The 143,208-nt window shown below is 51.2% G+C and overlaps 1 protein-coding gene across 3 annotated transcripts; it reads left to right on the top strand.

Annotated features, from left to right (window-relative positions):
• Positions 1-36,920: 36,920 nt before the first annotated feature.
• On the top strand, positions 36,921-118,816 carry Syndig1 (synapse differentiation inducing 1). Of its 3 annotated transcripts, none has more exons than XM_063248605.1 (4): positions 36,921-37,088; positions 75,225-75,755; positions 91,802-91,939; positions 117,781-118,816. In XM_063248605.1, the coding sequence occupies exons 2-4, from the start codon at positions 75,300-75,302 to the stop codon at positions 117,937-117,939; spliced, it is 753 nt and encodes a 250-aa protein (XP_063104675.1). In that variant the 5' UTR covers positions 36,921-37,088; positions 75,225-75,299; the 3' UTR covers positions 117,940-118,816. The 3 variants fall into 3 exon arrangements, with proteins under 3 accessions (XP_063104675.1, XP_003476412.2, XP_063104676.1); XM_003476364.5 differs by lacking the exon at positions 36,921-37,088 and adding an exon at positions 37,515-37,653; XM_063248606.1 differs by lacking the exon at positions 36,921-37,088 and adding an exon at positions 37,728-37,811.
• Positions 118,817-143,208: the final 24,392 nt, after the last annotated feature.

Here is a 143,208-nt window from a genome sequence, read left to right as displayed (position 1 = left end):
TGACAACTTGGCAACTCTGCCCAGGAATGGGCTCAAGGACTCTGAGTCCCGTTGGTCCAATTCAAAAAGGAAGTCAGTCCCAGAAGCATTAATTTTCCAGTTGTAAGTTGGTTTGTAGAAGATTAAACTTTGAGGGGCAGCATGAGATTAGTAAGTCATAATTCATGACTGATAATTTTAAAAACTTTTAAAATCAGACCAAGCTTTCCTTGCTGGAGCTGAGGGCAGCAAGGGGAGCCAGCAAATGCACCCCCAACATCTCCTGTCCTGGGCCCGCCCTGATTCCCGCTCTTTCCACTGCTCCTACCTGCGGAAGTTGGTGTCTGTCTCCTCTGCAGCCCACGCCCACTGACCCATGGAAAGATATCACCCATATGATTCAAGAACCAGTCTTCTGTGGAAAAACCATTCATTCATTTTATGGGGTGTTTGAAATTTCACAGAGAGGAAGCAGGAGGGTTATTAAGCACATCAATTATTAATGCATCACACTTAGGAGCCTGGTTTTATTTTCCATATTCTCTCCATCTAGTAGTTGAGTTGAGTTGCTTTTATTGCATGGATTTACATTGTGATCATAAAATATAGTCACATCACAAGCTCTCATACCCCCCACCCTGCTCCAGCCAGATAGGCTCAGTACTAGAGTTTGGGGTGGACTGGCATAGAATCAGAGGGAAAAGCAAGACAGAAGAGAAAGGGGGCTGGGGCTGAGACTTCATTCTCCACCAAGGTGAGTCTGGTGTCTGAACAGGGCCTGAACCTGCTCACCAGCGCTAGACGGCACTGCAGCCCATCCCAGAACCAGCGACCCTGGACAGAGCCTCTGTCCCACCCCTACCTCCACAGCAATGGACCACCCTGCCACAGCCTCTCCCCAATCTCCTGCTTTTGTGTCCCTCAGGATCTCTATCCATGTGGATATGACGCTCTTTGAAGTCACTTGAGTCCCCCTGACTGGGAAGTCTTTCCCGGAGCTTAGCTCTCTGACATTACTTTTACCCACACTTGCGTTACAGGATGTAAATGTTTTCTAACGGGTTTCATGATACAGTCATTCCTCTTGCTCACAGCTGTACAACAGAGCCCCACAGAGAGGCAGGGATCCACAGCGGGTCCTCAGGGGACCCATGACATCTTCCTGGTCTCCTAAACCTCCAGGATCAGTGCCTCACTCTAGTAATGGGGGCAGAGTCCCCAGCACCTGCCCCTGCACCAGCCAGGTCTCCACACTGAGACTACAGAACACAACACCTGTGGGCGGGCATGATGAGCCACCTGCAGCCTGCACATGGCTGGCACTGACTCTTGAAATCTCCCCACAGGGCACAGCTGGGGTCCTGGAACACTGCTCCTGTCTGCTCTCAGTGAGTGGGCTATGTGTGCAGGGCTCTATGGGGTAGAGGATAGGGGTGAGGGGCTGGGAAGAGCTGCCCCATTGCCCCCTCTATCCTCAGGGTAGGGTCAGATCCAACAGATGAGCATACTGAATTGGCCACTTCCTGCCATGTGATTGCCACAATTTTGACCTAAAATGTCCCCTACAGGCGCCTGCATTGAAGGCCTGATGGGTGCCCAGGGCAGCAAGGCTAGACTCAGGGCTTTGGGGACCAGATAGTGTTCTGAGGGCTCTATCTGCATGGGTGAATTAATCAATCCAAGGAGGGGCTAATCCCAGGAAGATTCCTAGGCAGTATAATGGAGAGGCAGGTTCTGGATGAAGGGCATGGGACCCTAGGGACCACGTTTTTACCTTATTTCCTCCTGGCTCTTCTCTGCTCCTGGATCCCTGACCTGAGAGCTACTTTCTCTGCCATATGCACCCACCTGATGAATTTGACCAGCCACCTGGGACTTAGCCCTGTGCCCACTGGCCTTGTCCTGGAATCTCCAAGCCAAAGGACCTTCCCTCCTCAAAGTGACTCCCCAAGGAACATGTGGTTGCAGTGATGGAAGCTGGCTGACATGGGCCCTGCACAGCCCATCTGACCTTCCATCATCGGGTTATTCATGCACACAATGAATAGTGCGGAGACAGAGCAGCCCTTTACCCTTCAGGCTCATGGTGGAGCTGTTTCCTAGCCTTTCCTGCAGCTATATAGACACTGTAGGATGGGGAGCATCTGGGTAGCTGCAGAGGTCACCTCCATCCCTGGCATCAACTCCCCTTCAAGCTGTTACATGCCATCTCTGCCCACAGCAGCTCAGCCACCAGGTAGCATTCTGATGTGGGCCGGCAGCTCAGGTGTCATTGAGGCTCAAAATCCATCACTCTCTTCCACACCATCCTGGCCAGTGAGTCACACAAGCCTAGACCCCAAGTAGGGAGTTCCCAGCTGCCCACGGGATGAGCTGCCAAGAACCATACAGTTCCCACTGTCATGGCTAGGACCCCACATGGAGGGGCAGTGCCTCAGGCCTTAGGTGGATGATGCTGAAGGCGACATTTACACAGGAGTGGCACCTCCTGCTGGCTCTGAAAGCCCAGGGTGCCGTAGTCAGGATATGGAAGGCAGGTGAGGCACAGCAGAAGTTGCAAAGACAGTGGCGCTATGCACAATGCTGAGTGCCACCTTGATGACCTGTTGGTGTCATTCAGGGTACTGTGACAAACTAAGGCAGCCCAGTCCCTGGCACACCTCAGTCCCACACCCAGTGGGACACTTGGGATGGCCTGACAAAAGCTCTCTGACAGGCTCAGCTGACTCAGGGCAACACACAGAGGCTATAGCCTGACGCCCCCACACCCAGGGCATCTCACCGGCCAGTTCAATTCACCTCATAAGCCTGGGGTTGTGGGGCATAGCAGGAAACTTCTCAGCACTGGGCAAAAATCAGAAGGATCCAGGCTTAGTGAATGCTTTTCTAAGTCAAGAAACACTGAGCACTGAGCAACGGAAGATAAATGAACATGCACATACCCATCACTCAGCGCTGCTGTGCAGTCAAGGGGGCCAATCTCCCGAGGCCAGGCAGCCGAGGAGGGGACAGTCTTCTCCAGCCCAGGACCACAGCTGTGGTGACTTGTGCAGAGTCACCAGTGACATATTGATGGCCAGCACACTTTCTGTTTATATATATTAGTGTCATAGGGTTGGGAAAGAACACGCTTGCAGAATTTTCATTGTTAGTAAACAGATGTGTGTGTTCACAATGGCAATGTGATACATATGTCTCACGGCTGTGGAATTAAATCATATTTAGCAATGAATTTAATTATCAATCGTTAAAATGAAGATAAGAGACTTGCTCTGGGATGTTGTTGTACCCAGGGCGGCTGCCGTAAGTCCCTGGCCCTCACCCCCAGCTGGACCACACCACACCACACCAAGCCATCCTTCTGCACCTGGGAAACCTGTGTCCTCACTCCACACAGCCAGTCACTCCGGACTTCACCAATTGCATGATTTAAAGCTGAGATGTTCTCCAAGAGTCCAACTTCTGCTCTTGCTCTTTGCCTGAATCTGATCGTCTTTTGTCACTTTGCAGGTGATGTTGTCCTCTCTTTGCTTGGTCCATTTCAGTCTGTGGGAAAAACCACCACAAGACCATGCCAAGGCGGATTCCGAGCCCCATCAATACCAGAAGTAACAATGTGGGGTGTCAGAGGGACCAAACTCCCAGGAGGCAGAATCTTGAAGAATTAAACCCAAACACATTGACACAGAGCAGCACACCAGCAGATCTCAGAGTAAACCACCAGTGACCTTGGTGTTGGAATCTGCCACAGCTTCTTGGCAGCTCAGAGGACTCCAGCACCTTTCCTAGCACCCCTGTGGACCAGCACAGGGACTGGGCAAAGGTGACTGCAGCACTGGCCCTCCCTGGACCTGGAATTCCTCACCTCTTCCAGTATAGTGCAGCCTGAATGAGTCATTCCCCAGACCCAAGACTCCCCTGCCTGTCCTCCAACCCCAGAGAGGGTGGCTCTGCCTGCTCCCTCCACCTTCCTGTTAGCATTTCCTCCTGGTCACTCAGCAAACCAGCTGGTTAGAAACGTGCTCTGGATGTTCGTCCTGAAATGCCAAGCTCCTGTCTGATCCTGACACAGCTGGTGACAGCCATCTTTCCTCCACTACTACAGATCCAGCCTTATCTTGGTCTCAGGTACCTTCAAAAGCAGACCTGGGGATAGAGCTCCAGGGATGCAGTTTACTCGGGAAGACCCCCGGGAAGTCCGAGGAGACAGGCACAGGTAAGGGAGAATTTGTTGGGAAACCAGCAGGTAGGGTCAACTTGAGTGGCCCCGTGGGCTCCGCTGGGCTGCAGGAGGACACTGTGCCAGCATCCACCAAGGATGCAACCCCTCACTGATGATGAATGCTCTGGGGGCTGAGCCCTTGGCATTTCAGGCAGCTGTGGGCTGGGGAACCACTGGAAAGACATACAGACCCAGCTGTGCGAGGACAGGTGCCACCAGCTCACCTGGAAGGCAGGTGACAAGTACACTTGGGGATGAGTAATGGGGCCCGAGTCAGGCAGGATCTGTCTGCCAGGCCTTGCACCTGAGCACTGCCAGTGCCATCCAGACCTCACACGCATGTGTAGCCTGCAGCACAGTGCCTGCTGTCACTGCCAGCCTCCATTGAGCAGATAGCATGCAGCACCCACTCCACTGGAAGAGCAGTGACTCTAGGCAGGGACCATAGGTGGCTTAGCCTCACCCTGTGTGCTGCGCAAGAGGCACCGGTGCCTCATGTCAGCCACCAGTGGGAAGATCACAGCAGGACAGGAGCTCCAATCTGTGCAACAGCAGCAGCAGCAGCAGCCTGCACATGACAGTGACAGAGAAGAATCCCCCAGTGGGTGCGCTCTCCTGGGCTGGTGCCAGGGAACAATCACCCGGATGCATGTTCTGTGTGTGCAGTGTAGGATTCTCTTCCCAGTCTCAACGTCGGCGTAGTCATGATTTTTGGCAGCTCCAGTTGGCTATTCTCTAATTTTTAAAAATTGAAACATTAACTACCTATTTTGGAGAATAAACTCATGCACAAGGACTCCCAGCTCCATCTGTTGAAACCTGGGTTGGATGGGAGAGAGTGGGTTGACAGGAAGGGCTGACTACATGAAGGGTCCCACAGGTCCCTGGGGTGCTGGCCTGGTCACTGCAGCAGTGCCCTAAGTGTAGAGGGAACTCAAGATGAGTCAGGTGCAGGCTCAGCTCCTGCCACAGGCATCCAGGGACCCTAGCCAGACGCAGGGTCACTGCTGACAGCCTCACCAGTTGCTGCTGTCCACAGCAAGGAGCTTCCCTGATGCATCCAGTCTTTAAGCTCCAGCCCTGGATGGCCATATCAGGCAGTCTTAACTGAGACCTTGCCTAGCCATGCCTCTGGTCATCCTCCTGGACCTACCTGCCAGTGTAATCACACCCTGTGTCTTAGTTACTTTTTACTCATTGCTGAAACAAAATACCTGATGCCCAAAGTTGGGAAAGGAAAGGTTTATTTCTTACAGTTTTTGGAAATTTCAGTCCATTTCACTCAGTTGGCTCCAAGGCAGGATGGCATGGCGGGACCGCAGTTCATGGCAGCTGCAAACAGCAAGGCAGAAACCCCACAAGAGAGAGACACACATTCTTCCTGCCATTACATTACTCCTGGCTCCCTGCCTAGGCCAGTATAGCACTCACACCCCCAATCCAAGTGCTAGACAATGAACCAATCACAAATGCACAATGCAAATGCATGAGGAGGGGGAGACTGACATAAACCATGACATCCTGCCACTGACAGCTCAAAGATAAGACAAAGGCCATTAAGAAGCCACCAGGAGCCCACCTTCCAGTCCCCACATGGCATCTACCAAGCAGGGACCAAGGAGCCCAGATTCATAGAACCCATTTCTTCAGGGGAGGCAGCTTCTTCAGGTGAATTAATTCTCCTGTCATTTTTGGTGAGCACATCCACCAGCACCACAGTGAGGAGGAGTGATTGGTCTGCAGGAGAGAAAGTCACACCCACTCCAGTGACTTTGAGAGCACCCACCACATGGTTAATGACAGCTACCTAGGGCCATGGGGGAGGCTGCATGGCTAGTGATGGCCCTGGCTTGGCCTGGTCTTCCCAGTGCTGGTCTTGGGCCAGAATCTGACAGGAATGGGCACCCAGCTGCTCCCCACAGGGCCGGGCCAGACACAATCTCAGGAGTGATGGGGAGGCCACGGCCCAACTCTCAGCCCTGTCGGCCACTCCTCATTGTACTTCAGCGTGTGTGGAGTCCCCGCACTGGGTCCTTGTACAGTCCCCACTGAGTCCCACAGGCACAGCTGGTGTGTATGGCACTGGATCGGATGCCCTCTGTGGAACAAGCATCATTTAAACACGTTACTTTATCTCTCCTTTCTCACTGCGCCAGACAGCTTCCAATAGCTCCAAATGCAGTCTCCTCTGTACTAGGCAGGGCTCAGGAGACAGTTCTGGGGGGCAGCTGCACCTGAATGTGCTGTGGTGACCACCTCCTGGGTCACTGGGTTACCAGTGTCCTTGCTGGACACAGGGTGAACACTCAAGTCCAGCTGTAGCTACATAGTCTAGAGCACATGGTCCCAGGACAGGCCAGAAGAAAGGGCTGAGACACAGGCTGCTGCTCATAGCCCATCAGCCAGGGACCAGGAGCCAGGCAAGGATGGGACCTCAGCTTGGGTCCAAACGTGAGGCCCTCTCTGCACCCTGAGAGATAGTGTGCGGCCACAAAATAGCACAGAGCCTTGGTTAGGGTCTGCTTCTATCGAGCCTGCTGTGTACCCACCAATATGTGAGCTCCAAATAGCTACCAGGTCATTTCCCTCACTGTCTCAACATAGGTAAAGGTAATTCCTTAAAAGTTACCCTGATCCAAGAGTTTCAGCTTCTGTGATGAAAAATGCCCATGAGAAGCTGCTGTCCTTACTTTCCTGCCACCTTCTAGTGGCTGATGCAAAAACCGGTGGATGGGGGTGTCCACTCACCCATCAAACGCAGGCATGACACTGAGTGAGAGGCCCATGTGGCTAACAGCCACGTCCTGTGTAATTCTGTCCTGCACAAGGTTCATCTGAGGCCACCACCCCCAAAGTCGGGGCCCCTCAGCCTGAGCTCACAGCTACTGTGTAACACTCAGGGCTGGGGTGAAGCTTTTGGTCACTCCAACTGCCACTGCTGTCCCCATTTGTAGTCTAAGGGGTGAACTAGGGGTTACTATTTGCCTTGCTGATTTCTCCGTCATGGGTCTCTCTGTGTCTTACAAAGCAATCTCCAAATTATCCCCCTCCTCACTTCTTAATTGGGCAACATTCCACTGTCTTTCTCTACAAAAGATAATAGTTTAATAGACTTCAAAAGACAGACAATGAAAAAATGTCTTTGAAAGGAGTCTCTTTAATTTTTAAGGTGATTATTTCCTCTTGTATGCTGAGTAGGATCTTTCTGATGTTACTTTCTGAGCTGTTTTTTCTTTTATGCCTTGGAGTTCAATTAATAAACTTGCAAAATAACCAGTTCTTTTGAGTTTACCAGTAAGTTGTGCTTAAAGAAAAGCAAAATGTGAATTTTCATTTCAGAAAGTTAGCGAAGAAATTTTACACTGTCAAACTCAAAACTCAAGCTTTTACAGGAGCCTGTCACCGTGGGGTAAGGATGCTTGGTGAGAGATAAGAGGCCATGTGTTAGCCCTGCCTGGCCAGCACTGTAAAGTGGGTGCCTTTGGTAATTATACCAGCCGCACATATGTTGAGCTAGCATCTTCCAAAACAAGAATAAAAATCCAGATTCTCATTATACATACTCCACAATAGCTAGCATACAAATAATGATTACTAGACATACAAAGAACTGAAAGTTATCTATAATTTAGGAGAAAAGGAGAGGAATTTAAAAAAAACACTAAGAAACAACTGTGAAGCTCAGAGCACAGAGCTACAGGTCCACTCAAGGGACAATGCCTTGATACAGACTTGGGAGTCCTTCTCGACCCCACAGTGTTCCCTGCAGGACAGAAGGTCTGTACCAGCAATTCCTATTGCCCAGTATCCATCCCTGCCTGCCAACAAGACAGCCTGAAGGGACAGACATCAGAATAGACAAGGTAGGAGTGTTGGTGATATTAGACAGCAAATTTAAAACAACTGCTGGTATTACACTGAGTGGAAGGCAGGAACCCTGAGGAAGAGCAAAAAGCAATGCAAAACACTGTCCTGAAAGGAGCCCACCTGCCATGGCTCAGAAGTGAGCTGGGGGAAGCTGAGGGAGAATCTTAAACCCCAGGTTGTCTCTATGGAAACCTTCAAAACTGAAACCAGAGACAAGACTGGAAAAAGCAGAACAGAATACTCAAGAATCCAAGGATGATTACTGTCTTAGTTACTTCTCTCATTGCTGGAACAAAATATCTGACACCCAAGGTTAAAGAAAAGTTTTATTTGGCTCAATTTGTAGAGATTTCAGTCTTTAGTCAGCTGGCTCTTAGGCAGAGTGGCACAGCAGAGAAGCCTCACAGAGGAGAAACAGTTCATGTTGGGAAAAAGGCATTAAAATAGCAAAGTAGCAAACAGTGAGTGACCAGAAATGACAACAGCCCTCTTTCCATCCCTTATATCCTAACCAGACTCCCATCCTTAGGATGGCAGCACCCACATCCAGGAAGAGGCAGCCTTAATCCTAGCATTGCAACATGGCTCAATCCCAGGATCACATCCTTGGTCCCAGCATCACACACCCTAGATCCAACACCTCTGAAGTGACCATATGAGGCTTTGGGGGCACCTCTAGACACCAGCCATAACAACTACTAAAGGGTTAACATAAGCATAATGAGATTGTATAAGGGAGAAAAGGAAAAACACAGACCTACATACCTGCTGTCAGCTGATTTTGAACAATGAAACAAAGACAATACAAGGGCAAAAAGGTCGTCATTTCAGCAAGTGATGCTAGGTAGCACATGAAAGAAGAAAAAGCATGTGTACCTAACTTTCACACCTTTCATAAAAGTTAATTCAATGTAAGTCACAATCCTGCAAGTACAATGAAAACTTAAAAGCCAAATTGAAAATATTGAGAACATAGGAGAAAACCTAGATCACTTTGGCCTTTTACATATGATATCAGAAGCATGATCCACGAAAAACTGATGAAAAGGTTAAATTTGATCAAAGTTATTTTTATCTTTTCTATGGGAGACAATACAAAGAAAATCAAAAGATAAGCTATAGACTAGGAGGAAATATTTATAGACATTTCTGATAAGGGACCATTATCTAATATGTACAAAGAAATCCTGAAACCCAACAACACAAAACAACCCAATTAAAAAATCTCAAAGACCTTAATGTACATACAATTTGCCAAAGGAGGGAGGTAGATAGCAAGTAAGCAGATGAAAATACTCCTGCCACAGGCGTCAGAGAAGTGCAAATCAAAGGACAAGATGCCATTGCACACCTACGGGAGAGGCCTGGACCCAGGGCACTGGGAGCAGAGACGACATCGGAGGAGCGGGAGCTCAGCCTGCTGCAGGAGGAGTGCAAGTTAGTGAAGCTACTTTGGAAACAGTTTGGAGGTTTGTTTGTTTTGTTTTATAAAACAAATATACTCTTACATTATGATTCAGCAATCACACTCTTTGGTATTTAAACAAAGGAGTTGAAAGCTTATGCGTACAGAAATCTCCACACGGTCATTACAGCAGCTTTCACCACAGCTGGCAAAGCGTGATGCAGAAGAAGTCTTTCAGGAGGTAAAAAACAAACAGGCTGTGCTGCACCAGGCTGTGGGACCCAAAGCCACGGAGGAGCTGGGGCTCTGAGATCGTGCGACCCTCGGCCTTTCTTCTGCCCTTCCACAGAGTAATGGTTGGCACATCCAGCTCACAGTCTGGGCAGCTCTTGCTCATGGCAAGAGGGGCTGGGTCCCACTGTCCTGTCAAGCACTCATCTCTGGGGAATAAAACCCTAACCCTCTCTTACCTCCTGTTTTTGGGAGCTGGCCAGGCTCCAGACCCTAGAGATGGACATATGGAAAAAGACTGAACAAAGACAGTGTAAATACAGTGTGTGGGAGTCCAGGAGGTCAGAACTCACTTAGTGTTGGGCTGAAGATTTAGCTCGGTGGCATAAGCACCTGCCTTGCCGGCATGCAGTTCTGAGTTTTATCCCCATATCAAAAAAAAAAAAAAAAAAGAACTCACTTGGTGCTAAGATGAAATCTTCTATGCATTGCCCATTTTTACTGGGTCCTTAACGCTTCAGGGAGACGCAGGAAGTGGAGGGCACATTTGAACAAAAGCCCATGAAAGTAAGTAGGCCTTGAGAAGTTAGAACAAAGGCATTCAAAGTAGTAAATCTTGCTCATTAAGAGAGCTGTCTCATCCCCAAGGTTGGCAGTTACTGCTCCTGACCTGGAGTGACAGCCAAATGTCCTCAGCTGCAGCCTCATCTTGCTTCAGAGACTGTGAATCTGAGCTTTTCCAGCACAACCAGAGAGCATTGTCAACATCTTAACCCTGACACAGCCCACGCCCCAACAGGCCACCACCTCCAGGCTCTTTGGGGAGAGATCAGGTCCCCTCTACATTCTGAAAGGCCAGGTTCTGGGCAATTCCAAATGTGCAGCATCCGGAAGAGGCAGAACCACTGGACAGTGTGTAGGGGCAGGACAGGAGGGATGGAACGGGTCAGCAGGGGCGCTAAGGTAGTGATGATGCCACACATGACAACACCACAGTGGATGCGGGGCATTGCCCATCTGTCCCACAGAGCACACAGCAACAGATGAACTTAAAGTGAATGGTGGATTTGGAGTCCCCTAAAGTCACACATGCACCTCTCAAGTGGGGCTATCAATGGGGAAAAGCTCTGCACATGTGTGTTCTAGTTATACAGTATCCTCTGGGTCATCCCCTCAATTTTACTATGAAGGTAAAACTACTCTAAAATAATATCCTTGGAGAAATAATACAAACACACCCAAAGCCATCCCCAGTGTGGGAACAGTGATAAAAGGATTTAAACAGTTAGATATAAATGTGATGAAATCTTAAAGTGAAATCTGGGCAGCAAAGACTGAATGAGTCTCAGCAGAAAATTACAGAAGAGACAGACGGGTGCTCTCAAGCAGGAAGGCACAGAACAGAGCTTGGATGTTCCCTGGGGTTTCTACACAGTTCAGAGCTGGCAGAAGAGCAGAACAAGCTCAACCCAGATCAGCATCAAGAATGCGATCTACGATCAGTGAGGAAAAAGAGTGCAGGGCACAGGAAATCACTTATGCACGTTGTCACCAAAGAAAAGGACCATGAGAATAGAGACATTTGAAGAAATAATGACAGAAATTTTCTTTAAAATGGGGGAAAATACCAACTTGAAGATAAAGGACTATTTGCAAGCCCCAATCAGAAAAAGTATAGTGAAAACACCAGATGTAGGTGCATCTTACAAGTATCCTGAGAGGTAAGATTTAGTTTTGAATAGTACAGCCACCATGCAGAAGGGGGTGTTTGCCATCAGAAACCAAGGGACAGTGGTGGGATGGCTTGCAGGAGCTAAAACAGAACTGGACATACGTCTGCACCCCACAAACACCCTCCAATCGGGAAGAGCAAAGACACATACACAGGAGCAAAAGCTGGGAAGCCCATTGTACATCCATGATGGTGAATAATAGGGTTTCTTTAGAGGCAGGACATGAGCCAGGAAGGACTCCAGTCCACAGCAGAAAGGCAAACAGCGGAAACATTCACTCGAAGGTAAATATGAGCGATTACATCTCTTCTTCTCATGGTTCTGTGATAAGTACTTGAATGTTGACTGAAAACACAATAGCATCCTGCTGGGAAGTTATAGTATATCACAAAAATATATATGGTTTAAAAAGTGAGTTACGTAAGGTAAAAGAAGTTATTCTCTTTTGATGTTTGTATATTTTCTATGAAGTGACATTGCTAGTTATATATAGAATTACCACTAAAAATCAGGTTACAAAATTGAATGCTAATGATTTGATTGCCTAAGAAAGGGAAAAAAAGAAATGTAAAACATATGGCCTAATAATAAAATGAACTGATTAATAAAAATCATTATGACAGATATGCAAAATATAGAATACTTCCTTATATACATAGTTATAAAAGATTTGTATTTATATAAATGAATGTGTCATTCTATGTATACTTACACACAAATATAACCTGTATTACACATATGAGAACCTAAGAAACAAAAGATACCCCTCCTGGGATGGCACCTGTGGCTGGTCACTCTTGGGTCGCCTGAGCTCACTGCTGAGCCCAGGTACCCCAAGCTGTGGGGACACCCCAGTCTCCTACCAAGTCCCCCTTTCCTACCTCTTTCCATTCTCAAATTTTTCCTGAACAAATTAAGTAGTGGTGGACACGTGTTCTTTGAAAGCAATTATTTATTTCTGTCTTTTCTCCTGGCTGCAAAAGTGCCTGAAGCAAAACTATTTAATGGAAGGGAAATGATTAACAACCCTAATTTGTGTTTCTGAAATACCAACTCCAAATATTTGTCTACTTAAAAGCTCCAATAGAGTCAACTAACCAAGTGCTGGAACTAAAAAGAGCACTACACTAGGAGGCATGTTCACCACCTGTCCTCACTGGCAGCTACCGGAGAAAGAGAGATCGTCATCAAAACAGAAGCCATGGGACCAGAGGTCAGGGACCCAGAGGCCGCAGCCCAGCACCACATACACTGAGCCCCGCCTGCCACACATCGAGGAAGCCAGACAATGCCAGAAGGGCAACGCAGTGTTGCGTCCCACACTCCTGCTCTGAGCACTTGGCAGGAGTCTCCACTCCCCTGGACAGGAAACATAAAGACAAGGTCCTAATGAGATGCTGTCCCACCAAATGTGGACACCAACCACAAGTGCAAGAACTGGATCTGTGTGGTGTCTGAGCAGGGGTAAAGGGACAGCCGGGAGAACACACAGCCTTGGACAGATGCGGTGTGATGTTCATAGGATAGCCAGAAACAGTGTGGAAGGAGGGACCCATGGGAAAATCCCACTCTGCCAAGCAATAGGCAGGGTCACAGCCTCACAGTCCACCCCAGCTGCTGAATTACACTGTAGAAGGGACTTGGCAGGTGTGGGTGAGGCTCCAGATCCTGGGCAAGAGGTGACCTGGACAGCAAGCCCAAACGTGAGAGCCCAGGAGATCCTGGCTGTGCTCACTGACCTGATGCAGCATTTGCAGAAGGGTCAGGAGTGAGAGGAGAGGGAATGGGGCAGCCTGTAGCTAGAGAAGAACACAGGTCCAGTCCTGTCCCTGGGCCTGGGCTCGGGAGAGAGCTCACAGCCAGCCAGCACCAGACTGCAGCCAAGGGTTCTGCAGGCCAGATCCCTTCTCTTCTAGCCCGTCCTTTCCTCCCCTTCACTCTCCTACCCTTCCCTTCTCTTCCTTGCCTTTCCCTCCCACTCCCCTCCCTTCCCTTCCCTACCCTCACTTCCCTCCCTTCCCCTATTCTCTTTCCTTCCCTGATTTTTCCTTCTGACCTAAGAACTACCCCTTGGTCTTTGTACATTGTTCTAAGCTACGGAGCTTTGGGTCATTCGTTACTGCAGCAAGAAAAATCTAACACAAGTTTGAGGAAGAGAAGCAGGACTCCTATTTCATTTACTTACAGGTATATTCCAGAATAACTAATGAACAAACACCAGCAAGCATGCAGACAGTTCACATGGCGTTGTCAGAATCTAGAGGGAAGCACCTCTGTCAAGCCTGACAAAGCAAACAAAGAGGAAGGGTTCCTGAGTAGGACCACCTGACTGTAAGCTGCACAGGGCAGCTGCAAGCCTGCCCAGGCCACTGACAGCTCACGCCTGAGCACCTCTACTCGGGCATCCACAGCCTCCAAGGCGTAGGGGATGCTGCCACTGTCACTGCTCACTGTGACACAGATTAGAGCTTGAGAACATCAGACAGATGCTCTCCTCCATCCTCCTAGCTTTGCCTTCATACTTCCCTGCTGTCTTGGAACAGTCACCTGGGGCTGTGTCCCAGCACCAGGCTACTCTAGTAAAATCTGATCATTCCTCTCAGTCAATCACACACACACACACACACACACACACACACACACACACACACACGTACAAATGTAATAGTGGTAGGGACACAGCAAGCTCCAGGTAAATGTATGCATACACAAAACATATGTTATACACAATGCATATGCTTGAAGCAAGAGAAGTCCTTTAAATAACACATAAAATCAAGAAACAGTAAGTTTGACTTCAAAAAAAATAAGAATTTATTGAAGGACAAAAAGGATCAGCCACAAAAACAGACAGAGAAAAACTATTTCTGTATATGTGGTTGGCAAAGCAAAGGCAGCTTTCACACACAAACCAGGTGCCACACAAACAAGCACAGTACAACCCAGCGAGGCTCACAGTCAGCGGATGGATGTGGCACCGCTTGCGTGCTCAGACCCTTCTGTTCCTAGTAGTCACTGCTGAGCTCAGTGAAGAGATTTGCATTTTTCCCATGATGCATGAAACACAAAGGAAATAAAATGAAGCAAAACCTTTTTGTACATAGCTTACACCACGATTAAGTCAGTCCTGTACTTTTTTCTTTTCCTTTGAGAGACATGGTAGATGTTGTTATGGTTTGCATCTAGATGACCCTCAAACCTCATGTGCTTTTAGATGGGGCTTTTCTGGAAGTAGCTGAATCCAGAATGTGTGACTGATCTGTGGTGCAATTCTGGGATCAAGGGTGCTAGGATTAAGGGTGGATGATTGCTGGATCAGTCCACTGATGGGCAGTTAGCACTGCCCTAACTCCAGCAGTCTGGATAAGATAAAAGGGGCAGAAAGACGCTTGCTCTTCCCTTTTGGCTTTTCCTTGTTGCTTTTGCTGTCTATTGCTGCCTTGAGCTGTTGCCCTGTGCCATGTGTCACTCTGCCTTGGAACTAGCTGATTACAGACTAAAACCTCTACAAACTGTGAGCTAAATAAACCTTTCCTCCTGTTATGATTTATGTCTAGGTACCACCCCCACCACCCCCCCCCCCCGCCACGCCTCATGCAGTCATGGAAGTAGCTGAAACTAGCATTTGTGATTGGTTTGTTGTCTGGCACTAGGTCTGGTGGTGTGAGGGGCTGCACCTGTCCAGGGCTGGAGCTGGCATACAGTGTAAGGATGAGAAGGAGAAATACTTAGCTCTCCCTTTTGCCCTGTTTGCTCTTGCTATTTGTGGCCACCATGAGCCACTGTCCCTCAGCCATGCTACCCTGCCTTAGAGCCAGCTGAATATGGACTGAAACCTCCAAAAAATTGTCAGAAATAAACCTTTTCTTCCATAATTTTGTGCATCAGGTATTTTATCTCAATAACAAGAGAAAACTAACCAAGACACCTCCTTTAACCTTGAGTGTTGGGTATTTTGTCTCAACAATGAAAGAAAAATAACTAAGACAAATATGAAAACACACACTTGCACATGTGCACACACATGCATATGAATGCACAAGCCCCAGGATGAGAAACTGGTGTCCCTGGCATGATTCTGCATCTGAAAAGCTGCACCAAAGCCTGTTTCCCAGCAAGGAGGACATCCTGGGGCAGGATCTTCCCTCCCCCTCTTCCAAGGCTTCCTGCCTGGTGCCCCAGTCACCCCCTGCTATGTGGCCCTTAGCTTTTGCCATTTTGCTTCCCTAAGGAGGCTGCAGAGGACTTCTTGGTGGCAGGAAATAATATTACAGTTAATCAACCTGAGAACCAGCCTAGAAGATGCTCCATGCATGAGCACAGAGTTCAAGGCTGATATTTAAAAAAAGCCTGGGACACACTGGAGCAAAGGTCCATCCTCCATATCCATGGTGGAGAAGGTCAGGAGCTCTGAGACAGGAAAGAAAGATCTACACCCAGGGTGTGTGCATGTGTGTGCATTTACATGCACACCTGCCTGCCTCCAGCACCACATTGGAGCTGATGGAAGCAAATTTCACTGCATGTTAAGCTGCTCTCAAGACCAAAGCCACAATGCCTGAGCTGATGTCAGGTCTCTGATGACTGCGCCTGCTGGCCTATGAGAAGCCCCACTCCGGGCACACAGCTCCTGCCACAAAACCCTCTCATGGCAGGCTGTGGCAGAAGGGCCAGTGCCAAAGTCTACCTTGAAATACATCAGGAGTGCAGCAGTGCTTAGGTGTCTGCTCTAACACTGTACCGGTCACATCATTCTACTTCAGGGAGCAGGAAACATAAATTCTCCAAAATGAGCAGAAAGTACCTGCTCCTTGGAGCTACAGGCTTGAACTGCTGCTCTGCAGCTGGCTCCACAGGTGATGTTGGCTGATTTATTTCTCTGAGCCTTGCCCATCTATTTTGTGAGCACTGTGAACACTAAGGATACCCAACACTTGGAAGATGGCTGCTGTGTTTCTTTTTCTAGACTCTCTGGAGTCAGCAGCCTGCAGCCTGCAGTTCCAGCCCAGCCTCCCACCGTATCCAGGCACCAAGCATCCAGGACACAGCCAGGCCTTCACTGACACACTTTTACCTGCAGCCGCCCAGCAGTGGTGGACATGGACCCTGGGGACAGCACCCCAACAGTGGCACTCTGGCCTCAGGGGAGGTTGCTGGCCTGGTTATAGATGCCTCCCCTTTTGCTACTCTCGTGTGAGGGTCACTAGATTATTAGACCCAGACAGAAGGAAATGTTAGTGCCATCACACACTTGCACACACTCATACACACACACACACACACACTTGTAAGTAGAGCCTGCTAAAGGATTCTATTGCTAATTATACTTCCAACTTCTATGCCTTCTTCTATAGAAAAAGAACTTAGCATATATGATAACAAGCTGGATTTCCATACATCTTGTATTTCTTGCATCTTTTCTTAGAAGAAAGACCCAGTTCTTCCCTATATCCCTAGCAGGGCAGCCTGACAGAGGACCCTAGAGGACCTGATGGAGTCAAGTCTCACCCCTGCATCAGGATGGGCTTGGGTGCGACACACACAATCCCTAGGAGGCCACCTGATTACTCCAGGCAGCAAGAGAAGCCCCACACATCCCACTTTCTCTGGAGTTTCTTTCTCAATTGCACAGCAGACTTGGGTTCACTCTAATTGCACCAGATCACAGGACTCTCCTACTTCCCAGGTGGTAGGAAGTGCCCTCGGGTCATTGTCTTTTTTTTTTTTTTTTTTTTTTGGTGGTACTGGGGATTGAATTCATGACCTCGCACTTGCCAGGCAGGCGCTTATGCCACTGAGCTAAATCCCTGGCCCGGGTCACTGTCATTTCTGCCTCTCCAGAGCAGACTGGAAAGGCCTTGGCAGTCTACAGAAGATCACCGGGCCTTGGTGACTGGCCACACCCCAATTTCAGGCACTCCTTCAGGCTGCCTTCATTGTCTGCCTCTGCTGGATTCATCTAAAGTAAGGCAACCAACTCACAGCTGCCTTAGCAGGGCAGTCCACCGCGTGGACACAGGGCACCTGTCCCAAGTATTTCCATAGTCCCAGACAGGCCGCAAAAGGTGCCCTCTTCAAAGGATGACTGCCGGCCAAAGGGCAGGCAGTGGTCGTAGGAGGTGGACAGTTCAAGTCCTTGTGCACAGAGCTTAGGCAGCCTCTTTGTGCTGTGGGGTCACCCTGTCCACTACTCTGGAATGAGAGGGGTCCTCACCAGAGGACCAGACCTCAGCTCTCCCTTCCCAGGTGGAAATAGCGCCCCCAGTTCATCTTCTGCCTGACCAACTTGCTTGCCTCAGCCCAGCCTCTCCTGCTGACAGAGGAAGCACACATGGATTTCCTTCCCTTTGAACCAGCGTCCTTCTGCAAAGAGATTTCATTGCTTCTGGATGTGAGACTTATAAACAAGCACTATCATCCCCAGCATCTTGGGAGTCAGGCCCAAGAGTCAGTGTGCAAGGAGGTCTCTTACACAGACGAGTTCGCAGGGCACAGGACTCAGGAGCAGCCTCTGCAGACTGAACCACTGTATTGCTTCACAGATGATGCTGTGGAAGAAGTCTGCACGTGTTCAGTAAAGAATTTTTTCCAGAATATTTTCAAGCTTCAGTCTTTTCAAACTTGAATCTGTGGAAGATGCAGAAACCTTAGCCACAGCAGCCATTTCCGCGTGTGCTGTATGATCTTCAGAGGCAGGAGGACTTCAGAGAAGCCCTTCCCACAGAGGTGAGCTCATTTCATAAGAAGCTGGTGCTGTGACCACAAGGGCCGGTTCCAGTCTGCTCTACTTGGAATTGAGGCCATTGATTCCTGAGATCCCAGAAGGCAGCTGCTGAGCACAGGCTGCTCAAAGCACCCCTGAAAATGCTGCCCAAGAGATCTAGTGAGCCATGTTCCCGTTTGCTTTTCATCTTTGAAACTGTATGTTGCATAATTAACATATAAGAGCATCTTGATCAAGTGATGCAGCAGAATAAAGTAGCAAGATGCTCTTTAGCAAACTGGGCTAGGAGGGGTAGCCAGCAAGATGAGGCAAACATTGCCCAGGCCAAGAGCAGATGGGGCTGGAAGCTCAGGGTAGGTTTGCAGCATACCACATGCAAGCCCCATCTTACCTAGCCCCAAAGAAACTCCTTCCACCAACTTGCAGAAGGTCTGCTTTTGCCCAATGACCATATGTCAGCAGCAAAAATGCCACTTCTGCTCTGGTGCCATTGAGCCACAATTTTAATAGAAACCACACACGGTTCAAAAGTAACAGCTCCTGGGGCTGGGGATTTAGTTCAGGGGCATAAGCACCTGCCTTGCAAGCACACAGTCGTGAGTTTGATTCCCAGTACTATAAATAAATAAACAAGAGCTCCCATTTGCTGAGAACTTGCTCCAAGCCAGGGCTATGCTCAACCCTCACCCCACACCCAGTGTCTGGTGGAGACAGGGTCAATGGGCACAAAATTCCTTACCAGCGGTCACCCTTCAGCTCCGATTTCTCTAATGACTTCCAACCCCACATTCTTCCCCTGCCCTGCAAGATGGAGCTTCACACATCAGCCCCATAGTGGCCTCTAGGACTCCAGCCTCTCTGGCAGGGACAGAATCAGTCCCTTCTGTCCCTGTGACACAAGCCTGAGGTCATCAACTCCAGGAGGTGCTGGACAGCCAGAGAGAAGGGAGCATCAGGAGCGACACAGTGCAACCTTGAATGGCCTAACCTCTGCAGGCCTGGCTGAAACAGTTGTTACCATGCAAACTGAGTCTGTTGCCTTGCAAAATCAAAGAAGAAAACTGTACACAAAAGGAGGAAGGTAAGCAAGGGTATATTAGAACAGAGGAGGAGAGAGAGCTCCTGGGTGGGAGGGCTCCGCAGCAGGGCACTAAGAGCTTTCTTTGTCTTGGTCTTTATAGATAAGAAGAAGAGTTTAAAAATCAGTCACTCAGCTGGCAGAGTTTAAGAGCAATAAAATTGAAGGAAATTGTTATCTTTCATTTCTAAGTCAAGCTGGGAGGTAGGGAGGGCTAGGGTCAATTAATTTAGCATATTCTGCCTAAGAAGTTGCTTTCCTGGGAGTTATGGTTCTTATCTGCCCACTCTTAACACTTTATCCTTTTCTAGGCTTAACTGGCTGTTTGGTGTGAGTTAGCTCTTAACTGGGTACATTGCTGCTGTCTCTATAACCAGCTGACTGTCTCACAGGCCCTGCCCTTTATTGACTGACTACTTACAAGCTAACTAACTAAACTGCCTTTTACAACATAAGTATGGGCCAGACCCAACAGGTAGCCTCCCCTCCACAGGCCAGGTCTGTCTTGAAGCTTGGACAGAGCCCCCTCTACCAGCTCCGGCCACTCTGAACTCAAGTCTGATGTGTTGTTAACTCAATAGCAGCCACAGTCCTCAAGTCCCTAAGAAGAGTGAGCCCCAGACCCCAACCCCACACACACGAGGAGGAGAGGGAGTGGGCAACCCATCTCAGCCCAGTCTCCACTGTCCAGTTCTCTCCTGGGGCCCCATAAAGCAGCTCCAGGACTGAGAGAGTCTCATTAATGGGTCAACTCTGCAGCATGCTCAGCAAGTGGACAAGGCAGGAGGACCCATACAAACTGCTCTCAGAGCCGCAATAGAGTGTTGAGCATGTGTTCTCAAATGCAATGAGAAAGAAAGAAATTGATGCTGAGAATTCCATGAAGTTGTTTTCACATAACAAACCCTGGAGATGACAATTGCTGTTTAAGGGTGCATTTTCCATACAGATTCTCACATACTGCAGCTCTCAAAAGTAAACTTCTGCTATGTGTTTTGACTTTTCACTTTTGATTTTACTCAGCAGGAGGGTTTTCAAGAATATATATTCTCACCTGCAATGAATGTCCCTTTCTCTGTAGCTGCAAGACCCCTAAACTTTGCTCTTCACGTGTAAGGGAGTTGGCTTTAGGCAAATCCAGTGTGATGGCTAAGCCAGGAAACAGGGCATAGGAAAAGGCCAGCAAGACACACCCACCCTCCAAGGGCAGCCTCTAGAGACCTTCTCTTCCACCTGGCCCCAGCCTCACAGTACACTCTACTCTACCAATACATGCAGTGTCCTCACGATCCAATAACTTCTGCAGATATTTCTAAGGCAGACAAGTTGATGATCAAATTGAACCAACCCATTCAACCCCTTGTCAACTTAACTCCAAACGTATCTCCTTCAACAATGCTTAGTCTTCAAACAAACAATAGCTAGGCCATAATCCCAACTAGTATAATGCAGCTGTCCCATGTATAAACAACATATACTAGCTCCTTCCTCAAAATTTTAATAGTTCTAGCATTGCTCAAGTCCAAGCCAAAGTCTCCTCTAAGACTCAAGGCAAACTCTTATCTGTGAACCTCTGTAATATTCAGAGAATAAGTTATTAACCCCAAAATAGAATGGCACACAATAAATATTCCTGATGCAAAAGGGAGGAAGAGAGAGATTAGCAAAGCATAAAACCAAAGCAAAACTAAAACCTAGTAGAAAAAGCATTAAATCTTGTAGCTCCACATACAGCAGCCTGGTAAGTCATGGTGAGACATGAGCTCCAAAGACTTGAGTGGCCCTACCCCCACAGCCCCAGTTGCAGGCTACACAGCCTCTTCTTGTGCTAGCTCTGTTCACGGTAAGTAGTTTTCCTCAGCAGACATTCCACATGCCTGGCATCTCCAAATTTCTAGGGTCCACTGTATTCTTGGCTTCCCTTTTACAGCATCAGGCACTCCTCTTCCAGGGACAGACTGCCTCACCCATCAGGCCTTCCTTTAGAATCTGTGTGGAAACCTCTCAGACCCCACAACTCTAGCATTTTGTATGCCCCAAAACTCAGCATCATATTGAAGATGCCGAGGTCTGCCAGCAGTACAGGATGTAGCTGTGACCCTTTAGGTCATGGTTGTAGCCATCTCTGAGTGCCTGGGTGGTGAGCACAACAAAATAAGCCTCAAAGAAGCAGTTCCCCAGATGGCTTCAAGCAGAGGGCCCAGGGACTCTCTTCCCCAATGAAAGGTTTAGATTTAGCTCTTCTTTGGAAGATCTGGAAGATCTGGCTTGGGGGACAACCTGCCCGCTCTATTAGCACACCTTCTCCCTGGTGTCAGCATGCCTCGCTCTGACACAACACGGGTCCCACTGTGGACCCCCTAGGGCTCCTGTCTCTTCTGTATGGGAACTAGACTGAGTTTGGAGCTGGAAGCTGCTCCCTGAGAACTGGTCCACTTGCCCTGCAGTGTGGCAGAAGCCCTTAGGCAGGGATTGGGCTCTGAGGTTCTTTGTGGGAGCCTAGAGGCTTCACATACCCCAAGGCAGAGCCCACACCACACAGACACAGCACACCATCCTCAAGTCAGCTTCTGAGAGCCTTGCCCCAGCAGGAAGGCCAGGCGTTTTCTGCAGGATGGATCTGAAGAGGGAAAACAGTAATCTTCTCCCATACCTGCTCATACCCTGCTGCTCCTGCACTGTCAGGCTCCTGTTATGGAGCTGTAGACAGCAAGGGACCAAGGATGGAGGCTATTGGCTACAGCTTCATGGGGGGCCTTGGGCTTTAGAAAAAGTGAGGGCAGGAAGAGTGGAAAATATTCTGGCTGCAAAGACAGGATTCCTGAGATTGTGGGTTCTGAAGATGGGTGGGTAGAGGAGTGTTGGATGAAGACCTAGCCATGGTTCACTGAGAGAGGTAGGGCCCTAACTCAAAGGCAGGAGCAGGAAGGTCTTGGAGAGAGGCTCTGAGGGTCCCAGAATAAGTCTTCTGCAGGGTGGTCATATGGCATCAGGGGACCCTCCTCCTCTTCCCAGATGAGGTCTTCAGAGAACCTCCTGGATTGGCCATTTCCACTTTTCCAGGCCCTAATTTAAAACAGTTTCCCCAAGGGGCTACAGAGTAAGCCACTCACAGTTCAGGGGACCTGGCCTCTAAGACCAAAAGAGCCAAGACCCAGAGCACCCAAGGAAGTGGGATAGGAACGATAATTTCAAAAGGAAAAAAAATCAAATCCAAGAATAAAGACAAATATAGACACTGGTGTTTTATTTTAGCACATGTTGAATTTCTGAAGCTCCTATGCTATTTTTATTGTGCTAAAACCTACATAAAATTTACCATTTTAATCACTTCGAAGTGCACAATTCTAAGACATCCAGCACTGTCACAAGTTGTGGCCATCACTGTGTCTGTCTAAGGATGGTGTTCACCCCTCAGGTGGAAACCCTGTCCCTACTGCACCCCGACTTCCGCTCCATCCTGTCCAGACCCTGGCTGCACCACGCTACCCCATCTTGGAATCTGGCTGCCCATGTCCTTGCATGCACTTCCCCCATGGCTGGCCTGTTTCCTTGGCACAATGTCTGGTAGTTGTGCCTGAAATTTCTTCCTCCGCTGTGGCTATGTGTATTCTGCTCTGTGTCCAAACTGGTTTGTTTACCCACTGGCCTGCTGGTGGACATGTGGGTTGCTCCCACCTTTTGCCCACTAAGAGTAATTTTGCTACAAACAAATAATTCTGTTCAAAGCTCTGTTTGAGTCCCAGATATCTGTGATTGCTAGGTCTCTACCCATAAGTAGGACTTCTGGATCCTATTGCGATGCTATTTTAGTCTCCTGAGGACTCCGAATACTGTTTTCCACAGTGGCTGCAACACTTTGCTTTCTCACCAGCAAGACACAAGGGTTCCAGCTTCGCGTTGTTCCCCACAGCATGCCCACGCTCGTCGTTTGTTCGTCGCAGCCTCCTAATCTGCAGAGTGTTGGTCTGCAGCTACCCAATGATGAGTGACATCCAACATGTAGGTTTATTCTTCCTCGAGCAGCCTCTCTGCAGAAATGTTCCCTTTGTTGGTTTGTACCCAGGCTGTGAGTTCTTGGACGTGGGACAGCGGGCGCACCCCCGTGCTCTGCTTAGCAGCTGTCACCAGACATGATCTGCAGCAGTCACCTCCCATTCCACAAGCCGGTAGCCCTCTCACGGGATGGAGCCTTTCAGTGTACAGCAGGGTTAGGTTCTGGTGGGTCCAATTGGTCTGGCTGTTCTGTTGCTGCTCCTGTTTGTTGTGTGACATCTGCCAGGCTTGAGGTCCAGTGCATCCCTCCGCACCCCACTCAGCGTTTCTTAGCATCTCTTGCCTCCCTCTCACCCATTGCAGGGTGTCTGGTAGGAAGCAGCACATTTTCACATTTCCCTATAGTGTTTCCTGGGAGACATCCCAGACCTCAGTGTGCTTTTAAGTTAATTAGAAATTCAGCCCTGTCCTGACGTCTGTGTCCCCACAAAGTTCTCACATCGGAACCTCAGTCCCCACGGCCCTTTTCCATGAAGTTGCAGGTGGGGGCTCTCAGAGGTGATTGGGATTAGATGAGTTGTGACAAGGACCAGAAATGCATCGGTGACTTCCTAGGAGGATGGCATACTGAGCCATGGGCTTGGTGGTCCCACCCTGTGACACCCTTACCATATCCTAGTACCCCAGGCAGCCCAGGCAAGCATGAGGTTGAGCCAACACCCTACTCTTGGACTTTCCAGCCTCCAGAACTGAGATCCAAACAAACTACTTTTATTTATAGGTTCCTTGATCTTGGTATTTTATTGTAGCAGCAGAAAATGGACAAAGGTTTTTGTCTGTTTTTATGTGATACTTTTAACAACTTGAGTAGACAGCCATGTCCTGTCCCATCCATGGAAGTGTTAGGAGCTCAGATTCCTCAGGACAAGGAGCAGGCTCAGCCCCAAGTGACTGAGAAAGCCTCACTCTGGGCTCCCAGCCACCGAGCTCCCACTCAGCATTTGACGGTGGGTGTTCAAGGCCCTCTCAGCTCTGCAGGAAGGACTCCTACGTGCCATGCCTACAGCTTCCACTGTCCTGTGGTCTCTGGGACTGGGACTCTGCCTGGCCATCCTGCTGCCGAGCACTGTCTCAGTTCTGCCTGACCCACCAAGTGCCCCTAGCACTTCTGTGTTCCTTCTCAGAGAGCCCCTCCACACCATCTCCTGTGCAGCAGGTCCCTTGCACACCAGCAGCCAGGCAACTCTTGTTGAGTCTGTCTTCCTGTGAGTTCTCCCTGTCGAGTTTGAGGCCAATTCCACATTCTTAAAGTGATTTTAATCCCACAAGTTTGTGAGAAAATCAGCAATGCATCCCTCAGCCTCTGAGTCCAACCTCTGAGGTGTGGAACTGGACATTGTGCCAGGTGCTGGTGACTACAGTGTCCCAGAAGGGAAGCACTAGCCTGTGCTTGGCACCAGACAACCCTCCTGTCCTGGGCCCTCTGCCTCCACTCACACACACACACACCAGACTGGCATCCAGATCTATAGACACACATGCACACACAGAGATACACACCTTCACCCCAGGTACATACACTCTGTCTTACACACAGGAGCACATGTGCTAACACAGGAAGACACTTCTGCCCTTTTCATTCTCTTGTACACATTGTCTTACACACCCCTGTACACTCCGTCCTGCTTCTCCTCAGTGCTAACTCCTGGGTTTTCCTTGATGCTTCTGCTCTGTCTGTGGACACCTCTGAGCCCCATGTGGGACCTTTCCTGAGCAGACCACAGCCCCTGACCCACTCCAACAGCAGTGCCAGACTGTGATGTGCCCAGAGATGCCATGGTTTCCTGCAGTGCAACTGCCCTGCCTGGCTCCCTCCCCCTCCACCCTACCTGGCCAGGTCTCCAGCCCCTCCTGTCCTCCTGCCCAGCCCTTCAAAGCCCCCTAGCTCCTCAGTCCCATGACTGCGACAGCCACTATGATGGTCCCTTGCAGAGCAAGGTCTCCTTTGCTGGGGGTCACACTCGCTAGAGCATGGCCTACCCTCCATGGCCACTGGCCTTTACATCCTGTGTCCCATGTGAATCTTTGTCCTATGGTGCCTGGCCCAGCCCTCCACAGCTACTGGCTGTCATGCTTCTCAGTGCTGTGGCTCACATGAGCCCACAACGGGTCTGTTCTCAGCACCACTGAGTCCCTGAAAGTCTTCATCTCCCTGACATCACTTGGAGGAGGAGTCATCACCTGGAACCTATGGCTTAGCCCCAGCTCCGATCCTCCTGTGTCCCCATCCGTGATATGGTTGATTGAGGCCACGGGCAGGCGGGGCAGCTTTAGTACACAGCAGAGGCATTGAGGGCTCTTCCTTCCTTCCATCCTGTGGGGATGTCCCCTCCCTAGCTCTTCATATTGTCCTCTCACCTGGCCTGGGGCCTTGCAGGTGCACCCTTCCATGTGGTGGTCATCATCCTCCCTTCTAGCTCCTTGCCCAACTTCCTCCCTGCCCCACGGTTCCAATAACCCGTGGACAACCAGAACCATCTTAAGCCACCCCCACAGAGGCCTCTGAACCCCGGGTTCCCACACTTAACACCGCCCTCCCTGGCCAGGTGGCTCTGCACGTCTGTTGGTGCTGTCTGCTATGCTCCTGCTGCTTCCTGCTTCTTGTCCAACTCAGGGTCCATGCCAACCCCCATCCCTCTACCTGGAGCATCACCTCCCAGACACCCAGGGGACTGAGCCTCCTTATAACTCAACCTAACCCCTGGTCACCTTCTCCCAGGTCTTCCTAACCATTCAGTGGTAGAGAACTCAGTCCCCGGTCATTTTCCGAATGTCACTCAGTTTCTCCCCTGTCAACTCCTCAAACTCAGGCTCCCCTGGGATGCCCTGCAGCACAGGAACTGAGCCAGTCTTGCTGGTTTCCTGTTTCTGGCCTCCGAGGGCCTGGCATGCACAAGGCTGTCCATAAACAGTGCTAAATGTGAATGGTGAGTGATCAAGGGGCAACTACTGGCCTTCACTGCCTGTGGTTCTCAACCCTGAAGGCTCAAGAGCAGGTGTCCCACCCAGAGTACTCAGACTCTGATTTAATTGTTCTGGGATGACCCACATCCTAGAGTTAAGACTGCTACTGTGAATCAAATGCACGGCCAGGGCCCAAGGTCACCCAAGGACAGCTATAGTCAGATGCTGAGCAAACTGAGTCCTCAAAAGCATCATACAAGGACTCCCAGGCAGGCTGTACCCTGTTGGGACTGTTCTCAACCAGTATGAGGCTTGGGCTCAGCAGCTGCTGGGGGTCCTGGAAGCCCGTCTTGGGTTTGCAGGGCAGAGGCTGGGATGGTGCATAGAGCAGGGGCAGGGCTGGGCGGATCTACAGCAGGCTCTGCTTCCAGGAGCACCTGCCACCCCTCTGCCCTGTCAGCTTCGCCTCTGAGTTGGCTTCATGTGGTCCCAGGACTCTGGGACACAGGAACAGGAAGGACACTGGTTTCATCTCTGGATCAATCAAAGGCAGGCTGAGATGTAAGTGTGAGTTCACACAAAAAAGAGATCCAGAAAGGGCAAACAGAAAGCCCCAGAGGGAAGAGGGCACAGCTTGGATTTGGGCTTAGAGCACCTCGGTCCTCTCAAATTAACTACGATTTTTTAAATATGATACCACTCCATGATTAATAATATAACTCATCCGCCAAGCACAGTTCAATGCATCAACCTAGTCTTTTTTTGCAAAAAGGGAGACATACGAAGAATGTGAATTAGTGGCTCGAGTGATTTATTCTGAATAAAGCAACAATTAGAAATTAAAATCAGGAAACATTACAGACAATCATGAAAACTACCGATTTTGTTGGCTGTGTAGCAGATGGGGTTTGGGGAGAATGCAAGACCTCACTTAAAGTGGTCCCTGACAGGAAGCCACAGGTCCAGGCAAGTCCAATGGTGTCCAGGGCAAGGCTGAGATGCCACAAGGTCGGCCTCTGGATGGATCCAGCCACAGGATGGCAAAGAAGGAGCCTCCCGTGCCAGTGTGGACACCACAGTGAGCCTCTGGATTCAGCCTCATCTCTTCATGAAGTTACAGACAGAAGAGGTTTTAAACAAGACACAAAGTAAAATGAAAACATGATAAAACCCATGGTCTCTGGGGGCACAGTCCTTGCTTTAGTGGCTCTGGGCTCTGGGTCTTGTGGGCCCTGGGCTCCAGAGCCTCAGCCACATTCACCCCAGGATGCAGCTTTAAAGTTTTTAAATCAAATACTTGAGGACAAAGTTCTCAGGGAGATAAGGGATCTCCTCCAGGGGCTACTTCAGTTTCTTGGCAGCAGCTGGCTGCAGAGAGACCACAGTGACTTCCAGGGGAGTTGGAGAGCTATGCATGTCCCCTGTCCTGAGTCAGGAATAGCTCTCTGCAGTTCCACCAGCACTTCTGGGCTTTGAAAGTGCCTCTCCTGATCTCCCCCTGCAGGGTCCTATGCCTGTGTCAGGTAGACACTGCGCAGTGACCATCTTTTTATCCTTCATAGTGGTTAAAGTGGCATCGCGTACTTGCCAAATGCACATGGAGGGCACAGAGCCTCTTGCTGCCCACGGATCTGCAGGTGGGTGTTTTCTGTGGAGTCCAAATCCACCTCTACGAGGCATGTATTGTGACCACCAGAGCCAGGACTGAACACCCTGGAGAAATGGACCTGGCTGGTGGCCACAGGGACAGCAGTAAAGTGTAGCAGAGACAGAGCTGTCCTTCTCACAGATTGATATTCAGAACAGCCCCTGGGGATTTATTTTCTAAATGGCTTCTAATTTCCCTAAGTGTTTTGTCCTTTTTTCTCTGGTACAGGCATCCAAGGAGCAGCTCCCTGCAGTAAATTTCTGACATTCCCTCCTTCCCTGGAAAAATTCTCTTGCTGTAAAGATGATTGTGGCACAGCCAGAGTAAGTAATTGCTTCACTGTTGCTATCACCACAAGATTCAGGGCAAAGCCACCCCTTGCTGTCCCTGAGCAAAGGCCTGGCAGGCACCCTGTGCTCTATCCTTTCTGCCCCTCTTGGGAATGCTCAGTGGCTATGGTCTCCCTTGGCCACTACAGGGGCTGAGAACCATACCCCACACCGGGAGCCTCCTGGAAGGTCCCCAGCCTCTGGCAACAGTAGAAAAGTTCCTTATGTCCCCACCAGGGTAAATTCGCAGAGGAGTACCCTCCATGTTGGACAGATGATGAATGCCAGCAGGTGTTTGATGAGTGATAAGGGCTAGTGTGTTTGGAAAGCTAACACTGGGCTCCTCACCAAGCAGCTTACACAGGGGCCATGTAACCTTCAGTGGACCCCCCACGAGGCAGCCATGATCATCCCAGTTATGCAGGTTTATCTAAGTAACTTGCCAGACTGAGTCTTTCTTTCTCACACGTCAGTATGCACACACATGTGCCCTCTCCCACCTGCATGTGCACACAAAGTTGGTAAGCACCCAGGTCACCTTCTGACCCCAGGTGCTTTCACCCTGAGCAGCTGCTCACATCCATGGCATGTTCTTTTATGGGTTCTGCTGTAGTCTTGGGAAGTCAGAACTTGAGCAACTAACAGATCCAGGCACAGGAGATGGTTAGTGATGAGCTCGGCTAGAGTCACAGGGAAAAAGTTAGCCTTCCAGGGGAGTTGGGGAGCTATGCGTGTCCCCTGTCCTAAGTCAAGAATAACTCTCTGCAGCTCTGCCAGCACTTCTGGGCTTTGAAAGTGCCTTTCCTGATCTCCCCCTGCAAGGTCCTGTGCCTGTGCCAGGTAGACACTGCAGTGACCATCTTTTTATCCTCGGTAGTGGTTAAAGTGGCATCGCACATATCCCTGTCCTGCCCTAGGGACCCTGTGCACACTTACCCACGGGCTCCCGGGACATGGGGAAGTTCCTTCCAAATCTGACCCTGGGATGGACCTCAGGGCATGCAATGGACAGTGGTAGAGGTCCTGGGTAGATGGGAGGAGAGATAGCAAGCAGGGGACAGCTCAGAAGGGGTCAGCATGCCCTGATCTGCAGACACAAAGGAGATGCAGCCCCAGGTGGTTCATTGCTGGTCAGTGCCCACCAGTGGACAGAAGCTGTGAGCTCGGGTAGGAAGCCAAGCAGTTCCAGTGTGACTCTGTTTCAAAATTTAAAAATAAAACTTTTAATGGGCTGAGAATGTAGCTTAGCATTCCCTTGGCTCAATCCCTAGTCTTGCAAAAAAAGAAAATGTGTGTGTGTGTGTGTGTGTGTGTGTGTGTGTGTATATATATATATAGTATATATGTATACTATATATACATAGTACGGGGGCCTGGCCTGGCAGGCAGTACTCATGTATGCTGTGAAGCCACAAAGGCTGGAATATGGATTTTGAATTTTGAAAAGAAACTTGACAGAATTAGCCTACTTGGTCTGAGGGGAGCCTCATGGGCCAGCAGAGGAGCAGATTTGTAAGTTACCAAGAGCCTGGAGCTGCTCAGAGCCAGTATGTAGAATGACCGACAGCAGCAGAAGGGCTTCACGGTGGGCACCAAGCAGAGCAGCCTGTATCCTCCAGAGACAGGTTTCTCTTTGGCAGCTTCAAGAGCTGACAAATGAGCATCACTGCCTCCCGGCCCATGGCAAAGGCAAACAGCACTGCCCGATCCGCCCCAGGGCCTTGGGTTCCTGGGTTCCTGCTGCAACAGCCTAGCCTTCAGCTGAGCCCTCTGCACTGAGTGCCCACTCTGCTACTCGCCCCCTTCCCTCTCCCCCACTGTGCACCTGCTGCAGAGGTAAGCCTCCTTCCCAGCCCCTTGAGAAGGAGCAATGGAGAAGCACTCAAAGGAGGTATCGGGACCTCAGAGTGGTCTACCCTGATCTAGCACCCTGGCTCACAGCCTCAGTGCTGTCCTCACAAAAATGGGCACCCACCCAATGGCTCCTGGTACCAGAGTGGCACCAGCTACTGGACTCATCACCTGCCCTCACTGATGAACAGCCCACTGTCTCAAGTCTCACTGCCACAAACCCAATTTTCATGTTTTCTGGTCACGGGTACATCAGGTGGAGACCTAACTCCTTCAGACAACACTCGTGACACACAGACGTGCACTCTGTGCTCCCTGCTTCCTCTGAGCTCAGCACCCATGGCAGCCCGAGAGCACCACCTCACAGCCCCCATGGGCATGGGCACCACACCCAAATGGAACCCTGCTCCTCTCCCAGCTTGAGTTGTCCTGGACACTCCTTCCCTCTGTTCCTCTGTAGGTTCCGCTTCTCCCTCCTCTAATCTACCCAGGCCACATCTGTGGCTGCACCTGCCCCACCACTTGCCCAGAGCAGACACTAAAAAACTGCCACAGTAAGGGCATGGGCAAGGGCAGAGGGCTGAGTGTCGGCCCAGAGCACACCCAGCAAGAGGGTCCCACACGGGACCTGGTCGCCCTTTTGTGGCTGTGGGTTGGGCAGCACTTGGTGCATCTCATGCCTGGACCTCGACTAGTAAAAGTCCCTCTGATCGACCCAGCCGTCCTTGAACCAAGGGACACTGCTGCTGCTTTTGCCCAAACCATACCTGTCCTGCACCTCCAGAGTGCACAGGTTCCTCTGGCCAAGCTTGCCACCTGTGGAGGAAGTTGACCTTCAGAAGCCTGAGTGCCAACATCAGCCAGCCACACCCCAGAGACCTTGGAGGACAGCTGTGTCCTCTCCTTACGACACAAGGGTTGAGCCAGAGTCACTGACACAGAACTGCTCACCTTCATGCTTTTCTCCTCCAGTTACACATCCTGTGCAATGATAGAAAAGGTTATTTTTGCAACAGATTAAAGCAAATGCAGCAAGAAACATTTTCTTGAGCCTTCTGGAAAGTGCCAGAGGCCATGCTAACCACTTGGGGCATGCCGAGTGGCCATGGGTACACAGCCCTTTCGAGGACCCAGCCTCTCCGTGTTCACCAGGTTAGTCAAGCACGGCTCTGTACAACTGGGGAATCAGGGTCACAGAGTGATAAGGCTAGTGCCTGTCCCCCAAGATGGGGTGGGAGTGGACATCTGTACCTGCTTTCAATGCTGGCATTTTAGAGCACAAGCTACAAATTCCTGCCTCACGGCCCATCCAGATAGCAAGGTTTTGTGACGCTCAGTTCTCTCCCTCTCCCTCTCTCTCTCTCTCTCTCTCTCTCTCTCTCTCTCTCTCTCTCTCTCTCTCCAAAAGTTCTAGGAATCCTACATTTTCCAGCTCTTAGTTGAAGTAAGATTTTCTTGATGATTACTGGTGGCTATGGAAGTTCATCTTATAATAACTAGTGTACATTGTGGATAATTAACTGGGTCGCAGAATCACTAACTAGACAGAATTCAGCGGGGAAGCATGCCTTTGGGGGAGACAGCATGCACAAGTAGGTGTTGGGCAGTTATGAGGGTCAGTGAGCTGGTAAGCCAGGGCTGTCAGTGGAGAACACCAGGCCAAATCTGATTCAGATTCAATGAGGAATCAGGAAGAAATGGGTCACTGGGTCAGGAGGCCACCACAGAAGGGGGCCCCAGTGTTTGTGCACAGCTGGCACATGGGAATGTGGCTCTTTCCTAACTGACTGCTACTGCCATGTCATGGGGCTGTGGCCCCGGTGTACAACTCTTTCCACACATTGGCTCCTCCTGCCCTGCTGCAAACCACATTCCCCGCCCTGTGCCTCCAGCTCTGCTCTTGGACACGAAGCACCAGTCAGGTGCCACCTGTAACCTGTACTCTGGGTATTTCAGTGCCTCTGCTTCCCAAGAGTTAACAATGCTTACAATTAAGGCTGGAGAAATTTGAGCTCAGGGTGAAGAACGCTCCCCAAGGGGGCACAGACACTGAGAGGGAGCAGACTGTTGTCAGTTTCAATCAGGTCTGCAAGGGTCCCAGACATTGGCTGTGTCCAGGCCAGGACAACAGACCCTGTGCCCTGACAGCACAGTCCTGCTGCTTGTGTAGCCCCTAGCTTGGATGCACCCTTCATCCTCAAGTCCTTGCTGGAGATGGAGAAATCATACCTCCAGGACACCTAGGAGTTGGCTGAATGCCTGCCAGATGAAGGATGGGCAAGCTGGAGTGTAGCAGGGGTAGGGTCCTTCCCAAAGGATCCTGCTCTGACTCACTGTCCCAGCCATGGCCTGGTGTCTCTCCAGCTCCAGGCTCCGAAGGCAGACACCCTATACCTCAGAAGATATCGAAGCCTCCTGGGAGCAGGAGCAGGAGCAGCACCTGCAGGGCTAGCCCTTGGAGGTGCAGAGCAGCCAGGTAGCAGCTCAGGGAACCAGTCAAGGGAGCAGGGTATCTGTGCTGACAATACCTATCCCATGCACCTCTGCCCACTGTAGCAGGAAGAGCCTGGATAGAAGAGAAGACCTCAAGGTCTGCTGTCCAAGCTTCTTCCCATAAGCACTCTTAGCATCACAGCCGCCCATAGGTAGGGTTCAGTGTGGCCACTAGCTTTCTTCCTGGGAAGATCGCCAGCAGCCCCGGCTGGCCGACTGTCTTCAAAACAATACCCGCTGACTCTGACCAGAAAAACACATCCCTGCCTCTGCCGCACACAACATCAAGCAGCTGATGAAATTACACTCAATCAGCTTTGCAGAGTCGGCAGAGTGATGAGAAGTGGCAGGTGCCTGCTGCTAGCCCAGTCTGCCTGGCCCCAAGGCCAGAGCTTCCAACCCCTCTGCTGAGGTGTGGCCAGCCCAACAGGACCCAGCTGTTCATGCTGGCCCCCAGGGAGCCAGACAGGCCTGGACGGAGCCTTCAGTATGCCTGGCTAGGCGGGGAAGGGGCACACACGGGCCCCATGCTCAGCTCAATGTCTTCATTCCTGGGCTTAATGTATAAAGAACTGAAGCAGACAAGCTGCGGTATGTGCTGTCCCCTCCTCACCACCTTGGTGTCAGGACCCCTTCTCACAGGCTTCAAGGCCTTCGTTTCAGGCCCATAGAACTCAGACAAGAACCTGCCAGGACATTGACGAGATATTTACCTCACTGCCACACAGAAGCCTTGGATACAAACTCCTACCTCCCCTCCCAGCCTACTCCACAGGTAATGCATCAGCAGAGAACACCCCTCCCCTGGCTTCCCTAGAGCTGTGCCTTCAGCTCAAGGAAGCCTGAGACTCTGCAGGAGAAGACACAGCTGGCCAGTAGCCTTGAGCATGAGGCAGACTGGGCAGCCAGGGGTGGCACAGGAGCAGGCACAGCCCGCCCTCCTCAAGCCACTGGGCATTAGTGGGGCATCTGCAGTGACCACTGATGGAGAAGACACATTTTCCTTCTCTCTCCCTCCATGTTTTATGTTGTAGTCAGGGTTTACAAGGAGAACAAGACAATACAGGACACTTAATTTACAGTATTATATTAGTCACCCAAAGAGTTAAATACAAGAAGTGCAGGAAATCTGTCTACATGCAAAGACCTGAGGTATCCAGCTGAGGGCCTGGATCCCATGGCAATGTCCTGCATGAGTTTAGCTAAAGACCTAGAGCCCACGACAATGCCTCTCACGAGTCCAGCTGGAGGCCTAGAGCCCACGACAATGACTCATGCAAGTCTGTTTCACAGATCTGCACCGGGAAGGCCCAAAGGTGAGTGGTGAAAGCTAGAAAGTCTGTTCCAGTGGGATGAAGTCTGTGTCAGCAGACTGAGGGTTCTGCACTGGAACCTGGAAGCAATACTCAAAGGACCAGGGCTCCCCCAAAAGTACCACTGTCATCCTCAGTGACACTGAGGTCCTGAGCTCCTCTAACAATGAGAACAGCAGAGTTCACAATAGGAAGCCAGCATGACAAGTTTCTCCTGGAGATTAAGCAGGAAGTGAGGCTCAGTGCAAGGACAGAGCTCCCTCAAAGTGAACCACAGCCACTCTCAGTGACAGCAAGGACCCGAGCTCTTCTGCTGACAACAGCCAAGTTCATATCAGGAAAGAAGCTCAGCAAGCTCCTCCAGGAGAACCAACAGCACTGCAGAGAGCTAACCATGCCATGGAGAGACAATAACACTACCGCTTCCTCTCCAGTTCTGCTTTTTGTCTTGGCAAAAATCCTCAGACAGGCCATCCACCCTCAGCAGCACTACACAGATCCAGTCAAGCTGATGTGACAAGCTGACCCCAGTAATCAGCCCATCACATTTTCCAAGTAGACGTCCTGGATGCAGAGGCAAGACAGTGGGTGTGGGGGCAGCAGGTTGGATCTGCATCCCAGGGCCCTTGGATCCCAGAGCCTGCAAACCGTACCCTCTGCGCTCCTGGGTGGACATGGAGTCTCCAACGTGCTGTGCAATACGAACATTCAATTTCCCCCTGTTTCCCGTTCCAACATTTTACTGCACTTCTTAATATTTTGAATCTTTCCTTTCTTTCTGATCGAAATTCATGCTTTTGTCAGCACTTCCTCCATCAAGTCTGCACCAAACAACAGCATCTTCCTACCCTACATCAGCAAGCAGTGACTTCTGCAAGGAAACTTCTGTTGATTCTTAGATGTCATCAAAAAGCTGACTAACGATTTGTGGGAGAAAGGGAAAAATCAAGGCTAACTGTGTAGTTTTAGAACTACACCCTGGTATTCTTTATCTTTGTTATTACAACCAATATGGGAAGCTGACCTTCTGAGCCCTGAGATCTACACCTGGTATCTGAATGATCGCCAACCCTAACACCAGGCACAGCAACCTGAGGGGTGCCCAAACCCTTACTCTGGAGGATTTCAGTTCAGGCTACTGAAGACAAGCTCCTATTTGGAAATCTGTGAATCTGCATTTTGTCACATCACCATCTCTGTCATGTATCGGCTTCTCCTGAAAGTTGGCTGAAGGCCTGACAGCTCTCTGGGCACCTGAGTGACAGTTCCTCAAAGCTCAGGAATCAGCCCCATGACCTCTCCTTGCTGAGAGTGCTGTAATCTCTTTTAAGAGATAAGTGTTGTTGAGAAGGTTACCAATTTCCAGGGGCTTTGGCAGTTTCTGCTGTGTCTTGTCGCTGCCTCTTACATGACAGCTCTTCACTGACTTTCTTGAAGGTCTTTATTTACAGGTTTCATACAGCAAAACAATGGTGATCACATGCCAGGTGACAACTGGGCTTCTGTGTGTAACCAAGGCAGAGACCCTGGCCACATATGCCGGCACCCTCCATATCACCTGAGCACCAGGAGGCCTTCCAAGAGCTGCCATCTGTCAGGAGCAGGTGGCTCACCCTTGATGCCTGCACCCCAGGGAAGGAGGTTCTCTATGATGCTGTGTGGCCTGTGTGGATCACAGAAATCCTTACCTTGCAGGGGGTGAAGGGGTCCTGTCAGGCAGACAGACATGTGGCAGCTGGGAATCTGGAGGTCACACCAAGTGCAGGAGAGAAATAATAACTTCCCATTTAAGCCCCCCACACTGCACAGTGTTTTAGTTTTTCTTTCAGACCACCTTCTTTCTTTGGTGGACACCCTCTAATGTCCACGACTCCCTGGATTCACTCATCTTCTCCAAGGGCAAGTGCTCCCTCCCTCGGGAGATGCCAAGGCAAAGTGGTGCAGGGCCACCCGCAGCTAGGAGATAGAAGCAGGACCTTGAGCACCACCGAAAATAAAATTCGAGGGCTCAAGTATTAAATCAAGCACAGCAGACTCAGAGAACCAAACCTACTTAAATCTCTCTGTCTCTGACTCTCTGTCTCTGTCTCTGTCTCTCTCGCTCTCTCTCTCTCTCTCTCTCTCTCTCTCTCTCTCTCTCTCTCCCCAGCTCCACACAGGTCCCAGAACCCCTGGGGGAGAGACTCAAAGTCCCCACCAGAGGACATCCCAGGCACTTGGCACAGGGAACATTCACAAGAGCTGACATTGGAGCTGTTACCCTGGCTTCCAGGGGCCCCTGTGGACCTGTGCTGGGCTCCACAGGTGCCTGCCTGCTAGATCAAGAGAAGCCCAATTTTAGTCAGTCACAAAACACCCTAGAGGTAAAGGTGTTAACATCCCAGATACTGCCAGCAAACAGTCTGCCCCAAGAGGGAACAGAGAGCAGAGGGGGCCCGACAAGAGAAGGGAAGTCGACTGCTGACCGGCTGCAGTGGGACCCCCAGAAGCCTCCTCAAGCCTCGGTTTTTCACCATGGATGCAGTCTCCTGCTGACTTCTTCCTGGGTGTGTCTTCAGAGTCTGCTTCTCTGCTGTTCACACCACAGACTGGTCTGCCCCTGGAAGGTGAGCCACCCGCTGAGGTAATGGGTAATACGGTGGCTTCCTCCCGTTTGAAACTTTCTGCTAGCAGAGAGACAGCGCAGGGCCTCCCCAGAGTCCCAGGCCAGGACCCTGAAGCGGGTTCCGGTGCCGAGAGGACCAGGTTGCTGCCTGCAGAGGTGAAAATGGGCATCCCGCAGGTGGAAAAGAGGACTTCACAGTCATCTAGAGAGCAGCTGAGCACCTCAGGCTGCACTGACCTGCTCCCCGGTGCCCCCTCCTGGCCGCAGTGCTCTCAGGGCTGCTAAAGGTCCCCAAAAGGAAGGACCAGACGCACCCCCCCCACACACACACACACACACTGGCCCTGAACCACCAAAGGAGACCTAGAAGAGCGCCCCTAGACTTTAAAGTGGGATTCAAATATGTGTAACTTTGACCTTTTTTCTGGTTCCCTAAGAAACCACAAAAGCGAACACCCCTCCCATAATGTCAGAAGTGCCATTGTCCTGGTCATGGCCCTTGGCTCACCACCCACTTTGCCTGCTTCCTTCTACCGCCCGGTTCCTCCCGCGCCAACTACAGGCGACCCGGGCCAGGGTCTTGGGCTGTACCTGCAGTTGCCTGGCTCCGGGCACGGCGGCAGGAACGTGGACATTCGCCAGACCTACGGGTAGGTGCCTCAGCGCCCCAGCCGGACCGAGCCTGGAGAGAGGCCTTTAGGACCGAGGGGAACCCTTGCTTCCCGAGTCGCTAAGAATTCCTCTCTGCTCAGTCTAGTCGCCTGGTTCCAGACGCGACCCCCGCGTGGCCTGCGAAGTTGGCCGCCGCCTCCTCTCCTGTCCCCTCTTCCCTCCCTCCCTTTCTCTCCCGCACCCCAACCCTTCCTCTCCTCCCGCGCGCGTGCCAGCCTCAGCGCGGAGCTGCTCCCCGGCCCCCGCGCCCTGTCGCCCCCGCCCGGTCCCCTCCTGGGGCGCAGAGCACGCGACCCCGCCCGCGGGGCTGCGGGGCTCCTGGGCTCCTAGGCTCCCGGGCGCCGGGCGGGGCGCGCGGGGGAGTGGGAGGAGGAGGAAAGGAGGGGCGGGAAAGGGACGCGGAGGGGGTGAGCAGAGGGACGAGAGCAGGACCGAGCATCGAGAGCCAGAGGAGGCGGTCGCCGCGCCGCGCCCCGCACCGCCCCGCACGCGCGCCTGCCTGGAGACGCCGGGCCGCCTGGGAGCGGGTCACCTTGTCCCGAGGTGAGTCCTCTTCCCGGGGGCCGGCGGGGGCGCGGGCGCGAAGGGTGCGGGGGTTCCCGACTCGGCCTCGGGAGCGCGCGGTCCCGGAGGCGCGGAGCTGGTGGGTCCGGGGATCGCCACGGCGGGTTAGCGCGCGCGGATCTGGAGCCTGTGGGGAGGTACGGGGCGCTCGGCTGCCCTCTGTCCCAGCGTCCAGGGGCGCAGCGGGCCGGGGCGTACGGCTGGCCGCGGGCTCAGGTCCCGCGTGACCCCGGGAAACCCGTAACCTGGAGAGTGGCAGCCGCAGGGCTGGGGACCAGAGCCACCGGGACTAGAGGGAGGGAACCTGGGCTTGCGAGCAGAAGGGTGAGGAGGCGATACGAGAGCGCGCGCGGCTAGGGATCCTGGCGGCCCCGGGACGCAGGCCGGGACTCGGAGCCCTCGCCACCACTGGCTTCGCTAGGCGACAGCCCTCAGCCCGGTAGCCGGAGCCGGAACCGGGAGCCCGATGCACAGCGCTCCCGTCCAGCCTCTCTGCACTCCCGCGGTTCTCTCCAAGGCTTGCGGAATAGTTGGAAGCGGCTCTGGGTCGTACGGTTTGGCAGACTCCACTGGGTGGGCGCTTTGGGGAGCCTGCGAAGGGTCGACGAAAAGGTCTACCGGTCGCCCTCATTCCCTGGAGTCCCAATGCATGTAGAAGCCCGGGAGCTGGGCACTCAGACTCCAGGATGCGCAGCCTCCTACAGCGACAGATGCGCCGACCGGGTGTCGCCATGGGACTGGGCGCCCGTGTCTACCTATCCAGGCCGGTGTTAGCGCAGCAGACACTGGAGGGGGTTTGGCTAGTTAGGCGGATGTGGTGGGGGAAGCTGGCTCCTTTTTCCTGGAGAATCAGGCCCTGGGGCACGCTCATCTTTGTGTGCCGAGCTCACTCCCCGCTGAAGGTGGCATGTTTGGCCTGAGCCCACCAGGAAGGGAGCTGTGGTGCAGACTGCACCCCTGGAGTGACAGCCTCAAAACAAACCCAGGGAGCCAACTTTTTCTGCTAGGGAGCTATGGCTGGGCAGCCTCATTGGTGCGGGTAGAGTCCTCAAAGAGTCCCTGCTAAGCCCTGGGTCTGTGTGTTCCAGAGAGGACTGGGCATCTCCTGACCGGCAGCAAGCTGCATGCTCCGTGCTGCTCTGTCTTTGGAGATGGACTACAGGTGCCAGGCCTGTGGGATGTAAGGCTGGGCCTGGCCGGGAGTGAGGGGGCTGGGCCAATTAGATGCGGTTCTCCTCGCCCTCTGCCTGCCTGAAAGCAAAGCCTTCTCCATGATCAGTGAACGGGAAAGGGGGAAAAGCTATTTTTAAACTTTTTATGATGGAGAATTTTGGCGGTGCACAAAGGTAGAAAGAAGGGTATGCTGCACCCTGGCCGGCGCCCAGCCACCGCGCGGGAGGGAGGAGGCCATGTTTGATGAGCAGTGCCAGACCTCCTTCCAAAAGCCTGGGGGGAAGAGGTCCAGGCTGCTGTGGCCTGGCCCAGTCCTGCCACATTTGGTGCGCAATCACAGCCCCACTGTGTACCTCACAAACACACACAACTAGAGTTCCTTAGTACCTAGGGATATTAATTAATTAAAAACAATAAATGACATTGATCCCTCAATCACTTCACCTGTTTGTGGCCTGCTCTGGTCTCTCCAGAGGATGACAGCTCATCTCACTGCCTCAAGCTGTCACCTGCCTGCTGTCAGTGACTGTTGCTGTTTTGCTACCTGTCTCTTTGGATGGACCACAGGGCCATGGCTGTGCCCTGGAAATGACCGTTGCTAATCATCCCTTGAGAATGTATGTGATGTTAACAGTGAAGGCACCCTCCTTTTGTTTGGACACCTGCTGCCACTGCTCCTGAGGCATGGGAAGGCCCATGGAGGAAGAAGGCAGAGTCCAGATGCCAGGCCAATTGCACCTCTCACCCCTTGGGGTGGGGGCTCAGGAGCTTGTGAGGCTCCAGCTCAGCCTGCCAAGCCAATGAACTTTTCTTCTTGGTGAAAACTTTCACACTCAATGTGCAGAGCACGGACTCATTAATTTCTTCCACATTTAGCATTGACGTAGAAGAGCTGCCCTGGACTCCACTCGTGTTCTCAGCAGCTTTACTTCTTGTGCTGTTACTATAAAGAGAGAGGAGAGAGCTTCCCCCAGTCACCATTCCAAGGCCCAGGTGCAGCACTGCAGTCTCTCTTATTAATGAGAAGCCCTCGGGTCACCACACAGGACACCTGATAGGCCCTCTGCTCACCAGGGCTTGGCATCCCGTGTGGCTTCTGCTACTTAGAGGGGCATATGGTGCTTGGGAAAGGCCACCAGAGGCCAAGGGAGGGGACATCTCCCTGCAAGGCCCCTCCTGCCCCGTTTGAATGCCTTTCTGGGGTGCACTGCTTCACTGCACCCTCTGTCAACCTGTCAAGTGAGTAACTTCTCGCAGGCAGATGCTGCATCCCCCCAGACAAAACTTTGGCCTTTGGCCTTTTTGCCCCTCACTCTGGCCTCTGCAGGGCCCTGTACCTGTTGGAATATGAGGATCATTGGGGACAGCAGGATGCTTGTATCCAGAGATAGAATGGACACAGCGTTGTGTTTGCAGTGTTCTTTGAATGGAGTAAAGATGGCAGGCTGGAAGGCTTGAGTGCTCATTTGTGAGATCAGCAAACTGGGTAACAGGGAGCAGAGCTGACCATGGCATCAGGCTGCTGCTACACAGGACCACGCCACAGGAACACCGGGGTCTAAGATGTGCTTGGGCCATGGTTGTTGACCTAACCTCCCTATTCTGGGAACGCTGTATCAGACTGTCAGAAAAACAAAAGCATTCACATTAAAGCCCAGCAAGCAGATTTCTACCCAGGACACCAGGTTTGGAGTGAGGCAGTAATAGCAGTCAGGTTGAAACATGATCCTTTATTATCTGCTGTGCAAGATCCTTGCACATCATAAACTGCCACTGAGAGTTTGCACTGGCGTATGTCAAAGGGAATCTGTAGGACTGAGGACTTGACCCAGGCTGCAACCCATGCTGGCCACTGCCGGGCAGCTGCAGAGCCCTCATGCTTGTGCCCTGGCACCACTTATGAGGACTTATGAGATGAGAAGATTCTGGTCCTGTCTCTAGCCTCTGTTATTTGTAGCTGAAATGATGTTAGACAAATTTGAACTTTTCTGAGATCCCTTTCTCTCTAACCACATTGTCTCCACACTATAAACAAGCTGTCACCACTGGCTAAAGGAAGGAGACTCTGGATTGGAGAACAGATGTTTGTCTCACTGGCAGTCTCTGTGGGGCACATCTGGGTCATGCAGCTTTCTGAGGAGGGAGGAGAAGCCCAGGTCCTGCCTTCCCCACAGCTTTCATCCCATAGTTCACTTGTTCACACCCGAGGGATGTGCCTGCTCCTGCATGCAGCTGCTGAGACCAGCAGGAGCCATGTGCGAGCCACAACTTTGAGGCACACACCTGAGGCACCTCCATTTAGAATCATATTGCACCATGAAAGTTACATGATGCAGTCCAAGGTCAGATATTTTAAGGAGCATTTTAACAAGCTGCCACCACTGTGTGTAATCCATGAGGGCCTCAGCTACACTGTGCAGTTTGTACAGTCTGAATCACTTACACCACAAATGAAGTAAAAATAAAATCATATGCTAGAGGACAACAGCTAATGAGTACTACGACTGGAAATAACTCTTAGAACCACAAATACCATAGTCAGGAAAAACTGCACATGTAGACAATGATAAAAACTGCTTCTGATTGTACAAGCCAGGAGGCAACTTTGGGTATTTTCCCATATAAAAAGGATTTATTTAGGAGTAGACAGGCGGAGGCAGGTGGAGAGGTGGACGCTGGGATTTTGAATTCAGTGTGCATTCAGTGTGAAAACCTGTTGCTCCGTTTGATCCTGAAGTGCTCCTCAGATCCACCATCCTGTCCCAGGGTATGTGCCAGAGCGAGTGGCAGGTCCAGATGCATAAGGTCCTGGCAAGCCTGCTGACCTGGTGTGTTCCCCAGCAGCAGGAGCCAGGGAGTCTTTCAGAACATCACAGTCTAACTGAATGGTGGAAAGAAGGTGGTTTACTGACTCCCAACGTACAGGCTCTGCTGCTGCCTTTCTCACTGTAGACCTTGAGTTGTGACTGCCAGGGCCCTTCCAGGAAATGCACATGTCACACTTTCAGCTTCCTCCAGATGCCAGCAGCCACCTTGCTTGTGGGCATCCAAGCTGGCAGAGTAGCCTGGGATCAGCTCAGGGATCAGCACAGAGCCAGGTGCCATGGCCCTGCCCCGCCTCTCCTTCCTGTCTGGCATGGCCTGGGCTCAGGCACTCCGGCTCCAGCCTGTGGCCTCCTCCCTCCCCTGCTGGCCTTTCTGCTCCCCCAGCTGCAGCACAGCCACCTTCCCTTCCTCTCCCAGGATTTATTCCTCTGGGGCTCTGGATGACCTATCACAGGCAGACCCCAACAGGGGGACCGACAGCTTCCTGGGGGCCCTGATCCAATGACTGAGCTGTGACCCAAAAGATTCACCTGCTCCCCTTCCTCCTGTCCTCAGGCTGGAGGGGATCACATCCTGATGATCCCAGAAGTCAAAGTGCACCTGAACCCCGGACATCCCACTCAGCAGCACAGCACCCTGAGGGGCTGAGCTTGTGCTCTGGTCATCGTGGCCTAGTGGAGAGCTTCCAACCCTGCCTGGCCCAGCCAATGCCCAAGCCACAGACCCAAGGCCACATCAGGCTCAGCCAGCCAGCTGCGTGAGGGTTCCTGGGGTCCACCTCACAAGCTTATTCTCATTGGTCCCCCCTACAGTGCCTGAGAACAATGGCAGCAACCCAGAAACCTACCCTGGAGACCTCACATCCTCCCAGCCCTGGACTTATCTGGGGTGCCCTCCCCTGTCATCTTCTCTACCTGCAGCCTGGCACAGTCCTTGTCCCCTATCCAGCCAGCTCAGTAGCTGCGGGCAAAGCCCCTGCCTGCCACCCTGGGTAATGTGTGCCTGTAGCCCTCATCAGTCCCCTCGCTCTCCAATGACATAGGACATTTGGAGGGGACATCAGGCTCATCTCTGCCTCCTTACGTGCCCAAAACAATGGGCTTCTCAGGCTGATAGCATGCACACACACACGCACATAGGAATACAAACATGCACACACTTCTCTCTCACACACTCCAGCATTGGCTGCCTACCCCCTGCCGACTTCCTCAGAGTTCAGCTTGGCCACCCCTGCTGCCCATGTGGCCCTCTCTCATGGCTGACGCCCACCCCATCTTCAATACCTGAGTCCCACCTGGCCATGGTGGAGCAACCCAAGCAGGATACGCATGGAAATCACTTTGACAAGAAGTGTGCCAGAGCCATGCAAGGTGAGCCAGGCAGGTCTCATAAGGAAACCTTGCATATAGGGAGAAGGGCACTGCATTTCTGGATAGGACAGTGGCAAGACCGCACTGTTCTCTCATGGCAGTTTACAGAATCAAGGCTCTGTCATCAGCTGTCTGTGCTACATTGCTTTTGGAGCTTGGCAGCATTATTCAAAAGTTCATGAAAGAATAATTGAATAATTGAGCTGCAGTGTTCAACCTTCCTCTGAAGGGAGAATTACCCTATTGGACAATACCAAGAGGCAGCACTGCAGTAGCTACCCTAGCGTCCCTCAGCGTGTCTACTGCTAAAAAAAAAAAAAGAGAGAGAAGACAGAAAACAGAGCAGGTGGGTGAGGAGGTGAAATGACACAGCTGCCTGGAAGATGGTACCAAGGTGCTCAGAAAATTAGATGAGGCTCTCGCTTAGCCCAGCAGCCCCGCCTCAAGGCAGGGTCCAGGGAATTGGAAGGTGTTTGTTTTCTTGGGCGCATAGCAGCTTCAGGCTCAGCAGGCCATGTGTGGAAGCCTAAGGCAGGCAACTGTTAAGTAACCACAAGCTTCATGTGCACAGTGGGCTCCTGTTCAGCCTTGAGGAGGCTGGAAGTCCCAGCAGATGCTGGGACGCAGATGAAACAGGGAGACATTGTGCTGAGTGGAGCAGCCAGTTCCCAAGAGGCAGGTGCCACTGCCAGGGGGGCACAGAAGGCTGAAATCATGGAGAAGTGGAGTGGTGATGGCCAGGAACAGGGAGCCACTGTTCCAAATGTCTTTTGGTCACTGCCCCCTACAGGAACCTTGGGGCAGCCTCTCCACTTCTCCACGGATGTGCGCCAAGTGCCTGCCTCTGCCAGGTGAGGTGTGGACATGTAGTGCATAGACCTGGTGTGGATGAGGAAAGGACAGATGCAGCCAAGACACCGCAGAGGAAGTGGTGAGGCATGAGGGGGAGCACGGACTAGGCGGAAGGTGTGATGAAGGTCAGAGGTCAGATTGGGGTTGGGGTGCCTAGGGGTGGGGCTGAGGGTGGCTCCAGCCTCAGCTTGCACAGTGGGAATCGCGGGGGTCTAAGTACACTCAGTCCTGGTCACCCAGTGCCACACACAATGGTCCCTGAACAGTGTGGACTCTGTGATTGAGAGATTAGACAGGTCCTGGCTGTAGTCTCTCCTTCAGTGACATCGCAGGGGCTCTGAGGTTGTTGGGCTTCTGCTCAAGTGTTTGAGTAAGAGACAAGCATGGAATGAACTTTACTGACTCAGCTTCTGGAGTCTGCTGATGCCACTGCACCAGGGTCGTGAACCACCCAGACTCAAGTGGGGGCACAGAAACTGCCTCTCTCCATCTTTCCTGGATGTATGGAGCCTCAATATGAGACTAGTTTGGGTGGTGGGATAGGAATACAGTGCCTACCTTCAGAAAGTAAGATTGGACACAAAACCCCGGAAAGTAAATATCCAATTCCTCACTCCACACACAGCAGGCTTCTGGTCACAAATGCATGAGGGACACAGGCCCTTCTCACTGAAAAACTGTGGGGGTCCATTTTACATAGAGGCCTTCTCCATTCTTTGTGATTTCCCACTGCCAGTGCAAACTTAGCCGGATGCACAGGAAGTATGCTCTGGAGCACAAGAAGTATGCCCTAAGGCACAGAAAGTGTGTCCTGGAGTATGGGAAGTGTGTCCCAGTGGACAGGAAGTATGCCCTGGAACATGAGATGTGTACCCTGGAGCACAGGAAGTGTGCCCCAACACACAGAAAGTGTGTCCTACAGGGTAGGAAGTGTGCCATGGAGCATGTCCAGGAGCACAGAAGTGTGTCCCAGTGGATAAGAAGTGTGTCCTGGTGCACAGGAAGTGTGCCATGGAGCATGTCCAGGAGCACAGGAAGTGTGTCCCAGTGGGTAGGAAGTGTGCCCTGGAACATGAGAAGTGTGCCATGGAGCATGTCCAGGAGCACAGGAAGTGTGTCCCAGTTAGTATGAAGCATGTCCTGGTGTGCAGGAAATGTGCCCTGGAGCATGGCACTCAGAGCCCAGCAGGCCTGGGTCCCCAGTGCCAGGGCTGTGTACTATGCGTCACAGTTGGTAGAGGAAACCCTGTGCTTCAGGGTCTTACACCCAGAATTTTTTTTGTTGTTGTTCCCCCCCCACCCCACCCCGGTACCAGGGATTGAACTCATGACTGCCTGCTTGCAAGGCAGGCGCTTATGCCGCAGAGCTAAATCCCCAGCCCCACACCCAGAATTTTTCAGCTTTCTCTCTCATGTTTTCACTGAGATGTTAGAAGGGCTGGGGAGCAGTCAAAGGTTCTGGCTCTTCACGGGTCTTGGGTAATTGGACCCAATTTGCCTGTTCCCTTCTTCCCCTTAGTTCTGTCCTTTGGCTGGGTAACATCTCCGTGAAAGAAGGAGCCCTGGAAGCTTATGTGCATGGACAGGGCACATGAGCTTCCAGGGCTTCAGACACAGTGCTTCAAAGACTCAGCAAGGACAGGCGCAGCCAGCTGAGTTCCAAGCTGAACATGGGGCCCCTTTCCCCACTTACCTGAGCATGACAGGAAGTACTAACCATCTCTGGTTCCCAGATGGCTGCTGTTGCCCCCAAGCGTCATATCTAAGGTCAAAGCAAGAAGTGGGAAGGTAGGGAGCTATGGCTCAGACACCTCTGTGGCCAGAACCGGCTCAGGGGCTGCCCCTGGTTATGAAGCAGAGTGGAACAAGGACAAAGGTTTAAGTTTTCTGGGCTCAGATGAAGGTGTGGGAGGCGAAGGTTCTGTTCCCTTCAGACGCCAAGAGTATCCCACCCCACACTCAGTCTTGGTGTCCCCTGTGCCAGGGCCAAATGAGGGTGGGGAATGGAGCTGACCCCCACTGGGGGCCAGGCCTTGGTGGGACTCACAGGGATGCAGACTGAAGCACCAGGAACGTCAGCCAGGGCCTCCTTCCGGAGACAGCCAAACCTGACTCACCTGGGTCCCCAAGTGCTCCACGCTAGAAGCTGAACCAGCATGGCAGTGCTGGTCGGTGGGCATTGAGGGCAGGCCTGGCAGACGCAAGTGGATGCCACCCTCAGGGCAGAGCATGGGTCTCACAGGATGCCACCAAAAGAGTGGACTGCAAGAGTCCACCTGGACCCTGCTGGCCCACAATGGTTGCTGTATCACACACTCTGTGAGTGACTCCCCTCTATTGGCTTCCATGTCTATGGCAACCCCATCATCCCTTCCTCATGGGCAGGGTTGCCAGCCCCAAATCTTCCCGCAAGCTCCTCAAGCTGAAGAGCTACACAGGCCGCTGCATGATGCAACTGTTCTTGTCCCTGGAGGCTGAGGTGCCTAAAGTGTCCTGAGCTTTCCTCAGAAGATGGGGCTCCAGAAGTATGCTGGCCACATCCCGCCCCCATGCCTTCACACACGGACAGATGGGTGCATACTCAGGGCACACGTAGGCACGACACTCACATGCCTAGGCATGTATCTGCCAGCTTCCTTGGCATGAAGCTCTGTTGGCCTGAGTGTGCATGTGTATACACCATACTATTACAGAGTTCAAGTGGGCACTCTTCTCAGTATTTCCTCTGAGTGGAAGTAGTGCCCTCCCATTTCAGAGCCCATTTCTGAACTATGATCCATAACGGCCTGGCCTGGTCTGGTGTGGCCTGCATGGTCTGTGCTTCTGCTGATGAGTCCAGTTGGAGCCCAGAGCCACAGCATGGGGGTTACCCGAGTACACTGGCCTTACTGTGGGTTCTGGTCAACATTCACCTGTCGACAGGAGAAGAGTCAGGAGGTGGATCAGCAGGCGACTGGGTCCAGCCTCCCCGCAGTGTCCTCTGCACACCCCAGTGGCTGCTGGGAAGGTCAGTCATAGGGCCATGGTCACCCAGCATCACACTCAGTGTGAAGTCCCTGTAAGTAGCTAGGCTTTGGAAAGATGGGAATGGAGCCTCCCGAAGAGACTTGGGTTTGTGTTAGAGCAATAGGCAGCAGTTTGACGTCTGAGCTGTGTCCTGCATGTGCCGTCAGGAGCCGGCCCCCACTGTGGCTCTGAGCACCCAGCAGCTTTGGTGGGGGGAGAATGATGCAGAGAGGCTTATGTGGCCAGTTGGTGAGAAGACAAGTGGACATACACAGTGGTGGGCATTGTGTCTCACAGAGGTGACCCCACAGCTAAAGCCCTGTGCCCACCCTGTTTTATGCAGAAGGTCCAAGAATGGATCCAGGCCTCTGCAGGGCCCCAATGGGAGCCAATCAGGCCTTGCCAGGAGCAGGTGGCACCTGCAGAGATGGGATCTGGAGAATCACCAAGGGGGCAGCATTAGGTGAACTGGGAATCCAGGTTGCAGCCAGGCTGGCAGAAGGTGACCTCAGGCAGAACTCAGCAAGCCTGGCAGGCCAGACATCAGAGGCACAGGCACTGTGACCTTTCAGAGGTGTGATGTTTGTAAGAGGGCTGAGGAAGGACACAAGAGGAAAGTGAGGACCACACTGCAGACAGTGGTGACCTCAGCCTGGGTGGGGCAGGCTAGGCTCAAGTGGGTGCTGGAGATGGTCATGGGTACCTGGGCTACCAAGGCTCAGGAGAGGGAGAGAGAGAAAAAAAAAAAAACAGGGCAAGACTGTGGGGTATGGGTTTGTGGGCTGGGCATGGGATCCAGGGACACATCGTACAGCTCTATGTGGTCACTCACTGCACTGCCTGGGACCTGGATGGCAACAGGGACAACAGGGCTGGGCTGCTGTAGGAGCCTGCTGTGCAGAGGAGGGGCCTGGACTGCAGACCCCATGCAGTTCTTTGTTTACATAACTTTCATTGATCAGGTTTACATAACTTTTCATTGATCAGGACCCTGTGTCAAGAATGTCCCCACCTATGCTGGTCCTGGTGCTCACTATGCTTCTCACTGTAGAGATTTAAGCTCAGGCACTGTTGTGGCTTGTATCTAGATGTCCCCCAAAGCCTCATGTGGTCACAAGTGGGGAGTTTCAAGGTGGGATTGAGGGTGTCCCATGCTAGGTCTACACGTAGCACTGCCCAAGGGCAAATATCCTGGATGGAGTATAAAGAACAGAAAGAAACTCCTTTGCTATTTCACTGTTTTGCTGCTTCTTGCCTGCCCTGCCATGGACTGCTTCTCCTCAGCAATGGCCCTGTGCCATGCCATCCTGCCTCAGAGCCAGCCAACTATGAACTGAAACCTCTACAAACTGTGAACTAAATAACCCTTTTCTCTTTTAACTTTGGATGTTGGGTGTTTTATCTCAGCAATGAGAAAAGTAACTAAGACAAGCATAGACATGATATCCAGATACAAAGGTCACACTTGTTCCCACACTGTGGCCTGAACCGTCATACCCTTAATCCTCAAGATGAGTGAGGATTTCAGGACCTGCCTGAGGTCCCCTTCTGCCAGCCTGGCTGCAACCTGGATTCCCAGTTCACCTACTGCTGCCCCCTTGTGAGTTTTCAGATGCCTGTTGATGTGGCACTGAGTTCAGTTAGACCAGGATCCCAGCCTGTTGCTGACTTGCTGGAGGCCAGTGCAAGAGCACTTAGAGATGACCCACCCTGATCCTCAGTCCTTTGTGGAGAGGACAGTCACCTTGGTGCCACCCCTGCCCTGCCTGTGTCTTAGGACAGGCTAGTTTGTAGGCTGAATCCATTTCCTCCAATTCCCAGACCATCCAGCTCTGTGTTGGGTGAAGGCCAGGAAGCCAGGAAAGTCACCTGGGAGGACACAATCAGAGCAACTCCGTACACTACCTTCCCTGCGGACTGCAGCATGATCTCCCTCTCAGATGATTGCAGCACCTGGAATAAACACATCAGGGAAGCCCTCTACACTAAGCCAGGGATTTCTTTGGGCAGAGTCAGGGTCAGATCCTGGGATTTGGACTGTACTTTCCAACCCATACAAAGGGAATAAGATGACCCTGCCACTGTTGAGGGTGACAAGATCGCTTTGGGCACATGACGATGGCCTGGTAAGTGAGGTGGTTACTGCTTCCTGTTCAGAAACTGTGTAGCTGAACATAGCTCAGGGCCAATGAGTGGCTGATCTGAGCAGCAAAAAAAGCTTCCCTGCCATCTTTTCACGTGGGTCTCAGTGTGCTTGTCTATTTCTGCCAGAAAGCCAGCTGGCTTCTGCAGGCTTGCACTCAGTCTGTGAGTTGGTCCAGAAGCATTGCCATCCTAGTGCTAAGACATTTTCTATCCACGAATGTGGATATCTCCCCATCTACTTAGCTCTCCTGCCACTTCTCCCAGTGGTGTCTGGCAGCTTTCAGCTTATGGATGTTTCAGTTCCTTGATTAAATGTATTGCTAACTTTATTCTTTGTGCTACTAAAAGGAGTTTTCTGTGGTAGAATAAGTGAAAGTTTTGGCATTGGCCAACCCAAGTGTGAAGGTTCCTTAGCAGGTTTGTAGCCTTGAGCCAGGCACTTTCTCAGTCTGTTTCTCAGTCTGAGAGAGTCACCTATGGAAACAACGTTCCACTGTTGCAGTGTTATGTTGGTATAACATTTCCTTCCCACAGTGTTTTAATGTTAGTATTATAATGTTGCAGTGTTATGATATTGCTACCTTAGCTTTTTTCCTTCTTTTACTATACTTGGAATAGATGATTTGACATGTAGAACATCTTATCTTGACATGAAGACACAATGTCCCCTGCAGAGTTTGGGGAATTCTGTTTACGACTGTGTTATAGATATTTAAAATATCTTCTCATCCTTATTTTTATGAGTGATAGAATTTTTATTCATTTCTTCTCAAGTATTACCCACTGCTACCCCCCAACACACAAACTACTAACAAGCCTTCTTGCTTGGATTTCATCAGCCTGGGCCCAGCTTTAGTGGACTTATTAAATTCTGTTTCCTCTTTGAAGCATCACTAACACAATTCACTTCATTTGCTATCTGGCTCTAGCTTGTATTTGCATAGAAGCATGGAATTTTACCTGATAGCACTGATTCCAGGCCCTGTAAATCAAATGAGTTTTTTTTCTCTTTTTTAATTCTGTGACTTTTTAAGTGGTGAGGAGGTGCTTCATGTTCAGGACAGGACAGGGCTGGCCCAGCGGGAAGGGGCAACCTGCTCTCCCCTTGTGCCCCTGGCCTGCACCAAACCAACAGGGCAGTGAGACCTGATGGTCTTGCAAAAGCATAATCTCCTCAGGGACATTAAATGTCTGCCCCAGAGTTAAAGAGATGAGATTTTAGATAACCCTGGGACCACTGCTGATAAAAAGGGACCTGAGCTGGTGAAGAATCTCAGCTGGGTTGGAAGAACTGAGTTTAGCTGCTAACCCCAGCTGCCTCACTGCCTCCCACCCTCGTCTGCCACTCAGGAAAGGTTGCACCTCTTCCATAACACCAGGGCAGGGACCATACAGTCTTTGCAGGACACCGGGATCCAGGCTCTCCTTGCCTCCTCTTCATCCAGGGGCTCCACAGTGCCTGAGGGCACTGAACTCATAGTGCCCAGGAGGAATTGGTTTCACAGTGAGGACCTGAGCTCCAGGTCGCCTCCCTCAGCAAGGAAGTAAACACTCAGGCATGACCCAGACCACCAGGAGCAAAGAGCTACATAGGAAGGAGGAAGAGATCCCCAAAGATCAACAAGCACAGAAAAAGAATGGGTGCCCTTAAAAAAAGACCCCTGTGTCTGTCTGCCTGGGTAAACAGTGCCTGTGCGTTTCACCCAGTGTGTCTGTGTATTTGTATGTGCTTTGCTCTGTGCATTGTATGTCTATTCACAATGTATTACAACCCTCAAAGTGATTGTTCCATCAAGACCTGAAGACTGTGCTTATCAGTCTGTGTGTCATCTGGGGAGCGCTGACCCGGCTCATGCTCAGGTCTAGGCCACATCTTCATGGGTGTGAGATGCTGGCAGCAGAGCTGAGGAAGGCTTTCCTGTGGGCCAGCAGGGCCCCAGGTCCCACTCTGAGGCTCCGGCTCGCGCCGACACTAGCATTGACGTGCCCCAGTCAGTTAGCTCTGTGATGGGCAGCCATGGGCTCCTGGAAGTGGTGGTAGTGGTGACAGCCACCCACCCACCAGGCAGGAGCCTTGTGCTAGGAATTATAGGGGATACCACACCAGTGTCCCATCTGGGGAGCTTCATGCACCAGAGCGAACCAGGCCAGTGCCCAGGTGTAAATCCTGGGTTCCCATCCCCACAGCGTCGCTTTCAGCTGGCACCTGAGCTCCTGCTTAGGGCTCATCCCATCCTGGGTGAGCTGCCAAGGCAGAGGGTGACTGTCCCCTGGGAAGCCTGGGCCACCAATGGGCAGAGCTAGTGGACAAAGCCACATCACCCTGCACCTCGTGCATCATCATCACAGGCCCTGTGGGATGGAGCCTGCGGCCTGCAGCAGGGCCCAGCCTGGCACCCTTCTTCCCTCCTTGGAGTCACTGCGCAGGGCTTCCCGGCACCATCTCCTGCATCTGCAGCTGCACATCAGCGGCTTCTGCCAACCCTGAACCAAAGCATCCAGAAAACCTCAGGCAAAGCTCTTCCTTATCTTCATTCCCCAAGCAAGACAGCAGCTACTTCAGAACACCACCTTAAATCCCTGGAAGCCCTCAGAGACATGCTAGGCTTCGTGAACACTGCCCTCCTTCCAAGGATGTGGATATCCAGACTAGAGCATCCCAGCAGTCCTGGAAGCAGCTTTCTCTGCAGTCTCCAGGGAGTGTGGTGCCCAGAATGATGCCCTCTTGGGGGCATCATTCCGTATAGGTGCAGGAACTGAGCCATGTGTGAACTCTGACCAGGGAAGGCATGGAGCAAGGGTCCCTCTGTCCTGAAGAGGGCTGTGTCCCTAGGAATATGTCCTCAACATGCACAGCTGAGCTTACTGAGTCAGGGTGTCCTGGCCTGGTCAGGACAAGTTATACCAACTCAGTATCAAGCCTGGGGAGAGTCCCTCAATCCCCTCCCAGCAAGGTCTCCCTGCCGACCACTGGGGGAAGAAGGTGATTTTGAAGCAATCACTTCTCAGACCCAGCAGCTCATTTAATGACTGAAGAATAGAGTTCTTCCATGGATAGCCCATCCAAATCCTTCTTATAACATGCTGGCTCACTCTCCAGGTCAAATGTAAACCACCATGGCACTTGGCAATTTGGCCTCAGGGTTAAGGTACAAGGGCGCCCAAGGTAAAGTAGGAGTGCACCCTGATATATCTGAAAGGCCCATTCACAGTCCTGTCTCCTTGTTTGTATGTACTCCACCTTAAGCTTTGACAATATGCAATCTTTAATGGAAATGAACTTTAACAAAATCATATCGTGTGGTCATTAAGATGCCACAGCACGATGCTTGCATGGTCAGGATCAGAGCCAGGTCTTGAAGCCTCATCTCTGCCGGTGAGCACCCAGAGCCAGCACCTTTCTGGCACCATGCATGGGGGATGAAGCTGGGAAGAAGCCATCCATCCAGTGTCTGGATGTGAAGGATCAGCGGAGTCATATCATCTAGCCAAGGAAATGGAGAGAGGGCTAGCAAGAGGGAGCTGGGTGCTCCATCCCCGCCACACACAGTGATGCCCAGGCAGGCTGTGAGCTCCACTGGGAGGCCGCAGCAGTGTGACTCAGCACCCAGGTGGTAAAAATAGCCCAGGGCCCTAGAACTTCTGCCTCTGCTCCTGGTGGCCTCTGCTCCTGGAGGTCAGGAGAGGGTCCTGGCTCTGCAGACCTTTCTCTGCGAGGGACTCTGCCCATGTGTGCTGAGGTTTTGGACAGTGGCTCTTCTGGACCTGGCAAGCCACATCCACAAGGTGCAAAGGCCCCAGAAACCACAGGGTCTGGGACCTGCAGACCTAGCATGTGGGGCAGGAGCAGTGTTAGCATAAGGGACGACTTTGGCCAGGGGACCCAGTGTCCACTCTGGGCTTCTCAAAAGCTGAGCGCTGTGCAGCCCTCGGAAGGGGTTCTGGGAAGAAGGTGGCCAGCCATGGACTCATCCAGAGTCACTGCCATGGGCAAGCAGGCATAGCCTGCTGGGCTCAGGACTGGAGCAGCTGTTTGGGAACCACCCCCAGTGGGGGCTGCTGAACTCACCCATGGGACTCTGCAGCCATCAGTGCTGCTCAGGCCTCATCTCCTCCTTACCTGTCAGTATCAGTTTGCTGTGTGAGCAGGGGACTTGAAAGAGGCTGCACGGAGCCCACTGAGACTCGCATGACTGAAGCTGTCCCGGGCCATCTCTGCACTCACAGCTGTGGGTACTGAGCTCGACTCTGCTGCCACCCACAGACAGTGGGGCAGCTTGTGGGGGAGAGATGCCCACCACTGCTGCAGGGCACCCAAGGACACCAGGACACCAGGACCCTTCATGCTAAAGACAGAAAAGCAAGACAAAGAAACTGAGAACATGACTGGGACTTTAATCAGGAAGTGATTCTGCCCTCTGTTGTCCCATAGAGGGACCCAGAGAACTAAGTGAATTGAGCCAGACACAGGCAGACCTTGCACTGCCTTACCTGTATGACAACGGGTGTGTGGGGTCCTCAGCTCTCCGAACACAAGATGAAGCAGCAGCGAGGCCACAGAGTGCTTGGGGTTGGGGGATGCACAGAGGGCAGTGCTGCAGCCCAAGGGATGGGAGGGTAGGTGGTGACATGAGACGGCATGTTCATTTGGTCACAATAGCGTTTGCCTCTCATCTGAACTCACCCTATAGCAGAGTATGTCAGTAAACACTAGGCCGATGGGTTTTGTAGAAACTGAGCAGCAGGGAACAGAGGCCAGCAGGGATCAGCTGTGGTGTCCACTTTCCTTGCTAGGACTCAGGATGGGCTCCCCTTGCCCAGAATCCATGTCTCAGAGATCCCTGGAGGACCCTGGATGGGGCAGCCAGTGTCTCTGTGGGAGGTGCCCTCAGCAGGCACAGGAGAGCCAGAGTCCAGGGCCGCCACTGCAGGCAGGACTGGGGACACGAGAACTCCGGGGACACTCAATGGGGGTCTTAAAACCAAAACCAAGGACAGTGATAAGGAAACAAGGGGAAAAGACACACAACAGAGGTGAAAGGGGCTTAGATCAACACCAAAGGCACACACAGGGCAGGTGGAAATTAATATCAAAGGGAATAATATTTAGATGTCAGACCATTTAAAAGCTCCTGTGAAGAAAAAAGTGGGTGAAATAAAAGATATTTAAAATAAATGTTGAAATGAACAAACAGAAGCCTAGAGCCAGCAAAATTAAAAGGAAAGCCTGGAAGTTAAAGATTGTACATTAAAGCAAAAATAAAATTCAAATGAGCATGCAAAGTTAAAACAGGACTAGAAATTGGAAATAAATATAGTTCTTTAAAAAGATTTTTAAAAAGATGAAATTTCACCAGCGCCCACTCCACCTCCCTGCAGCTCAGACCAGAACAGTCACGAGGAGAGGGGTTGGGAGAAGCTGGGGCTGGGACCACACAGAGCACTGAGCTGGTCTGCGAGATGCTTGTGTGGATTCTCAGACATCCTGGGCTAAGGCCATGTGATCCACAAGGAGGCAACAAACAGCGTGCAGATCTTTCTGCAAGGAGCACTGTACCCTGTGCAGCTGCCTGGCACTCAGGGTTGAGGGCACATAGGGTAGCGGGCCTGTCTCATTTAGGCTCTGGAGGCATTCAGTGCACACACACATGCATGATGCGGTGTGTGTGTGTTTGTGTATGTGTCAAGTATTTATTGTTAAATCTTGGAGCTCCAATTCCCCTTGAACTGTTTTTTCTTCTTTTTTGCACTTCTACTTGGAAGGTTTTTCTTTTAATATCATTAGTTATCATTCTTAAAAATTTAATATGCATTTCTTATAGTGTAAATTCTAGAGTTGATATTGTCTTCATCCTTTTCCTTAATAAAGATCTTATAATCCTTTTCTACATCATTGATCATATTTCTAATCTTTCTTCCTTTTAAATCATCCCCTTGCTGTCATTATTGTTTTCTGTTATCAATGCTTCTAGAAGGTTACCCACGGTCTACACTTGCTTTCCATCCTATGTGTCATATTTACTTTCTGTGATCAGTTTCTTTGTGTCTGGAGAGCATCCTTTAGTAGCCCTTTTATGAAGCTCTGGTAGTGATTCATTTTCCCAGGCTTTGGACAAAAGACTTTTATTCTTACTGGTGCATGATAGCTTAGGTATAAAATTCCAAGTTCAAAGTGCTTCCCAAAAACTTTGAAATTATTTTTATTTTTCTATGGTTTCTGTTGAAAAATTTACTGATGGCCTTCTTTTTCCTGTGGGGAATCTATAATTTTTTCCTCTAGTTTGGATCACGGTTTTGTGTTGAGTGATCTCTGTAGGACACGCAGGAGTGGGATAGCTTCCCCCCACCAGCTGCCCTGTATATGCCCGTCTGCAGGTTCACAGTCTGACACACCCCCAAGCCCTCCAGACTTTGTCCCCATGCTAACGTCCTCCCCTTTCTCTGAATCCCCAGTCTTCCTTTGGTGCTTCTGTTTTTATCTGAGGCGCATACCTGTTTCTGTCTTCCAGCCATGCATCTTCAGGTCCCATCTCGTGCTGAGTGTGCTGTGGTGTGTCTATTCTGTGCTGGCCTCCTCAGACATTCATCTGCTTATTAGTTCATCACCATGTTCTGCTTTTACTCTTGTGTTTATGTGAGGAAATTCCAGACCCACATGACGTACCAGGCCTTCCAGAGCCCCGCTGCTGGCTATGCCTTGCTGCCTGCAGCCCAGGGTGTCCAGCCAGCACTTTCACTGGAATGAGGACTCTGAGCTCCCGTGTTTCTGTGGGGTCTCAGCTCTGTGTTCTTTTTAGGGCCTATCTTCCCCTCTAGGTGGCCACTGAAGCCCAGGCTCCTTCCCTGAGGCTGTGTCAGCATTGCTCTCAAGCTTCAAAACTGCTTCCCGCCTTCTTTCACCTTCCTCGTCAGATTCCTTGCCCGCTTCTACCCTCAGCTCTGCCTTTAGAAAACCCCCTGCTCTAACACAAGCATGTAGGGCTCAGCTTCAGAAGAATCAAGTCACTTAGCAGCATTTAAAGTGGTTCCTCCTGAAAATACAAAGAGGTGGCGATGCCAGGTTTCAGCAGACGGATGCAGACAAGGGAACTCAGGCTGTCTGCCTGGCCCTGAGCGCCCACTCACGTTGGCACCCAGGGCCATGGCCCTCATGACTTGAGGCTTGCTGCCCAGGAGCACCCCAGGGTCAGGAGGGACAGGTGGGGCTGAGCTCCGGGAGGCTGGGCACATTCTTGGCAGGCAGAACAGGGCATTCAAGAGCTGAGTCCTGTTTGAGGACTCACAGGAAATGCCCCTGGGCCCCTGGGAATCTCTGCCCAGATTCAGAGGAACTGAGGGGCTGGAACACTGCTGAAGTGGGGCTGGGGCTACTCCTTGGCTGCATGCTTTTGGGTGCAGATTCACAATTGAGGGGATTGTGTGAATCTTGCAGGAAAACTGTGTCAGCAGCGTGTGTGATTTGCCACTTCTCACTTCCTGGGGCTTAGCTGACCCTGCAGGAAGAGAAAGCCCCCAATGCACTGGAAGCTCAGTTCCCGTGAGGCTGCAGACATCGGGTACCCAGGCGCTGTCCAGGACCCAGTCTGGAGCCTGGAGCTCTGAGTCACAGCCCAGCACTGTCAGAGGTGACTCATGCTGTCTCCTCACTGGAGCCTGTCTCAGCTCTTCCCTACTCTTTAAAACAGGCCTATAGAATTCACCAGGAAGAAACCAGCTCCCACCGCTGACCATGAGGACTGCCCCACTGCAAGCCCTGGCTGCTCCTCAGCTGGGTCACAGACATACTCTAGGAACAGCGACTCCCTCCCTGCAAAGCCCTGACCTTCACCAGGCCTGGGAAGCCATGGCAGGTGTGCAGGGGATTGCTGCAAAATAAATCTTCGATTCCAGCAGAGGAGGATGGGGTGGAAAGTGACTCACATCTCTTTGCCTCCTCAGTGAGACGCTGATGAACTAACTTCTGCTGCTGGATTTTTTGTTTCTCGATCTGAGTGGAGTTGTTCCCACGAAGATCCGAGAAGGCAACTGAGAGTTTATTGGGCTCCATTAGAAAGCAGTCAGATGCAAGGCTGTGCATGTGTTTCTGGGTATTTGTGGCAGAGAAATGGGGTAAAGGCACCACCTGTGGAAAGCCTGCTGTGTCTTTATGCTCTCGGTTCATTTCAGATCTGAGGTACGGTAAAACCTGCAGACGGGGAAAGCTCCCCCACAGCTTGGTGCTCTGTGGCAGCTGGACAGACCTCCTGGTGCTCCCAGGTGTGTGTGTAGGGCAGGGACCAGGCTCATATGCCTTGAGCACACACTGCCCTGGGCCACAGCCCAGCCTGCGTGTCTCTAATAGATCAGCAGTGACATGTGGGGGCACTGGCCATAGCTATGATGTGGGGGACCAAGGTGCTCACCTCTGCCTTCCTATGGGATAGAGAGCTGGTGGCCCCGGGGCCCGATCTGCACCATGAGGCTCCAGCTGAGCCCAGCTGCATGGGACCATTTGCTCTAGGTAATTTTCATTCCCTGCAACCCTTCCTACTTGCTGGGTTTCTCTGTTTCTCTCCCTGTCACTGTCCCTCTGACTCCTTACACATGCACACACCCCTCACCACCACCACCACAAACAAGGGATGCATTTGCTAAATGATGTCATCAAGCAGCAGCTGATTTTAATGAGAACTGGGGAATACGCACGAATAACCCAGTTAGCAACCAACCCGAGAGGGCCGGGTGCATAGGGGAGGAGACCACACTGCTCGCTCTGAGATGTGCATCCTCCTCATGTTTATAAAAATTTCCAAATTCTTAAATAAGGATGCACCTTGTAATCAACAGTCGCTTCTGACACTCAATGAAATATGGTAAGGTTGTCCCTGAGCGTATTTTTATATATGTTGGCAAATCTAGGTTACGATTAACTGTGTGAAACACTAATTATAACTCACTGTGGGCTTAAATATGTGTCTTTAACATCTATCTTTATGCTTCTACTAGTGTAAAATTATGTATATTATTATTTAGAGTAGAATTAAACTGGCAGTATTTGTATGTAATTTTTGCTATGCTGGATGAAACCCAGGGCCTCACACATGCTAGCCAAGCCTTCCACCACTGAGCAGTGCCCCCACCACACACACACACACACACACACACACCTCCCTCCATATTCATTAAAACAGGGACAGGAATACTACATTGGGAGATTGCAGTCAGAATTTATGTGCCTTAAAGGTCTTATATTTTCCAGAAGAAGTAAAAAGTACTTTATGCAAATCCGTGTCCCAGGCTTGCATTTTGAGGAAAGTTATCTTTCCACCATTGTAAACACACGTACATAAAGTCCACAGTGCTGATGCTTTGCGTGACAAGTTCCATAGCATTACATTCACCCCCACTGTGCACAATGCCAGCTGCCACCCTCTCTCTTCCAGTACTGAGACTGGAGCCCTTGGGCTCCCACCTCCCTCACCTGTGACTTCCACCTCTCACTGTGTCATGCAGAAGCCAGGTGTGCGGCATTTGTCCTGCCCCTGAGCGCGTTTGCAGAATTCCTCTTCTGACAACACTGGGAGGTTTCTCTTCTTCCTTCTTCCCTTCCTCCCTTCCTTCCTCCCTTCCTCCCTTCCTCCCTTCCTCCCTTCCTTCCTCCCTTCCTCCCTTCCTTCCACCCTTCCTTCCTTCCTTTCTTCTTTCCTTCTTTCCTTCTGTCTCTCCTTCCCAGGCTGCTGTGGCCAGCTGCTCTCAGTGCACACTTCCTTGTCCTCACCTCTTCTGCGGTGCCTCTGGTGTCCCTACCCCTTGGGTATCCCGCTCTCTGTGAGCCCTCTGGGTGTGGTTGCTGGCTCCCAGGATGGCTCAGTGTCTGGATCCCGAGGATCCTGGACTGTTTTCCATTTAGCCAGTCTGGTCACTTTTGGCCAGCTACCCATGTGGTTGTTAAAATGTGTTTCCTGTGTGGCTATTCTGTCTGAAATAATAGGGATGTATTTTAAAAATTATATAGTACACAGAAGAAAATGTATGCCTGTCACATGAGCTCCTGGCATAATGGCTCATGTCCTCAACATGCTGCCCAAGGCATCCTCTACCTGCCTCCCCTTGGGTGGGGCCACTGTCCTGAGGCCCTGACTCCAGAGCCTCCACCCCACCCCAGGGTGCCTTGCTTTGATGGGTAGGGGCTGCTGGCTGAGAATCTGGGCTCTGTCCCATCTGGGAGTGCCCCTTGGCCTCAGGGCTCAGCCACTCTACACAGTCCACAACTGGTTACTGTCATCCCTCCCCGTGTGCCCTCACACATTCCTTCTGGTCTGCTCCCCTGCACCTGCAAGGTCACTGACCCCAGAGGGGGCTCAGCCCTGTGCAGTCAGCCCAGCCAGGCTCTAGGCTCTGAAGCTCCAGGGCCTCAGCAGGGCCTGTGTAATGGTTTCTGTGAAAACGCAGGACAACCTCAAAAGACACTGGCCCAGGTCTCAGCCTTTGGGAAAAGCCCGCTGCTTCTTGGCCAAAACATGACAGTGACAATGAGAACAACTTTGCAGGACTGGCAACCTTAAACATCTGTATCTGTTAAACTATTACAAATGTGTGACTACAACACTGTGACTGTCCTACTGCTGTGATGACAACACTGTCACCTCTGTCCCAGCTTCCAACATCAAACCAGAGGAAGGAAACTACTCAGCACTGCTCTCAGAAGCGGGAGCTGCTCTTCTGCTTTGCACTTGGGCCCAGAGCCCTTGCACACTTTCTTGACTTTCTGGGTATCTTTCTGGGTGTTTCTGCACAGCCTTCTTCCACTGCCCTGTCTGGCAGCATTGCCCTTGGTGACAGGTGGCCAAGGGCAACAGATACTAGGTGGCTGTGAAACCCTCACGGCTGCTGCAATGGATGCATTCCTCTGAGCAGACACCAGGCGCGGGCTTCCTCCAATTGGTTTCTCTCTTCCCTGGGGAGCTGCTTCCGTGGTTTCCTCTATCACCTTTTTCTGTAGTGTCTTTGAGCTACACGTCCAGACAGGCAGCACATGAGGTAAATGCTCTAGCTCCCAGAAGCGTGTGCCGCTGTCATTGTTCTGCTTCCCTTGTGGCTTCTGTCCACTCCCATGGCCTTGCTCAGGTGTGGGATCTGAAGGGCTCCTGCTGCCCTGTGAGGTATTCTCTTTGTCTACATGGCATTCTATGCTGCTGGAGCATGGTGCCGGCTGCTGAGGTCTCCACTGGGCTCCAGCTCGCAGGCGCCGCCCACCCTCTTGCTTCATTTACCACGACTCTTTGAGACTCATTTTCATTACAGATTTTGCCCCAGTTTTCTCTTGCTTTAGGCAGTTCCATCACTAACATTCTAACGAGGTCATGCAGAGGGCGGGAAAGTGACACACACCTGGTCCTCCTCTCATGCCAGAAGGAAAGTAGGGCTTTGTCATCTCTGGGTCATCCTTGCTCTCACCTCAGTGCCACTTGTTCTCTCTCTCTGCCTGTTCTGTTGTAAATTCAGATGTTCGTTCGTTGCACCTCAACCTTTCCCTGATGCCTGCGTTCATGGCTACCCTAAGCTGCATGCTGGTTATGGCTTCCCCGCACCTCTGGGCTTTGGTAGTTTTTGGTCTCATTCAGTCCCCAGAAACTTAATGTTTTGTCATGATTCCTCTTTCATCCAATGCACATTGCATTCTTTCTGCTTTATTTCCAAGTGAATTTTTTTATTAAGCATACCAACTTTTGCATTACTTGTGGTTGTTACAGAAATGGTCTACAAGATAGTGATTGTTTGAAATTTTCTGAACCTCTGTGACCTTACACTGGATGCATTTTTGAAAAGCAGTGGGGACAGGGGGAGAGGAATCTGTATTCTCTAATCATGGGTGCTGAAATGTATATGTGCTATTTTGATCAAAATTATTTGTTCTGTCTTTCCTATGTGGGGCCTGTGTGTGTCTTACTTAACAGTCCAGAGTGTCTGAAGTTCCCTGTTGTGCTCTCTCTCTTCCTGTGAATTTCCCCTCGCGTGGTGCAAAGTGACGGCACACAGCAGAAGTGGATGCAAAGCCTTGAGACACCCTGGCTGGTCCCCTGCTCTGCACAGTTGCACCTCCTCCTCCGAGCTCCTCCGCCACCAGCTTTCCTTAGGATTCTCCTTGCTTACCGATTTTCCATCTTCTAGTCCTGTGTCCTTATGCGTTGGGTACACTTCTGGACTGCAGTTTGCCTTTACTGGCAATTTTAATTAATTTGTCCCAATTGTGAACACTGATGTGTTTCTTTGTGACTGTTCTGTCCTGATTGGAACAGGAACTGTTTCATTTCTTTCCTGGTGTTTTTCACTGGGTCGAGGTTTCACTTTTTGCTCAGTTGACCTCATGTCCTCTCTGCCAGTGAGGGTGTGGAGGGGGAGAGTTTCCCCTTATTTGGTCACCACCCCTAGCTCAGCACAGGGACCCCAGAATCACATCTCCCGACTCACATGCCATTGTTTTCCAGGGCTCAGATTTTTAATGATAAGCTTACAACTTAGACGTCTTGCAGAGTTGTGGGCCCACCTCCCTGCCACCCAGCAGAGATGCTTTCTTCTCAGGAAATCCCTCCTGAGTAGGCTCAGGTTTCTCCATGGTTCTGTGGGCACTGCATCTCTGAGAGGAGCTGACTCCCTCTGCTGCTGGCCCTGCTATTTGTCCTTGTGGTCCTTCTTCCCCTTTCCCCTCCAGCAGTTTTCCCAGGGGTGCTGTTCCCTGCTGTCCCCTGGATCTCTGCTCCTCATGAAGGTACTGGTCCTCCCTCAGGCATCCCATCTTTCCCCTGCACCACTCCTGCCCTCCCTGGGGTCCCAGGGATATGGTTGAGCGTCTTACTCTATAGTCCAGACTCTCAGCAAGGACTGCTCTTCTTCCTCTGTGAACCAAGCCGGCCTCCCTGGTCTGTCTCCAGCTTACATTTCTTCAATGATTGCTGTTCTGCCACTTAATTATTTAGGGGTTTTCTTTATATTTCAACAGAATTTGTTTCATTCGTTGAAACACAAACTATTTTTGTGCATTATTTCTGAGAGTCTCTTGTTATTGGCTCATCTTATAAAGAGTGGTTGAACCTCTTGCTCTCTAGGCATATCTGAAGACTTTGGTGGCCACAGCCTTGGTGGTTTGTTCTTTCCTACTGAAGGACCCGCACTGCCTGGATGCACCCACTCTGTCCACAGTGGCCTGTCGCTGTTGTCTTAGTCTCACCCTGTGTTTCCATGTGGGAGCTTTTTCTTACAAAGTTTTAATGCTACTTCTGCTGGCAGCCTGGGCTTATCCCTCTGGGGGTGCTGGAATCCAGGGGTTCTCAAATAGCAGCTAGACATAGTCATTGGACCTAGTGGGCCTCCTCAAAGCAGGCATTCTGGGGCTCCTCTCCACCCTGAGGGGGAAACCCTGGGCCCAGTGGTCCATGCTTACACTGTGCTGGTGACCCTGGTATACACATCAATTTGAGCACATTCCTTAAAGAACCTTAGCTGAGAGCAGGAGGTCGGTGTCAGGGCCCCATCATGGCTCTCCCACGAGACCATCTTGCTCCAGTAACCTTCCAGGGGACGGGGCAGTCTCTGAAGATTATTTCAAACTGGCAGTATCTCAAATCATACCTAATCTAACGCCAAATTTTGTACAAGAGAATCTTTCAGAGCATCATACTGGGCATCTTTAATACCCAAAGTAACATTTTGTCTGTTGTTAATTTCAAGATTTTTTTTTAATCTTTGGACGTTCGGGGTCTTTTTGAGCACGGTGAACATGTTGCTTTATAATCTCTACCCGGCAGTCGGTCAGCACACATGGTCATTGTGGATATAGTTTGTAATGCTTTCCTCAGCTTTGCTTATTGCAGCTTAATCTTCACAGGCCTAGTGTTTGTCTTCATTTCTTTTTGATTCTGTAAAAATACCACATACTGGGCAGCCAGCAACAACAGAAATGCCTTTCTCCTGGTCCTGGAGGCTGAGGAGTCATCTGGCTTGATGTCCAGGAGGGCCACTCTTTGCTTCCAAGGTAGTGCCTTGCTCCTCCAACCTCCAGAGGGGCCAAATACTGTGTCTCCACCTGGCAGAGGCAGAGAACAGAAAGCAGCTAACTCACCCCCTTCAGCCCTTTCAAAGGACTCCAGTCCCACCCAATGGCCTTGCTGCCCAATGCCATTTCTGTGGTAAATGCTGAGCTGAGGATGGAGGAACACATTCCAAGCACAGCCGTACTGTTTCCGACCCTCTGACCCCAAACTTGGGATCCTTCTGACATCTGTGGAGATGCGGTGAGCCTCACTCATCGGAGTTCTCAGCCTGAATACTGCGCTGCTCCAGGCCCTGGGTGTGAGAACCCCAAAGGTGTGGTCTCAGGCTTCCAGTCAGAGGTTCTTAGAGACAAGCCCCTCAGCCCTGCTCCAAAATTGCAGACATCTTGTTTAACATGGATTTTGTCCTAAGTGCCAGACTGCCTGTGTAGGGAGTGTTAGAGGGGAGAACACCAGGCAGGCTTCCTGTCTCCCTCCCTCAGTGGACACTGACCAGAGTTCCTGCCTGTCTAGCACCACCCTCGTCCTTTAGGTCTTTGACAGACAGAGCCCCTGCATGCTTACACCACGTCAGTGTCAGTGTTAAGGACAGTGGTGGCTTTACTTGTACCAGGGGTGCTGTCGTTCTTGGTGGTGGTGGTAGCTGTGGTGATGGTAGTGACTGTGGCATAGCTAGGATGATCGTCAGCAAGCTGTAAACTTCCTCGGTAAAGAGCCAACCAATAAATATTGCAGACTTCTTGTTCAATGTGGATTTTGTCCTAAGTGCCAGACTGCCTGTGTAGTGAGGAAGCTGCCATAGATACATGTGAATGAGTTATTGTGGATGTGGTCTGATAAATTATTATTCATGGATGCTAGTACTTGAATTTTATGTCATTTTCATATGCCAAGAAATAGGCTTCTCTTCTTCAACCACTTGAACACAAAAATCACTCTCAGTTTGTGAGCTATTACGTGTGTTTAACCTGTGGGTTTAATTCAGCCAATCCTAGTGATAACAATATCAATAGTGGCGGTGGTAATGATGGTAGTGATGGTGGTAATGGTGATGGATAATGGTACTACTCATGGTTCTAATACCCTTCGTGTTAGTTGTAGTAACTAACTACAACTGGTGGTGGTGCTGGTACTATCTCTGGTGATGATAATGGCAGGACCCTTGGTGGTGGTGGTGATGGTGACAGTGATGATGGCGGTGGTGGTGGTGGTAGTGATGTTGGTGGTGATGACAGTAATGATAGTGTTAGTACCACCTCTGCTGATGCTGCTGGTGTTGATGAGGAGATTTTTGGCTCTGGTTGTAGAAAGAACAATGCTGCTGGTGGAGGAGATGGTAGTGTGGTGGGGCTACTAGTAAAGGAACCACTCCCCTCCACATTTTCCCTAATGAATGGAACTAGCACATGTGGAAATCAGTATGGAGATTTCTCAAAAAACGGAAACTCCATTGGACCCAGCTATGCCTCTTCTGTCCTGAAGGAATTAAAGACATCAGACTGTACTGATTCATGTTTGTAGCAACACAACTCACAATAGCTAAGCTCTGGAAACAGCCCAGATGCCCAAAAACAGACAAATGGATAAAGAAAATGCGGAATCTATACACAAGGGAATTTTACTGAGCCACAAAAGAAAATGAAATCATGTCATTTGTAAGAAAATAAATGGAACTTGAGACCATAACGCTAAACAGAGTAAGGTGGAAGCAGAAAGTTAAATATTGTATGATTCCACTTACATGAGAAACCTAAAATATAAATAGATGGGTGAATAAAATAAAGGGCAGATGGCAGGAAACGAGTTGAGGAAGGATGGAGTTCCAGGAGGGAGATAAAAGGATCAAAAATGATCAAGACATGTTGCGTGCATTATCAGTTCCCCAAATAGCACTACTCTGTATTGCAAGCATATAGTAATTTTTAAAAATTAAAATTTTTAAATCATTAAAAAAATAAACAGTATCAAATTAGAGCATGCCATCTACATGGATTGAAACATGATGCTGTGCCCTATACACATGCACACAGACATGCAAGGGGATGGGGGAAGTGGAGACTTATAAAGCCTGGGATCACACTGTCTACTGCACTTGTCTGCTCAGTAGGTCAGATGAGGAATCTCACAGACAGGGTTCCAACTGGACTGTGACTGTCCCCACTGCAGGAAGCACTAGGCCACCAGGAGGTTGCAGGATGACTTAGCATTTTGCAGTGATAATGTGCCATTTACATGCTGAATAAGAACAACAGGTCTAGCTCTGAATGCTTCATTTACCATCTCCCTGCCGAATCACAGGCTTTTTCTCTGTGTTTTTACTGAAGGAAATTTTGATTGTTTTGATGAGGTTTTTGCAAAGCACTCTTTTCTTTCAACACTTGGGCCCTGGCAAAAACACGCACATCTCATTTGCTAACAGGAGGGAAGCATTGCTGTCTCCACAAAAGCCTGCCAATGCTGGAGCTTGGAGGACCCCACACCTACCATGCTCCTGATGCTTAGCCTAATGGAGCTTCATGAGAAGGGATTAGAGGTGTGGGGAGCAGTTGCTGATTGCCACATACCCACGCCTGCCTCAGCCCACCTGCACCTAGTTAGACTTCTTTAGTTCTTATCTCATTTTCTCGATCCAGCTTCATCCTGTGGGAGCCAGTCACTCTGGAGATGGTCTCTTAATGAGACTGTTTGTGTTTGGCCAATGAAGTTCCTGGCCTCAGAGGCCATGTGCTCATGAGGTGCTGTTTGTAAGACACTGCAACCCCATGTGGAGGATCACTCGCCACAGCATGGCATTTCTCCTTGTGCAGGGTGTTGGGTGGAGGATGGTGAATAGGAGAGAAAAGTTTACTAAATCTATAGTTATTCACAGGCTCAGAAAAAAAGGGAAAACTAATCTGAGAAAGTTTGGGTTCAGCTTGTCTGCACTTCCTGATTGGTGTACTTCTTGGAAAATATAGCACCCACAGCACTGATTCCCAAACCTCCCATTTCATGGTTCTCTGGTTCTTTCCTGAGAGCAAAACACATCAGCTACCAGGTAAAGCAAATGCAGCTTAATGGTTCATGCCAAATAGCTTCAGGCCAGGCAGACATGTCTATGCCACGGACATAGGACTGGACCTGCAGGAGAGGCCGGCATTCTTCACAGAGCCTGCTCCATGTGGCTGCCAAGGAGATGGAGCGGTAAATGGTTCTCATCGGCCAGATTCTAAAAGGACACTCAGCTACACAGAAACCTCCACTAAGTGGGTGTCAGGGTCCTTCCATTTAAGGGACAGAAACAAGACTTAGCCTGCAGTGTCTCACAGAGGGGAGGGGCTGGGCCTGCAGTGTCTCACAGTGGGGAGGAAGGCTGGGCTTGCAGTGTCTCATAAGCGACAATGGCTCAGTCTGCAGTCTTTTCTTCTTTCAGAAAGAAGCAGAAGCCATTTTCAGTGTGTTTTTCTGGCCTAGCCAGTGCCTCACAGATACCATATCTGTGATGTCTGTGACCTCTGCACTGGCCCTCACAAGAAATGCTGTCTTCTTATAGCAAAAATGTCCCTGAGGTTTTTTTCTTTTTAAGGCAATTTTATTGTCTCACTACCTGCCAGGTGAAGGCACTATTTTTACCATAATTCAGCTTAAAAGATTCAATCAGAATTAATCAGGAATTACTTGAGTGTTAGAGACAACATCCATTACTCCCCCACAAGGGAGAGCGCCAAAGAGAAAACCAATATCAAATGGTTAAATATTTTTCAGCCATGAAAAGAAATTGAGAGCTAACACCTGCATGGTGAGAGAGAATTGCTGCCAGCCTGAGGCCCTGCTGTCTGCCATGGTGAGGTGGGGACAGGGCCAGCCTGAGACCCTGCTCTCTGCCATGGTGAGAAGGCCACAGTCATGCATTAGGGCTTAGTCCCATGCATCTCTCTGACTGCTGAGTCTCTCTCCTACTTGCATTTGAACCAAACACTGCTCATTTAGGGGCTGTGGAATGTGAGACACCCCAGGACCATTCCCCCAGCAGAATCCCGCAGTTACTGGGGCAGCCAGGAAACCTGCTTCCCGGCCAACAGGGAGGGAGTCCTCTCTGAGGGCAGAGACTGACACAGTCCGAATGCAACTTATCAATTAGTGAGGAAGAATCTCTCTCCTGGGACCCAGGATACGCAGCCGCATGGCCTGCATCCCCTCCCTGTAATGAATCAGCTTATGCATTTGCAGGGAGGATTAACTGCAGCTGCTTTGTGTTTTCCATTGTAAAATGCCACAGGATACCCTCCAGCTGTGGCAGGCCCTGTGTGCAGACAGACTCATCCCTTCCCGCAAAGCCAGCCAGTGCTTCCTGAGGTTACACTCGGGCTCCTGGCTGTCGTCCCTGCAGAAGTCGTGGCCATGCTTCGTAGGCGGCAGGGAGGTCTGTGCCTTGGGTGTGTTTTGGTTCTGTGCAGATGGCTAGGAGCACAGTACCAAGGCGGGAAAGGGATGAAGAAAAGAGGACGTTTGGCTCTGTCTGAGCCTGCAGAGCATCAGGGATGGAATTCTCATTGCAGAATCCTGAGGGCGCTGTGTCACCTGATGGGAGACAGAACTGTGTGTCATGCATGTGTCTGTGTTCATGGCTGTGTGTGTGTCCTAGTCTCTTCCTCTTCTTACAAAGCCACCAGGATTCAGTCCCAGGAGGCCATCCTGGTGACCTGTCCAACCCTAACCACCCACAGGCCCCATGTCTGGACACCACAGTCAAATCAAGCCTCCTCCTCCTCCCTCTGAAAATTCATTTCCACCTGAGTTCCAGGTAGCACATGATTCCCTAACCAAAGTGCCCGTGCACAGGAATCTGGGAGCAGGAGGCAAGGAAAGGGAAATGACACCCACCCAGCATGCCAATCTCTGAGGAGGGTGCAGGCCACTGCCCAGAGTGCCCTGCTGAGCATGTGCCTCACAGTTCTTACCTGTCCTGGCTGACAGTGCACCAGGTCTACACCATTCTGACCAAAGCCCACCCCTTCCTCTGTTCTGTGGCTGCTGTACCAGCAACAGAAAGGGTTTGTACTGGTGGTCAGGACTATGAGTGCCAGGACGTGGGCAATGGGTGGGCGGTATGGGCATCTGACCCACAACTGCCAGCCCAGGAGGGTGCTGCCTACAGAGAGCCAGAGGACCACAAGAGCCAGTCCTGAGGTCCAAGCTGGATGCAGCACCAGAAGACATGTTGGAGCACGTCAGGGCACTCCGTGTTCAGTGCACTAGTGAGTTCTCCAGTACTAGTCAATATGCAGGGTACTAGTTAGATCTTCAATATACTAGTCAGTGCATCAGGCAGTGGTTAGATTTGCATGCAGCAGTTAGCACTCAGGGTACTGGTTAGATCTCCATGCGCCAGTCAGTACTTTGGGCACTGGTTAGATATCCATGTGTCAGTTAGAGCTCAGAGCACTGGTTAGATCTCCATGCAGCAGTTAGTGCTTAGGGCACTGATCAGATCTCCATGTGCCAGTCAGTGCTCAGGACACTAGTTAGATCTCCATGCAGCAGTTAGTTCCTTGTGCACTGATTGACTCCCTGTGCTCCAGCTGGTGTTCACCTGAACTCGATGGGCCCTGCACACTTACAGGATCCTGCAGGGTGTCAGGCCAGCTGAACAGCAGGGGACTATAGTGTCAGTGGCCAGCCCTGCAGCACCCTGTGCTTTCCTTGTCCCTGTGTCCACATGGCACAAGCCCATCAGTGCAGTTTGGGGGCTCAGCGTGTGCCTGGCCTATACTGGACCTCTCTGCTGCCGCATATATCACCTCCTGGCTGAGCTTCACCCCCCCCCCCCCAACACCTGAACATCTCTACATCTGCTGGTGACTGTTAGTGAAACTATTTCCTGTAGACAGCCTCAAACATACTCAAGACCAGGCCAGCTCCTCAGTGTGGACCAGTGCCCTCCTCCTGCCCCTCCCCCTAATGCAGATGAGTTTTAGGGAAGTCCCAGGCATTGTGTTGTCTATACCATGTGTAAATGCTCTAATGTAAATCTCTGAAAAGTAGATAGCTTTTCTTTTTGTACACTTTATTTTAGCTTAGTTTGAGATTTTCCAATTTTTATTGTGTTAAATGATAAGCAAAATATGGTCTATACATGCAAGGAAATAGTACTTCAAAAGAAGGCAATTCCTACACTGGCCGCAACCTGGACAAATCTTGCGGACTTTATGCTCAACAAATCAAGCCAGTAGTCATACAAAGACAAATACTGCATGATTCCACTTAGCTGAGTAAGCTACTTAAAGAGGCACAAACGCTAGAGGCAGAGAAGGATGGTGGTTGCCACAGCAGAGGAGAAAGAAGGGAAGTTATTATTTAGAGGGGACACCTGAGATGCCTAAATATTTTAACTGTTGCATTGGCTTTTCCATCACTGAAACAGGATATTCAACACCCACAACTTAAAGAGAGACAGGTTAACTTACTCACATTTTTGGCCCATGGTCAGCTGGCTCTAAGGGAGGAACATCACGGCAGAAGAGTGTGGTGGAGCAAAGATACTTAGATTGTGGCATCCAGGAAGCAGAGCTGGGAAACAGCAGCAGAGAGCAAGGGGCTAGGGGCCAGACGTAGACCCCAGGGCCAGGCTTCTATACCCCATCTAGAAGTGGGCTCCAATCTGTCTCCAGAGCAGATCCCAAAGTCAGTCAAGTTGCCCTTCCCTCCTAACTGCCATGACTATTGTGAATAACGCTCACATGAAGGTGTTTGAAGGTACAAACATCTCTTCAAGACCCTTTCTAGTATCTTTGAGAGACAGATCACATGGTAGTTCTGTTTTTAAACCAGAGAACAGAGCATCCACAGTTTTCCACAGTGGCCGTGGCTGTACCACGCTGCATACATTAACAACTCCAACAAGTTCTGGTTCTCCTGTGCCTTCATCAACACCAGTTAGTGCTGTTTTCTGACAGCACCTATCTTAACATATGCAGTGGCAGGTAGCTTGTTGTAGTGTTGGTTAGCACTGTCCTAAAGATCAGTCATGCTGAGTGCTTCCCACCTGCTTCCTGGCCATGTGGGATGTACCTGCTCAAATCCTTTGCCCACTTTAGAACAGGATGCTGCTGTTAAGATTTAGGAGTTCTGTATGCATCCTCAAAATTAACCCTTTACCCAAGTTATGACTTCACGTATTTTCTATGGATGGCCATTTTATTGGTTCATGCATCCTCTCTTTAATGTTTTGCTCTGTTTTCTTTTGATGTGCAAAATGTATACATTTCCACACAGTTCACTTGTCATTACACTGTTGTTACTTACACCTTTGATATCATGTCTAGGAAATCACCAAAACATTCAATATCTTGCTGCTCTTGCCCTATGTTTTCCTCTAAGAGCTTTAGTGTTCTAGGTGTTATGAATATTTAATCCTTTGTGAGGTGCTTTTCACTTGTACTGAGGCCCAACTTCTCCCTGCTTTAATCATCGAGTTCCCAGTATCTTTTGTTGAGCCCTTTGCTCTCCGGCTGGCCTTGGCAGTCTTGTCCAGAGTTACCTGGCCACCTTCCTCCTAGGTTCTCTGTCCCACGTTCACACCTGCCTGTCTGTCTACCAGCCCACCCCGTTTTTGATTAATGTAGTTTTACCTAAATTTGAAACCACAAAGCATGACTCCTTCAGCCTTACTCTTTTTCAAGGTTAAAATTCCATGTGAGAACCAACACGAATTTTTCTATTTCTGCAAAAGACATCACTGGGACTTTGGCAGGGATTCTGAGTCTGTAGATTGCTTTGTGAGTGTAGTTATCTTAATATTGAGGCCCCAGTCATGAACATGGGACCACTTTGCATTTATTTATATCTTTAATTTCTTTCAGCAATGTGTTGTTGCTTTCACTATACAAATCTTTCTTCTCCCTGGTTATTTCCTAGGTATTGTGTTTTGTTGGTGAAATGAAGTTGTTTATTAATTTTCTTTCCAGATTGCTCATTGTTGGCGTATAGAAATGAAAATGATTTTGTGCATTAACTTTATGCCTGACTTCGCTAATTTCTCTGGTTCTGTTTTTTTGTATGCAGAATCCTTAAGGTTTTGTATATTTCATCTGTGAACAGAGATAATTTTACCTCTTGCCATCTGAATTGTTTGTCTGTGACTTATTCTTCTTGCCTAGCTCCTCCACCTGGACCGTCCCAGGCAGTGCTGGATAGGAGGGGCACAGGCAGGGGTCTGGTTTCTGGTTCTAAAGGACAGTCTTCCAGGATTCTCCATGGCGTGCCACATTAGCACTCCCCCCTGAGCTCCAGCCTTGGCCCCAGGTGCTGGATATTGTTGGAAGCTTTTCAGCATCACTTGTTCTGTTCATTGGCATGCCACATGGTTGGTTTTCACATGTCAGGTCATCCCTGTATCCTGGACATAAATCCCACTTGGTCTTGATGCATGTTCTCTTGCGTCTGCTGCCACATTCAGTTTGCTGGAACTGTGCAGAGGACCTCCCAGTGTGTGGAAGGATTATTGGCCTGTGGTTTTCTTTTCCTGTAATGTTCTTGTCTGGCTTTGGTGTTGGGTGACACTAGCTTCACAGAGTAAGTCAGGAAGGATCCCTCTGCTCAAGTTTTTTTTTATCAAGTTTGAGAAGGTCAGTGTTAATTCTTGAGTGCTTGGTAGAATTCACAAGCAAACAAGACTGAGAGAAACCTGTCTGGTTCCATAGGCTCCCTTGACTCTGTGTCCAAACAGCAGTCATCATGGAGCTGCAGGGACCTTCAAGTGCTTTCTTGTTCTATGGTTCCATCCTCATAGCACCCTGCCCACAGCCCTAAGATGCTTTCTAGTAAAACTGGGGCTCAATCCCCCAACTCCTGACTCTTAGCGTGGGCTCTTGACACTGCAGCAGTCTCCCGACAAAGGAGGATGTGTTCGTACATAGTGTAAAATCAGTGCTGAGGATGTCACGAACCTGCTCTTGTTCACGGTCCCTGTCAGTTTTCTTCTCCATTGCTGTTCATCTAAACATGTGTATGTTTCTGGCTCTCCAGGGTCTCAGTGCCAAGACCCAGAAAGAGACTAACAGCTGTAGAACTGAGGTTCAGGGCCAGGGGAGCCTCTACACCATCTTCTCCAGCAGACAACCATGGGCGGGCTGGTGACCTCCTGTGGCCACCACCTCTGCCAGACTCCAAGATCAGACTTGAAGCTCACTAGGAGGAGGCTGTGTGCTCGACTGTCCACACAGCCCGGAAAATGGTGTAGAGAAGCAGCACTGGACGCACAGAGAGTTCAAGACAACATGAAGGACTGAGCAGGAAGTGTCTGGCTGTAGCCACTGGTTCTGAAGATCACCAACTGAGGAAAAATGCAAAACATCTGTCAGAAAGATGGGTTCTGGGGACCTCCTGGGCAGAGCATGGTCTGCCTTCACGCCATGTCTGTGGCTGTTCTCTGGGCAAATCTGAGGGGACAGACTAAGTCAGGGACGGGCTCCAAGCAGCAGGAGCTGCGGCACCCATGGAAGTAATGTGCTGGTGGGATTATGGTTGAAGATGACCTCGATGACTGGCTACACTCAAGAGATAGCAGGGTACTGCCACAGCAGACAGGGATCTTGTCACCTGGACTTCATTGATGCTACCCAAACTATGCTTCAAGACAAAAAAAAATATTATCTGAGAATAACAGAGTATGTTTATGCATGTACAATTGCATTGTACTCAAACCCACTTCCAAGTAGCTAAGATGCACTAATAAAAATAAACATACAAAATGTTTTTCATAGATGAACTGGGTGAATTACAGGTTGAGTATTCTTCATGCAGCATGCTTGGGACCAGAAGTGTGTCAGGTTTCCAATTCTAAGGGTTGGAATGTTGACATGTATATAATAAGGTATCCTGGGCACAGGTCCAGTGTGAACAGAGGCTGTGTCCCCACGCACATGATAGCCACATTCTCTCTGCACCTGGGTCTCTACTGTGAAACACAGCAGATGCTAGGAACACTGAGTCATGGCTCAGGTGTTTCAGGCCACAGAACTCTTTGGGTTTAAGATGTTCAGCCTGCATCTATCAGAATACCTCAGCAGAGAGAAGTAACCAACCACAAAACCAAGCAGCTGGTGCAGGAGGCCAACGCCTCCTTTCTCCACTACAGGAAATCACTGTTCTCCTGAAGCAGATTAAGCTGCAGAGATCCTGTTAAAATGCAGATTCTCAACCAAAAGGGTCGTAAATTCAAGCCCATCCTGGACAATTTAACAACTTGACGAGACGCTGTCTCAAAATAAAAAAGTAGAAAGGGGCTGAGAATGTAGCTAAGGCGCTGGGTTCAACCCCAGAACACCTGCCCCCTAGATGCGGATTCCAGTCCCGGAGCTGTGGGTCTCTTAGAATGCTGAGGTCAGGCCCCGAGTCTCGTGGCAGACATGCGCTCCACCGCAGAGTTGCACCCCATCAAGCAAGTGGGGAGACACTGAGTGACTGGCTTCACAGCTCTGTGAGCCAAACTGCAGGCAGAAAAGAGGACATACTGGCTGAGAAGGTACCACAGGCATTGGCAGAGAAGCTGGAGACAAGGTGAGAGCCACCAGCAGACAGTTCTGTCTGGCTGGGTGAGAGCGTGAGACTCCGTGGAGGAAGTGGGATTTGAACACACCCAGTTATGTGTGCTTTGCAAGAAATCAACAGCTCCTGTGGTGGGAGGGAGGAGCTCAGGGTAAGACACAGAGCCAGCTCACGGTCACCGCAGACTCACGGAGCACCCTACTAACATGTGGTGTAGCCAAGTCACACATGCACTGAAAGGCATCACTCAAAGAGCCCGGCTATGGCTTCTCTGAAGAGGATCAGATCACGTGGAAGGAGGCGCTTCGCCAAGAGGGATCACTAGCATGACGTTCATGGTGTGTGCAGACCCCTGACTGTGTTCAATTAACATCCACCTGCAGAGCCTGAGGCTTCATAGCCATGACCACAGAGAAGGCCCTGTGTTCCTGACCTCTCTGAAGCACACGGTTTTATGTGACACTACTCACTTGCTCCGTGTGCCTGCAGTCTGAACTAGGTGTCTTCAAGGTTCGCTCGGATTTCTCCCCCTCTCTTTTAGTCTTCCCTAAACTTTATTGTATCACCCACCACATAAGCAGTTCTAAGTAATAAAATGCTTACATCTTATAGAAAGCTAGAGCTCCAGAAGTGCTGAAGATGAAATGTCTTCATGTATAATAGTTATTAACTTGCATGTAGAGCAAGCCTGAGGAAAATCATTTGTTACTACTTCCCAAATCTGAAGTTCTGGGCTCTGTTCTATTATCATCATCATCATCATCCTTCTCCTCCTCCTTCTCCTCCTCTTCCTCTTCTTCCTTCTCCACTTTTCTCTGTCTCTCTCTGTCTCTTTCTGTATCTGTCTCTCTTTGTCTCTCTCTCTGTCTCTCTCTGTCTTCCTCTGTGTCTGTCTCTCACTTTCTCTCTGTCTCTCTGTCTCTCTCTGTCTCTCTCTCTCTCTCTGTCTGTCTCTTTCTCTCTCTCTGCCCTCCACAAGCCTGCACAGGAACATGGTCTAAGGAAAAAACAAATTGTTTTCACTAAGTCAAGAACATCAGGCAGGGAAGGCTCTGGTGTGACTCCTGGCTGTGTGGTGGGCACTGGGCTCACTGTTCTGCACCTTCCGATCTGTACCCACCTGTGTTTCCTTGGGGTGGGGTGGGAGTGGGGGAGTCTCACAATGTCACTAAGATGTGGGTCTCCTGTCCTCCTGAATCCATGCAGCACACTGTGTTAAATCCCTTCTACTGCCGGTGTAGAATGGACAGCCACACAGACTCCGTAACAGGCAGGTCCTTTGCAGACCTGGGGCTGAGCTCTGCCAGGGAATGGGCGCCCGTGCAGCTGACTGCCCTGGGTTTCAGGTGTCTGCAAGCACTTAGGGGTTTCCGAGGCCTCAGAGCTGAGGTCAGTGGCTTCCTTCACATGGAAGCAGACTTTGCAAAGATGTGGGCCAGCAGAGTCTGGCTGACACCTGACACAGCTGTTTGAAAATCCAGAGAGCTGTCAGGGCTGTGCGTTTCTGACTCCCACTGCCTGCACGCCTGCTGGGGAAGAGCCTACTGGACACAGTGCGTGTCAGGGGCTGAGCTCGGTTCTGAGCGTCGGTCTCATCTGTTCTCTGCTTCCTGCTCCCCAGGAGAAATGGGTCCCTCGAGGCAAGTGTGACCTGCGCACCCTGTGCGGCCAGGCCCCCTGCAGGGAGACCAACACCATGGACAGCCTCACTGGGCCAAAGGGCGAGCTGGTGCACAGCAAGGTCCTGGATGTCGGCCAGAGGAATGGCCTGATCAACACCAGAAGCTTCGTGGCTGAGAGCAGAGATGGCCTGGTGTCTGTGTACCCAGCACCCCAATACCAGAGCCACCAGAGTGTGGATGGCAGTGGGAAGGAGGCTGCACAGCAGCTACTGGACCCCAATGCCCTGCAGCGGTCCGTGGAGTCTCGTTACCGGCCCAACCTCATCCTCTACTCGGAGGGTGTGCTGCGCTCCTGGGGCGATGGTGTGGCCACCGACTGCTGTGAAACCACCTTCATTGAGGACCGGTCGCCCACCAAAGACAGCTTGGAGTACCCCGACGGGAAGTTTCTGGATCTTTCGGCTGATGACATCAAGATCCACACGCTGTCCTATGACGTGGAGGAGGAGGAGGAGCTGCAGGAGCTGGAGGTCAGCGGACGCATGGGCCGGGCTGTGGGTGTGGGGACTGCAGGGGATGGGTTTGTCTCATGGGGTCCCCTAACTTAGCGTCCTTAAGTTACTACCAAGGGAGCACTTGTGCAGCTACTGCCGACAAGCCAGAAGCTTGGCTGTGGCAAGAGTGGGGTTGAATGGCTAGGTGAGCTGTTTCTCCATGGACCAGGCATCGAGGGCCACAGAAATGCGCATATCTGGCTCTGGCCACACAGCATCCTTCAGGGGTGCTTCAGGGCATCATGGGACGCAGCTCCAAGCCCAAGACACTGTGGTGCTACAGGAGGGCAGCCTGTGCCCCCCGCCCGACCTGTGGCAGGGAGGCACTATGCTTGTTCAGTCTGTGAGAAGCAAGCCTTGGACCTGAGGAGGTCTGTGGTGTTTGTGGTCTCAGGAGGGCGTTTGCTTCTGGATGGGGTGTCTTGGAGACAGAGAGCAAGGTCTGGGCAGTGGGAGACACTGGCCTTCTGGAGACAGGAGAAAGTCAATGTGTCCTGCTGTGGTATGCCCCAGAGGAAAGAAGGGCCGTGCTGTCCCTGTCATCCAAGATCAGTGGCCCAGAGCTGCAAGGGTGTGAGGAGCCAAGATGGCTAAAACAGTGACATGAGCAAAGAGTGATCCAGACGAGACCCTTGTAAGCCAGCTAGGTGTCTGTGAGGCTGGCCTGCCCCATGGCTCTGTGGGCGACTGTGCCCATGGACCCATGTAGGATAGAGAAAACACAAGGGAAGGTTGGGCAGAGCACACACAGGAGGGCCAGGCTGGGCAGGAAGCCAAAGCCACCCCTAGAGAGGGAGGGAGGACTAGACCTGGAGGCTGCAGGAGGAGAGCCAGGACAGGACATTCCCTGACTTCCAGCCAGGGCAGCAGGGCACAGTGGAAAACCCATGTCTAAGCCTTGGAGGGAGCTGCGTGTGGCCCTAGACTCAAAAGGACCATTCTGCCGGGCAGCACAAGAGTCCCAGAGGAGGGACGCAGCTCCACCAGGGCCTGGGAAGTCAGGAGAGCCCTGGCTCAGGTGCAGGGTCACAGCAGCATCCAGTGCACCAAGGCCCAAAGGACAGCAGAGACCCTCATGCAGCCTAGCCTGAGAGCAGCGGGACCTGCAGGGGAAGAGGCCTGCAGCCCAGCAGCATCCCTCAAGACTCCTAGGGGAGGAAACCAGGAGGCACACACTGCCCCCGCCCAGGGACACTGGGACAGTATGGGGGATTCAAGGTCCAGAGTGGTGAATGAGGCCTTCCAGGAATTTTACGAACACAGAAAGGCCCTTGCTGAGAAACATTCTCGCACTGCAGTGCTGCTGCTCCTTGGATAACTTTTCAGCACATGAGGAAAAGAAGTGGAAACAGAGAAGTGGTGTCGCCTTGTGAACAGAAACTGATGGCAATGCTTCCTGCCCCGTGCCATGAGAGAGCGACAGGTCTGCGAGCTCTGCTGCACACGGGGTCACTTGGATCGGTCAGGGTTTCTGGCTTCTGTTCGTAACTCTGAGGTCAACAACCCTACTGGGCCCAGCTGGACGGCTGCCCACAGGATGCCCAGGCCTCTTGCTGCTGTAGTCAGCTGCCAACCCATGGGCTGGGTGGCCACACTTGGGCTGCCAACTGCTGTGGCCACAGTGGCAGTGACAGTGACCAGACATATCCCCTGCTCATCCAGGGGCTGCACTGGATAGGGCAGGGCTCCCCACTGCAGCAAGAAAGACCGAGGCTCACTCTCCACAGCTTTCCAGGGCTCGCCGGGCAACATATATCATCGTCTCACCCTACAGCCCCCATGCTAAGCCTGAGTCTGGGAGGAGAGGGCTGGCTCCGGGCACGTGGGCACCAACACTGGAGGGCTCGGTGCTCCCTGGAACCTACCCATGTCCCCCAACACTTTGGGGCGTCTCTCAATGAGCTGTAAAATTTCACAGAATGCAACTTCCAGGTGAGCAGTGGCACTACTTAGGAAACAATGCCGAGAAGGTCTGTGTGGGCGACGTGCTCTCAAACACTTTCCAGCCGCTGGTAGTTGAACATGCAGATGGGGCACAGCTGGCTACAGAGGAAATGGCCCTGCCTGGCGTGCCAAAGCCTCATCAGAGCGTGGGGCCCTCAGATGTCATCCACTGGCCGAGGGAAATGCGATTTTAAGGTCTCTGGAATTTCTTTCACTGCATTTGGTCTACAGAAAATCCCCATAGTTAACATCTGAGTACAGCTTTCCAAATGTCGTCAAGGTGGTTAAGTGCCACATGTCCTGGCCATCACTGGCTCCTCCTGACTCTGCCCATGCCCTTCTGTCACCAGCTCCCTGTCACTCCACATCCTGGTGGCCTGGCCATTTTCCCAGCACTGGCTCATGCCTGGTGCCACATGAGGGACCCCTAGAGCTTTCTCACCTGCCCATGGCCCTGCAGTGCCAATGGCCCTCCTTTGCCTTTGTGGTTGTGGTGTCGACGTGCAGGTTTCCTTGGCAGCTATTTTCCAGTGCCCCAGAAGGTTCTGTGACTTCCTGTGAGATGGGGTAGTCCTGGGGCTCGAAAGATGCACTACACTCAGCCAACCTGCAGGCTGCCCATTGGTGGCCTCTGGACATGTCAAGTGGGATAACTGGGCCTGGCATCCACTGCCCTGGGCCTACACCCCACATGTCTGGTGCTTCACCAACCCAAGCACAGCGGCAGCAGGAACCCCCTTCTCCTTTCCACACAAATGAATTCAGGCAGAGAGATTTCAGGGCCAAATCACAGAGCAGTTCCACCAAATACAGTTAGGGAGTTGGAGTTGCGGCGGCCAAGCCCCACAACCTGCTGTGTGGAGGCACCGGCCAAATGCAGAAGGCACCCAGTGCACTTATTTGTGACAAGGGAATGGAGGCTCAAACCCAGAGCACAGGCACCTCATCACCTGAGCACCGTACGAGGAGGAGATCCTCTTCTTCCCTGAGGCAAAAAGGGCGAGGGAGATGCCTGTCTATGGGCACTGCTCCACACTGGATACTGGGGTGCTTCCTTGTCCCCGCATGCAGAGAAATAACTTGGGTGTCTCCGTGGTCATGCGGCCTTGTGCTCCTTCAGGTTTAGTCTCCCAAGTGTGGCACTGCGCTTCCTGCCTTAGGGAAATGCACACCTCCATGAACTTCTGTGTCAGCGATGTGCCCAGGCCTCCAAATGACCTGGGATGCTGCAGCCCCTTTTGCACCTAAGAATTCTCATTGGTCCCTAGAGCTACAAGACCCTCGAGTCTCCTCATGTAAATGCTTCAGGCCTGCAGACCCTGCAGCAGTGGGCTTCTCTCTACCTCTGTCAGAAACATAAAGAGACTGAACAAGGATTTGAAGAAAATCCAAAAGCCTGAAAATAAAACATCTCACCCAGAGGAACAGAAAGGCTTTGGAAATAATGGGCAGCGTTTTAAGAGCTCACTTTCATAGCCCCAGGACACTGCAGGGCTGATGGAGTGGGCCACTTGGGGTTTTGCGTCCTTTGCTTGGCTCCCTGCACTGGCAGAACCTCAGGCAAGTGGAGCAGTCATGCTAGCCTCCTCGCCTTGGCCCTTCCAGGAGCGCTCATTGTCCTGGACTTTGGGTTGAGACTGTGGTTTTATGGGTGATCTTATTCAGTGTTAAGTTCCCTGTTTCACTACTTTGTCAAGCAGTTCAGTTTTTAAATCAAAAGTCCATGTTCAGTTTGGCAAGTGTTTTTCTCTATTCCAGTACTGAGGTGCGTGGCATTGCCATGGGAGTGGGCATGTCCAGGATAACGAGCCCACTGTCTGTGCTGCAATGCAAGGGGGCCGTCCTTGCAGCACTTTTGCCACTGCAAAGGACAGGCCTCAGATGCTGAGGATGAGACCTGCATTCATTTTTCAGACCCACACAGATCCCTCTCTTGATCAGCTTGGGTCTCCGTGCAGGGTGGAGCATGTACGAGGCCCTGGTTTCAATCCCCAGTACTGCAAGAAACAACAGAAAAAGAATCCTTTGGGGCCCTCTCATGTCGATTTTCTCAGTGGCTAATTAAAACATCTCTAGACAGCCCATTTCCTTCCGCACTTCACCGACTTTCAAATGTGTATGTGAAACTCGAGTATTTCCTCAGTGATTAGCCCAGAGACACTGGGAATACCAATCAGTTCAATCCATGTTGATGAAAACATCCCCTCCTACTTATCATATCTAAAATCAAAACAGAAAACAGTGATTCAGGCTGGCAGGGATCCAGGGTAGCAGGGAAAGCACCCTCTCTGGATTCTGGGTATGGTGAGGTGGGCGTGTCATCCTGCAGGGCCAAGGAGCCATGTCCACACTGTGACCAGGTCATACACTCAGTAAGTGAACCCCTGAGACACACAGACGGGAGTAGCACTGAGACCCAAAGGCAAGCCCAAGTTTCATTTTAACCAATATCCTGCTTGTTCACTAGAAACTCGTTTCAAAGTATCTTCTCCTAACATGAGGGATCCAACTCAGAAACATGAATGGGTCACATAGATTGGGGCATTTGTGAGTTCTCACAATCAGGAAGAAACAGCAGGTACTATGTCAAAAGGTGCTAGGTCACTCAGTAGGTACTAGGTCAGTAGGTGCTAGGTCACACAGGAGGTACAAGGTTAGTAGGTGCTAGTCCAGGTGCTAGGTCATGCAGATCCAGTACCCACTGTGCTGGGTTTGGAAAGTTAGATTTCCTAAATAGAGCACCATGTTTGAGAGCTGTGCCTGCCAAATTCATCACAACTGAGCACTGTGTACCTGGCTGGTGCTTCCACTCACCTGGAAGAAACAGAGCCAGGAGTGGCTGAGTGGCCCTGTCCAGGGCATCCTCAGAGCCAAGCCCCTCCCATGGTGAGTGGTGGACCCCTGTGTAGCCTGCCCCCGAGAGCTGCTGTGATCCCTGCAGAAGGACCCTCCTTTCAGAACCTTGGAGAGGCCTCTATTCCCTGTGCCAGTCACCAGGAGGTGCCGCGCGCTGTGACAGGAAGTGGCCTCTGTCCAGTTGAAAGCCCCTGGTCAGAACAGAGGCACCTGATGGCAGAAGAACATCTGGAGCCTCTTGCTGTGTTCTTGCCACGCAGTGCACTGCTCAGCACCGAGCTTCACGTTGCCACCAAGGTCTGAGTGCATTGTATGTATTTAAGGACCCTAGGGCGGCAGTGGTCCTCAGGGAGGGGCAGGGGTCCACCCACAACTGAAGGCCCAGGCATGAGGCTGGCAGGGCCACTTGGTTCATAAACGCTTTCCTTTCTCTGGGGGAGGAAATGTGCAGGGAGGCACTCACACTGTGCTTTCCTGTTGATCAGAAAAGCCAGAACCATCCCCAACACAGCCAGGTCCCCTGACGCAGCACATAGCAGGGCCCGCCCAAGTTGAGGGATCTAGGCGTCTCCTCAGTGGGGTCACTCACCCCCCTCCCATACTGAGATTCCTCCCTTAGCGCCAGGACTTCCATCCTTGAGTCAGCTCTGTGATCTGAACACTCAGGGGCTGAAGGGAGGCTGAGGGGCTGCTGCCCATGATGGAGAAAAAACTGATGTCTGCTGGTCATGATCAGGGAGAGCTGATTGGGGTGATGGGAACATGGTCACAGTGGTTTGAATGTGTTTGTCCCTATACTGGGCCTGGTCCACAGGGTGGGAGTGCTGGATGCAATGGGGCTTTAGGAGGGGCCCTGTGAGGTCCTTAGCTCACAGTGTGTCACTCCCGGGAAAGGTTCAGATGGCTCAGGGATCAGGTGAGTCCTCACCCCTTCCTGCACTCAGTTTCCTAACTACCCTTCTTGTGACTTTGCTGCTGCGTGCACTGCCACCAGGGTACCGCCACCTCCATGTGAGGTGAGAGCCAGGGTGATGCTGTCTGGACTCTCAGCTTCCAAACTGTGAGCTAAACAAGCCTGTTATCTCTATAAAATATCCAGCCTAGGGTTCTTCGTTACAGCATTGGAAACAGACTGCCAAGAAGTAAAGGATTCCTACATCTCACCACACACAGATGCACTGCCGGAGGCCAGGGCAGACACAGCCATGTGGGAGAGTGACCCCGCACTGAGGGAGGAAACGGTAATGGTTTCTGGATGCCATCTTTCAGGCACTGTCTCCTCCACAAAGCCTGAGTAGTCACCTCACACTACTGGGAACCCTAGGTGCAGCTTCAAGGAGCCCAGGTTTTGTGCACCCTGCAGACTCAGCACACACCCCTCACAGAAACAGCCTCACCCTCGTGGGGAAGCAGGAAGTACCTGCCCTGCAAAGCCAGCTGTGTCCATGTACACAGCAGGCAAATCTTGTTCACACTGACCACCTTCCCTGCCCACTGTGCTGTGACTACGATCATACCACACAAATTTCCATGAGGGCTGGAAAGATGAGGGGAAGATAGCACAGGCCACCTGAGGTGGGACAATCTCTGGTTCCAAGGTATTGTCATGCCTGTGTGACAGTGACAGGGCAGAGTGTCCAGCTACTTCATCTTCTCTGCACATCATGGCGGATGAGACCACACTTCAAGACCCCGAGTCCAGAAGCCCCTCAGTGAACCCCAGGGACAGCTCGCCAGCTCAGGAGTGACTCACCAAAGGACTTGATGCTGGGAAAGGGACGGGTCGCAGCTAAACTCCAGGTCCCAAGTGTCTCCTACTCTGCCATACGAACCAACCTGTACCTCACAGTCACGTTGACCCAAATCATCTGTGCTGAGGGTCCAAACCCCCAGCTTCCTCCTCAAATCAAGTTTTGTACGTTTTATTCCATGCAGACGAGCAATGAGGCCGGTAGAAGGGGTCAGGGCTGCCACCTGCAGCTCACTTTACAAAGCAGAACAGGACGCATGAGGGTGAGTTCCTGTGTAGTGGAGTCAGTGCGGCAGATGTGTAGACAGTGGAATCCAAGCAATGGGCTCATGGACACTCGAGGAGGAGCTCTTTAGCTGTCCTGCGTGCTTTGTGTGATCAAGATGCAATTTGGTGCAGGAGGAAGCGCACTGCCATCCTTGCACAGTTACTAATACGTTCTTTCTAACCTGCTATGTTACAATGTTCATAGGCAACTCCATGGTTCCCACTGCAGAGTTCATGTGGATGGGCAGACCCATGCCCTCAGGTCCCATGCTCTCTAAATTCAAAGGTAAAAGAATGTAATTTAAAGCTTTGCAAAACATTAGAACAGATGCTTGATCAGAGTCTGAATGTGGTGGCCAGGGCCACACCGGAGGACACCACACCCACAGCATGGATGGCACAGACCATACCCCACACCCTAGGAGCACTTCAGGCTGGCGGGGGTACAAAGCAAGGAGAGCCTGCACACACGGCAGCAGGAGTACCACCCTGGAAAACAGCTTGTCAGTTTCTTACAAAGTTAAATAAACACCCGTGTGCCAGGCCTCCCACACCTGGGTATTTAAGGAAACCAAACCTTATGTTCACAGAAAACCTGTGCAGATACATCGGCAACATTTATGTCTAATCATGCAAAACTAGAAAAACCCAAACACCCTCAGCAGGTGAGGGGAGAAGCACACTGTGGCACTCTGTTGCCGTGGGATACTGCTTAGGACGAGGAGGTGCCTGGATACCTGGGCCTCAGGTGCTATGCTACTTGGCAAGGCTGACCCCAGGACCCCATCTGTGTGACCTTCTCAAAGGACAGCCCTAAGTGCAGAGCACAGGTGTGTGAAGGGGGAGGAGTGGACAGCAGAGGGAGTGTGGGCAGGTGGCTGCTGCCAGGACTATGTGAATACAAACACAATGCCCAGATCCTGGAGCTACACACTTCGGGCCCATAAGGCAGGCCAGTGCCATCTGCAGCCAGGTCAGAAGAGCTGCCCCGGCCCCATCACCACTGGCTTCAAGAGCCATACTGCAGTTATGCAAGATAATTTGAGGAATGTAGGACTCGGTGCTATCTTTGAATTTCTGCAGGAACTCTGTTCTATTTTTGAAACTTTTATGTGAGTCTAAACTTATTTCAGAGTATATATGTACACAGAAGTTATTTCAAGGTATATATATATATGCTACTTATGCTTGAGAATAACTTATGCATATATATATACACTTATATCATGCACACATATACAAGATCACTGCTAATGAATTTTAATATTCTTTCTGTAGTCTTTAGACTGCAAAAATACAATTTAAATATATATGCTTTTCATTTAGTTTAACAGAATGCATCAAACATTGACTGCTACGGTAAGCAGAAATACCAAGACAACACCAGGCTTTGGCGGCAGATTTATTTATGTTGATGGGAACTGATCAGGATCATTCCCAAAATATCAGACCTAGATTTCTGATGATCTAAGACTTATACAGGATAAGAAAGCAGGAAGTACAGAATCAGGATGGCTTGTCAACTGGGCACTGGTTCTTACAATATGCGTCACATTGACAGCTGTGCATCACGGCAACCCGCCATTGCTAGGAGACATAAGTAACTGAAACTGAAACAGGAACTATCGCATAGGTAATGAAAAGCCTGAAGTATACTGGCTGTGGGGAGGGTGACCTACTATGGAACCAAAAGGTCCTTTTACTGGCAGACACTTGATTATCCAAAACACCCTGCCATTACTTAATAAATACAGAGATTTATTATAGCTGGACATTCACAATGGCTACTGATGGCCTGGAAAGTACTCCATATCTTCCCAGCTAGGGAGCCAGCCAGGTCACAGAGTGTCCTGCTCATGGGCGGAGGCCCAGTGGGGCAGAGAGGAGCTGGGCAGGTGATCTTGGGGACCACGTGATGGGCAGAAGAGGCAGAGCCAACCTAGGAGATAGCTCAGGGCTGGAGTGTGGGTAGGTGCAGGGAGCCTAGCACCTTCCACCAGGGAGCAGGACCAGGTGGGCAGAATAGGGGCTAGTGGCACATAGAGTATGTATAGCTGCTGGGCTCCTCTGGGAATGAGGACCACAGCTTGCCTATCCCTCTCAGCATCAGGAGTGGCCCTGGACATGCAGGGCTTACAGGCCTTTTGTTGGCCAGGTGGGAAGTGAGGATGGTCAGGTCCCCCAACCCCTTGGTCCCCAGGCACCTGTCCCTCCTCACTCACTCACTTCCGAGGCTGCCTGTCCTGTGGGTGCTATCAAGGTGCCCATGTGAGCCTCTGAGCAGAGGCCTCCTGGGCAAAGGCCAGAGCCGCTGTGGTTCCTTGGGCGGCTGAGCAGCTTCCCACAAGGCACAGGGGGAACGACCTGACACAGTCCCATGGCGCTGTGCTGGATGAGCTATGCGTGCATTGTAAAAAGAAAATTCAACGGTTTTTCATTTTTTTCAGTAATACTTGCAGTATTTCTACTGAAGCACCATTGAAAAACAAAAACAAAAAGAAAGTGATGTTTAATTCCCAAAGGAAAAGAATTCATTGTAAGGGGTAAATTTTCATGCAAAGATAGAGCACTTTCAAGGCTGTTTTGTTTGCTTGGTTGGTCTTTTTTTTTTTTTTTTTTTACTTTTTATTTTTAAGGTAATTGCAGACATATAGAAAAATTGCAAAAATAATACAGCTGCTGTGCTTTGTCTCCAGTTTCCTGAAATCTTAAGAGATTACCATCCCTACTCCCTATTTAAATATGTATTTTTAGCTGTTTGCAAGTTCATTATAGTATAGATGTGTTACTGCCATACCCCTAAATTGACCATTTGCTAAAAAGGAATTGTGTTATAAAACTCAGGAAACTAACACCGTTAACTTCTGTAACCCAGAGACAATATTCAAAGGTCTACACTTCCCTCAGTTATGGCACAAGACAGAGGTCCAGGCCAGAACCCTCGGGGACCCTGCCCACAATTTCTTGCTGTGGCTCACTCTTCCATCTTGAGCAGAGGGGACCCTCAGTGGTCCCTGCCATGTGTGCCCTTGGAGCTGTGCGTTTTTGCTATCCATAATAACTGCATCCATCCTGGAGTTGATGCAGGGATGCATCACATCTTAACCAGCAGAGATGCTGTGCCCTTCCACACACTGTCGGGAGGCCCTTTGCCCATTGGCACTAGCAGGAAGCGGCTTTGACCACTGACTTTGATGCCTGCTGATGCCCGGCTGTGAGGCTATGCTGCTCTGTGATGAGCAGGCATCTTGTGCTGTGCAGGTTGCTGAGGAGTGCTGTAAACACCCTGCTTTCCCTGGTTTTCCTGACTATTGCTGGCCCTGGTAGCATCTTGGGAGCAGTGTTGGCCACGTGTCCCTCTCATGTTGCATTGCAGCCAGGCATACCCTGGGGAGGAGCAGTCCTTCTGCCTGTGATCCTTCTATTCACCACGGGAGCTTCATCTCGGGAAAGACCACCCACTCTTCCAGATTCAAGGCTCCTGTCTGTACTGGTGTGCACTTCTGGTGTCTCGGAACTGCACATGGGCCCCAGGGCTCTTTGGGTGCCTCTGTGGCCCCCGCATGCAATGTGTCCTCATCCTGCCTCGTATGCAGGTCCTGACAGCACACCACTCTGGCCGTGTCCTTTCCTTTACCCACCCAACCAGACTTCAGCCCTGCTTCCAAAGTGCAGGCACCCAGTGCTGGACAATAGTAGCCCCAGTCGGGACTAGGCGAGAAGGGTGCATGTTTAGTACTGCTCGGGGGCTTGGGTTCCACACAGGCTGAGCATGGGAGTGAGTGTGTGCACATCCATGTGCAAGCATATCCACTGAGTAGCACAAATGTGTGTTCATGCCTGTGTCCGCGCAGCAATACAAATACGCACGTGTTCATTTGTTCTACAGCACTCGGCCCTGGGCACAGCTAGCTATTGTATCACAGACACTCACATCATGGCTGTGGGGTCCCCAGTGATGTCATGCTAGGGCCACCATGACCTGCCAAGGGTGTTAAATGTGATTGCATAATCCAGACTGCATAGGTCCCCCTTTTCCAGGTCTGATCAGTCTGTCAGGCCCTTCTGTTTCCAGGCTGCCCCACAATCTGTGTCTGTGTATGTCCCCATTTGTTTCACTACTCCTTTCTCCATAAGCTTCTCATCATTTCTGGTGTTCAGCCATCACCTGCATTCCCCCTCTCCTGCTTCTAGAGGTGAACTTTCAAGTTAAACCCCTGGACCTAGGGTGTCACGTTGATCCTCTAAGACAAATATGCATCTGGCCATCATGCTCCAAACTCACAAGCACAGACTCCAGGAGTGAACCAGCTGAATCCAGATGAGTCTAGCTCCATGCTTTCAGTGCCTAGTGGATCCGAAGGCCACATCTATGACACAAGTGCTCTTTTCCAAGACAGATGGCCCTAGTGGTCCCCACACACAAAACCCTGTGTGCATTGATTCATGTCCCACGCTTGGACAGTCCCGTGGGAAGCATGGCCAGGTGGGCAGTCCACCCCCCACATTGCTTCCAGAGGGTTGCTGACTGACACAAGTGAGGGCAAAGTGTGGACCCCGGGCCATCCCTGGGGGCAGAGCTCACGTTGTTCATGTGACTGCTGCTGAGAAGGTGGCAGGAAATCCCCATGAGGGCGGAAAGCTGGGTCTGAAGAAACTCAATAGCCCTGTTCTCAAGGCTGGATGGGGCCAGACCAGGGGCCTGGGCTCTGCGGGGGACTCTCTGCAGTGCTGGTGGCAGGGTGGGGTCAGCCCACTCCCTACTGCCCCACCCCAGCTGCCGCAGACACATGAGACGCTGTGCTGCTTGCTTTCTCTTCTGAGTTGGCTTATTCCCTCCATTGCAGAAAATTTTCAGCCTCTCAACAGGATTGGCATCTTTGGAAAACCCAGCACCCCTCCTCCAGGAGTAGGGAACCATTCAGGGGACAGCGGACTTGGTGCTATGCTCATTGTCGCACTTTAGATTCTTACTGATTGACAGTTATTACTTTTTAACTGGATCCCGTCAGCTTTTAAAGGTTACCCCAGAGCCTGACATGCAGAACCTGAGGCCTGGCTGTCCAAGTCCCACAGGCCTAGTGCTGCAGGCCATCCCCAGCCCATGACCCTGTTGCTGATGGAGACCCAGGCCTAAGGAGCATGCAGGAGCAGTGACACAATGCAGCATGGACCTCGTGCCTCTCACCAGGTGACATGTGACACCGGTGCTGCAGGTAGGGTGCCAGGACCAAACCACCCTCAACAGCAGAAGGGCCCAGGGCCACCAGGATGCAGAGAAAGGCACAGGGGTCTCGGCCATTTGTGCTCTGCTGTCTCTGACCCTGCAGCAGCTCCTTCTCCCCTCTCCACTTCCCAGCCACCACAGCACAAACTTCCTGTCCACCAAGCCCCCCTGCCAGGCCACTTTTGCCTGGGAGCTGAGGACATGGACTGCAAACACAGGCCACAGTACACCTCTGCCCCTCTGAGCTGTGTGCACCTTGGTGCCTTGAAGAGTCCTGATGAGATGAGGCCTTGCAGGGAGAGCCCGGGCAGGAGGCAGCGGATTCATGCACACTCCAAGCTGGGTGGAGGGGAGCCTTGTCGGCAGTGCTGCACAGACCCCACTGACCCTCCCAGTTCCCCAAGTGACTTTCACACATGCTGCACACCATGTAGGTGCTCAGAATGGAGTTGGATACAAAACACGTGGACCTCTGCCCTCATCTTGGGAGGAGCCCTGAGCAAGTGGCAGTGGCCTTGGTGTGTCCATCGAAGTCAGAGCAGAAGGGCACCTGAGCCCGGACCTAAAGGGCTGAAGGAGTCACAATATGTGAGGAGGAGCAGCAGAGGCTCCTGAGGGTGAAGACTGAGGTCAGAGCTCCAGCAGGCAGCTCCTAGGGGTGAGCAATGCTTGAGGGTTGTGTGGTGCCTGCCTGTCCTGGTCCCACACAGACACCTACCACATCTGTGTGCGACAAGGTGCTAAACCCCAGAAACTGTTGTTGGGAGAGCTCTATTGGTGCTGATTTAAGTCTCCACGGCTCCCCATGGCAGCAGCTGTGTCCTTAGTGTGGCCCTGGCCATTCACAGGGTACTCTGTGTGGACTCAAGGAGTGAGGTCAGAGTGGTGAGGACAGAGGGAGCCTAGGACTTCAGTGAGACTTGGGCAGAGAGATGTGATGTGCAGAGCTGGACATCACTCTCTGGAGGGTACAGCATGGTGACTGGTGACAGCCTTGGTTTGGTCTCTGGCATTGTGATTATTTGTTTCAACATCCAACAAGAAACCTTGGGAGAAAGAGTTGGCATCTCTCCCAGTGGAGTGGACGCCAGTGCAGGGCTGGGGTCACATGGTTCAGCACTGCAAAGCAGACAGGCCGTATCCATCCCTACCTGCTCTGCCCCCTCTCCAAAGGCTCAGCTCAAAGCAGAGCCCTTCCTCATGGACACCCCAGGGGAGGGCCATGAGACCCTGCATGCTGTCTGTTGCAGTGGAAGTGCATTCTTCCTCAGCCTGTGTTGCCATCCACACAGCCTCCCAGGCCAGCCCCCATACTCCGCAGAGCAGCAGCTGTAGGAGGCACATAGAGGAAGCCAGTGCTTCTGTCTACCTGCTGTAATCAAATACAATTAATCATTTCAGCCCCAACACTGTTATTGTAGCTTGTGGTTGCTGTGTATCATCAAGTAAGTCTGCCACATCAGGAGACAAACCTGGATCTGTGTCTTTGTTTCTGGATTTTAGTATGATTCTCATCATTCCCAAAGCTGGGGTCTACATATCTAGCCTGTGGGGTGCTCTGGGTAGCTGTCCTGAGCCTGGACTTTCCCAGGAAAAACAACAGACTGCTATGGTCACTGAAGTCCATGGAATGGCCAACCAAGAGGCAGTGTAAGAGTCCTGGGTCACAGAAGAGGGACACACTGGCCATGGAGGCGGAGCAGGTGTGGTGTGACCAAAATATCCACCCCCAAAACTGCCTGGAGCCCAGGGCCCAGGGAGGAGCACTTGGGTATAGCTCTGTGGCCTGGCAGCCAGGAGCAGGTCATGCTGGGATCTGACAAGTCACCAAGGGTTCCAGTCTCTCAGAGCCTTCGTAAAACACAAAAGTCAGGGGGCTGGGGATTTAGCTCAGCGGCATAAGCGCCTGTCTTGCAAGCAGGCAGTCGTGAGTTTGATCCCTGGTACCGATAAAAACGAAAAAGACAAAAAAAACCACACACACACAAAAGTCAATAAAAGCAGCCATCACCACCAGAGTGGTTGTGGAAATGAAGGGCTTAGGTGCTGATGACATCATGCAACTAGGAGAAACACACAGAAAGCAAACACCTGACAACTAGGCTATAAACAGGTGTGCACACAGATGGGTGCCTGCTGTGTTAAGGTCTCTACCTGTGCTGCCTGCACCTGCTGCATGGCTCAGGTAAGTTTAGGGTGACACTGAAGCTCAGGAGAGGTAGCTGCGCTGTGACCCGGCCCCCTGCCCTGCATGTGATCTCGAGACACAGACAACTTGGTCCCAGGCTGGACTCTGCCATAGCTGTCTCTGCTTTCAGGGGGCCAGAGACCTCCAGGGCATAGGGTTTGTGCATGGTGGCCCAGCAGGAGGACCCTCAGCTCAGCCCTGCACAACCTCCACCCCATGAGCTATTCCCACTGCCACACAGGCAGCCCACAGTCTGCAAAGCTCTCCAGCACTGTGCATCCCAGGGTGGTTTTGTTTTCCACCCCTGAGGACTATAATGACAGTAATTTTCATTTCCGGTTACTGTTCCCAAGACCACATGGGAGCCAACACGCACAGTAAAGGAGTGGAGATTGCACAGCTGTGGCTCTGCAGACAGGTGTTGAGTTGTCCCAGACATGTGGATGGGACTGCAGCAATCTCACACCTGGGCACAGCAAGAGCAGTGTCACAGGGTGCACAAGTGGCCTGGCACTGGCCCATGGCCTTGGCTGATCCTTCCCATGTACCCCGCCCTGTGGAGTAGAGCATCAGAATCAGACTGCAGGTCTGTGGGGCAGCAGTGTGGACAGAGTCACCAGCGCCAAGACAGTGAAGTCCCTACTTACAGTCAATAGACCCATGGCAAGTGCTGCTCCTCTCTGTCCCCAAGACCAGTGCTGGGCTCACAGGGCTCCATCCCTCGCAGCACCAGCCATCCACATGCTGGTCAGCGGCCATGACCAACAGTCTGTGCATTTAATTTGCAAAACCAGGAAATGAACCCATCATCATGGGCCTTTTCTATGTCTGAGTCAGTGGCTGGGGGTAGCAGGGTATAGAGGATGAGCAGGAAGGTGGCTTCTGTCCTTTTAGATCTCCCCAGAGACAAGCACTGCATGTGTCCTTGGTGGCCCCAGGCCAAGCCCCAGCAGGGCATTAGTGCTCCTATCCTTCCTGAGTCCTGGGGAACACCACCTGGTGGGCAACCACTCCATCTGTATAGGAAATCAGCAGTATGATGCTGGGAACTCTCTGAACTGCCCCCCTCAGATCCCCCACACCAAAGTCTCCAGGAGATGCTGGTTCAGGCATGACCAGCCACTGGGTGGCAGAGCCACACCCAAAGGCAGCTTCTTACAGAGCAGCCATGGTTCCTCAGGACAGAGCTCAGGCAAGGGTGGGCGCCAGGACCCCCATGTCCTGATGTGGCTCAGAGTCAGGGAGTTTGGAGGCAAATTCAGAACGGTAATCTTCCATCTACACAGCCCCGCTAGGTTCCATAAACCAGCAGGAAATTGCAGTAAAATTCCAAACCACATGGAACAAGGCCCCTGAAAGTCCCTGCCCCAGATCCTGTAAGTGACAGCTTTATTCCCACTATCCCGGCCCAGGCATGCAAAGATCTTTGACAAGGAGGCTCCTCCATTTATAACAAACCATCGCTTGTCAAAAGCATCTTAGGTCAAAAACCTGCTTCACACCTGACAAGGTGATGGTGGTCGGAAATCGTGAGCTGTGCCACTGTGCACTGGGGATGTTGGGCTGTGACTGGCTCTGTGGGATTTTGTCCCTGATGAGCCACTGAAAGGCCTCCTCTGGGTTTTGCTTTTACTGTCCTCATCCATAGACCAGAGGTGCTGGTTTGGGGATGGCACTTGCAGGATGTGACTGTAGCATCAGGGACGGCAGCTTTGGGGGTTGGTGCTGCCCCTTCCATCAGACTGACCAACCCTGAACTAATTCCCTCTCCTGCCCTCCTCCCTCTACAGAGCGACTACTCCAGCGACACCGAGAGTGAGGACAACTTCCTCATGATGCCTCCACGGGACCACCTGGGGCTCAGCGTCTTCTCCATGCTCTGCTGCTTCTGGCCGCTGGGTATTGCAGCCTTCTACCTATCCCACGAGGTGAGGCCTCCATCCATCCGTCAGCCAACACATTGTGGTACCATGGGTGGGTGCCATGGACATGACACAGACAGACCAGGAGGTTCAAAGAATGAGGACAGGCAGGGCTGTGCACTAGACCAAGCAAGCTTGGGTGCCCTGTCTCTGGCCTGGGCATGCTGTCCCTGGCCCAGGCACATTGTCCTTCAGGGAGAGGATGCATGATGAGGATATGTTTCACTCAGCAGAGGGCAGAGCTTCTGGGGGCCCAGCCTTCTCCTGAGTGGGAAGCGGGCACCAGTAAGGAGGCAGTGGTGAGGAGGACAGAGGTGTCCCTGTCCAGGATGAAGGCTCATGTGTGTAAGTGGATTCCTGCTCTGTGGCAGTCAGGTCCCCAGCCCAAAGGAAGAGGGATCCCAGCATGGTTCTGCCTGAGACTGTGAGCTCTGCCCTCTCCACCACACTCCCCACTGGGTGATCTCCACGTTGTCCCTGTTCCCCCAGGAGCCTCAGCTGATTTTCACCCCTAGTGGAGGATGAGCCTGAGTTCAGGAGCCCTCAGGAGTCTCCATGTCCTTTTTCCCCAGAGCAGACACATTCATTTGCCAGTGAAGCATGAAATTACAGCCTCACCTCAGCCTCTGCTGTCATCTCAGCGTGAACAGGGGGAGGCAGCCCTGTGTGGGCACAGGCACAGAGTCCCCATGTGGATGCAGGTGGGGGGCCCAGCCCCCACATGTTGCAAGGAGGAAGACTCCAGGATGCTTGTTAGTGGTCTCCTTTGCTCCCAAGACTCTGGGGCTGAGGCTAGAGCTGGCCGGCCTGAGAAGGTTCTTCTACTGGCTGCAAATTAGTGCCCAGCTAGCACAGGAGTCTCTCAGCAGGTTCTGTGTAGGCGACCTCGGCTTAAACTGGCAGAGGAGAAACCATAAACCATTTTTTCTCCCACCATACATGCTAAATGGTGCCTGGTCATTTCCCTGGCGGTCCCAGGAGAAGCCAAGAGCCAGGAGTGGCTGTGGCCATCCCAAGGGCAGTGATCTATTGGAGACAGGCACAGGGAGAATGGCTTCTGATGGGCTCAGGGCGCCACAGTGGCCTCATCCGTCTACCTGGACTCCTTGTGAATGTGTCCCATGATGTGTTGCACAGATCCTCCTCCAGGATAGGCAGAACTCCAGGCACCCAGTGACTAGCAAGAGGAGGCAACTTGGGGACACAGCAGGACCTGGAGAAGGGACTTGGCAGCAGGCGGATGGAAGGATGGGTGGATGGGTGGATGGATGAGTGACAGATGGGTGGTAGATGAGTAAATGCTCATAGTGAACTGAACCTCAAACAAGCAGGAATAGTTGCACACCAAAGGGGTGGTCAGGACCCTGGAGAGGCACCCCTGCACCCAGCCTGGCACGGGCATGGCCGCTGGCTTTCTATGTACTGAATGGTGATGGCCATGGTGCCCACACTTCCCTCCTGTACCCATCTCCAGGTGTGCCTGGGTGTGAGAATGGGCACACAAACTTCCTGGGTTTAGATTTCCAAACTGAGGATGGGTCTGAATATTTTTATTTGGATTTCACAGTCAGAGGTACTGCTTGTCCCAGAGGTGACAATGGGCTCCTTGCGCATCAGCAGGTGCTGAGTGGGGGATGGGGTGGAGAGGCTGTAGCCTGGCCACTGCCCTCCAAGGTCTCTGCTGCCCATCCCCACCCTTTACCCCCAGTTTCGGGAGCCAGGCACGCAGTGGACAGCACTTTTGTCCTAAAGATGGCAATTACGACAGAATGAGGTCTGCTGCTGCAGCAAGGCCAGCGCTTGGGTTCTCTTTCTGGGGAGGCAATTTCATTCTCGGCATGGTACAGCCTCTGAGGCTGTGTCTGATGACTCATGACATTGTTCCTACAGTGGTCAAAGGGACTTTTATTATACGTGAAGCAGTAAAAACAAAGTGAATGCAGCTTTTGCAGGCTTTTGAGCTCTCTTGAATCTCAGAACACTGTGTGTTCGGGAGCAGTGGCCTGCATGGAAGGAAGGGAGGGTTAGCCCCCCCAAGACCCCAGGGCCCCCAGTGCTGGAGAACAGATTCCCACCTACCCCAACCCCCACCCACTACACAGTCCTGCATTTCTATACAGAACTCAGAGAGGGAGCGGCCGTGTCCTCATCTCTTCTGAGCCTCCTTCCTAGCAGTGCTGCCCTCTCGGTCTGCAGCTCTGGGCTGGGCCGTGGGTCCCTGCTCAACCCACACACAGACACAGGGCCCCAGCTGCCCACAGGGCAGCACCGCCTGGAGGACGAGTGGCAGCAAGTCAGCAGACATGGCAGACATCGGCCAGAATCAAATGGCTGCCTGTTCTGAGCCAGGCTTTGGGGAGAGACTAGAGGTCGCCCCAATGCCTTTTAGTCCCCAGGCATGAGTTGTGCAGCCCAGAAGAGGTGACAGCCAGAGAGTATGTGCCCAGCCCACAAGGCCACCTGCTCTCTACAGGAACCTTCCACCACCCAGGGTGGCACTGGGTTTTCCTTTTGTCACAGCTGCCCACTGAGAGCTACACTGCATCTGCTCACTGTCCAACACCGATCCATAGGGCTAAGCAGGCATGGGTGTTCCAGAGAACAGGGCAGAACATGCATGGTGGCCTGGTCAGCTCAGTGGCGGTGTGAATTCTTAAGGTCCTGTGTTCAGGTTCTGCTGTCTCCAGCAGCCACTCCGCTGTGCTTTGGTTTCCCAGTCCTAACAGATGTGGAAGTCATTCCCATGAGTTAGAGGCGGAACTGGGGTCCTAGTCCCAGGAGGCTTTGGGTGACATGGGCGTGCAGGGACAATGCCCCACAAGATCCTTGGGCAACCTCCTGTGGATATGAGAAGGGAACTGTAGAGCTGAGGGTCCCAGGAGCCCTTTCCAGAGGACAGAGCCATGGCGACACCTGCTGCTGAGAGCGCTCACCACTGTGTCCTCTCTGGGTACCATCCCAGTCAAGCATCATCCCTGGGCACAAAGGTTTTCTGCAGAGGGCTAGGCGTGGCCTCCCTGGGCAGAGGGTGGCCAGCTGGGCTGGGCTGGGCAGGGATGGAGCCAGGCATACAGGGAGCAGCTGGGGGGCAGCGGTATGGCCACACTGCATTTCCCACAGGGCTCACTGCTGGCCAGGACCCCAGAGCCCATTCTGTGCTGGAGTCTCAGTGAGGAGGGCTGGATGTGGAGGTGGCACACTTAGGAATGGAGGCTCTCGGGATGCAAGGGTGGAGCAGCCCTGTCTGCCAGGGGACTGCACTTGCTCATGTTTAACCTCGGCTGCGAACCTGCCAGGGAAAAGCTGTGACCTGCACTTAAAATGAGAACAGATGAGGGCAACTCCTGGAGCCGCAGGGGAACTTGCAGGGCACAGGGATGGACACTCAGCATCCTGCCTCAGGGCATAGGTCTGCAGCCTGACTCTGCTTTCCATCTCTAGGGACTCAGATGGGAGTAAACAGATGTAGGACCACGGCCCCTGGAACCTGCCGTCCTCATGACCCATGTGAGGTGTGGTGGCCTAGGAAGAAGCCATCAGAATGGGCTTTGGGATTTGCCGTTGGGGCCCTGTACTGGGTCCCCAGGACAGCAGCAGGGAACCCCAGTCTTGGGGCTGGGACAGACACCCAGGAGATGTGTGTGGAGTCATCCGGCAGAGTCCACTACATTCCGGCATTTATTATATCATTATTTAATTTCATTTCATAAAATGTTTCTTTCTTTACTAACTGCAACCTTATGACAATAATTAAATGAGGAAAGGGTTTTCAGAGCCAGATGATGAATTTACGGATCACTCCAGCCACAGAACCACAGCCCCTGGAACACAGAACCATTCCCCTGGGGCAGTGGAGCCAGTGACCATGTCCTCAGGCTCCGGGCGCTGTCCTGTCCCACCAATGCCTGTATGCCCTGCTAGGGCCCATTGGCACACAGAACTGATGTCCAGTGAGGAGGCACAAGCAGTAGACAGGAGGAGAGAGGGCGCCTGAGCTCCAGGGATGGGGAGACCACACCAGGAGTGTGGGGAGTGCAGGACTGGACAGAGACTGCAGTGGCATTCGCAGAAGGACCTGCAGAAGGAGACATTGCTAACAGAGATTGGGACTGGCCCTGAGGCTCCCCTGGGGTTTGGCCCAGGTCACCACAAGGCCACGACTAGACCATCTGTTGGGAGACGCTGCAGGTTTGCTGGAGGAGGAGGAGGAGGAGGAGGAGGAGGAGGAGGAGGAGGAGGAGGAGGAGGAGGAGGAGGAGAAGGGTCTGAAGGAGGATGTTTGCAGCAATGAGGACACTGTGTAGCCTCTGTGCCTGTTGGAGGGAAGAGCAGCCCAAGCAGCAACCACCTTTGGGCACTGGGGATGGTCAGGCTGGAACAGGAGTGCAGGCTGCCTTATGAGGAACAAGGTCAGTTGGCCACCTCTGCATGTGCAGGAAGAATCAGTCACACTGGGCTGCAAAAGGCCAAGCAGGGCACTGTGGGGGGCAAGAGGGCCTGGGTACTGGGCACACACCGTGGAGATGCCCGGGCCTTCACCAGTGGTCCCTGAATCCTGCATGCACACACACTTCAGTTAAGACTTTGCACACATACAAGAGGAGCAGAGCGAGGTGACAGCCTGTCCTCTCCAGAGCCTGCATCCTCAGGGGTGATTCACCAGCTGCTTCCGGCTGAAGACCAAGAAGCACACGGCAGGGGCTCTGGCACATGGGGGGGCCTGGGACACAGACATGCATGGAGGAAGGGGCAGGGCTGCATATGTATGGCCTCCCTCAGCTTGCTGGGGACCATCAGGGGAACCCAGACCGAGGTCCAAACCCTGGCTCCAGCCTCCATGTCACCTTGGGCTAGGCTGTGACTACTGGGCTTAAGGTACCTCACCACCTTGTGCCAGAAGAACCACACGTCTGGCTTCAGGGACTACCTGTCCTCACAGAGTAGCTAAAGCCTGCTCCTCTGTCCCCAAAGAGGCAGTGGCCCTGCTGTCACTTCAGAGACCCACTGCCTTCTCTCTGACCACAGCAGGACCAGAGGATGTGAAACTGTGGAGAAAATAAGCCACCTTGGGTGAGGACAGTCTCTAACTCTGCATGACAATCCCTCCAAACTCTGCAAGTTCAATGCACCACCTTCTCCTTCTACAGGAGAGGCTTCCAGAGGAGGATATGGGATGCAGGTGCGAAGCCACCCTCAGACCCCTGGTGGAACACAGGGTGGACGCCACCCTTGCTACAACAGAAGCAGATATTTCCCATCTCATTTCCACTCGGGATGTCTAGGATGATTGTCACTGCTCCAGACCATTTCCCAGAAAGAACCCTGACTCACGTCCCTGCATGGCCAGAGCTCTTTGCAGAGCCCATGGTACCATCTGTGGCCCTGGCTTCTGTCCTAGTGCTGTGAGTGGCCAGCCCTGCCACATCCGATGCACAGCGCCCTAGGGTCCGGATGGTGACCGCACTTTCCAGATTTTAAATGTGGAAAGAACAAGCTGATCTGCCCTTGGGAAAACATGAGGTCAGGGAGATGATTTGAAAATAGGGCATGGAAAGCAGCTGGGGACTTCTGCTCACTGCTCAGGGTGCTGGCCTCCTGCAGGTGTTTACCTCACCACATGACCTGCTCCAGCATGCATTTGAGGAGCAGCCAGGCAGGGCAGCTGACCAGTGACCACCTGCATTTGGGAGGCAGCTAGGGAGGTGTAACCCTGGCCTCCAGACTGGAAAGGGCCTCATGAGATTCCCTCACCTACCTTACCCTCAGGGCAGCGTCTACTTTGTGGCCTTGCTTCTTAAAGGGCCATCGCTGTGTGGTAGCATTTCCTTCATTTTCTCCCAGTGCGCCCATTTGCAGCTTGTGCTGGAGATGTTGAGCTGGGCAGGGGCCCGGCTTCCCGAGGTGCTGAGCCAGTGCCCAGGTCTGGCTGGGTTGGAGTAGATGGACTCCCTGTGAGTCTTGGCAGAAAGGTCTGTGCGTCTCAGCTCCATAGGGCTTCACTGGACTCCCCAGAACCCACAGCATACTCAGGGTGTTTGTGCTGCACTGGGGATACAACCCCAGGCCAGCAATGAGGAAACCGAATGAATTCAAGGTGGTCACTTGCCACACTGGTGCCCAGCTCCACACTCATGGCCAGGGACCCCACCCCAGACAGCTGCCCTGCACCTCACTCTGATCACAGCTCTCCTGTGCAAGGATACCAAGTAGGATTGCAGGTGGGGTCTCCAGGTCTGTGTGGCCCTGAACCCTGAGCAGGCTAGCAACCACAGCCTGGGGCAACCGAGTGGCTGCGAGAGGCTGAGATGCCTGAACCCAACCACCTCTCAGCCCTGGGAGCCCCAAGTCCGGGTTACATAGCAGCCCAAAGCCCATTCTGGGCCAGGCCTGTAGTGTAGACACTGACTCACTAAGTCCAAGACACAGCCTATGTGAGTGATGCGTGGTCCCACAGAAGAGGTGCACCCCACAGGGTGGCCTACTCCACTTACCTGGGCTCGGGAGAACACTACAGTTCAAAGGACAGTGCAGGAGTGGGCCCCACACCTGCAAGGCAGAAGAGTAATCCCAGCATTGCAAGCACAGGGTCTGCACTGAGTGCCCAAATCAGTGTGGGCACAGGGACAGCTCTGATGGGCCTGGCGCATCCCTATGGGCTCTGATGGGCAAGCAGGGTCTCCAGGTCCAGCACAGCCAGAGCCAAGTCCACAGACGCCAGATGGGGCCCCTGGGCTTTAGGACACCCTGGCGTGCCCATGTGTGGCTCCCAGCACACCACTCATGGTCACTTTTGCTTTTGCTGTTTCATACCAATTTACTTTGTTTTCTTGCTTGTCCAGGGAATTTTTTTTTTTTTTTTTGAGATAAGGTCTCGATATGTAGTGAGGCTGGCCTTGAACTTGCTTGTGTAGTCCAAACTTGGCCTCAAACTTATGGCAATCCTCCTGCCTCAGTGTCCTTGATTACTTATCAATTACTTTTCCATTTATCTTTCCAAAAAAGTGTCCATTTGTGTCTACATTAAATCTGTTTCCCTTGCAAATATTGAGTACAATACAAAGGATGCATCTAGTGACACAAAGATTTACAAGATTAGCTGACAGTATCTGCCCAGAGTCAAATGTAGAAAAGTGCAAGAGATCTGTCCTAGCAAGACCCAAAGAATCCAGTTGAAGGGTTGGAGCCCGAGGCAGCTTTGGTCCTGCGCAGCCCACAGCCGCAGCGGAGGAATCTGCAATGGGAGACTGAATGGGCCAAGAGGAAAGCCCCGGGGCTGAGCTGGAGGCTGCAGAGCCTGCACCGCAGCAGCAGGCAGTGCAGGAAGCTGAGGAATCTGCTTCGAGAACCAGGAGACTGCACTGCATACTGGAGAGGAAGGCAAGGCTGGTGCTCCTCACAGGCCCTCCTCCCAGACCCTCCTTCCCAGGGCTCCTCTTCCCTAAGGCTCCTTCTCCCTGGGCCTCCTCCTCCCCACCTCTCCTCTCCCCAGCCATCCTCCACAAAGGCAAAGATCAGGGCTCAGCCCAAGAGCACACCCCAATCTTCTCTTGAAAAAACCCAGAATGAAAGCTAGCAGCAGCGAGACCCTTCCAAGGAAATTGTGTGAAATCCTCCCCTTTTATACACGGTTCTGACAACAGGCCCCCTTTAGTGGGTCTCCCATGCCAGAACCACACCCACTCAGCTCAGCTGGGTATCACCTCCTTGACAGTGAATTCACAGCTGCACTTTGTGACTTTACCCAGGGTGGCCCCTGGCAGTGGAATTCCCTTCAAGTTCCCCTGCAGCCTCTCAGCTTCTGCCAGGCCCCCTCATGGTTTATTTATGTGTCTTCTTTTTCAGTTCTGCTATAACTTTTTTTCCTGTTCTAATTACCTGCCAAGATTTTCAAGCTGCACTTTTGTCTCTGGAACATGGAAGCAGAGGTGTTTTTTGGTCTCTGCCTGGTAATTACAGCCCTGGGGTCTACCTTTTCTGCACACCCTATTTTCCTGATCCATCTTCCTGGACCCCTGGTCGCAGGTGGGGCACAGTTCAGAGCGGTACTCACAGAGCATCTGGAGGGTCAGAGGGCTGGTGGATTCTTTGTTCTCCTCACACAGCTCTTTCTGGGCTTTCCCAGGACTTGGGCTCAGTATGGGGACACCTTCTTCCGTGCACCATAGTAGTGTAGGGGGTGCCGTGTTACAGAGCATGCTCTGCCTCGGTTTCCCTGTGGCCTCCCATTGTGGCACTCTGGCCCACCACAGGGGCTCATTTAACCATGTCTCTCTCTTGGGTGGGCTCTGAGCCCCAACCCAGATCCTCACTACCCCACCAAGTAAGCAGAGCTGGCCCTCTGCAGAGTACCCCTACAGGCCAGCAACCCTCCCGGGTGTGATGCCCCAGGCCCACCCGCCCTCCAGAGCCTTATCCCCTGGTTTGGGCTGATAATGATGCATCAGCTTCTGTCTCTTTGGTGCTTCCTACACTGCTCTTTAATGTCTCTGCAAGGTCTCCTAGCCCTGCATTACAAGGTGTAGGTATTTGTGTTTCTGCATGCCCCTGGTTGCATGGACCAGGAACATGTGCCCTTTACAATGATGGCACTTTGAGTTCAGGATGTGAAGTCTGGGTTGAGAGATGTAGTCTCTGCTGCTGGAACACTCATTACCCTGGCACTAACTGGAGCCCAAACTGCCTTCTGCCATGAGTGACCAGGAGCTGTCACACAGCTGGGAAGGGGGGGGGGGACTAGACAGGACCAGGGCCCCACCTCCTTCTGACACCAGGGAGAAACCTGACAGGGAGCGATGGAGAAGGGACTCCTGGGGATGGGTGGTGGAGTACTTGGGCATAGGAGGACAGAGAGGAGACTCCCTCACAGTGCCTAGGACAGTTCATTTCCCCACCCCGTGTGATCTGACATGATCACTGCCCTGGGACCTCTTCCCCAAACATCCAAACTGAATGCTCTGGGTGTTTGTCTTTCTAACCATTCCTCCCCTAGAGCCCCAGAATTGTTGTATTTGACTCCCTAAGCTTAGTAACAGAGACTTTTGAGATTTTCATTATTTTTTTCCCAATCTTATATGCCTAGGACATGTCGTCATGAGACAGCGAAACCTTTTGCTCTCTACAGCTGCTGGCCATGCCCAGTCATCAAGTCTCGGGTAGCATCCTGTGTACCCCACCATCTCCTTCTTTGTCCTCAGTACATTATTCTCAAGTGTGCCTAGGTTTACAGAAACTGAGTCCCACCCGTGATGAGTCTGGTAGGCAGGGACTGCTGCAGGGTCAGTGTGCCTGTCAGGAGGACCCATGGGAACCTGCTGAAGTCAGGGAGCAGAAGAGGGAAGAATATCCCAGCCTGGGGGTGGAGGGCAGTGACTGGACCTCCTAGGAAGAGAGTTCAGACACTCAGCAGCCCAAGGGGGCTACAGGTAGATGGAAGCTTGGTGGCCCGGCTGCTAGAGCCCAGCCTGGTGGAGGCACCACACTGCTTTGTAGACAAATCAGTAAGAAAACATTGCCAGGGGACAGGATGGCCCCGCACACATGGGCAGAGGTGCAGCAACCACTCAGCACTTGTCGGTGTCACTCCCGGACGGCAGGAAGGACACACAACAAAGTCTGGCAGTGGACAACCTTTTCTTTTATTTTCCTTCTCCGTACAGCCTGCCCCGGGAATCCTCCCGGCCGAAGCCTCTGTTGGTCCGCTCCCCGCGGCTCCTTGCGTGCTTCTCCCTACAGTCTGTCCCGAAGCCTCTACCGGTCCGCTCTCCGCGGCTCCTTGCGTGCTTCTTCTGCTTCTTTTGCTTCTTCTTCTTCTCTTGGCGGGAGAGGCACTCACTTTTATAGGGTTCAGTTGTTGCTAGGCAGACTATCTTACAGGGCGGGTTGTGAAGCAGGAGATCTTACAGGGCGGGTTGTTTACCAAGCAGGAAGCAGGAGATCTTACAGGGCGGGTTGTTTACCAAGCAGGAAGCAGGAGATCTTACAGGGCGGGTTGTTTACCAAGCAGGAAGCAGGAGATAAGCGCCATCTTAGCACACTCGATGGGAGGGGTAATCTAGCTCAGGCTTTGCTCTTTCCTACAGGCCTCACGTCCGTCACTCAGGGTGACCTAGTGGTGCTGTGGCTCCCAACAAGCACTCACCAGGTCTTCATGGGCACTAGGGGATCTCTCTGTCTCTGTCTCTCTCTGTCTGTCTCTTTCTCTCTCTGTCTCCGACTGTCTCTCTCTCTCTGTCTTTCTCTTTATATGCATATTTAATATGCTGATTGTAGCATCTGAGAGCTGCTGTGTACCTTCTGAATCCATAGTTCTTCATAAATATTAATGATCTGGGGCAGCCAAGACAAATCAAATTTCTGATCTTTTTTCTCCCCCTTGGAATCAATCCCTGACTATAACTTATTTGGGTGAATAAGTGAACAAATACATCATGTCTGATTTTTTTCCTAAGACATTTTGGATGGATATCTTACAGATGAGGCATGGTCTCAGTAATCAGTAGCTTGGTACTATAATCATGGGGTATAGCAGACTGTGCAGGGTGATGTCCGTGTGCTCCCCACACATGTGGAACCTGGGTTGAAATCACACTCTGCTGAGGTGCGAATGCTTCTTCTGGACTTGCAGCGATCTCTGGGGACATTTCCTGCACATGGTTGTTCTGTGGCATTCGTGGCTGGAGTTGATAGGGTGCCATGAGCCCCCACCATAGTCCCTTTGCTAGCCACTGAGACCAGGACCCCACATCCACAATTCTTAGAGGAGAGATTCGTTCTGTCTCACCTCATGTTCTTTAGAGGATTCAGTCCCCGATTCGCTGGCTTTAGGGTGCAAACATTGTGGTGGAAGAGTTGGATGTGGACAGCTGCTCACACCATGGCAGGCAGGAAGCAGAAAGAGGAAGGAGTGCCTTCTGCTCCCTCCCCAGTGACCCCTGGACTCAGATGGGCCTCGCCTCCTAAGAGTGGCTCAGTCCAAGTTCATCAGTCAGCTGATCTACCAATGAGTGCAGTACAGCCATGATGTCATCACCTTCCAAATGTTCCGAGCTCAGGAGATGTTGGGGACATTGCCGATGTAAGTCACAGCCCCTGAAGGCAGAACTGCCCACCTGGCTCACTGAAGACTGGGGCCTTCCACTTACCCAGCACCAAGGGGCAGGAACCAAATGTAATGCCCAAGTCCAGGCTTCTGAGACCCTGGCCTCATCCATGAGCAGTGCTGTGGCCTTGTGGGCCTTTCTCAGTCCCACAGAGCTGACCCAGTGAGGTTTCCTAGACCTCTAAGCCCACCCAGCCAAGCAAAAGCCATGAGAAACTTTGGCCACATTGTCTTCCCAAAGAGACCTGAGAGTGACTGTCCACCCACCATAGGTGGCAGGACATGGGCCATACCTGCAGTCAACCCAGAGTGACATCTCCAGCCTCCACCTCTGTCCTCTACCCTGGTCCCTTCTGATGGTTTCCAAGGCCAGGAACTTGGACGCTGCAGCACTGGAGAGGCAGGCGGGGTATGGAAGGTCGTGTGGACCAACCACACTGGTAGGAAGCCACCCAGGCTATATCATTACTTTTACTTACCATACAGAAACTAAGGGAACAGTTTCAATGCTCAGTGTTCGCATATCACAGTTGGTCACCAGGAGCCCTGAATGGGCTGGTTAACTGCAAGATGGTAGAGTTGAGAGTGGTCGTGTGTGCCACAGAGCTTTCTGAAGTCACTGCATTACCCTGGCCGAGCTCAAACTTGCCATCTTCTGCCTCATCCTTCTAGAGGGCTGGGATTGCAATCTCAGCCACCATGCTCAGTGATAACAAGGTTTTGGAGCTCACAGCTGTCCACTCACACCGTCCTCTTGCCCACCCCTGCTGGGACAGCACTCCACTGAGCTGAAGAGGAGGGAGACCCCATTCCTGCTAACCTCTGGGGCCAGAGGATCTCCATCCTCACCTTGCCCGATGCAGGCTGTGAGTCACAGCAGTGAGGAATGGGCTTGCTATGTCCTCCTGTCACATGCAGGCTTCATCATGGTGGCCACAGTGCCTGCCGTCCTGAGCACACAGCTCTGCAGTGGCCACTTCCTTGCCCCTAAGCACCTAGGTGGGGAAAAAGATTCATCTGGAGCCAGGTTCCACAGCAGCAGTCCAGGGTCAGGGTGTCTGGAAGTGAGGCCTGCAGCGTCTCTGCTGTGAGGACCCTAAGGTCACAATGTCCCATCCCCAGGACCCTAGGGTTCATCCTGCTCTCTGCACTGCAGCAGCATCTCTGACCCACAAGCTTTTCCCTAGCCTGCTGCTCTGTCATTCGAAAAGCTGGAGCAGAGAAAGCCCTCCTTGCTGGCAGCTCCATTATCCTGGCGGTTACCTGGTCCCTTGGAGCTGGGGAGAGGTGTGCAGTGTCAGCGTCCCTCCTGCTGTATCAACTGCCCTGACCTCAGCACGGTAGAGCTAATGGAGCAGGCTAGGCCCTGACTATAACCATGGTGCCTTTTCCTTCCTCTGGAAGTCTCTCATCTCTGCCTCTCCCCACTGCACCTCGTGTCTGTGCACTCAGTATGCGTCAGACTCCTGTAACCAATGACCTCAGCATCTGCCCCACTCATCCCAGACTGAAGCAACAGGAACACAGCCTGAATTGAAGCTTGGAAGGACCCACGCATGTGCTCCCCTACCATGCAGAGTCTCAGAGAGAACTGGCAGTCGGCCCTGACGTTGGCAGGGTGAGGAGTGCCTCCCACAGGCTGAGTGGCTGGAGCAAGTGGGGCTACAATGGGATCTTCTTGGTGCTTTGACAGTGGATGGTGAGCCTGTGTCAGGCCTGGGCTCCTTCACAGTGGCCCCAGCTGACTTTGCCTCCTGGGTATGGATCCTCCAATCAGGGTAAGAGTAACCTGGCCAGGGCTGGACCCTGCATCTGTGTGCCCACTGTGGACCCTGTATCTTTGGACCCAGGGTCCTCCCACCTCATATCCAGTCGTCACTGTCCTAGTGAAATCCCTTCTCATGTTTCTCCTATGAAGAAGACTGGAAGGCAACATGTCCCCATGGGGCCTTCACCCTGCCTCTGTGTCCCCAATACTTAGGAAGCAACAACACAACAGGGATGGAGGTCGGAGTCACTGTACCTGACCACAGGACAACTCTACACATGGCAGGTGCTGCCTGGGCATATGGGACAAGGGAGGGGCAGCAGGTGCAGGGCTCAGCTTCCAAGCCAATATCCTCAGGCCTTAGTTTGTCCAGCGTGAGGCAGGTGTTTGGAGCCTACTTCTTTCCCAGGGAGCAGCCACAGCAAAGAGAAAGGAAGGTGTGGACAGTGCCAAGAAGCCAGAAAACCACCTCCCCTTCCCATGCCACTCATGCCTTCTGACCTCAGTGCACCTCCCAGCAGGGACCATGTGGCAACAAGAAGCAGGCACTGTGCATATGCGCACACACACCCATATGCACACATATATGCCTGTGTGCACACACATACACATCCATGTGCTCACGCACACCTTTGCACATACTAGCACACACCTGGCTTCAGGACACTATGCAAACCTTGTTTTTATTTTAATGTTAGGGTGCAAGCACACAGTGTTGTGCTGCAGAATCCTTGCTGTGCTTTGACTGTTTTCCCCTAAGCCCCTGCATGGAGACTTTGTCCCCAGGGTTGAGTGTTAACAGTGTCCAGAGCCTGAAGCCCCGGAGCATGCTGTGCTGAAGGGGGCTGCAATGGGGTCCCGAGGCAGCCTCAGTGGCTTCCTAAGAAGGGCAAAGCGATGGAGCTGGCACCCTCACCTTGTTCCACCATAGGACACCTCTGCCACCTCAGGCCATTATGAGGCCTCACCCAGACTCCAGCTCTGTGCTCTCCAGAGACGTGAGCCACGCACCTCCCTCCTTCACCAGTCCCCAGGTCTGGGCATTGTGACTGGGAAAAGAGCAAAGACACAGGGCAGCCCTCGAACTCCAGTGTTCCCCCGTGATGATGGCACAGGCATCTCTTGGATGGTGATCTGGCCTCACCGTACCCCAATGCATGGCCTCATCTGATGTCATGCACAAAATCAGGGAGGAAGTGGAACTCAGCCTTCCAGGCTCAATCCCTGCATGAGGCAAGGTGTATTATCAGGTTCCAGATGAGGAAACTGAGGCCCAAGACTCTAACATGGACCCAAAAACCCAGTAGCTAATGCAAGTTCAGAGTCCTGGAACACACAAGGAGGAGGTGAATCCCTCATCAGGATAACACCATGCCACTTCCTGCCAAGTCCCAGCCACCATCCATGTCCTCCCTGCTGAGTGTACAGAACGAATCTCACAGAATGCCTGCACCCAGTTCGCTGGTAAAGCACAGGTTTCTACTGAAGATGATGACCTGGTAATGGTTGGTCCAGACCTAGCAGCCTGAGCTGCTAATGCACACAGGTGCTGTGTGCTGGAAGCTGGGGAGGCATCATGCAGATGGTATGTCCCTGCTCTGGGACACCTGGGACCTCAGCTGGGGAGACTCAAGGCTGGGATGACTTGAGAGCCAGAGGCTGAGACACCTGCAGCTATCACCACTCTCTGCTTGGGATGCTGTGCTGGCGGCCAGCTGGGGCTCCAGCCAGGCCATGTCCATGGAAGGACTCAGGCCATCTGTCCTTGAACCAGCTGGGTCCTCGTCATAGCAGCCAACTGCTCACACAAGCCAGGTGTCAGGCTGCCTGCTCTGCTAGTCAGGGCAGTGGGGGACTAAACAAAGACATCAGGGGCAGGAGCATAGAAGAGGAACCTCAGCAGCTCTCTGGGGGAGGTCCAAGAGCCTGCATTCCCGAGAGAGAGAGAACAGAACGAGCACACCACACATCTGCTCTCAGAGCCCCAGGAAAATGATGACAGGACAACTTTCCTTCTGAAGTGTCTTACCCAAAAAGAACATCCTGTTTCAGGTTAACAAGACTCCTGAGACCTACAGTGTCTTTAGCGCCTCTGTGTGCCTTTATACACAGCTGGCCCAGGCGTGCTGCAGAGCTGTGTTCCCAAGTTTACACTCTGCTTGTTCATGTGTTTTCCAGTCCTTTTGCCACTGGTGCCAGCCATTGGCTGATCTGCTGGTGTCTCCTTTCTTCCTCTTCATTTTCAGTGGTCTTCCACTTACCCAGCACCAAGGGGCAGGAACCAAATGTAATGCCCAAGTCCAGGCTTCTGAGACCCTGGCCTCATCCATGAGCAGTGCTGTGGCCTTGTGGGCCTTTCTCAGTCCCACAGAGCTGACCCAGTGAGGTTTCCTAGACCTCTAAGCCCACCCAGCCAAGCAAAAGCCATGAGAAACTTTGGCCACATTGTCTTCCCAAAGAGACCTGAGAGTGACTGTCCACCCACCTCTGTGTGCCTTTATACACAGCTGGCCCAGGCTGTGGGCTCACCCTGCTCTTGATGGGGAAACTGCTCTGGAAAAGGCAGGAAAGTCCCCTAAGACAGCCTTCACTGGAGTGCACCCCAAAAAGTGACTGAAGATCTGAGGACCTCTCCCCCCGCCCATCCCTGCTCTACTGTCGGGAGCAAACTTTGCTTGGGCCTGGGGCTTAAATGCCTCTTTCTGTGGAAAAGTACACAGGAACCCCAAAGCCACCAGGGGAGGTAAAAATAAGGACATTAGAAAAATTTGAAGATTCTGAGACCTAACAACAATAAATATCAAAAACGTTCCATCTCCTCAGCATGCTAACATGACCTCTCACAGCAGAGACTCACCTTACTTACCCACCCCCCATGCCAGCTGCCTTCAGCCAAATCTAGGAACACATTCCAAAAGTCAGGAGAGGCTGAGGGGACTGGGTGATCAGCAGAACCAAACACAACCTTAACCCAGGAGTTGGAACCTTCCCACAGACCAGGGAGTGAAGACAGCTGTGACAGCGACCCTAAAGGCTCTCACGGAAAAGTAGGTCTCATGCAGGAATGTGGGTATTGTCAGCAGAGAGATGAAAACTGTAGAAAGATGCTAGAAATAAAAATCAACTTATGGGGCTTGCTGCTGTAGACCTGAGTCCTTGCGGATGTGGAAAATCGTGTCATAGGGTTCACAAGGCTTCTTAACATGGCCAAGGAAAGAATTAGTGACGTTGGAGATAGTCAAAGGGACGACCCTCCCTGAAACAGAGAGAATAGACTGGAGAGAAAAGCAGCAGAACGCAAAGCTTTAGAGCAGCAAGCAGTAGAAAATGCTGAGAGTGTGACCACACCATGGAGGAGAACTGTGCAGAGAGCTCACTGTGAGGTCCCAGACACTGAACGCAGTGCTGAAAAGAGGAGACAGTGCTAAGGAGGTGAGAATAAAACCCAGCAAATAGCAACCAGGAAGACCCAGCTGCATCACATTTAAACTGTGGGAAAGTGAAAGCAGAAAGAAATCTGGAAGAAAGATGTCTCCAAAGGAGGTGAGCAGGGTGAAGCTTGACCTGTAGGAGACGAGGGTAAAGGTGACAGGCATCGTCCTCTCAGAAAGCTAAGAATGTGCAGGACAGGGAGGAGACACGGGTAAGCAAACAACCACAAGAGCTGCTCATGGGGAAGCAGCCTTCGAAAGCTGAGTGCATGCCGTCTCAGTCAGCGAAGGAAACCTATTGCCAGCAGGCCAGGTCCGGAGGAAATACTACCGCAATTCTTCAGGCAGAAAGAAAATGACCCAGGCCAGATCAAAAACTATGATGAAGGCTTACATTTAAAAATTACTACAGCAAAAGACACATTGCATTAAGTCCTTTCAAAATCCTCTCCCTTGGTTCCAACACACTTACCCATCATTCTTGACACATTCTTGAAGCAATTCTAGAAGCCCTCTTTCGTGGGTATTTTCTTCATTAATGCCCTGAATTGATTCAAAACATTCATTGCGACTTCAGTCAAATAAAAACATGATGTTGTGCCCTCATCCACCCTATTCACTGGATCTGATACAAAGGGACTCTAGCTGCCTCCAAAGGAACCATAGAGGCAGCTAAGACAGCAAGTACAGACTTGTGAGTACCAAAGAGGACTCCCGAGATGCTTCAGAAAGTGGCAGAAATGATACCATGAGTGTGTGTGAAGTGAGGACAGTAACAGTAACATGTCTTTTACTGCAATCTTTTTAATTCAAACATTTTTATCATGCTTCAAATATTTAGAAATGTGGATCTATATAAAGGAAGAAAGAAGGAAACACAAGGGAAATATAATATTACTCTTAATTTACAAGAGGCCACTAGAAGGCTTGCCTTCTGTGGGCAGCCAGCACAGGCAGGGAGAAACAGCCAGACCTGCCCCTGTGCACCCACCACTATCAGAAAGCTTGCTTCCCTCGGATAACCAGTGCAGGCAGGGAGAAGCAGCCAGATACGCCCTCTGTACCCATAGGCTGGCATTGGAGATGCTTGCTTCCTATGGGCAGCCAGCACAGGAGGAACATGGTTCTGTGCGCCTGCTGCCATTGGGGAGAGTCCTAGGGTAGCCACATAAGCTGAGAGAAGCAGCAGCCCCACCACCATGCACTTACGGCCATCAGGGAAGCCTCAGTGTAGCCACATGGATCTAGAGAAGTCTGTCCCACACCCCACTGCCTCCCCGGGAAACTGGGTTTGGAGAAATCCAGGTGCCTGGCCCATTCTCCTATACCACAGAGGGGCAGCCAATGTGAGAAGTGCCTGAAACCAGCTTACTGAGAGAAGCCTAAGAAAAGGTCAAGATGAAGGAACAAAGTGCAATCTCAGACCTCCAGCCCACACAGAACAACTCTGGGAGATATAGCCGTGGAAGAAAATGGAAGTTGCACACCTGAAATCTCTGAAAGCATAGCAACTGATGTAAAGAAACAACTTTATGAGGCTGTAAAAGTAATCAGATCAGAAATAATATCTCAGGTAAAAGAAGAAATCACAAACACAGTGGAAGAATTGCTGAGCATAAACAAAACAAAAACAGGAGCATAGAAAAATGATGGAAACCTTGAATGAACAATATAGTAAGGAATTACAATGCATGAAACAGTTTCAAAGATATATATAGAAAATCAAAAATTCCATCAAAACCTGGCCAAACCACCTGAATTAATGTGAAGAAAGACTTTCAGACCTTGAAGACAGGATTGCAGCTAGCAATCGTGAAAGAAAAGATCTCTTAAAAATAATAAGGTACCAGGAAATAACAATCCAGTGGCTGCAAGATGACACAAAGAAAAATAATTTAAGAATGATACATGTCAGTAAAAAGCAAGGGCCAATATAAATGACATAAAAAGACAACTTATAGAAATAATAGCAGCAAACATGGGGAAAGGACCTGTATTTAGATGAGTGAGGCATATAGAACTCCAAGTTGTCATAACCAAAATCTACACCCAGACATATAATAATCAAGATCCCAGAAATTCAGCACAAGAACAGACATTAAAGGCTGTTAGAGAAAAGAAATAGATCACCTAAGGGCAATCCATCAGAATCACAGCTGAACTTTCAACACAAACCATCAAGTCAAGAAGAACATGGAATGAAATGTTTCAAATCCTGAAAGAAAACAACTTCTAATCCAGATTGATGTGTCCTTCAAAACTATCTTTCAAAATTATTAGAGAAATACTTTCATGATAAAGAACAACTGAAGGAATTCATGACCACCAAACCAACCGTACAAATATTCTAGAGAGAGATAAAGAAGACCAGTTTCAGGAAGAGCAGCAAAGTGGGGGGTCACCAAACAAGGCAGACAATCAAACAAAGGGGGAAAGTCAGGAGCCAGCAGCAGGAGAGTAGCATGACAGAGATGAGCCGGTGCATGTTGGCTGTAACCATTAATACAGACAGCCTCAATTCACCAATAAAAAGAAACATGGAGGGTGGATCCAAAAACAAGATCCATCAATATGCGGTATATAAAAAACGCATTTAACTCAAAAGAAAATTCATAGACTGAAAGTCAAAGGAGAGAAAACAATTGTTCTATGTGACAGGAAACCAGAAAAAAAACAGAGGTGACTTGCCCATCAACTGCAGAATGGGTAAGAAAGATATAGTATTTTCATACAATGGAAAGCTACTCAGTTATAAAGAAGGATAATGTCAAGGCTCTTGTAAGTAAATGAATACAACTTGAGATCATGCTCATGGGTGAAATGGTTCAACTCACATGTGTAAACATCATGTTATCCTCTAGTGTAAAAAACTGAAGGAGTTAATGGACCCAGGATGTCATGTTCTTGGGCAAGTTTAAATGCCCACTGAATCTGGGTATGTACTATACTGCATGTTTTTTGAAAAGAAATATGTCAGAAAATAGAAGAGATAAAATGAACTCATATAAAATGCTCAGTGGAAACCTGAGAAGGCTGAAAGCAAGGACAAACAAAACAAAGACAACAAGTATGCACAGTGTCTTTGAAGAGTGTCACTCTGGCTGCATGAATCACCCCTCAAATTCAAGGACTCTGAGAGCTTGTTGGCCTAGAGAAAGACAGACAGAAAGAGAATGGGAAGGAGGAAGAGAGGGAGAGTTTGGTGATGACACAGAGAAAGGGGTCCAGCTGTAAGCTGTTTCAGGAATCCCTACATTAGCTGCAAGACAGATTGAAAGTAAAGGGACAGAAAAGATGCATAGAGCCGACAGGAATCAAAATAGCTGGAACAGCTGCGCTGACTTCAGAACAAGGACGAGTACAGGGATTTTTTTTAAAGGCAATTGCGTAAAAACATGGACTCCTAGCTACACAAAAGGCTGCAGTAGGATCTGAGTTTGAGGACAGCATAAGCAACTAGGCAAGACTCTGTCTCAAAATAAAATCTCAAGAGGATGGGAAGCCAGAATTACTCACTGGGTTTAATCCCAGTACTACAAAAGAAGTGTCAGATGAAACAGCACTGAACACCTGTGTTCTGACAACTGTGTCACCATGAGGCAAAGACTGAGAGAGCTGAAAGAGGACAAGGGTGTGATTCCAGATGGAGGCCGTGAGCCTTCACTGTAACAAGTCACTGTAACTGAACGAGTCTTCACTGACTTGAGTAAGTACAATCTATCACATCACCAAACTCTGGATGTGTCTGTGGGTGATTGACATGCAGAACAGCCAACTGAGGAGGGAGACTCACCCAGACATGGGTGGCACCAACTAACAGGCTAATAGGCTTGGAGCCTGGATAGAATGAAAAGAGAAAGAAAATGGTCTCCTTTTCCTCAGAGGAGTTCTAATCTTCACTATTGCCTTTGGACACTGGGAAACCACTCAGACTGCTTCAAAGCTCAGGGGCATCTAAGAACACCTGAGGATGTGATCCACTGTCTAATGCAAGTGCACAGTGAGGCACAGTTATGTAACGGTGACTTAGCATAGTAAACCCGTGTGCACTGGTTACAGCACTGTGTAAGAATGTAAATATGAGATAACAGCCTGTGAAAGAATCATACACTAGAGACACAGGCAGCTCTTGCAGCCTTGTGCTCTGCCTACTGTTGTTACTAATGTCTTGCACCCAAGCTTTAACCTGGGAACCTCACCCTTAAAAACTCCCTCAGGCCCCCAAGGAGCTGACACATTGGTTTCCAGCTCCTTCAGGCTTCTGATACACATTCATACCAGTGACTCTGCAGTGAGCTCAGGCCTTCAACTTTTACCTGCTATTAGATCCTCTGGCTTTCCTTGTGTAAACTGCCATTTTGAATTCTTCCGTCTCTCATCCACAGAGTGCTATTTTGGATTCTTTCCTGTCTGGTGCTATAAGTTGACCTCATAGGTCCCTGTATAATTATACAACTGTATAATTATATTCCCTGTCATCTAAATTACTTTTTTTGATGTCGAGGCAAAATACTCAATATCCAGAGTTAAAGGAAGAAGGTTTTATTTCACCTTGAAGTTTGTAGAGGTTTCAGTCCAGGGTTGGCTGGCTCTCAGGTAGTGTGGCCTGGCAGAGGGTCATCACAGAGGAGAAATACTCCTGGCAAAGCAGGCAAGAGGCAGCAAGGCATCAAGAAGTAACCAGCCTGCCTTTCCCTCTTATCCCATCCTGGCTTCCAGTGTTTTGGATGATGCCACCCAGAACTGTGCTAGTTCCAATCAACAGGCTGATTTTATGCCACATCCCCTTAATCTCAGCATCACACACCCTAGAACCAGCCAACTCTGAAAGCCCCATCTATGTGTGCATGAGGCTTTAGGGGGACACCTGGACACAAGCCACAGCACATATTGATTCTGTTCTGCTAGTGAACACTAATAATGCAGAAGCTTCTATACCCTCATCAGTATAAAAAGGAGAGAGGTGACACCTAGACCGCACTGCCATCACCTTGACCTTCTTGACTTCCAAAGCAGATTCCATCCAGTGTAGAAGACACTCTCCCAAATGCCTAGGAAACACCTTACAAGGTTAAAAAAAATTTTTAAAGATTTAAAAAATTTTTAAAGACTCAAGTTCCATAGTAGATAAGAAAGAAGTTAAAGCAGAAATCAGCCCCAGAAAAATACCTGAAAATTTCTTAATATTTAGAATTTAGAACACTTCTTTTTAACCTATGTGTTAAAGAATAAACCTCAAGAAAACTTAGAAATATTTTGCATGAAATTACAATGAAAATAATTGAACTTATGAGATATAGTTAAAACAGTGCTTTTAGCATAAAATGCATGTAGCATTGCATGCATGTTTTAGACAAGAAAGATCTAAAGTTTACTTCAGCCTCTATCTTAGGAAACTAGGAAAATAAGAACAAAACAGTGTTAAATGAAGGAAATAAAATTAGAGAAAATATCAATAATATCAAAAACAGGAAATAAGAGAGAAAAATGAACAAAACCACATGTAAGGTTTTTTTTTTTAAGATTTAAAAAGAAAAATGAGTAACCCTTGAGAGATAGGTCTAGTTAGTGACCGCCAACTGGCTAATGAAACAGGCAAGGGGCGGGTCCTCTGCACTGGGTGGGCTCTGTAGATGAAAGTGCAAGAGATGGGCTGACTAGCTCCTGAGGCCTCCAGCTACCACAGCGCCAGGCCAGTGGAGGGTGGGCATGACTGTGCCTGGCACGCCTGGCTGCCCCTCTTCCTGCACGGGACCCGCAGGCCTGAAGAACACAGTGCCGCCCTACAGCGTTCGAGCTTTCTGTGCGGGGCTGCACAGGTGCTCAGGACTGGGATGCTCATGCTGCAGCCCCACACCCTGAGGCCCTTTGCCTGCTTGGGATTCTCTCGTGGCTTTCTCAGGAGTTAAGCGTGGGGAAGGCTCCTCCGTGCTGGGACTGATGCTGTGTCTCATCAGCAACAAGCTGCTCGCCTTCCGGAAAGGGGGCATCAGCAGGCTGCTGGGGACTCAGTATCACTGTCCCTGAGATCAAGGTGAAGGAACTGTGGACTCTGGTGTCCCCAAATGCCCTGGCACAGCACCCTTGCGACCTAATCTCATGACTGTTTGACGTGGGTCATCACCCTGGACAGCAGTGTGGTAAGAAATGCAAAAGGAGACCAGGTGCCTGCACTGCCAGCACTTGGGAGGCCAAGGTCAAGGCCGGCCTAGACCACTCAGTGAGACCTCATCTCAGAAAACCTTTGGAAGTGACAGATAGGGAGCTCTCTGCTGCACAGTACCTGTAAACACATTATCCAAGTGGCCAGTACACAGCAGGTGGGGGGTGTTGAGCACCTTTGATTCTTTGTTCTCAGGGCCCTTAAGATGGGAGCAGGATGGTCCCCAGCTGCAGATGAGGAAGCCAAGTGTGGAGGTTTGGAAGGCGGACACCAGTTGCCGCACTTCCTTATGCAGAAATTCCCAAGAAAGAAGCAGGAAAGCAGTCAGCGCCAATTGCTGAAAGCTGGGGGAAGCTTCCCAAACCTGCCCGAGACCATCTGGGCCATGGAGAGGTTCCAGTGGTGGGCGCTCTGGGGCTCCCATGCAAGGGCAGGCAAGGGCCACAGCAGGGCCACTAGGGCTCTACTGGGCACAGAAGGGCCTGTCTGCTGCTCACAAGGCCACACCCTGTCACCTGGCACTTTTCCTTCTCGTCAGCAGCTAACTCACAGGCTGACAGCAAGAGCTTGACTGGTTAGGGCTACGTCAGCCAGGACTCCTGCAGCCAGGGCCCAGGGCCACTGCTATACAGCAAGCAGTGTCCTCAGACAGGGACCTTCAGACCAGATGAAGGGATCTTTGCTTCCCTGACGGGATTCTACTGCTTGGCCCAACATCCCCTCACCCCAAGCTCACCTCCCAGGCAGTTTCCTTTAACAACAGCATGGTGGGGATCTGCGGTTCTGGGGGTGGGGTGGGAGCCGCTGCCTCCTGCCATGACCTGTGCCACTCTCGCCGCCCAAATGATCAAGGATTCTAGGGTGGATCTTCTTTCTAGGCGCACTTTGGATTTTTAATGAACACCTAGTGGTTGAACATCCTCTGTGACATGGGATGACACTTCTGCCCCTGTACACAACATGTGATGACCAGATCAGGATGCCTGGCAGACCCACCACCCCAAATGTCACCCTGTCTTTGGTTGTTTTCCAAATAGCTGTAGAGGGAAGTTAATCTTTCCCACCATCTCCAGGGCTGTTCCTGCTCTGTTCTGGTCCTCATGCCCCCAGGAGAGTCACAGGGGATACATGGCTGTGTTTAATGTGAGTATGCCTGTGGTCGGGTTAACACCATCATAAATATTCATGAGTGCTTGGGGAGAAAGCATGCCTGGCCTTGTCTGTAGCCAGTCGAAGCTGAGTTCCAGAAATAGGACATCCTTGGCTGCAGTCTGGATGGAAGTCATGCCAGCTCTCCCCTGAAGACACAGTGCAGGCCCCGCCTCTCTGCCTGGACATGGGTTTGGTCCGACGGGAGCAGAGCTGGTAGCTGGCAGCTGGTGTCTCATCGGCTCTGTCTTAGGGCTGTGTTATGCATGCTAGTACTCTATTGCTTCCTCTGTAAACTGCTACTCAGACCTCACCCATGGGGTTCGGATTTACTGCCTGCAAAGGCTTCTGAACTCCAGCCACTCCTCAACAGGGTGCCAAACCCACAACACAAGTGGCTCTCCGGTCCTTAGCGCTGGCCCTGGGCCCACACAAAACACTGCCCTCAAGTTCTCCGCCTCCACCCCTGCCTGTGCAGCACAGAGCTCCACTGAGGCAGTCAGACTTGGTCACTCGGGGGTTTTGAGTCTCTCTTTCCTAAGTGACCCTTTTTGTTCCTCCTGGCCATTTCCGAGTGCCCACCTTGGACGCTGGGCACAGAAACACTGGCGAGGTGCTGGCAGCTCTGTGCTGGGGATCTCTTCTGTTGTCTTCATTTCTCCTGATAGAAACTTAAGCTTCTAAACTGCACAGTTTAGGGCGAGGCTAAACAAAGGCTTAGCTTTCTGTGGCTTCCCTTTGACTGCCCTCTCACTATGCACTGGTGCCACTATTCTCTGCTGTAGCTCAGCACCCTCTGCACCGGGCTGGTCCTTGCAGCTCTGCTGTCAGGGCAGCTAACGCAGGACTGAGGGTGCAGCCTGTGTGTGACAGGTCAGATGCATGACTACTGTCCAAGCCAGCTGGGAGCTGAATCTGGTCTCCACCCCAGGACTGGCTCACACGTGACCCACGGGAAGAACCATGGAAACTGAACACTATGTGCTCCCCCACTGGCTTCCAACAGGTCCCACAGCCTCCTGGGCACACACAGCTACTCAAGGGCAGAGTCCACTGCGAGGGCACCCCCAGGGATGAGCGGGACAGGAGGAGACAAGTGGGACTGGCAAGTGGGACTGTCGCTCAGAGGGAAAAGTGTCCTCATCAGCCTGGAGGCTTCTGTCCCAGGGGGGCTCCCTGCTCCACCTGTCCTCCAGCACAGTCCAGGGTTGATGGAGACTCAGGTGGCAGCAAAGCCTTGTTCACTCTCTCTGCGCCCACACCCTGGCGGTCACACTGGGGTACGCTGCAGGGCAGTGGGCTGGGAGGCTGCGGATGAGATGGAACTCAGTGGAATTAACCAATTACCATGGCCCCTCATTGGCTGCTTTGTCTAAACATCCATGGGCACCTAGACTCAGGGCAGAGACAAACCTGGGGTGGCACAGAGCAGAGCCTGGCCTACGAGACAGAAAGTTAGGGGTGAGGCAGGAGGCCACAGCAGGCGGGATGGTGCCCAGCACTCTGAGGAGCCCCAGGCTGGTTTGAACAGGCCAGGGAACCCAGTTCTCTGTGTGCACAATGTGGTGACCCCCACATTGGCCACAGGATGCATAGATGTCAGGAGGACTACAAGAGTGGGTTACCGCTGTACCCTCAGCCTTCACAGCACCCTTCAGAATTCTCATAGAAGATGCGCTGGCTCTCCTGGGCCACACCTGCCACCCAGGGACGTGGCAGCCACAGGTGTGATGCAGCTGGTCTCACTGGGGTGCAGCAGGATGGGGAGAATGGGCCAGAAACGCGGTCTGAGGTCAACTGCAAAACCCCACATCAGATCAACGTCCACCTCACAGCCCCAAGACGCCCACTCATAAACCCACAGTCCTCCTGTGTGGCCAGGCTCTCAGGTGGGGTTAATGTACCCAAGAAGGAATCTCACCAGCCAAAGCCATGGCAGTGCTATAGCCCCCTTACAGCCAACACCCAATGAGCAGCCTCGGGCCCTGGCTTCCAGTCTGGGAAACCAGCCCCGTTCTTGCCTCTCCTTGTCACAGAGACTGGCAGGGTAGGTACATGCTTGCTGCAAAGATGGCCACTGTCACACAGATGGCAGCCCCACCCTCACCCATGCCATCTCCCGGGTCCTGCCCCCTAAGATGTCCCCCCTTGGCCAGTTAGGCTGGAGGGGCACGGGTGACCCCACACTGAAGGCTCACCCACTCTTCACTGTCCTTTCTTCTTCTCCTTCATCTGCAGACAAACAAGGCTGTGGCACAGGGCGACTTCCACCAGGCCAGTGCCAGCTCCCGGCGCGCCCTCTTCCTGGCTGTGCTATCCATCACCATCGGCACGGGCATCTATGTGGGTGTGGCTGTTGCCCTCATCGCCTACCTCTCCAAGAACAACCATCTGTGAGCTTCCACGGGCTCAAGAGCGACCACATTGGGCGGGTCAGGCCAGGGTGGACTATACTGCTGCCCGGAGGATCCACCTCGATCCGTGTCCTCCTTTAAAACCTTCATCATCACAGCACTGAGTGGGCTCCACACACTGGGCTTAGAGCCCAGGCTCGGGGCTGTCTGGAATGAATCCAGGTCACGGATCACAGCGCACAATTAGCGCAGCTCTGCCATGCCTCGAAGGCCACCGCATTAGCAATATACAAACAGTTAAAAAAAAAAAAAAAGTATTTATTTTTATGGAACATGGTTAAGGTGCAATAGGCTGAGGGCAGGGGACACCCGCTTTGCTGTCGGTGGCTGCCTGGCTTCTCCATGTCTCCAGCATCCACGCAACATCCTTCCCAGAGAAAAAGGCTGTGGGCCTGGGAACAAGGAGCACAGAACGTGTGCAGGGTACCTGTGTCCTCTGCAGAAGGTGGAGCCCCAGGACGAGAAGCCAGAAAGACGCAGTACTGTCCCAGGCCCCTCCTGCCCTCCAGGCCACCATCAGGCAGGTGGCACAGTGGACACCCAGGCTTCTTGAAAATGGCCCCACAATGGTATCAGGAACCAGAGGCAGAGGACCAGGAAGACCCTGGTGCCCTGAATGATGGCCCTAGAGGGGCTTGCCCGGTCCTAGGCAGTAACAACGATGCCGACCCTGGACACGGTCAGGCCTTATTCTGCTGACTCAATGAATTGCTATTTTCTTGTCATTTTTTTAAATGCAACTCTTGCTTCACACTGCTTCAGTTACCAGACGAATGCTGAGAAATAAGTCACCACAGACATCTTAACACCATCTCACAGCTGTTTTACGGTGTTCATTATTTAACAAAAGTTATCTTTTAGCTTGTTTGTGCGTGGCTTTTCTTTCTGGTGCACAGTGGTGGTGAGGTTCCTTTCTACCAGGTCCCAGGAGAGAATCCTGCCAGTCCTGGCTGCTTCCACACCACCCTACGTTACTGTCACCCTAGTCCCCTCATAAGGGAGAAGCCCTGGCTCCAGGGAGGGTCTCCAAGAGGCACCTGAAACTTCCTTCCACCTGGACTCTAGCACCCAACCCAGAGGCCCTGGCAATGGGTTGGATGCAGCCTGGGGAATCCAGAGTGCTGCAAAGGTGAGACCCCACCATCACTATCCTGACCCAGGACCATGGATCAGATATCCCCACCTGCTACCCTTGCCTTACCCTAGCACACTTGATATTGTAGAAGCTGTTAGCACCCACCTCCTGGGTCAGATCCCAGCTCCCCCTCACATTTGTCATCCAGAAAGACCTTCTAAGTCCTCCCAGTAAAGGCCACCTAGAAGCCCAGGCACCCCAGATATCCCAGGTAAACACCCAGCTTGACAGAGGAGAAGGTTGTTTTAGTTCACGTTTATAGAAACCTCAGCTGGCTCCAAGTCAGGATGGCAGAGGGGTCCGGCAGAGGAGAAGCTACTTGGGTGGGGTGGCCAGGAGCAGAGAGCAGAGGGAGGGAGATGCATGCATCCAGGCTGCGCCCCAGGGACCACCCCTTGTAGCCAGACTCTACTCCGGACACAAATCAGCTATGACCCCCAGTCTCCAGTCAGGTTTTCAAAGTCCCACCTCTTAGCACGTGCATCTTTGGGTACAGTCTCGACCCAAACCATAATGCCAGGAGAGCCAGAGGTCCTGTCCAAGACCATGAGTGTGTGCCTGAACCAAGCTGGAGTTGAATCCAGTGTGCCTTTTCCTAGCTGTGTGGTCTTGGAAGAGGGCCTGTACCTCTCCAGTCTCATTCCGGGTCAGGCAATCAGTGGGTTCCGCATGCAGGACTTCTGGGGATGCCCAGACTCAGGCCTGGGGCTGAGTGCCCAGAAGGACAGGTGCGCATAGATGAAGTGTTCTTGGGAGGCTATGCATGGCTCGCTCCTGTCCTTCCATCTTTCCTCTTAAACTCTTAGGGTTTAGCCTTCGTGGACTGATGTACAAACTGAGCCTCTCTGAGTAGTGATCAACTCTGTCCTGAGATGATGCATTGCAGCTGGGTTTACAGTCCATTGCTGCAGCTTTGTGGCTTTGGCACTGAGTAGAAAGCACCACAGTGCACCCCACCTGGGGAGGGCCTCACCTGCAGCAGTGGGTCTCTGAGGCTCCAGCTGCCTGGTTGCTCAGTGTCCCACTGTGCAGTTCAGCACAGGCAGCACCTGTTGACCCATGCATTACCTCAGAACCCAAGTCTGGGGAGGCACCATGCTAGCTCCATCCTCCACGTGTTGGGGTCAGAGCAACCAGAGGAGTGCAAGGTTGGCTGTGACATCCCCACCTGTGGCCTCCAGAAAGCTGTTTCTTAGGCTTCAGAATTTGGCTGCCCAAGGCCAGGGATGGCCCTGCCCCCCTGCATTCCTGGTCTAAAGGTTCTGCTCCTCCTTGTTCAGTGGAGGAGGCCAAATCTGCAGGTACGTGGGCCTGACACAGTTGCCACCTGGTGCCACAAACTTGTAGCTTGAGGTGTGAACCTGTCGGCCCACTAAGCACCCTGAAGGGATGGTGCTCACATGGGCCAGGGCAGCAAGGATAGCAGATGCATTGCAGGTGCTGTGAGGGTCAGCCTTGTAGGGCTGGTAGCCACACACCCCACAGGGACAATGGGTGGGGCACAGCCACTGTGGTTACAGAGACAGAAGGCTCTGGGATGCAGGGAACCTGGGGACTGTGAAAGTTTCCCCAAATCCAAGGAGGAACAGAAGGTGCTAGAACAGACAGGGGCAAGGAACTGTCTTTGGGGGCTCAGGGAGGACCTCCAGAATGGCGCTGAGAGTGGTGGATTTGGGTGGATTTCTTTTACTTCCAAAGCCACTCTTATACCTGGATGCTTTGGTTTGTATCTGAAAACCCATGGGGCCAGTAGGTTTCTTGAAGAAGCCTCTGGAAGGCCAGGGGACAGAGAGGTGTAGACAGGGCTGAGTCTTTGATATCAGGGTCACTCTCAGACCATTTCTCATATGAACTGTCATCAGTCCATGGCCACTGTCAGAGCCATGCTTGCTGGAGGCTTAGGCAGAGGAAGAGCTTCACAGTGGGGTGACACCAGCCTAGCAGGACAGCACAGGTACAAACACGCAAACTGGGTACAGCTGTCACAGAAGTGTGCATTCAGTCAGGGCACAGGCCACTGTCATCCAGGGGCCTGCTCTTAGGGCTGGACAGGTAACCATGAAACAGACCTGACCTCTCCAGCCCTGCGCTGACCCTCAGTCTCTCTACAGACTGAATCTGGCTTTGTTCACAGATGCAGTGAGCCCACACTGCTGGTGCCCTGGGGTCACCTGTCTGTCCCACTCATTCAGCTCCTACAAGACACAGAGATCCCCAACACCACCCAGTCCTGGATGGTGGTCCCACTTCCCCAGGGCGGTCACTCAGCAGCCACAAAGGTCTCATTGCTCACTCTCATGGGTAAGACAAGCATTCGCCTCTGATGGCCACCAGGATCACCATGAAAGGAGTACAGCTCAGAGCCAGCCTTGCAGTCCCAAGTCATGGACATCATTCTCACATTCACCAAAGGGAACCACAGTGATGGCCCTCGCAGGGCAAGTAGACAGTGAGGTGGCTGCCAATGGCCCAGCTCTCTATGGATGTTGTCTGCGTCATCTGCAGGTAGCTGCACTCCTGAGGGAACACCACAGCCGGTGGGAGGGGGCTGTCCCAAGTCACACAACTGATGGAACCAGAGCTGGGCCTCTGCTCTTCGTGGATCCAAAGCAAGTGCTTACTGGCTACAGCCACAGTGTAGGCTTCTCGGTGTAATTCAACCTTGCCACTGCTTACCACTGTTCACCGCTCCACGTGGAGGGGCAGCTCTGGTTCTCTGCAGGTGTCACAGGTTCGGTCCAAAGCCAGGTGCAAGGAGGCCTGGCCTCATTCCTCCTTGGCCCCACACTAGGCTTTCCGCACCTCTCCTCTCACATGGAGAAAGTGGATCAGATTTCACTTCAACAGGGAACATCCACAGGAAAGTGGGACAGGCCGTTGCAAGTCTAGCAGGCAGCAGCACACTTGGTGTTGAGACAGGACCATCATATGCCCCTCCCTGAAATGCTACCACCACCTGCCAGGGGAGGTGGGGCTTCATAATCTCCATTTTATGACCAAGAAACTGAGGCTTCTTCGGCCAGCACTTTTCTTGGGTGGCAGAACAGGTCCACACAGTCCCAGCAGGAAACCACCCCCACCCCACTGGCACTGCTGCCTGTGTCAGACAGAGAGGAAGACCTGGGCTCCTGTGCCAGCCAGTGCAAGGCAAAAGAACAAACTGCAGAGATACACGAGAAAGGGACAGTCTCTGCGTCCTCCTGGGATCTCCTGAGACCATGACAGTGGTGCAGACCTCAGCTGAGACAACAGAAGCTCATTTCCCCTCCTGGAGCCCCATCAAGGTGACACAATGGGGTCCCAAGGGTCTCTCTCATATATAGCCACGTCCTCTATATCTGCCCAGCTGGACACAGCAGTGGGGTGAGCAGAAAGGAGGGCTGGAAAGATGGTGCTGTTGTGTGTTGTGCTGAGGGGGAAGCTCAGAAATACCCTGCAGTCAATCGTGCAGCCTGCTGAGATACTCCACGCGCCTAAGGGAAGAGCCCCAGGGTCTGATGCTAGCCTCTGAGCTGCAGCCCTGGTCTCCCAGGCAGGCCACAGCCAGTGAGCAGCCTCAGCACCTGGCCACTGTCCCAAGCAGGCTTCTCCCTGGCAGAAACCCCACAGCCCCTGAGCTGCCACTTCTGGGAGCTCCTGCTGCCCATCTGACTCCTTGCTGCTAGCTCACCAGCTTCTCTCTCACTCTGTCCCCTCCCTCAGTGCCGCTGCCTGAGAACCCAGCCTGCTGCAACCCCAGTGGAACTTGGGAAGAAGACTCCAAGCTGAGCACAATGGGGCTCTGTCTTGGTTACTTTTCTCTCTTGCTCAGACAAAAGCTCAATGCCCAAAATGAATGAAGGAAAGGTTTATTTACCTCACAGTTTGTGGAAGTTTCAGTCCATGCTCAGCTGGCTCCAAGGCAGGGTGATGTGGCACAGGGGCAACCCCTCAAGTTGGCAAAAGACAGCAAAAGAAACAAAAGCAAAAAGGGGGGAAAAGCAAGCCTCTTTTCCTCCCTTATATTGTAAGCAGGCTACCCAGATGGCAGGGCAGATGTAGCACCCACACCATCTCAAAGCTCTCCTCTTGTACAGGATGAGGATGTTTCCAAATTGAGGACCCTGGCCCCCTGCTGAGTCCCTTAGTTAAACTTCTGATCTTGTCAAACAATATCCTAGAGGGGTAACCGCATGTCCTCTACACCCCAGGCTGGAGAGCTGCTGAGTTACTTAGACTTCTAGACTTCTCAACCTGATACAATGTATCAACCATAATAGGCTCAAAGACAGTGCTAGATACCAGGATCCCTGAGCAGCTGCAGGCAGGCCCAGAGACTCAGCACTGAGACCCACTGTCCGGCTACTGGGCTCCCACCATCCTGCAGCGCCCCCTGCAGGTCCCCCAGCTCTCTAAGCTTCTCAGCAGAGGCCCATGGAGCAGGCACAGGGTTGATTATTTCTAGCACTCAATGTGAAGCAACACAGAGAAAATGACAGAGATAAGGAGACAAAGGAGGAGGCCTTTAATGTGGGCATGGCAGAGCTTCTTGGGGCAGCAGGTACAGAGGCTCTCAAATGAGAACAAAGAAGTGGGACTACTTTTATCAGTTTTGGCTGGGGGAAGAGTTTGGGAGGTGGGCAAAATGACATTAACTGTTGACGTGAAGGAGCATCTGCCTGTGTAACACAGGAGACAGAAAGATTTAATGAGGGCTGGAGGTGGAGGCTTGGGTGTTTGTGGAGTCTTGGGATCAGAAAGAACTCAGCGCACGCACAAAAAGGGAGCAGAAGGTTTATCTCTGGAATGAGAAGGAGAATGTAGAAGTCACTCTTGAAGAGGTAAGCTGTTTCTTTAGGTCCAGTGCCAAGTTGGGAGGCTGTAGCTAAACCCTAGGCTAGCAGAACCTATCTTGGGTGTTGTGCCCTGGAGGCTGGGGTCTCTTTCCCAAACCACATTGTCTCATTCAGGTATAGACAAGTGGGCAGGTTTGGAAGAGTTACTCAGAATCTATGGCTCAGGGAAAATCTTGTCCTTCCCTATGAGAGCTCGAGCCTTGTGTTTGTGGGTGATTTTTGTTAGTGACCCCAGGTGGAATGGTGCAGGTCATGCTCAGCACAGATGTCTGCAGGGCTGAGATGTGAGGGGCACCACAGCCAGCCACACCACTGTTTTCCACCTGTGGTTCCCCATGACACTGGACTTGCCAGTGTCCCTCACGATGAGGGGAAGCAGACCTCACCTAGACAGGGCTCAGCCATCCAAGAAGGATGGCGGAATTAGGATCGTGCATCTGAGAATTCTCCTATCACTTCTAATTTACTTGCCAAAGAGCAAAACAAACAGTCTACAGTATGAAAGTTAGAAAAGCAAATTTGACACTGCAGAAAATGAACCAAGCTGGGATCCCACTCTCAGTAAGTCACAGCCCCAGGGAGACAGGGATGCCAGTGAATCCCTGAGCAAGGAGCCCCTTGCGCAGCAGCTAGGAGCAACCAAGACACAGCAAGCCCAGAGTCCTTTCCATCCCTCTGCCCAGCCATATGCACCCCACCTGGAATACTCCAGGTGCCAGTTCCTTAGCCCCGGTGCAGAGCCTCTGAAATCCAAGCACCCACACAGATCTGTGCTCCTGCCCAGGTCTAGTTCTACTGGGGCTGGGCCCCGTAGGGAGCCAGGCTGGAGTGGATCAGGGCCAGGCCTTGGACTAGATGGCTGGGCTGAGAGAGTCTCCGTAAACACAGGTCCCCAGGTCCTCTCTGGCCCTGGGGAAAGTATCTGGGAAACTTAAAGCCCCACAGACATTCTGGTGAGCAGCCAGATGCAGGACCTGCCCTGAAAAGATCGCCAAGGCCAGGGCTCTGGGCCACCAAGGTGCAAGTGAGACCACTGAGGCAGACAAAGTTGAAGCAACTGGCAAGGGCTTTGTTGCCAACCTGGTGCAGTCGGGCCAAAGGCGAAAAGATCATTGGCCCTGAGCAAGGAACGAGGGAGTGTTTTTATAGGTGAATTAAGGGAGAAGAGGAATGTATTGCTGAGGGGCATGTGAAATTTTGGGTCTCCGAGTAGCAGGGCTAAGGTCAGGTGATAGACAGGGTTGGGCACAGGGGTGCTGCCGGGCCCAGCGTGGCTTTTGTGGTTTTTCATGGAACCCACTCTGTGCAGGTTGAGCTGTACAGGGCAGCTGCTGGCTTCCTGATGAACTCCATGACCCTCTAGGTGCAAATAACAGATCTGTTTGGGGGATTTTTTTTTTCTAGTTGGGTGGGGTCTAATTCAGAGATCTGACACCTGGCAGATATTTGTCCCCCTCCCCTGCACCCTGAGAACAGCAATTGTCTTGCTCCACACCCCGCAACTAGCTCACTCTCAGCCTGCACCTGCTGAGTCTGTGGCCATGGCAAAAGCCAAGGAGTAATTGCTTCATAAATCTAGAAAAATGCAGTATAGCATTGCCAAAGATCATTTTCTCTCTGGTTCATAACCAGCTTCCTTTGAGTAGGGGACTCTAAATCCACAGTGTCTCGAAGCCTCTTCTGGCCCTGCCACCACCCAGCTGAGGCCACAGCAAGGCATACAGCTGCTGCCTCCTGAGTCATGGCGGCTCCAGCAGGGCCACCTGCAACCCCTCCTGGGTGGCTGCATCCAGCAAGACTTCACTTGCCTCAGCCCCCCTGCTCCAGGTCTCCCTGCCTACTCCTCACCGCAGCCCATTTCGCCTTCCATCTCCATTGTGCTTCCATAGAAGATCTCTGCACTGAGCTGCCTCAGTCTCCCCAACTTGGGGTGGCCCATGGCAAAGCCTAGAGAGAGTGCATCCTAGGCAAGGCTGTACTAGGGGCAGCAGGCTCAGCACAAAGGCCAACGTCCTGGTCTCACTGGAACCAAGAATAGGAAAAGACACAAGTGACTCAGGTTACACAGGCTGTGACTGCGGAGCCTCAGCAGGTGGTGAAATAGAACTAGAAGCACGTGGAGGCTTGCATGTCCATCCATCCATCCATCCATCCATCCATCCATCCATTCATTATAGAAATTCATTCAGCAAACAGCGGGCTATTTATATCAGCGAGACCCCATCAGTGGCCTAGGGAAACATCTGATAGAGCCACTGGGAAGCCTGGATGGTCACACCTTGCTTCAGTGAGGAGGACTGAGACAGCAGAGCAAGGAACACCCAGGCTGTTGGTGCTGCCCTGCCTGGTGTGCCCTGGCCACATCCATAGTTGGCGACAGTGCTGGTAACACCTGGCTGGCTCTCTGCTGTCCCTGTGTGGCAACCCAGGCTGGGAGCATCATGGTGTGTGTCTCTCCCCCATCCATCTCTGCTGTAGCTGGACACATTGGCCTGGGTGTTGGGGCCCTCTGGTACCTGCTCCAATGATGAGGAGAGCTGACAGCAGGTATGGTCCCCAAACTTGCACTTTCTGGCTCCATGGGGGAGCCCCTCAGTATGAGAGCCTGTTCCTGGATGGGGCTTGGTGGATGTGGCATCCCAAAGGACTGAGCAGCACAGCAGAAGGAGCAGTGAGTGAGATTCATCACAAAAGGAGTGAGGAGAGTAAGGAAAGGAGGGCAGGCGCCTGCATGGGAGCACGTGGCCCACAGGGGTGTGCTGAGCCTCTCAAGGCCGTGGTCCATGCAGGGGCCTAGAGCTGGGGTGACAAGACTCGTGACGCAGCAGGTGCCTGACTCCAGCTGCACATCACAGGAGTTTCTGACCGAATCGGGTTTTTAGAGGAAGTATTGTGGCACCCAAAGCTATGGGGTAGAGGGTGAATGGGGTCGGACACAGGCCAGCGTCACACACTTTTGGTTCTGTGCATGCCAGGGGGCCCCAGGGAGTGGAGTGACCTTTGTCTACCCGTCTCCAGGTATTCTGACATGGCTGCTTTTGCTGTGTCTCATTTCTAAGTTCTTATCTCACAGCTCTCCATTCTTATCTGTCCCTGCTCTACTTGCTGCCTTGAAATTTTTAGGATCTTTAGACAGGACCAGCGACAGACACAGGCAGGAGCTCCAGCAGCCCAACCACCTCTGAGCCTCTTGCTCCCTAAGAGTTGAGTGACGCCTCACCACCCCATCACAGTCACAGGAAGCCAGAGTAGAGGGAAATCAGGCCTGTCATAAACTGAAGGCTGTGAGTCAACCTTCCTCCGTAGGACTCAGTCTCCTCTGTCCCACTGTCCTGGTGGTGCTGCTTCTGGAAGCCACTTCAGCCGTTTGCAGCCTCCTGGTTTTTCATCATTGGAGGCCTGGCATTGTGCTGGGGCACAGGCTGCAGGAATTAGACAGATAGGGCAGAGCCCTGTGACCATGGCAACCTCAGCACAGCGCCTCTTGAGGCCGATTAGGCACATTTACATTTATTAGTAGTGCAAACATCTTCCCCCAGGCTTGGACAGGCTCCAGGCTGCTGGCCCTGCAAATAGAGAGCCCTGGTTCTGCTCCCACCCACCAGCCCCCGGTCCAGCATCCTAGCCCTTACTCCACCTCCCAACCTCCACTCACTACTACTGGGACAGGGCCCTCAAACCTGGGCCCCTGCTGTATCAAGCCTCCCTCTTCAGTCCGAGCCCCAACAGTCTGATACTGTGCAAATACATGGACATGAGCATTCTGGGAGTGGGAACAAGAAGCCCCAACAAGGTCCTCCAGAGAGGAGCTTGCCTGAGGACACTGGGGGTCTGGGATGCAGTCGGCATGGAGGACAAGCCGGAGTCCAGCCCTAACTCCCTGCAGGATCTCTCCCCTCAGAGCTGCCCTGGCTGAGCAGAGGGCACAGAGGGCAAGCAATCCCACAGTCAGCTGGGTAGGAGCAGCCCTCCTTCTACCAAGTCCCTATACTGCAGTCTCCCCACCACAATTCTTCCTGCAGAGGTTCTAGGCCACATCCTGCCTCCCTGAGCCATTACCACCCTGGACATCACCCTGCTAGACTACCCACAGTAACCTGCTCTGGACACTTGCTCTTCTGTTCCTCCTGCACTGTTTCCAGGAGTCTGGAGGAGTGAAGAGCCAGCAGCCTCCACTGGGTGGAGCCAGCCAATCCTCCCTCCAATGTGCAGAGGCCAGCACCACCTTCAACCTCATCTTTCGTAGCTGGCCTTCTTGTATCACTCTAACTAGCTGCTCCAGTCACGTTCCTCTTCACTGGGACAAAATACCCAACATCCAAAGCCAGAAGGAGCAGAGCATGTTTAGGCTCACAGTTTGGAAGATCCAGTCCATGCTCTGCAGGCTTCAACCTTTATACCACACGGCAGAAAGACCTGGCATAAGGACACTGCTCTTGTCATGGTGCATAGGAAGCAGAGAGGGAAGGGGAGACAGGGAAGGAGATGCCCCTACCAGGTCACACCCCAGTAACTGCTCTTCCAACCAGACCTACCTCCTGCCAGCAGGTCAGTGGCAGCCCATAATTCCAGCTCTGCCAGGTGTCCCCACTGATGAGCATATGAGGCCTGTGGGGGACATTTTGCTTCTGAACCCAAACACAAGCAGCAAAGCTATGGAGACCTGGGCCCCAGCATCCCATGCCTCCAGCCTGAGTCCACACTGGGATTTGTTCATGCATCCTTTCCCCCAGTCAGTCCTGGGAACTGCTTCCCCTAACGGGCGCACACAGGAGATCTTGCATCAAGGTATTTATCAGAGACCGGCCTTGTGGGTCCAGCCTCCTCGGAACATTCCAACGGCAATGGTTAATTAAAGGTTCAGAAATGTCATTGTCATGCAAGACTCGCTTGCCTGCCTAAGTTATTATGCTGAAAATTAATTAATTCTTTTAGTCACCTCTTAATGGCAGAGGAATTCAATTCTTTGAATAATATGACACATTTCTGCTGAGGACTGACAGCTGCGGGCATTAGTCACTCTTCTCATTCTAGAAACTGTCCTCCTCTGCGCTTTTATTAGAACCTCACGGGAGGGATGGGCAGGCACTTTGGTAGGAGACTAGGCCACCATGGGGGCTGTCATATTGCCTTAGGGGAGGTGGGGCAGGGCCTGTCCCAAGGGTACATTTCAGTGCCCAGCTTCTCCAGCTGCTTCACCCAAGGGCTACTGGCTCTCCGCGTGCCATAGGCACCTGAGGGTCTTTCAGTGGCTGCAGTTCAGCTCTCAGTTAATTTCTGCTTCTCATGTTTCATTACCAAATTCACCAAGCTTTGCTTTCATAGTGCTTAATTTTTTGTCTTCCCTTTTCTAAAGCTAATTTTGTCTTCTTTCTCTTTGTGCCTCAAAGAACACCAGTTTCTTTTTCTTTCCTCTTGTGACCAAGGTATCTCGAAGGCACAGTTCCCAGTATAAGACAGCGTTTTCAGCATTTTCTGGACCGCGGAGACTCATGGTCAGGGAACCTGGTGCGTGATTTTTAAGGAAGGACCAAAAGCTATTGCAGTGGTTTTCTTGACAGTGGGTGGAGACAGCTCTGTGTGTGGAAGAGGGCACAGGCTTCTGTGCTCCTGTGAGCCCCTGACGTGCATCCTGGTGCAGGGGTCCCCAGCCTGGACTGTGTTTCTGCTTTCCATCAACTTTGCAGGGCTCTCAATTGTATTGGTCTTAAACTGCCTTTTGTTTTGTCAATCATTTCTATCACATGCATGTTTCATGTTTTACTAGTTATTAAATTTTCACTCTTAATTATTTTTAGCTTTCTACTTTCTTTGGGTTTCATTTGCTTCCCCCATCCCCCTCCACTTGCAGGATCAGGGATTGAATCCAGGGCCTTTGCACTGAGTTCCATCTCCAGACTGTTTTAATTTTTTTAAAAATTGAGACAAGGTCTCACTAAGTCACTAAGTTGCCCAGGCTGACTCAAACTTGGGACCTCAGAGTGCTGGGATTACAAGCATTGCCACAATGCCATTGCTAATTTTACTATTAGTTTTATAATTTATTGAAATGGATACTTAAATTATAACATCTATTCTTCCCTTAATATATGTTCTTAGGCTACAAATATCCTAATAAGCAGTTTTAGCTTCAGTCCACAAGCTTTAATATGTTACATTTTAAATTTCAAAATGTTTGCCACACTTGTGATTTCCTCTTGTTTCCTGAATTATTTCAGAGCACGTTGAGTAATCTTCACATGTGTGGGGATTTTCTAGTGGCTCTGTATTAATTCTCTTTCTAGGAACATGACCACTTGAGCTCTTCAACTGCCTTGTGTATTTATACACTATATTTTTTTATTTGAAAGGTAATAAAATGCAACAAAACAAAACTGAATAAAGCCAATCAAAATAAAGTAGTGAAACTGGTACAGAACTTCGAAGCAGTATAATAGGAAAATAACAATGGCTAACATAGTATATCTTGTTATCTTCACAATAGTGTCCATTCCATCACATATAGCAAAATCAAACCAAACAAAACAGAATACAACCAATCCAAACAGAACACTGAGGACCTCTTGTGAGTCAGCACCATGTGCAAACTGACTAGGAGAGAGCCAGACACCAGCCCTCTCCTGTGAGTCTGCACCATTCAGGGATTGCAGCGAGGAGGGCGACCAGCTGATTTGGAGAAACACAGGCTGTGATTATAGCTAATAAGGTAGAACACATTTAATGCTTGTTGTGTTTAGTGTTTTACTACCTTTGCAGTCCTAAAGCTGGTAGTCTGACCATCTATTCAAAGGATAACAATACACAGTACAGTATATATGGGGGATCTCCCTCTGAAGGTGGGGGGCCATTGTTGATTCCCTATAACCCTGTGTTAAAATTCTGTATCATTCTCATTGTTTTGTTTGGCTGGGTTTTATTCTATTTTATGTTTGATTTTGTTGTATCTCATGACATGGGCAGTTATTTTGAAGATAACACAATATATTACAATAGCCACTTTGGATTTCCTATTATCTTGTTTTGAAGTCCTATGGTGTATTCATCACTTTGTTTTTATTGGTTCCATTCTGTTTCTGTTTTGTTTGATTTTACTATGTCTGAATGTTTGGGCAGCTATTTTGAGGACAACAAGAGGCATTATAGTAACTGCTGTTGATTTTCTATTACTTTGTTTTGAAATCCTGTGTCACACTGTATTGTTTTGACTGGCTTTATTCTGTTTTATTTTGCTTGGTTTTATTCTCCCTAAAATAAAATTAAAAAATAAAAAAGAACATTGAATAAAACAAAACAATCAATTGGAAAAAAACAGTGAAAACAATATTGGATTTCAAAAACAAGACAGAAGGAAATCCCTGATATTTGCTATATTGCATACTGCTATCCTCCCAATAGATGCACAGCCAGCCAGCCCCAGGCCTGCAAAGTCAACTAAACAATACAAGCAGTTGCTTTCTGTACCTCAGTTGCTATCAACTCAGGCTGTCCTCTGAACCAACCACCTGCCCATGGGGTTCTGGGACAGAGTTTCTGATTCTCAGCCCATGCCCCAGTAGGCTCACAGGAGGTGCTAGGTGCTATTTGACTTTTCCTGGGCCCCACATGCCTTGTGTGGCTTACCAGAAAGGCTGGCCTGATGGCTTCTTGGTGGGTCCTCCCAATCCCAGCATGGCTGATTCTTGGGGGGGGGGGATGCTGACTTCTCTCTACACTATATATTTTAAGCCCTAAACATATTCTGATATAGTCAATATTTATTTAAATGTCCATGTCCATATATTTACTTATTTTGTGTTCATCTCTTACTAAATGTATAAGTTTGTGCCATGGTCTAGTTTCCTCTATCTTTTAATGTTTATTTTCCTGGAGTTCTGTGCTGGGTCCCTCTGGAGTTCACATGTGGGTTTCCAAAAGCATTCTCCTTACCATTCTTTTGATTTTAGTGGACACAAAATTCTGTGCTGGCAATTGCTTCCTTTCAGCAGCTTAAAGACAACGTTGTAGCACTTTGTAACCCCACTGCTTCTGCTGAAAAGGCAGACTAAAGCATATGCTTTTCTTGGATACTCAAAAGAGGAGTCTTGTTTTCTCTGAGGTACCTACAGATAATTTTCTTTGTACACAGAGTCTGTGTTTCTTGGATCTTGGGAATCAGTGTCTTTAATCAGGCCTTGCAAGCTTTTAGCAATTATCTCTTCCACTATTTCTTGTGCCCTTGCATTTTTCTCTCTGTTTGGACTTTCATTGCATATGTTGTGTCTTTTCCATATGCCCTATGACTCATAAGATTACTTTTCTGGGGCCAGGGATTTAGCTCAGCGGCATAAACATCTGCCTGGCAAGGGCAAAGTTGCAAGTTCAATCCCCAGTACCAAAAAAAAAAGAGGAAGAAGAAGATTACTTTTCTGTTTAATAACTTTTTTATCTCCATACTTTAATCTAGATATTTTCTTTAAATTTATCTTTCAACTCACTGTTTATGAGTTTATGGCATCTAATCTGCCATAAACCCATTCATTTAATTCTTTTGATAGCTTGAATTTTGGCTAAAAGTCTTCCTCTGTTCCTATTTTCTTTAACAACTGAAGAAATTTATTTTAAGGTCTGTCTCTAATACTCCAATTTCCAAGACCTATCAGGATCTGTTTCTAAGACCTTGCACTGGTGCTGCTGTTACTGCTGCATTTCATGCAGGTTGTCTTGTCTTATGTATATTTAATTTTACAAACCTTCCACTTTCATTTGGAAGTTGCTGTGTCAGGAAGGGTGGATAATGGACTTCCAGTCCTGGCATGAGGATATCTTCTTTTGCTTCCACATTAAACGGTTGTCCAGAAACTTAATTCTTTGATTTATTTCTTCATTAGTGAACAGTAACACATTGTCTTACTGGTTATAGTCATTTCTGGAGGGAAGCCTAAAATCAAACTGATTTTCACTTTTTTGTATAGCAGATATATATATATATATATATATATATATATATATATATCATATATATATTTAGCAGAAGAACTCTTGGTTTCTTTATTTTTGAGCTCTGGGATCTTTGCAGAAATATTGCTTCATGATTTCATTCTGAAGTTGGTTTTCCACACACTCACACGTTCCTTCCAATTCCGTCCACTCAAGCTGCTTTATTCTAGAAATACCTTGAACATATCTTTTCTCTTCCACTTTCTGAATTTTCTAGTCATTGACCATGATTTACATGTGAGTCATTGGGCCTCCTTTAACATTTTTCTTGAATCACTTTACCTCTGTTCTTCTTCAAGTGTGTTACCCATTCTCTTGATTGTGATTTTTGACTTGTCTCTTATTTTAATCGCTGTATTACTTGCAGGACTTTTATTTTTATTAGAATTTCATTTTTTAAATCACCAGATTGATGTTGTTTTCCTCTGACATTTTATTCCATTTCCTTGTACGGTTTTCCTCGCTACTACTTACTGTATCAGTGAAGTGTCTGGGAGAAAAACGAACCATATCAGGCATCCAGTGGGAAAGAATTCAGCCTAAAATACTGCTGAGTAGGGTCTGGGGAACTGCATGAGAAAGGGGAGTTGGAGGTGCGGTGATCAGCACAGCTCACAGTGGCCAGCACAGGCCAGAAGCATGTGACAAGGCCTGATGTCAGCAGGGAGGCGCTGGTGGAAGCTGCCTGTAACACCAGGTCAGGGCTGCTATGCAGCAGATGCCAGATTCCCATGCTCCAAAGGGTCCCACAGCCTTGGACCAGATGTCAGGGATCGGGGTTGGAAAGCATGGGACTGGGTGGTCTGGGCACGGCTCCAGAGGAGCTGTTGTCTCTGACCTCTGACCTTGAGAGAGGCTGCAAGGTACCCCCCTCAGTGCAGTGCAGAGAGGAAGCCTTGTCACGCATTTGTCAGGAGTTGTATTTGCTTCCTTCAAAAGTGCCCTTTCACTCACAGAAGTTATTTTTATGAAGTCCAATTTATTTTCCTTGATTTCTTGCACTTTTCATATCATATCCAAGAACCTGTTGACTAATTCAAGATCATGAGGCTTTTACCTACTTTTTCTTCTGGGGGTTTTGCAGGCTCAGTTCTTATATTTAGGTGTCTATCCATTCCGAGTTAATTATTCTATGCTGTTGGAGGTGAATTCCAGCTTTATTCTTTGCTTGCAGGCATTCGAGTCCTAGCACAAACTTTTGGAAAGATTGTTCCACCCAAAGTCAGTGGCCTAGGCCCCATGTTGAGAGTCCTATGGCCACTGACAGATAGGATTATTTATTCCACGGATTGGGAGCCCATCTTTCAACCAGTAACAGTGTCTGGATTACTGCAGCTTCAGGGCAAGCTCTGAAACAGGAAAAATAAGTCTTGCATTTTTTTGTTCTTTCGTAAAGTTTAATCTGGATATTCTAGGTCCCACTTCTATGAATATTTTTGATCATTTCTTCATTTCTGGAAAAAAGAGTTGAAATTCCAGTAACATAGGTGCACTGACCCTGTAGACTCTATGACCAACCTCTCAATGAATCCTGTCCGGCCCAGCAGTGTGGGCAGGAAATCCTGCCCACTTGCGGTGCGTTTTGCTCCTAATGGACCAGCGTGCTGCAGCATCTCCTGTGTCCACTGAGACTGTCACATGGCCTTTGCTCTTTACTAGCAGAGTGCATTACTTCTCTGGGGAGCCTCTCCTCGGCGGCTCTTGAGAATTTCGGCATCCCTGTTCCCACAATGTCCTGGTACACACCAGAATGCAACTTCCTCGTGTGGCATTTGGTTCAGGCTGATGACAATGTCAACCTTGTGCGCAATTTCCATCTCTCCTGCGCTGTGGAAAGGTCTAAGGGTGGATGCTGATTCTGCTAGGGCTGGATGGTGGGGTTCACGAGAGCAGCTGTCTCTGGGCTTCATCTGTGGGAAGTCTGCTTTTTGCTGTTGTTTGTGACTCTTCAGTCCCATTACTTGTTATTAAGTCTGTTTTTCTTGATCTTGTGTTGTGATTCTTGATCTTGATAAGTTGTATATTGACACAGTTTGTCAGAATGTTCCCTTACAACCTTTTCTGGGTTTTATGCTTCCCAGAAATGTACCCCTTTTTATTCCTAATACAACTGTTTGAGTCTTCCCTCTGTCTCTCCTGGGCAATCCAGCTACCGCTCTGTGAATTTTGCTAGTATTTTTCAAAGAACCAATTTCTGTTCTGAACATTTTCTCTGTCGATTCTGTTCTTTGTTTCATTTGTTCTCACTGTCATATTCCTCTTGCTGTGGCTCTGAAACTAGTAGTGTTCACCTTAGTTTCATTGCCTGTGGTAGGGTGGGTTATTGACATATGGTATTTCTGCTTTCTAATGGAGATATTTATAGCTCTACATTTTCTCTGAACAGGCTTCACTGCATCATGTAAAAACTCAGATATGTTGAGGGGTTTTATTCATCTCAAAATATTTTCTAGTTTTTTCATGACTTTTTAACCTAATACCACTTAAAATGTATTGTGTGACTTCTGTGTTTGTGAACTTCCCAAATCCCCTTGCTAGGGACTTCTAGTTTCATTCTACTGTGTTCAACAAACACACTGCATGTGATTTCAGTCCCCCTGCGCTTCCAGGGCTTGTCCTGGGGAAGGCGTGCGTGCCTGTGGCACAGTCTCCTCAGACAGATGACGTGGCTTCCAAGTCGTCGGCTGCCTGCTGGCCTCTGTCTCCTGCTCCGCCAGTCTCTGCATCAGAGTGTTAAGCCGCTGTGCCTGGACTATCTAACCCTCTAATTTTGCCCATTTTCTTCCTGTGCTTGGGACTCTGCTGCTCTTATAGCAGATACATATTTTGAAGCATTTTCCTTTGCATCATTATGAAATGTCTTTTGTTGCCCCTAGTCACACTTCCTGCCACACTATCCAGATGTTAGCATGTCTGCTTCTGCACTCCCTGGGTACTTGCTATGTAGAATATACTTCTCTGTGCCTATGTCCAGCTCTCTTGTGTTTGAAAGTCGAAGTGCACACTCACACCTCCGGTTGTTGCAGCCCTGCCTCTGCCTGCAGCTGCTCCTCCCTGGCTCTGCCCACCACTGCCAAGGCTTCAGCCAAGGCACACTGGGTCCTGCAGAGAACACTAGTGAACTCCTGGAACTTCTGTCACATATTTTAAGGGAGCATTTAAATTTCTCATACAGATATATAATTTCTCAGATTTTAGACATATAGATCTTTTAAGATAAAACTGTTAGATATCTCTTTAGAATTTGCATGATAGAAAATAAGCACTACAGCTACTTGAAGCCACATTATCCATTTAAAAACATAAGTAATCCCCCATTTGCACACTCAAAAATTTCACATCTTTATTTCCTCTGGAGCCATTTCATTCTACTTCCCCTACAGAATTTTACCCAAATTTCATAGCCTTTTATGCATGAAAGTGCTTCTTTGTCAACAACTTGTAGGGTTTTGTAACCAAAGCATGTATATACATTGAAATTATTTTATTTCCTATGACCAAAAGGCTGTAAGTGTTTCATTTCTTTCAACTAAGTCCTTAGAATGATTATTGATACGTAACAGAACACTTCCAGATACTACCAAGGAAAAGCTGATGAATTTCTGTGTACAAGAGTAAGATTGCGCTGAGAATGCCCTGTCCCCCTCCCCACACTGAGATGCACCTGAGACAAGGAGCCTCCACTGCTGGGGGTTCTGCACACTGTTTTCAACCAAGGCCTGGTCTTGGATAAACACCACTTAGTTTTGGCTTCAATTTTATTTTCCACCAACATCATTTGGTTCTCAGGATGTCCTCTTAGTTTAGCCATTAGACCTGCTGTTAATTTTGTCAAAGCAGAGATGTGGGAACCATCCACCTTCCAGTCTCGGAGCTCTACTTCTCAAGTTCGTAGATTTCTCCTCAGGAAGCCTCATTAGGAGGTTATCAGGGGCCCTTACCCTGGCCCAGGTTACACCCATGAGGAGGAAGGGCTGGCCCCTATTTATCATGTGTCTGGAATGTGTTTTCACCAGGACCTTGGGCCAAGGCTCAGCCAACCCAGATGGCAGGGATACTAGGCTACATGGTTAGATTTCCTGCTGGGAAGGAATTACCATTTCTCAATTCAGACAAAGGCATATATTGTATGTTTCAGGAAATAGCGTAAAAATCACTGGTAGATAAACTCTGAAATGTATCTTTAAGAAAGACTTTTAAGCTCAGTCAAGGTTAAAATGATTTAGAAAAAAATCTAAAACTATTAATTCAGATTTGTTTCATAATGGATTATAATAAGGAAAGTCTACGTACTATTTGTCATTTTTGAACTATCATACTGCAATGTCATGTGTTGCCAAATTCATATGAATTAAAATACCTAGTAAAGACTTAGCCCACCTTTGGCAAAAGTACATATCTGGAAATTTTGAGTTGTCTGATCTAATTTCGAGAATATCAAAACCCTCATTAAAACTTAAATAGCTTCACTGCATTTACAGGGAACAATAATCAAGGCTTTTCTTTACATTTAAAGAGAGAGCCCTGATGGTAAACCTATCAGTTAAGGGCATAGCACCTAGATACAGTTTATTTTTTGTTGGTGAGAAGAATGTAGTAAATGTGCATTTTCATAAAGATGAGCACTGACTATGGCTAAAATGAGAACTTCCCTCTATGGCTTGATAAAATGGGTTTTAAATTTCTTTGGAATAATGTTTACAAAATTTTGACCAGTAAATTTTGCTCAAATATCTTGAAAACAAAACAAAACAGAAACAGTGAAGCTTTCTCCAGAAACTCCAGTAGCATTTAAAACTTCGACTTCCCCTAAGCTGTAACCCACACTGCTCTCCCAGGTCCATCTCCCTGGATACTGCACATTGATGACAAGCACCGCCAGAGCCTGGGGACACTGCTCCCAGGACGCTCCTGGGGATATGGAGCCACCCTACTCACTGTCACACAGCAGCTGCCTACCCTGCTTGTTGCAGTGTGGCCACTCTAGCAGTGCCAGGTGGGGGAGAGGTGGGGCCCTGGAGGCCTCCCCACCCCTGTCATTGCACCCCAGGGCCTCATCACCATCAGGGGGGCTTAGACCTGCTGCTAGGATAGCAGTGTAGGGTCTCCTGGCTCCTACCACAGGAGCAGGGAGGAGACAAGTCTCCTGCAGGGCTGGCAGGTCCCTGAGGCTTTCTGTTGCATCCATGGCATGGACATCCAGGGGAAGTCAGTGTGGGCTGAACCAGTCCCCCGAGAGACCCGCACCCTGTGACACCTTTCCCAGTCTCACTTAGAACCCAGCCACACTGCAGAAGTCTATGCTGATTCTGGTTGTGGACTATGATCGGGCAAGCCCAGAAGCCACAGCAGTGGCCTACGTTAGGCTTGACTGCCCAACTGCAGGAAGGCAGGGGGCCTATCCTGTCCCTTGTGCCACTTCCAGCATGGGCTTTATCTGGTCCGCTCCTATGGCTATTGATGCACATAAACTGGGAATATTCTAGAGAACAGGGTTTATTTTGGCTCTTGTCCAACCTTGAGGGCATCAAAGCCTTATTGCTTTGATTCGAGGTGGCACGAGAACATGTGGGAGAAACAGGAGAGGCAGAGACCTTGTTCACTACTGGAAATGACCTGCTATACAGGGAACCTGCAAACAAACCAACGAGGCTACTCCCCACAGCCCCACCTGGCCCCACCATATCTTGCGCGTGGACAGTTTTGCCAGGGTTTCCCAGGGGACGAGCCACATCACACCACAACATGCGCTGGGCCCCCAGGCAGAACCAGTCTCAGGTTGTGGGTTCCTGGGGATGGATGGTGCCTGGCACATTCTGTCTGCCACACATGCAAGCAAGCGAGCTCCGAGCTCCTTAGACTTAACTTTCTTGTCAGTCACGCACACTCATCTCCACTGGTATTTGTACTCTGTTAATTGAATAATTAATAACCTCATCATTACCATAATCCTGGCATTATGGGTACCAGGAGGACAGAATCTAATTAGAAATTAGTGTGTGGGCTCTGAGTCAGATGCTCTCGCTCCTGGAGCTTGTGGTCTGTCTGCTGGGGAGACACAAGCTGTCCCCTTGGTCCCATTTGCTGCTCCTATGGTCTGGAAAAGCAGATGAAGAAATGCGCATACTTCTTGGTGATTGTGCACCACCCTGAGCCCCATGGCTCTAGTGAGTGTCACAGCTCAGAGCCCTAGGCACCAGCAGCACTCACGGTAGTTGTGCAGGCTAGAGGCTCCCCAGGCTCCCAACTTCCCAGTCACCAGGGCACTGGCCAGTGGGAGTCTGGTACCACTGCTTTGGTAACACTGGTGTCCTGCAAAAGGGAGCTGCTGGTTCTTGGAGACAGAACGCTGGGGGTGGGGTGCTGCTGCAGGGCTGCAGGGTCAGGACCTGACGCCCTTTGTGCTGCCAGCCTCACACAGCAGAACTTCCTCAGAGTCTGAGGCTGGCCGAAGTGGAAGCTCTGGGGGCCTGGGAAGGGCTCACCAGGATCTGTCTCAGTCAAGACTGGCTGGCAGTCAGCAGCCTGTGCCAGGCTCATCCCTAGGACCCTGCACAGACACCTAGCCAGCTAGTCTCCTACAGAGGCATCAACAGACAGGAAGGAGGTCTGCTGCAGACCTGGGAGGGACGCAGGGTCAGCTCCAGCTCAGTGGGGCAGGGAAAGAGGCATGGGCAGTGTTAAGAAAACTGACACAAAGGAGTGGATGACAAGGCCAGACTGGATCCTGCTGACTCCGAGCTGTGCACTGGATGAGCATGTGTCCTCGCTCCTGTACACAGATAAGATGCTTAGGAATCCAGCCTCATGGACTGGGTTTGTCCAGCAGGGCTGAGGAGATGATAGAGGAAGCAGCAATAGAGGGCAGGGATGGTGGGGAGGAGAGGGGAGGGAGGAGCACAAAATGAAACTTATGTGTTCTGCACAGTTTATGTGCTATGTCATGAGCCTTGGCGTGGACCAGATCGAGCTGGTTCTGGGGACAGCATGAGGGACAGGACACGCCACCCTGCCTTCCCACAGCTGGACAGTCAGGCCAAACCTAGGCCACTACAGTTTCTGCTCAACCAGCTGCTGGGCTTACTCAGTCTTGTAGTATAAAGTGCTGTGACCACAAAACATAAACCATGACTGAAGCGGCCAAGGCATAGGAACCGCAGGTATACAGGCCATTTGCCACTGTGGTTGTGGGGTGCCCACAGTCTCTGCAGGTATACGGCCCACAGCTGGTCAGCTGAGCAGAAGGGGAGCAGAAAGTGGGCGGTGGAGCAGCACTTGCATCCTGAGAGTGACCCATGCACATGAGTGTGAGCATCCTCATCCCCAGTGCACTGCTAGCCACCTGGTATCGGGGTCTGGACCTCACCCTAATCTCCTAAACGAGTGGATAGTGAATGCTTTACATAAAGGACAAATGGCATGATTTTAGGGCTCCAGGAAGACCAAAATCTTTAGGGAAGCTGAGATTGCCTGGGGACTAAGACAGAGAGCTTCTCTTTACACCCCTATTTATTTGGTTTTCAAATAAAAGAAGGGGACACTGAGGCAAGTGTGGGAACTGAGCAGGCTTTGGGAGTCAGTTCAAAACTTCCCAAGTAGTGCATTTTGCCAGTTGAGAGAAGGGTCCTCTCTCAAGGGTTGGCGGCTTTTCTGCTCTGGATGGGGGAATCAGCATCCCTGTCCTCAGCTGCCTCAGCTGCCGTGTCATCTGGACTCCAGAGACCCACGAGTGTGCTCTTCTCCAGCACAGGCAGAGGTCCCTGTGCTCAACAGCTTAACCCTGTGAAGCCCAACCTCCAATACCCAGGACCCTCGCCAGCTTCATCAGCCCCAGAGCTGTAGCCACAGGTCCCTACTGCCACAGACCACAGTGCAGCCCCTCCCTCCTCCCCAGGCAGCATGTCCCCCACTCCTGTGCTTGTGGATTGCTGGTGGCTTTGTGCTGTGAGGCCATGGAGGCACCATCCAATGTGACTCTCTGGGAGGTGGTGATGTGTGTATGTGGGGAACATGGACAGTGTGTGTGGAAGGCATAAAGGGATCATGGAGTCTGTCCCTCCTCCTTGGTGCCCTGACCAAGGGCCAAGACAGCAGCAGCACCTAAAGCCTCTGAGTGACAGCTTGAGGCCCCCCCAGACTCCCCTGCCCAATCACCTTGCTGCTTCCCTTCCTCTGTTCCCCTAGATTCTGGCCCTATCAAGGACAACATGTGGGCCCTATGTGGGGCCTGTGTTCCATAGCCCAGACCAGGACGCACTCCCATAGAATGGATGAGTGGGGCACAGGGTGAGGAGCAAGCCTGGCAGGCGCAGGGCCTGGATTTCACAGCAGCATGGGAACCAGAGAGAGGCCAAAGCCAAAGGGGGGGGGGGGGCAGTTGTATTCCTGGCCCACATCCCTTCACCACTGCAGAGGGAGGCACCATAATGCTGCACATAGACACCTCTGCCTTACAGGGGTCCCAGGGTAGCCTCTGCTTACTGGGACTGGGGGTCAACCTGCCCCGACCTCCTGCTTTCTTTACCCAGTCAGCGCTGGGTCTCATGGCCAGCATGCAGTGTGAAGCCCCCTCCAGCTGCATGGCACTTGTCTTCTGCCACAACCTCAGGTCCTGCAAAGTCAGGGCTTAGCTGGGCCCCCGGCCAGGAAAGGGGCCTCAGAGGATTGCATGAGGAATTCCATCAGCCTTCTGCATGCTAACTGGGAAGTCACAGTGGCTTGGTTATTGTGATCGCACTTTGGGAGCAAGGACTCTGACATGCTGATTGGTTCTCCTGTCGCACTGATGACAGTGCCCCACCCACTGCATCTCTGTCTGGGGCCAGCAGGCAGGGCAGGGTGGAACGAGAGGGCCCATCAGAGCCCACCTCATCAAAAAGGTGCCCTCTACCCGTGGCCCAGAGGGACACAGGGCATCACCTGTCACCAGCAGATCCAGGATCTGGGCACTGCCCACACTGCCCAGTCCTGTCACCTGGGAAACCAGCTAATGCTGTCAGCCCAGCATCATCCCCAGCTCCACATGCACTCAGTCACCAACTGGTCCCTCAGAAGCCAGTGAGGCCCCTGCCATCTGCTATAACCACATGGAAAGCAGGGAAAGAAACCAGGAGAAAACCACCCCCCAGACGTGGTCTATGGGGGTGGTCTATGGGCCAGGTCCCTAATTTATTGCCAGGCCTGAGTATCAGTCAGCATTCAGTTGATAATCAACTTGGCGGGGGGGGGGGGGCTGTCTTGTTTGGCTCCTCTTTCAGAAGTGTCAGGTCATAGTCTCCTGGCCGCGTGGCTTTGGACAAGGACATCATGGCAGGGACCACATAGTATAGGCAGCAGCTCCCCCATGGCAGCCAACAAGCAGAAAGGGGAGAGGCAGAGCCACTGTGACTTTCAACCTCCTCCCAGCTCAGCAAGCTGGGACCACTGTCCAGCAGGGCCTTAAGGATGCCCAGCAAACTCCGGTGCCAGTACAGCTTCTGGGACCGGGCCACTGCTCGTCTGTCTGGAGGCAAAGCCCACTCTCCAGAGAGGCTGCGTCAGCAATCACCTGTCCTGAGTGTGGACGACACCACACCCCTCAGCAAATGAGGGCTCCCCACAGTCAATGTTGTAAAAGGGCACCACAGTCTTTGTTTACTCAGGTACTTAAACCCTGCTAATCTTCTCCCAGTTCCTAATAGCACAGATTCTTTGACTGCTCTAAATAGAGTGTGTGTGTATTATTTTAGGCTTTCAGTAACCACATGTATTTAGCAATTAGTGAGATTAGGGCTGCCAAGTGACTCTGGAAGATAAATACCAGTGGCTAGAATAATGCTGTGCTTGCCTTGTTTTATTAAACAGAACTCCAAATCACAATGGATTTATTCCAATTCTCAAGTCCCCAAGTGGCCCAATTAACTAGAAGACAAAAAATAGACTCTTCTGATTTAAATAGACTCTGTTCTAGAGTGAGCCCCAATGGCTTTATATTGGTCAGCTCTCTCCACACATCAGTGGCCTTGGGGGCCCATTGGAGCCAGGGCAGCGGGCGACATTCTGTGAAGCCCCTGCTCCCTCCTTTGGATGTGGACCTGGGGGCCCCCAGCTGATGGTGGGTGGCCTGCAGGTAGACACCCCAGCTTTGCCCCTCAGTCCCTTGTCTGACTCTTAGCAATACCGCTGGGCTCCCTGAGATCCCCCAACCTACCTCAGCTGTCACCCTCAAGCCCCGCTCTCCTGTCTTCTGGGTGTGGTGTCCATTGGACTCAAACTCCAGTCCCCAGCCCATCAGGCCCCAAGCAGGTGCCTTACCTCCCATGTGAGC

This window comes from Cavia porcellus, unplaced genomic scaffold (assembly GCF_034190915.1).
Source record: "Cavia porcellus strain 051 isolate PalLab524CR breed Dunkin Hartley unplaced genomic scaffold, mCavPor4.1 scaffold_5, whole genome shotgun sequence".
NCBI classification, from domain to species: Eukaryota; Metazoa; Chordata; class Mammalia; order Rodentia; family Caviidae; genus Cavia; species Cavia porcellus.
Note: the sequence above shows the minus strand (reverse complement) of the source record. Positions and strands in the feature narration are given on the sequence as shown.

Coding starts and splice junctions, on each gene's coding strand:
- Syndig1 (XM_063248605.1), top strand. CDS start 75,300: ATGGACAGCCTCACTGGGCCAAAGGGCGAGCTGGTGCACAGCAAGGTC. Junction 75,756..91,801: donor AGGAGCTGCAGGAGCTGGAG/GTCAGCGGACGC, acceptor CTCCCTCTACAG/AGCGACTACTCCAGCGACAC. Junction 91,940..117,780: donor CCTTCTACCTATCCCACGAG/GTGAGGCCTCCA, acceptor CTTCATCTGCAG/ACAAACAAGGCTGTGGCACA.